This window comes from Mobula hypostoma, chromosome 12 (genome assembly GCF_963921235.1).
Source record: "Mobula hypostoma chromosome 12, sMobHyp1.1, whole genome shotgun sequence".
Classification (NCBI taxonomy): Eukaryota; Metazoa; Chordata; class Chondrichthyes; order Myliobatiformes; family Myliobatidae; genus Mobula; species Mobula hypostoma.
Window position 1 is genome coordinate 8,922,557 of NC_086108.1, and position 144,179 is coordinate 9,066,735.

The 144,179-nt window shown below is 48.1% G+C and overlaps 2 protein-coding genes across 8 annotated transcripts in view; both read right to left on the reverse strand.

Annotated features, from left to right (window-relative positions):
• Positions 1-13,953: 13,953 nt before the first annotated feature.
• On the reverse strand, positions 13,954-93,479 carry LOC134354605 (EH domain-containing protein 2-like). Its single transcript, XM_063063602.1, has 5 exons — positions 92,814-93,479; positions 76,574-76,671; positions 55,177-55,589; positions 23,319-23,483; positions 13,954-19,936 (listed from the first exon to the last, which is right to left on the reverse strand). The coding sequence occupies exons 1-5, from the start codon at positions 93,209-93,211 to the stop codon at positions 19,400-19,402; spliced, it is 1,611 nt and encodes a 536-aa protein (XP_062919672.1). The 5' UTR covers positions 93,212-93,479; the 3' UTR covers positions 13,954-19,399.
• Positions 93,480-102,420: 8,941 nt separating this feature from the next.
• The window catches only part of LOC134354606 (BRD4-interacting chromatin-remodeling complex-associated protein-like), a 168,575-nt gene continuing 126,816 nt past the window's right edge, over positions 102,421-144,179 (reverse strand). For 5 of the 7 annotated variants that reach the window (XM_063063608.1, XM_063063603.1, XM_063063605.1 and 2 more), the window contains 9 exons: positions 138,307-139,041; positions 135,360-135,576; positions 130,906-131,048; positions 127,993-128,121; positions 124,832-124,893; positions 121,119-121,267; positions 111,275-111,369; positions 105,615-105,717; positions 102,421-103,562 (listed from right to left, as the gene is read on the reverse strand). In XM_063063608.1, coding sequence (XP_062919678.1) covers positions 102,424-103,562; positions 105,615-105,717; positions 111,275-111,369; positions 121,119-121,267; positions 124,832-124,893; positions 127,993-128,121; positions 130,906-131,048; positions 135,360-135,576; positions 138,307-139,041 — 2,772 coding nt within the window. In that variant the 3' untranslated portion in view covers positions 102,421-102,423. The remainder of the gene's footprint in view (positions 103,563-105,614; positions 105,718-111,274; positions 111,370-121,118; positions 121,268-124,831; positions 124,894-127,992; positions 128,122-130,905; positions 131,049-135,359; positions 135,577-138,306; positions 139,042-144,179) is intronic. The other 2 variants (XM_063063609.1, XM_063063607.1) reach the window with 1 other exon arrangement.

Genomic DNA, 144,179 nt, shown 5'->3' on the forward strand with positions numbered 1-144,179 from the left:
TCTTCCTATGGCAGCAATTGCTAATGTCAGAAGACGTCTTCTTCTTCTTCTTTTTTGTTTTACGGCGGTTGGCAACCAGTTTTCAGTGCATTACCGCCTTCTGCTAGACTCCTTGTGTTCCGACCAAATATGTCCTGGAGTTCTCGACTTTAGACAATCCAGAAGACGTCTCTTATGGTGTCTTTGGGAAAGTTTTCGGAAGATGTCAGGGGTCAGTTTTTTTTTAACACGGGAATGGTGGATGCCTGGAATACACAGCCTAGGAGATACATTAGGGGCTTAGTTAGGCACGTGGGTGAAAGAAAAATAATAAGACCCTAAGATATAGGAGCAGAATTAGGCCATTTGCTCCACCATTTCATCATGGCTGATCTATTTTCCCTGTCAGCTCCAATCTTCTGCCTTCTGCCTGTATCCCTTCATGCCCTGACCAGTCAAGAATCTATCAACTTCTGCCAATGACTTGGCCTCCACAACCACCTGTGGCAATAAATTCCACAGATTCACCACTCTCTGATTAAACAAATTCCTCCTCATCTCCACTCTAAAAGGAGGCCCCTCTATTCTGAGGCTGTGTCCTCTGGCCTCAGACTCTACACCATTGAAGACACCCTCTCCACTTCCACTCTGTTGAGGCCATTCAACATTCGATAGGTTTCAATGAGATCCCCTCCTCATTCCTCTGAATTCCAGTGAGTACGGCCCAGAGCCATCCAACATATGATGAGCCTTTCAGATCCAGAATCATTTTCATGAACCTCCTTTGAACGTTTGCCAATGTCAGCACACCTACTCCCTTAGATACGGAGCCCAAAACTGCTCACAGTACTCCCTGTGAGGCCCCACCAGAGCTTTATAAAGGCTCAAAATTACATCCTGGCGTTTATATTCTAGTCCTCTCAAAATACTAACATTGCATTTGCCTTCCTCTCTAAAGACTCAACCTGCAAATTAACCTTTTGGGTTAATTTCCAACTGCAAGATTAACCTTAAAATATTTCTCTTCATCCAAGCTTTGATCCATCTACATAACATGTCCTTATGGGCTTGTCAATATTGGGTGGCAGGGTGGAGATACGTCTCCACCACAGGAGGTGTAGGGCGCTCCTTTCCTCCGCTAGCATGCAGATCACCCTTGGGCAAGGTGTAGCACCTGCTTAGACCCCCTCACCCCTCCCACTCCCCGATCAGGGTCACATGAAGCCCTGGGACCAGGTGGTGGTTGGTCATATGAGCAGCTGGTGCACATCACAAGTCCTGGTCACCTGGTTGTGTGACCAACAGACTGACACCAAGCAGACAATCTCTGAAGGGTATTGATAATGCTGGGGTCACCTGCCTTCTGAAGTCACTGCCCAGAAGAAGGCAATGGCCAAGAACAATCATTAGACCATATACACAAGGAAGTCTGCAGATGCTGGAAATCCAGAGCAACACACACAAAATGCTGGAGGAACTCAGCAGGTCAGACGGTATGTTTCTCCCATGGCCCACTCTCAGATTCCTTCCTCTCCTGTCCTTCATCTTCCCACCCACCTATCACCTTTCAGCTATCCTCCTTCCCCTCCCCACAACTTTTTATTCTGGCAACTACCCCCTTCCTGGCCAGTCCTGATGAAGGGCCTCGGCCAGAAACATCGACTGTCCATTCCAATGCAGGCTGCCTGACCTGCAGAGATTTGTGACAGCCACGAAACAAAAAAAACCATGGAACCCATTCAAAGAAAAACATCAAACCCCCCCAACGTGCAAAAAAAATATAAGCAAAAAACACAGCATATAAAAAAATTGTCAACCGTTTTGGACCCCATATCTCAGAAAGGATGTGTTGGCATTGAAGAAAGTCCAGAGGAGGTTCACAAGGATGATTCCAGGAATGAAGGGGTTAATATATGAGAAGCGTTTGGGAGCTTTAGGCCTGTACTCACTAGAATTTGGAAGAATGTGGGGGGATCTCATTCAAACATATCGAATGTTGAAAGGACAGGATAGGGTGGATGTGGAGAGTTTCCTATGGTGCGGATATCCAGCCTCAAAGTCGAGGGGCAATCCTTTAGCATGGAGGTAAGGAGTAGTGAATCTGTGGAATTCTCTGCCACAGACTGTGGTGGAGGCTAGGTCCGTGGTTACAGTTAAGGTGGAAGTTGATCGTTTCTTGATTTGTCAGGGCAAGAAGGCAAGGCTATGGGGTTGAGTGGGATATGGGATCAGTCATGATGGAATGGCAGAGCAGACTGAATGGGCTGAATGGCCTAATTCTGCTCCTATATGTTATGGTCTTATGGTCTAAAACACCAAACCACAAAGTCATCGAAAGAGTCCAGGCATATTCAGTTCAGCTCAATGTTTGTTTTCAGCGGGCGCCTCGATTGAAATCACCTAAAATAGCAATAGAGAAAGGAACAACCAGAAATCAGAAAAACATCGTAACACGAACTACAGAGTCCAACTTACAAACTCCATTGATTAAACCTTGCACAAGGCCCAGGACTGCCCCAGCATCCAGTGAGAATGAGAGAGAGAGACCGTTCGTACGCAGACACCTTCCTCTAGCAGGTTGGAGTGAGAATGAGAGATCGTTCATACACAGACGCTGTCCTCTGGCGGGTTCGAGTGAGAATGAGAGAGAGACCGTTCGTATGCAGACACCTTCCTCCAGCAGGTTCGAGTGAGAATGAAAGACAGAGATCGTTCGTACGCAGACACTGTCCTCTGGCAGCAGCCGAGCGAGAGGCTGGTAGATGTATTTTACCAAAAGAGCTCTTATCTCTTATTTCTCAGTAGCTGGCTGGCCCTCTGCAGATGGACATCGGAATAATTAACCTAAAGGTCTTCCCAGCAGGATATCACTGAGTGGAAACATTGGTCACGGAAAGACCATGATCACCCATGTCATCTGACGTGACACATAACAAATAAACTGTACTGCTGCCACAAAACAACAAATCTCATGACATACAGTACGTCTGATAATAAACCCTATTCTAATTCTGATTCTCTCTGGTGTTACACTGAAGAATGTGGAGTATAACATGGAGCCACAGTGAGAGAGGTTTTTTATGGTTGTTATAGCTGGGAGTGGTAACAGGGATAACCTCCCACTACCTATTAAATGCTCCCAATGATGTACACCTCAAGTAGCCTCTGACAATCAGGTCCAGCTCCTGGCCTCCTCATATGGCCTAACTACTAAGCCCAATGGAACCAATTCTACTGACAGGAGAAGGGGCAAAGGTGGGTTATTGGCACCTTAAAACCAGTCACTTTCGGCAGACAAGGCTCATCAGCCGTGGTTGGCAGCTCATCTAGGAGAAGGAAAACTCTGATCTCAAACTTCTGCTACATCCACTCATGGAGAAGGCTTCGGGAGAAAACCCTAAGGGAAAATCCTTAAGGCAGTCCTACGTTGAGTTCAACACCGACCGGCAACTCCTGTGACGCTGCTGGTACCAAACCGTATTGGTCTCTGCCGTTCCTTTGGGTTCATCAGATGCGTGGGGAGGGGGAGCCTGCTACATGCTCTCTATATCGTACTGCCCAGGCCTGTCTATCGAGACAGATAGGCCTCAGAACCTGACAGCGAAAGAGCATAAAAGTCGTACTGTGGAGAGCATTCTAACTGGCTGCATCAATGTCTTGTCGGCGGGGGTGGGGGGGGGTGATACTGCACAGGATCAAAATAAGCTGCAGACAGTCGTGAACTCAATCAGCTCCATCATGGGCATGAGCCTCCGTTGTATCCAGGGAAACTTCAAGGAGCGATGCCTCATTAAGCCGGCACCCACCATTAATGACCCCCATCACCCAGGGCATGCCCTTTTCTCACTGTTACCATCAGGGAGGAGGTACAGAAGCCCGAAGACACACACTCAGCGATTCAGGAACAAATTCTTCCCCTCTGCCATCCGAGTTCTGAATGGACTTTGAACCCATGAACAATACTTCAATATAGTTTTATTTCTATTTTTGCATTACTTATTTAATTTAACTACTTCATATATGTATATATTCATATTTTTCTATTATCATGTATTGCAATGTACTGCTGATGCCAAGTTAACAAATTTCACGACGTATGCCAGTGATATTAAACCTGATTCTGATTTCATGTCATATAAGTAGAGGATTATAAACCTAACAGAGGGATGCCCTCTCTTGGGCTAGGCCAAACTGGATGCAATATTCATGATTCCTGACGAAGGGTCTCAGCCCGAAACGTCGTCTGTTTATTCTTCTCCATCGATGCTGCCGACCAGCTGAGTTCCTGGATTTCCAAAATCTGCAGATCTCGTGTGTCAGTGGTATTTATTCCCATGTTCAGCAGAGGGCAGCACGAGCCTCAGTTTCCTTTCCAAGGGGACTGTGTCTCTCCGTTTGCAACGTGTACAGTAACTGCCTGGTGGTTATTCAACCCTGGAAGGTTTCAAGTGTGGATGGATTCACCCCATAACGTCACAGCCGAAGCTAACAGACGTTGGCAAGGAGCAACTGGACCTCCTCGTGGTTGGCTGTTCTGAGTCAGTGCGTGACTCAGTTCGCCCACCAGAACTTTCCAAATTCCTGTCACTTCAAGACCAGCAACGTTATTAGGAAAATGTGTGCAATGACTGGGAGTGCAGAAAGCTGTTCTTTATCTCTTTGTCTTTCAGCTGCAACTATGGCAGCTTAACAAAAATATTTATAGGAAAGACTTCACCCTGCAGAATTCCCAGCTGCAGCCAGTCATCATCTCATCCTTAAACCCTTTCCTCACTCCCTGGATTTTTAGAACATAGAACATAGAACGTGACAGCACAGTACGGGCCCTTCAGCACACAATGTTGTGCTAGCATTTTAACCTCCTCTAAGATCAATCTTACCTTTCCCTTACACATAGTTCTCTACCATCCATGTGTCTATCTAAGGGTTTCTTAAATGTCCCTAATGTATCTGCCTCTACCACCTCCCCTGGCAGAATATTCCACTCAAGCACCAGAGCTCAGGTTCCCCTTAAATATTTCACCTTTCACCCATGACCTCTCCCAACCTCAGTGGAAAAAGTCTGCTTGCATTTACACTGTCCATACTACTCATGGGAGATCATGTACAGCAATGAACAACACTGTGATTTTCGTTCACCCAGGAGAGCTAGGAGAATGAAACTCCTTGCCTGAGGGAAGACCGTGGACGGAGGCTCTCACTGCAGTGTGACATAATCCTCTGAATAGGGAGTACTCCTCATTCCCGTGTACGCTGATGGTACGAAACTTAGTTGGTTTAGTAAATCTTCCGGTTTAAGATGGCGCTGGTGAAACACAGCGACGGCTTATTGGCAGCAAACACAACTACTAACTACTCTATTAATTTCACGTTTTCTGGAAAACAAACACTGCAGTCAAGCGCCTGTAACTCCCCTTTCAGAGGTGTGCTTTCGAACTACCTGTAGGACTTGGCGTTTTTGTGGTGTGAAATTAAGTCTCGAAGGTGCAGGATGGTTGTGGCATGGTGTGTACAGGTTGAATAGAGGCAGCAAGGTTACTATGCTATTATGGATTTATTAAGTATGCCTACAAGAAATGAATCGCAGGGTTGTATTTGGTGTCTTCGAGCTTTATCACATGCACATAACCATGCAATGAAATGTACTGTTTGCACTAACAGCTAGCACAGCCTACCATGTGCTGGGGGCAGCCTGCAAGTGTCGCCACACATTCCAGCACCAACATGGCATACCCACGACGTTTGGTAGAACAACACAAGCAGCCACAGTTCTTGCCTCCCATCCATGCACACTTACAGTCCTCCAATCCCCAGGGCAGTCTGTCTCCAGGCTCCAGCCTCCAGCAGACTTGGACTTGCAGACATTAGCCCTTCAACATCTGCCTGCAGTGGACTCGGAGATACCAGACTCTTGTCATTAGGCCTTGACTTCTAGACTGCCGATTGACCTCTGAGCTTTGATCTTTAGAATTGACCTTGAACTCACCAATGTCGACAAATGACAGCCTTGGACGAGGATGCCAGCACTAGATCTCAAACTCTGGACTCATCGATGATAGGACCCCAAACACTAGGCCTCAAACTCCAGACTCGCCAATGAGGGAATCCTGAACACTAGTCCTCGAACTCTGGACTCGTCGATGATAGGACCCCAAGCACTAGGCCTCAAACTCCAGGCTCACCGTTGATGGGACCTCAAACATTGGGCCTCTAATTCCAGAATCACTGATGATGGGACCCCAAACACTATACCTCAAAATCCAGACTTGCCAATGATGAGACCCCGAACACTAGGCCTCACACTCTGGACTCGCGGAAGATGGGACCCTGAAAACTAGGCCTCACACTCTGGACTCGCGGAAGATGGGACCCTGAAAACTAGGCCTCAAAATCCAGATTTGCCGATGATGAGACCCTGAACACTAGGCCTCAAAATATGGACTTGCTGATGATGGGACTCCAAACACTAGGCTTCGAACTTCAATCACATCGACTTGCATGGCAAGGGGGTCACCGGCCCTCATGCCTCCTGCCCAGAACACTGACGAGGACTCCCTAACCTAGGTTGGTGTTGGGGGTCCAGCCCTTGGCAGATGGCAGGATTTATCAACGTGAAACAGTATCAGAGAACCTTCAACGGTTTGGTTGAACAGTTGAAATCCCAGAGCAAAAAGCAGACCAAATATAGTGACAATGCCCTTTTAAATCTGGAATCTTTATCCCCGGAAATGTTGTGACTGGAAAGGAATGCAAGGCACAATAGCAGGAAATAGGACTGAGGGTTTAACCAGGGTGATATAATCTGTGTACGGCGTTAATCATTTGTACAGACCTCGGCAGAGGTTCAAAAGACAGACCTGCGTTTCTCCGGCACTTTTCCTCATCTCTGGAAGACACAGAATTCCCCACAGTTTGTGAAATGCAAATGAAGTCACTACCTCAAAGCTGCAGTGAGCCAAGGTCATGGGATATGAAACAGGAAAGCCCAGGAAAAGGCCCTTCAGCCCATCACCTCTGTGCTGTACGTGATGCCTAATTAAACATCCCTTCTGCCTGCTCATAATTTGCATCATTCCGATCCCTGTCTATCTAACAGCCTCTTGAACACCTCTGATAATTCCATCTCCACCATCAGCCCAGCACATTCCATGTACCCAACGTTCTCAGAGCAACAAAACACGGGTCACTTTTAACCTTCCTCCCACTCACCTTGAAGCTGCGCTCTCTAATATTTGACACTTCTACTCAGGGACAGCATGGTGGCGGGGTGGAGAAGCAAATCATAAACATGGTTCTCCCTACGGCCAAGCGTTTCCATATCTCCAGGAACGGCCTGGAAGACAAGCTCCTTTGGGGAGCATCCCTGTAGATGACCCGGTTCCTCGCTGACTTCACCTACTGATGCGTCGTGGGAGACCGAAACATCGGGACAGCAGGCGGCGTGTGTTGCTATCGGGAGAAGGCCCCTCGAGCAATCCCCCTCTCTCTTTTGATGGAGAGTAAGAGCCTGTCGGTTCTCAAGTCAGGGAGCTTGAAGAAACAGTGGGGAAGATTGTAACGTTGGAACAGCGCATTGCTGGTCTCTGTTCTCGTTTTTGCAGGAGGGCGACCTCTCTCTCTCGAGCCTGTCTGAGATATCGAAGTGCTGGGATGGATTGTAGTTTTTGATGGACTCTAGATCAAGGTTTCTTTGGGGGCTTTGCTATTCCTTCCATGGGGGTGGGTGGTGGGGACTGTGCTTCTCCTACCGCAAGTGGGGGAGAGGGAGGGGAGCTTTGGGATCATTCATTCCATGGGGTTTCTTGTTTCGTGGATGTCTGTGAAGAGCAAGAATTCCAGGTTTTATACTGCATATATCCTCTGAATATATTACACTGACCCATTTGAGTCACATGATAGTCTGGAAATCCAGAGCAACACACACACCAAATGTTGGATGAACCAAGCAGGTCAGGCAACATCTTTAAAAATGCACAATGTGTTGGAGGAACTCAAGAGGTATGTCTTGGGCAAAGAAGGTGTCAGGTGCTCCTTCCCTCTGATAGCCTGCAGGTCACCCTTAGCACCACCCCACCCCGATCAGGGTCACATGAAGCCATGGGAGCAGGTGGTGGCTGGTCGTATGAGCAGCCGGTGCAGATCACAAGTCCTGGTTATGTGACCACTGACCCCAGGCAGACAATCTCTGCAGAGTATTGATAAAGGCTGGGGTCACCTGACTTCTAAAGACACTGTTCAGAAGGAGGCAATGGCAAACCACTTCTTCCATTCAAGGGCACTGGCGTTTCCATACCAGGCCATGAGGCAACCAGTCAATACACTCTCCACAACACACCTATAGAAGTTTGCCAAAGTTTTAGACATCATGCTGAATCTCTGTAAGCTCCGAAGGAAGTCGAGAGAAGGGAGGAGAATGGGGCTGAGGGGGATAATAAATCATCCATGATGGAATGGTGGAACAGTCTTGATGGGCCGGATGGCCTCATTATGCTCCTATGTGTGTGCTTATGAACCCAGATCGATGGCGACGTAAAGCATTGCGCTAACTACCATGCTACCGTGTGCACCAAGTAACCCACCAACCCACGGTTTGGGATCCGGGAGGAAACCGGAATATCCAGAGGAAAATGAGGGAGCGTGCCAACTCCACATAGACAGTGGGCAACGGCGCTGCTGTGGCACTTCATCGGATTGGACATCCAAGAGACTGTACAGTGGAATCCAAATTCCACTGGGGCAGAAGCCAGCTGGTGTTCCTGCCTTTCTGATGGCCCTGGCCCCACAATCCTCCTCCCAGATGGACATACAGATCCCAAATGAGGAGACCCTTGTCCATGAAGATTTTGCAATCAATTATCCCACCTCCACCCAGTGTCCTGAGATTCACAGCAAGCCAAAAACCCCCAGGGTTTAGGACAACATCACTCATCATCAGCAGGGAAGTCCAGACTTGGGAACAGACAACTTCCATAATTTTAAGGTGATTGGAGGAAAGCACAGGAGGATGTCAATGGTGACACAGAGGTTGGTGAGTGTGTGTGGAATGCACTGCCGAGGTTGTGAGAGAGGGGTATTCAATAAACTTTTAGATAGGTACATGGAAGTTAGTCGATGAAGGCAAAGCAGTGGATGTTGTCTACATGGACTTTAGCTAGGCATTTGACAAGGTCCCACATGGGATGTTGGACAAGGAGGTTCAGTCGTTCGGTATTCAAGATGAGGTAGTAAATTGGATTAGACATTGGCTTAGTGGGAGAAGCCAGAGAGTGGTAGTAGATGGTTGCCTCTCTGACTGGAGACCTGTGACTAGTGGGGTGCCGTACGGATTGGTGCTGGGTTCATTGCTCTTCATCATCTATATGAATGATCTAGACTAGAATAAGAGAAAGGATGTAACGTTGAGACATTATGAAGCATGGGTGAGGCCTCACAGAGTATTGAGAGCAGTTTTGGGCCCCTTATCTTAGAAAGGATGTGCTGAAACTGCAGATGGTTCATTGAAGGTTCATGAAAAGTGATTCCAGGATTGAATGGCTTATCATATGAAGAGTGTTTGATGGCTCTGGGCCTGTATTCACTAGAATTCAGAAGAATGAGGGGTGACCTCATTCAAAACTACAAGTGGTGAAAGGCCTTGATAGAGTGGATGTGCAGAGGATGTTTCCAATGGTGGGAGAGTCTAAGATCAGAGGACACAACCTCAGAATAAACGAGTGCCCTTTTAAAATGGAGATGAGAAGGAATTTCTTTAGCCAAAGTGTGGTGAATCTGTGGGATTCTTTGCCACAGGCAGCTGTGGAGACCAAGTCTTCTTGTATATTTAAGGCACAGGTTGATAGATTCTTGATTGGTCAGTGCATGAAGGGATACAGGGAGAAGGCAGGAAATTGGGCTGAGAGGAAAATTGGATCAGCCATGATGAAATGGCAGAGCAGACTCGATGGGCCAAATGGCCTAATTCTGCTCCCATCTTTTATGGTCATGTAATGTGATTAATTGGATCAGCAAACTTGAGTATGACACCAAGATTCAGGGTGTAGTGGACAGTGAGGAAGTCCATCAGAGCTTGCAGTGGGATCTGGACCGGCTGGAAAAATGGCAGGTGGAATTTAATGCAGACAAGTGTGAGGTTTTGCACATCAGCAGGACCAACCAGGGTAGCTCTTTACACACTGAATGGTAGGGCACCGAGAAGTGTGGTGGAACAACGCGATCTGAGAACACAGATCTGTGATTCATTGAAAGTGGCGTCATTGATAGATGGGGTCCTAAGGAAAGTTTTTGGCCCATTGGCCTGCATAAATCAAAGCACTGAGTACAGGAGATGGTATGTTATGTTGAAGTTGTATAAGACGTTGGTGAGGCCAAATTTGGAGTATTGTGTGCAGTTTTGGCCACCTACCTACAGAAAGGATGTAAATAAGTTTGAAAGAGTACAGAGAAAATTTACAAGGATGTTGTCGGGTCTGCAGGACCTGAGCTATAAGGAAAGATTGAATAGATTAGGACTTCATTCCTTGAAATGTAGAAGATTGAGAGGAGATTTGATAGAGGTATACAAAATTATGAGGGGTATAGACAGGGTAAATGCATGCAGCCTTTTTCCACTGTGGTTGGGTGGGGCTACAACCAGAGGTCATGGGTTAAAGGTAAAAGGTGAAAAGTTTAAGGGGAACCTGAGGGGAAACTTCTTCACTCCGAGGGTGGTGAGAATGTGAAATGAGCTGCCAGCACAAGTGATGGTTGCAGGTTCGATTTCAACATTTGGACATTTGAAATTTGGATGGTTACATGGATGGGAGAGGCACAGAGAGATACGGTCTGGGTGCAGGTTGATGGGAAAACTGTGGAATGAACTGCCAGTACAAGTGGTGCATACGAGCTTGATTTCAATGTTTAAGTGAAGTTTGGATAGGTACATGGATGGCAGGGGTATGGAGGACTATGGTCCTGATGTGGGTCGATGGGAGAAAGCAGTTTAAATGGTTCAGCATGGACTAGATGGGCCAAAAGGCCTGTTCCTGTGTTGTACTTCTCTATGGCTCTATGACATGGATGAAAGAAAATTGGAGGGCTATTTGGTAAATTATAAACACAATTCTGATGGAGGGGCTTGGCCTGAAATGCTGACTTGACAGCTAGTTGAGTAGTGTTGTAGCAACAACCTTGAACTCAACGTTAGCAAGTCCATTGAGCTAATTGTGGACTTCAGAAAGGGTAAGATGAGGGAACACACATTAGTCCTCATAGAGGGATCAGAAATGGAGAGAGTGAGCAATTACAAGTTCCTCAGTGTCAATAACCTGGACTCAACACTTCGATACAGCTACAAAGAAGGCAAGACAGCAGCGGTATTTCCCTAGAGTGTGAGGCGATTTGATTTGTCACCTAAAGCACTAGAAAATTTCTACAGATGTACCGTGGAGAGCATTCTGACAGGCTGCATCACCGTCTGGTACGGCATGGGTGGGGGGGCTACTGCTCAGGATCGAAGTAAGCTGCAGAGAGTTGTAAACTCAGTCAGCTCCATCATGGGTACCAGACTCCATAGTGTCCAGGACATCTTCAAGGAGCGATGTCACAGGAAGGTGATGTCCATCCTTAAGGACCCCCACCACCCCTCTTTTCATTGTTACCATCAGGGAGGAGGTACAGGAGCCTGAGGCACACACTCAACGATTCAGGAACAGCTTCTTCCCCTCTGCCATCAGTTTTCTGAATGGACATTGAACCCATGAACACTACCCCACTACTTTTTTTAATTTCTGTTTTTGCACTACTAATTTAACTTAGTTATTACATATATAGAACATAGAATAGTGCAGCACAGTACAGGCCCTTCGGCCCACAATGTTGTGCCAACCCTCAAACCCTGCCTCCCATATAACCCCCCACCTTAGATTCCTCCATATACCTGTCTAGTAGTCTCTTAAACTTCACTAGTGTATCTGCCTCCACCACTGACTCAGGCAGTGCATTCCACGCACCAACCACTCTCTGAGTGAAAAACCTTCCTCTAATATCCCCCTTGAACTTCCCACCCCTTACCTTAAAGCCATGTCCTCTTGTATTGAGCAGTGGTGCCCTGGGGAAGAGGCGCTGGCTGTCCACTCTATCTATTCCTCTTATTACCTTGTACACCTCTATCAAGTCTCCTCTCATCCTCCTTCTCTCCAAAGAGTAAAGCCCTAGCTCCCTTAATCTCTGATCATAATGCATACTTTCTAAACCAGGCAGCATCCTGGTAAATCTCCTCTGTACCCTTTCCAATGCTTCCACATATATAATTACTTAATTCTGTTTTTTTAAATATGGCACAACAGCTGCTGCATTACAAGAAATTTCATGACAAATGTCGGTGATATTAATCCTGATTCTAATTCTGTTTATTCATTTGCATAGATGTTGCCTGATCTGCTGAGTTCCTCCAGCATTTTGTGTGTGTTGCTCTGGAGAGTTATGTGGCCGAAGAAGGGTTAGATTGATCTTAGAGAAGATTAAAAGGTTGTCACAACATCATGAAACTCTGTCATAGATGGTCCCAAGCCCAACTGTGAACGGAGGAGGGTTGGGCATAGGGCTAGCAAACCCATCCCGTAAAATCCTGGAGCTACAGAAACACCAAGAGAAGCTCCGAAGATCTCATTCCTGGGAGAGGAAGGGTACACCAAGAAGATGGTCTACACCTGGGGATAACATGAAAGACTGAGGCCCAGGACAGAGGTCTCTGGTGAGCTGCCATCGCCCGGTAAGTGTGTTGGGCTTAAGAAGAAGAAAACACCATCATGGCGATAGCTTCCGTTTTGTGCTACAAAGTTCAAAATACATTTTGTTATCATAGTTCATATATGTCACCATAAACAACAGTGAGATTAATTTTCCTGTGGGCATACTCAATAAATCTATAGAACAATAGCTGTAACAGGATCAATGAAAGATCAACCAGAGTGCAGAAGATAGAAACTGTGCAAATGCAAATATAAATAAATAGCAATAAAGAACAAGAACATGAGATAATGAGATAAAGAGTCCTTAAAGTGAGATCATTGGTTGTGGGAACATCTCAATGGATGGGCAAGTGAGTGTAGTTATCCCCTTTGTTCAGGAGCCTGATGGTTGAGGGGTAGTAGCTGTTGATGAACCCTGTGGTGTGAGTCCTGAGACTTCAGTACTTTGTAACTGATGGCAGCAGCAAGAAGAGAGCATGGCCTGGGTGGTGGGGATCTCTGACGATGGATGCTGCTTTCCAGTGACAGCGTTTCATGTAGGTGTGCTCAGTGGTTGGGAGGGCTTTACTCGTGATGGGCTGGGCTGAACCCACCTACCTTTTTTCCATTCAAAGATGTAATAAATAAATAAGCAATAAGCATCAAGAACGTGAGATGAACAGTCCTCAAAAGTGAGTCCATAGGTTGTGGAAACACTTCGATGATGGGGTAAGTGGAGTGAAGTTATCCCCACTGGTTCAAGAGCCTGATGGCTGAGGGGTAGTAATTGTTTTCTGAACCTGGTGGTGTGACCCTGAGGCTCCTGTACCTTCTTCCTGATGGCAGCAGTGAGAAGAGAGCAAGGCCTGCTTGGAGGGGGTCCCTGATGATGGATGTTTCTTTCCTGCAACATTGTTGTCTTTACCCTGCATGTACTTGACCATATCCACTACTTTTTGTAGGATTTTCTGTTCAAGGGCATTGGTGTTTCCATACCCAGACGACAATGCAACTACTCAGTATACTCTCCACTACACATCTATAGAAGTTTGTCAAAGTTTTAGATGTCACGCTGAACCTACGTCGACGCCTCAGGAAGCAGGGGTGCTAGCGTGCATTCTTCACAATCGCATTTACGAGCTGGGTCCGGGACAGGTCCTCTGAAATAGCAACACTCAGGAATTTAAAGTTGCTGACCCTCTCAACCTCTGATCCTATTGTACTGTTCTATGTGGAAAAAAAAGTGCGGTGAGCGCAGAGCTGTTGAACAAGGCTTGTTTTATTTCAGAATCCAATTACGTAAGATACATTGTAATAAAACTATAAATCAGATCAGGCAGAATATCCAATGAGTAAAAAATCTTATAACACAAAGACAGAGCGAGTGTTCATCATCCTGTGCACAGAGGGTGAAATGTTGCCATTACTCGGTGAAATATACTTTACTGACTATAAGATAAACTGGACTGTTAAACATTAGCGCTCCCTAACAGTGGGACTACAGCACTGCCGACAGAAGCTCCGAAGACCTCCTCTCCTGGGAGAGGAAGGATCTTCGCCTGGAAGACAGATGAAGTCATGTGGCGAAAGCTGAAGTCTTCTCTCGGCCCAGCACAGAGGACGCCGGTGAGCTGCTTGTCGGCAGCCTACGTCCCGGTAGGGCCGATGGGCCGGGGAAGAGGAAGAATAGTCGGACTGCTTGGCACAACATTTACTATTTACATTTTACTCGTCATTCTCCTTAAATCCTGTGGCTGGCGGCGGGCGGGGGTCCGGAGAAGGGATGCGGAAGATTGGAACATTGGAGCAGTGGGCTGCTGGCCTCTGCTCTTGTTGTTGCAGGAGCGACCCCTCTCTGATGAAGGAGAGAGAGAGCTTGTCTGGGATCCTGGTTTTGGTTTGTGGAGTGTAGTTTTTGGTGAATGAGATCTAGGACTCTTTGGGGGGCTTTTGCTATTGCTTGCATGGAGTGGGGGGGGTCGGTGCTTTTGCTGGGTTCAAGTGGGAGGAGGGGAAGGGGAACTTTGATGCCACTTGTGTGCGGGGAGCGGTCCTTTGGGGTTCTGATGTTTCCGTCATTCATTCTTTGTTTTTTTTTTGTTTCGTGGATGTCTGCGAGGAGTAAGAATTTCAGGGTGCATACTGTATACATTCCCTGAGATTAAACTGAACCATCTGAAACTCCCCACTGAACCGACCTGCTCTCTGGGAGTTCGCAACTCCTGTGCAGGGAGCAGAGATTTAATGTGAGTGCTGGACGAGTGAGGGGCAGGGGAACGGGTGTGTAAGGATTTCCCATTATTCCAGGCAGATCTGGGGCTCACAGACTGAGAAAGTGTTGGAGAAGCCCATTCAATACATTAAAGGAACCCAGGTGGGAAGCTGCTGAGCTGTGGACTACAGGCTTCAAACCAAGAGTTAATTTTTTTGGTTGGCATTGATTTGATGGGCTGAATGGCCTCGATTGTCCTTCAACTTTAGTCAAGTCTGGGAGTAATCACAGTCAAGAGCTAAGACTGCAGAACATTTATTAGGGCTTTTAAAATATTCATTAGTTTGAAAGTTACTAGTAAAATATATTTGGGGAAACAAATGGAAAACAGCATAAAATGACAGCTGTCGTATAATTGGATAACGATGAAGGAAGCTGGTTTTCCAGTTGGCTGTAGAGGAGCCAATGGTAGAAGCCTGGGAGGTGGGGTGGCATGGAGCCTCAGGCAACCAATGGTGGGCCAGTGAGGAAAAGGACAATGGGAGGCTGGTCCATGTGGAGGTGGTGACCCTGATAAATAAGACATAGGAGCAGAATTAGGCCATTCAGCCCATTGAGTCTGCTCTGCCATTCCACCATGGCTGATTTAGTATCTCTCTCAACCCCATTCTCCTACCTTCTCCACGTAACCTTTAACATCCTGACTAATCAAGAATCTATTAACATCTGCTTTAAACATACTCAATGATTTGGCTTCCACAGCCACCTGCGGAATGAATTCCACAGATTCATCACCCTGTAGCAAAAGAAATTCCTCCTCATCTCTGTTCTGAAGGGAAATTCTTGTATTCTCAGGCTGTGCCCTCTGATCCGAGACTCCCTCACTACAGCAAACATCCTCTCCACTTCCACACTATATTCGATAGGTTTCAATGAAATTCCACTGCTTTCTTCTAAACTCCAGCAAATATACGCCCAAACCTATCAAACGCTCTTCATGTGTTAACCTTTTCATTCCCAAGATGACCCTTGTTGGATGTGTCCATTTGCTGCTTACTAGAACATCGATAACTGTGGGGAATTGTACGGCTCAGATCCTGCCCCAGCTGGGAGAACTGGTGGTCCCAGAGATAATAAAAGGGTTTGGGAGAAAGTGGCAGGAGTGAGGAAATGGAAATCACCTCTTCCAATTAAAGACAGGAGGTCCAAAAGCTTAACACTCAAGGCAATGTAAGATTAAGAAGGCATGTGGTGTGTTGGCCTTCATTAGTCGGGGTACTGAATTCAAGAGGTAATGTTGCAACTCTCTAAATCCCTGGTTAGCTCAATACAACTCTAGATAGACCACACTTGGAGCATTGTGTTCAATTCTAGTCGCCCCATTATAGGAAGGATATGGAAGCTTTCGAGAGAGAGTACAGAGAAGATTTACCAGGATGCTGCCTGGATCAGAGAGCATGTCTTATGAGGATAGGTTGAGTGAGCTAGGGCTTTTCCCTTTGGAGTGTAGAAGGCTGAGAGCTGACTCAATAGAGGTGTATGAGGCATGGGTAAAGTGGGTAGCCAGAGACTTTTCCCCAGGGCAGAAATGGCTACTACAAGGGGGGATAATTTGAAGGTGTTTGGAGGAAAGTGTAGGGGGAGTTGTCGGAGGTAGTTTTTTTTTACACAGAGAGTGGTGGGTGTGTGGAACACCCTGCCAGGGGTGGTCGTAGAGGCAGAGACATTAGGGACAGTTAAGAAACTTGTAGCTAGACACATGGATGATAGAAAAATGGAAGGGAAGGGTTAGATTGGCTCTTGGAGTAGCATAAATAGTTGGCACAACATTGTAAGCTAAAGGGCCTGTATTGTGTTGTATTGATCTACGTTCTACAGTATGGTTCTTTAAGGTTATTATAGCTGGGGGCTGGTAATGGGGACCAGCTCTCACTACTTACTAAATGTTCCCAATGGTGTGCACCTCAAATAGCCTCTGACAACCAAGTGCAGCTCCTGGCCTTCAAATGTGGTTTAGCCACTAAGCCCTGCAGAACCATTTCTACTGACAGGAGTAGAGGCAAAGGCGGATTACTGGTGCCTTAAAACCAGTTGCTTTGGACAGATGGGGCTTATCGGTGTCTGCCATTCCTTTGGATTCATCAGCTGCGTGGAGAGGGGGGGCTTGCTGCGTGGGCAACGGCCTGCTATCGTACAGCCCTGGCTTACGTGTTATTTAGACAGCTGGGTCACAACATCCACGGTCGACCCCGACCGACGGAAGGCCTCTGTCCCTCTCTCTATAATCCGTACCAAGCGGTGATGATGTGTGATGTCACACTGGAGAAGCCAATGGTGATGCATTGACTTTGTTCACTGTGAACATCATCTCCACCACGACTCATGGCCGTAGGGTTTATGAAAACAGGTCGGTGTTCCCTCACTCTTCACTACATACTACCCTCGAGGGTAAAGTCCTGATGATCTCAACCAAAACCAGCAGTGGAAATTCTTAAAATCTCTACACTGACAGACGAGCATGCACATGGGCAAGACATGAAATCTCCAACTTCGAACCTTGATATACACGAACATAACGCAGCACTTTAGGCTGGACTGACCTGGAGAGATACATTGGCTGGAGTCAGGGCTTTATGCCTTGGTTCTTGGTAGGGTCACCCATGCCAAACAGGTCAAAGGGTAGAGGTCAGTCAAAGGGTGGTCCACCGGCTCTCTAGTCTCAGGGCTAACAACCTGACTGGCAAAACAGAACTGTTATGGAAACAGCAATGAAGAATCCTTGTGCTTCTGAGTGTGATGGTATTCCTGAGTCTCCAGCCAGGATTTGCATGACTGACAGTAGTGAAAACTGAGAGGAAGCTACTGACATGATGAAGGAAGCCCTGAACACCACCAGAGATGGAGGACCTTCACTGCTGCCCTAAACGTAATGGGCAGTTTAAGTAAGTTAGTGCTAGATGCTTGGGAAAGAATATACTCTTTTCTGCTTACACGGGGTGGGTGGAGAACAGACTGTGAGGATGTCAGGGCAGAACCACAGCCGAGGGTCAAATAAGCCAGGTCTTCAGCTTTGGAGAAAGGAGAGATTGAAGAATTCAAGGCGCAGCAGTGAACTAACAGTGGATATCGGAGAACTCATCAGGTTGGGCAGCATCTGAGGAGGGAGAGGGAATTGACATTTCAGGGTGATGGCCCTTCCTTAGAGAGTTCTGACAGAGGCGGGAACACCAGAGAGCGTAGATGCTGGAACATGGGACAACACACAAAGCCAAGGAAGAATTCAGTGGGTCAAGATGGTCGACATTTTGGGTCAGTCCTGACAAAATAGCTTGACCTTTGACCCGAGATGTCGACTGTCCATTTCCCTCATAGATGTGTGTGTGTGTGTGTGTGTGTGTGTGTGTGTGTGTGTGTGTTACTCTGATAGAGCAGTCACTGGTCTGAAACGTCAACTCTCTTGGTGTTGGACACACACCGTATCAGGAAATGCACAGGAGGCTTGACCCAAACATAGAGCAGTGGACATGATTCAGCGGTGAGCGATCGCTTTAATAATTAACTGCAAAATAACAAAGCCAAAACAAGAGAGAAGGGATACTTAAACACGACGAGGCAACAAGGTAACTGAAGGTTAGGAGTAACTGGTTGAGGCTGGCTGGGTCGATGGGTGGACAAGGACCGTGGATGAGCGCTGTGTTTAATAGGCTGCAGGTGATGGGTTGGGAACGAGTAGCGGGTGACTCCTATTAGCTGGGTGGGGACTGGGAGGTGCCTGTACAGGCCTGATTTGCTGCTTTCTCAATGATTTATGTATCAGTTTCAGGATTTGCAGCAGAATTCTGACTTTGTGTTGATGTTTAACCTTGGCCTCCACTTCAGGCTAAGCCACTGCAGCAGCACTAGATGAGAATTGCTGAGAGCTGGCGTCACACACAACAAGGAACATGATCCCAGTTTGGTGTGGGAGGCCAAGACCCTCTCAGTTACCGGGTTGACGGGAGGTAAACCAATGGACACCTCGGTTTCTAAATTCCCTCGGGGCAACCTCAGTGACTGATCTACACAGCAGAGTCAGGGCTAAGATGGCTTGTGGAAGGCTCTCAGGAACCAGAATCAATTAGAAATGTGCAAAAGAACTTTGGGGCCACAAGTGTATCCGTGATAAAGTGCAGAGGAGCGGCCAAGCAAGATGTGGGAGGGAGCTGTGGAAATGGTCTCTGGGCTGTGGGGGTGAGGGCACCCTTAACCCTTTACCCACCTTACACCAGAGTCTTCGCTTGATGCACGAATGGGGTTTTAAACAACAGTGTGTAGCTTTGCAAAGGGAACCCATGATCCTGGAGACAGTCTGGAATCAACACGGATCCAGAATAAGCCCGAGGATCTGTTTATCAGTCACCTGTTTCCACAAAGGCCAATCACCTTCGCCCTTCCCTCAGCCTGCAGCAACCAGTAATACACTCATCAAGCAGAAGACCCCCAAGTGTTTCCTGTGCAGAGGTTACTCAGCCGATCCCACCTGCCTCCTCTTGGATGGGGGGACCAGGTAACCTGGCAACTCATTGGGCAGCCCGTGGCCGTCCAGCTTGACCTCAATGAGGTGGCTGGCCAAGGCAAACTCCTCGTCATCCAGCATCCCATCCTTATCAACGTCAGAGAGTTTCCAGATCTTGCCGAGGACGGAGTTTGGCAGCTTGGTGGTGATCATCCAGTTCTTGGCCTTCACTCCATTGATCTTCCCGTCGGTGGGCGACAGGTTGTAGAAGATCTCATCATACTTCGGCTTGTCCTTCGTGACGACCCACTCGTCTTCGTCCGTCAACTCGTAGACCCCGTCCCCGATCCCTTCGATGAAGGGTCCGTTGGAGGTCCCGTCAAATGCTCCACCGTGCACCATCTGTTCCGGCATCCCCAGCTCCTCCTGCCTCACCAGAGGCATCAGCTTGGCAATCTCATACGTCATCATGTCATCTAGTGACTCCATCATCTTGGGCTTGAGCGAGGGGAACTTGGTGAAATCATGGACCATCAGCTGCTCCTGTTGGGGAAGACATGTTAGGTCAGATCCAAACTTGACCAGCACCCCAAACCCATTACTACCGAAGAGGAACTGTCACATCAAGAAAGTTTTTACTTCTTGAGTTCCTGCAAGGAAGAGTATCACCCCGCTCTGCTTCATAGAAACCTTCAATGAGCGACGCAAAGACACTGGAGAGCCAGTGGCAAATTCTTGGTCAAAAAAGACCATCTTGAACAGCATCTTGAAGTGAGAAAGAGAGAGGGGTGGAGAGAAATGAGATACAGAGGAATTTCTGTATCTAAAGGGTACTGGGTCTACAGAATCGTCTACACAAGAACAGGCTTCATCGCTGAGCGTTCTGTTTAGAAACTAACGGAAGTTTGACTAGTTTAATCAGATAAAATTACAGCAGGAAAAGGGAAAGGAAGGACGGAGGGACCAACTCTCCTACTCCTGTTCTTTGGATAAGCTGGCTTTCCCGGAAAATAAACAAATAACGATTCTTATAGTCCTATTGGGGAGGGAATTCCAGAGGTCAGTAAAGTTGCTATTTAGGGCCAGTGTTGGGCAATGGCAAACCTTAAGGGTCTTACAGAGGGTGCAGAGGAGATTTGCCAGGAAAATGCCTGGTTTACAGAGCATGTCTCGTGAGGGTAGGTTGGGTGAGCTGGGGCTCTTCTCTTTGGAGCGAAGGAGGATGAGAGGTGACTCGATCAAGGCGTACAAGATGGTACGAGGCAGATAGAGTGGACAGCCAGAGACTTTTCCCCAGGGTGGAAATGGCTAATATAAGGGGGCATAACATTATTTATTTATTGAGATGTAGTGCAGAATAGGCACCTCAGGCCACCCACGCCGTGCCCAGTGATCCCCCACTGAACCCCAGCCTAATCACGGGCCAATTGACGATGACCAGTTAACCTCCTAACACAGGGAAAATGGACAAACTCTTTATAGGCCTGGGCAGGAATTGAACCTGGGTCACTGGTACTGTAAAGTGTTGTGCTAACGTGCCACCCCAAAGCCGTTGTCTGGGATGGGAAGGGGTTCTGTGGAGAGACTGAAGAAGCTGGGGTTGTTCTTCTCAGAGGAGGGATGGGTATTTATTTATTTATTAGAGACAAAGCACAAAACAGGCCCTTCCATCCCAATGAACTGCACCACCCAGCAATCCCCCAATTTAATCCTGACCTAATCACGGGACAACTTACAATGACCAGTTAACCTACTAACCGTCATGTCTTTGGACTGTGGGAGGAAACCAGAGCACCCGGAGGAAACCCACGCGTTCTGCAGTTTGTTCATTCTGCGCTGTGTCGTATGATTTGGGCGATCATGGTCTTATCCATGACCATGATTGCTCTTGGCAAATTTTCCTATAGAACTTGTTTGCCATTGCCTTCTTCTGGGCAGTGTCTTTACAAGACCGGTGACCCCAGCCACTATCAATACCCTTCATAGGTTGTCTGTCTCGTCAGTGGTTGCATAACCAGGACGTGATATGCACCAGCAGCTCATACCAGCATCCACCACCTCCGACCATGTCTTCACGTGATCGGGGCGGCGAGGAGAGGAGGGGGGACTAAGCAGGTACTACACCTTGCCCAAGGGTGACCTGCAGGCTAGAGGAGGGAAGGAGCACCTTACACCTCCTTTGGTAGCTACGTATCTCCACCCCACCACCTGCTGCTCTATAGAGGCGGACAAAATCATAGAAATTAAGAAGCTGCTAGGGTCAGTAATTAGAGGGCATGGACTGAGTTGGAGGAAGGAGACTATCACATTCATCCTGTGGGTTGCTGGCATCTGGGGCAGACTGGGATGGACAGTGGACACAGACTCAACAGGAACTTTCAGAGGCAAGGTGGCGATCACTGGGGGAAGAGACTGGAGATGCAACAAAAACAATTGGCCGGAAGAACTCGGGGGTGGGGGGGGTCAAGCAGCAACTGTGGGAGAAAAGGAATTGTCAATGTTTCCAGTCAAAACCTTTGCCCAAAATGACATTCCCTGTCCTACCAAAGATGCTGCTCGAGCTACTGAGATCTCCCAGCAAGTCGCTTGTTGCTGGGAGAAGGAGTGGGGAGAGGGCCAGGTGGATGTACTGGGATGAAATCATCTCCACCACCATTGAACCTTTACCCAGACCTCAGCAATAATCTGTATAGCGGAGTTGAGGCTGTCTGTCACCCTTCCCCAGCACCAACATCCCACTGCTGCTTGAAGGGAAGTCGGTGTGGAATGTGCAAAGAATGTGTTCGAAAGGGCAGTAGAGAAATGCCAAAATGGGCGCAATAGGTTATGAACCTGTGGGCAAAGAGCAGGGGCTCTGGGACAAATTTGACACTAATGGACCAGCACAAGCACGATGGCCCAAATGGCCTCAGTGTTCCATGTACGATTTGATGTTGCTGTGAATTGTCTGCAGACATTTCACGTGGCACGGTAGCTTAGGGGTTAGTGCATTGCTTTAGAATGCCAGTGGTCCACCGATCAGGACTCAAATCCTGTCGATGTCTATAAGGGGTTGGTACGTTCTCCGCGTGACCGTGTCGGGTTTCCTCCGGGTGCTCCGGTTTCCTCCCACATTCCAAGGGCGTATGGGTTAGGGTTTGTTACGTGTGCGTGGAACCGAGTAGTATAGTTAAACGTTTTGACTGAGTGATGGTAGTAACGGTACACATCGGGCACCTTACAGTGTGGGAGCAATGAACTGGGCCCGCCGACACTAGGAAACCTGCACAGAGAAGAGAGTGACAGCCCTCCGCACGTAGGAGGCCCAGTCGATTCGCTGTATGGACAACCGGCCGCACGTATTCTCACCATCGATCCGACACAGTTCAGCGGTAGTGAGGTGTGGGCTTGCCCCCAGCAAATCCTCGGGCTGTGTTGGTCAAATGCACAAGCTACGCATTTCACTGTACGTTTCGATGTACGTGTGACGTAAAGCTGAGCTCTGGTGTGGTGCCTCCAAGAGGACCAGGGGATCACAACCTTGTCTTAGGGTTTGGGAGCCATGTTGGCTGGAGTAAGGGCTTTATGCTTTGGCTCTTGGTAGGGTCACCCATGCCAAACAGGTCAAAGGGTAGAGACCAGACCAAGAGCGGTCCAGCTGGTCCTCCAGGTTTGGAGGTTCAGCTCAGGGCGAACAACCCTGGCTGGTAAAACAAAACTGTTGCAAAAACAGCAATGAAGAATCCTTCTACATCTGAGTGTGATGGTATTCGTGAGCATGCAGCTGAGACTTGTGTGACTGACAGTAGTGAAAACTGAGAGGAAGCTACTGACACGATGAAGGAAGCCCTGAACACCGCCAGAGACAGAGGACCTTCATTACTGCCCTAAATGCCAGTGGCGTAACGGGCAGTAGGTAGGTTTGGTGTGGCCGAATTGCACTCACCTGCATTTTTGTGCAGTCTGGAAAGTCTCCTGGAGAGATGTGATGCTCCAACTGGATCTTGGCGAATATATGCCCCAGTTTCGAAATCAACTGCTTCTTCTTATTTTCCTTCCCGAACACAGACGGCATCTCCTTCTTCAGGTAGCTCATGATATAGGCATGGACCTGCGGGCAGAGAGAGAGAGAGGCTGAACGCACTGCTGCCCAACAGCTCTTGACACACATCACCCTGGTCAGTCGTACCTGAGAGGCTACCCCCACAAATAATAACAAACATAATGTACTGGTCCGAAGTGGAGACTGCCTCACACACGACGTAGGACAGATGGGGAGAAAACTACCCACGAGACTACGTGAATATCAGCTAGCCATAGGAAGACCCGGTCCTCTGTCACTCATCTCAGCACATGAAGCCCCAGAAGGTCACAAGTTCATCTGGGAAACTATAAAGATCCTGGCTGAAGCACAAAGAAAGAAATCAAGAGAATCCTTAGAAGCTTGGTTCTCAGCGGTAGACTATTAACAAGCGTATTGAATGGACGCAATTTACAAACCGATGTGTCTGCGGGAGCAAGACCGAGGGGTGAGCAGCGGACACCCGATGAACCGACACTCACAATGACCGATAACCAGAGGTACGGGCCAGTGGAGAAAGACGTAGGGTCAAAGGGGGTACATGCAGACTTCACAAGGACAGTGCGAGAACTAAGGATCGAACCTGCGCCCTGAGAGACGGCAGCTCCACGGTCTGCACAGCCGGATGAGCTGGGTCCGTTCCAGAAGAGCGGAGAAGGTTAAGAAGATAATGTCCAAACTCACAAAGTTTCTGTTACTGCAAAATGTGTTATGAATCTTCAAGGATCAACTTTATTTGCCAGATATAGTTACATGAATTAGGTGGCGGGGAGGAAATAGGTCTCTGCCAAAGGAGGTAGAAGGTGCTTCTTCCCTCCACTAGTCAGCAGATCACTGTTGGGCAGGGTGTAGCACCAGTTTAGCCCCCCTGCCACACCCTCCCCATCAGGGTCATGTGAAGCCATGGGATGGTCATATGAGCAGCTGGTGCAGATCACAAGTCCGGTTATGTGACCACTGACACCAGGCAGACAATCTCTGAAGAGTATTGATAATGGCTGGGGTCACCCACCTTGTAAAGACACTGCCCAGAAGGCGGCAATGGCAAACCACTTTTGTGGAAAAATATGCCAAGAACAATCATGGTCATGGAAAGACCATGATCGCCCACATCATACAACATGGCGCATAATGATGGTGATGATTAGAGTTGCTGTTGTGTGTTAGAACATAGAAAATTACAGCACAGTACAGGCCCTTCGGCCCACAATGTTGTGCTGACCTTTTAACCTACTCTAAAATCAATTTAACCCTTCCCTCCCACATATCTCTCCAGTTTCACTGGTGTGACATGCAACAAAAACATTAAACAATTGTAGAGAATAAAAAATTAGATTAAGAAGACATAGTTAGAAGTGTAGATATGGAATAAAATCTGCATAAATATATAATTACCAGCATGTATTTACAATGTAAACAACATTATAAGAAGTGGTTTAAAGTATCTGCAGAGCAGTGACTAGAATGGTTGATCAGATTAACTGCTGGGGGTGGGGGGGGGAAGGAAATGTTTAAGATGGCTTGAAGATTTTGTTTTAATAGCCCTATAGCATTTTCCAGAAGGGAGCTTTTGGATGAGACAGTTTGCTGGGCAGGTCAAAAGGCAAAGCTAGTGTCTTTGGAGATATTGTAAGAGCTGGCATAGATGGCGAGCAGAGTGATCTCCTGGGTCATGAGACACTGTGGCCAAGAACAATCGTAGTCATGGATTGAGCATTCTAACTGATGGCATCACTGTCTGGTACGGGGGAGCGGGGCAGGGCACAGGATCGGAAAAAGCTGCTGCAGCAAGTTGTAAACTCAGTCAGCTCCATCATGGGCCCCAGCATCGAGGACACCTTCAAAAGCTGAAGCCTCAAAAGGGCGGTATCCATCGCTGAGGACCCCCATCACCCAGGACATGCCCCCTTCTCACTGTTACCATCAGGGGGGAAGTACAGGAGCCTGAAGGCACACACGCAATGATTCAGGAACAGCTTCTTCCCCTCCGCCATCTGATTTCTGAATGGACACTGAACCCATGAACACAACCTTGTCAACGTAAACGTGAGGAATTCTGCAGATGCTGGAAATTCAAGCAACACACATCAAAGTTGCTGGTGAACGCAGCAGGCCAGGCAGCATCTCTAGGAAGAGGTACAGTCAACTGTAACACTATCTTGTATTGTTTTCCTTTTTCTCTCCTCTCTTTTTGCACTAATTCACTTAATTTTTATATATACTTCTTACTGTAATTTATAGTTTTATTTATATATATAAAACATCAATTAGCAGCAGGTGGAGGGGAATGGGAGCAGCCTGATGCAGAGGGAGAATTACCAGCCCGTGCCAAGCGATGAATCACCTTCGTTGCTGTAAAGACATCAAGAATTTAACAAAATCGAGGCATGGTGCAATCTTCTCCAGCTGGCAGCAGGAAGATCCACATACACATCCAGTTCTGGTGAGTTTGAGCAGCAAGGTAACAAAAGCCAAGTGGTATCAATCAGCACAGGAGCTACGGTTTCAGGAGCTTCCAGGAGGCATCCGCTCTTGACAGCAGCAGAGGCATAGCATCAGCCTGAGCCAGGGGCCAGGGATGGCTTCAAAGTACCCTCAATCTATGACAGGGGAACTCCCATTTCCTGGCCATATTTTAAATTTCTGGAGCTTTAAGAAAAAACAATGGCTGCAGGATTCTGGGGAAATAGTCTCTCTCTCTCTCTCCCTTATCCCTCTTGTTCTCTCTTTTACACTCTTCTCTTTTCAGTCCCACACCTTTCTTCCTCCCTCATGCTTGCCCTGCTGCTTCCCCATTCCTTTTCCCCACCCAGTCCCTTCAGTCTCTTCGGCTAGAAGATGGCACCTCTGACAGTGTGACCTTCCCTCAGTACCACTCCTCCCACAGTGTGACCCTCCCTCAGTACCACCCCTCCCACAGTGTGACCCTCCCTCACTGCCACCCCTCCCACAGTGTGACCCTCACTATCACCCTCCCAAAGTGTGACTCTCCCCCAGTCCCGCCCCTCCCACAGTGTGATCCTCCCTCACTACCACCCCTCCCACAGTGTGACCCTCCCTCAGTACCACCCCTCCCACAGTGTGTCCCTCCCTCACTACCACCCCTCCCACAGTGTGTCCCTCCCTCACTACCACCCCTCCCACAGTGTGACCCTCCCTCAGTAACACCCCTCCCACAGTGTGACTCTCCTTCAGTACCTCCCCTCCCACAGTGTGACCCTCTCTCACTACCACCCCCCCACAGTGTGACCCTCTCTCAGTACCACCCCTCCCACAGTATGACCCTCCCTCAGCACCACCCCTCCCACAGTGTGACCCTCCCTCAGTACCACCCCTCCCACAGTATGACCCTCCCTCAGCACCACCCCTCCCACAGTGTGACCCTCCCTCAGTACCACCCCTCCCACAGTATGACCCTCCCTCAGCACCACCCCTCCCACAGTGTGACCCTCCCTCAGTACCACCCCTCCCACAGTATGACCCTCCCTCAGTACCACCCCTCCCACAGTGTGACTCTCCCTCAGAACAACCCCTCCCACAGTGTGACTCTCCCTCAGTACTGTCCCTCCCACAGTATGACCCTCCCTCACTGCCACCCCTCCCACAGTGTGACTCTCCCTCAGAACTGCTCTGGAATTCCAGATTGGTTTTTTTACAGTGGTCTGTGATTAATGTTTGAACTACTGTTCTTCAGATCAAAGGCTGTGCCTGGCACCGCCTGATCTTGTCCCCACCCCTGGCTCAGATTGATTTGTTGTTTACAGGCATTTCACCAGGAAAGCATGAACATGTTTGTGATGTGTGAGTGCCTGTGAGATAATGCAGTCTTCTAAAAAGGATGTCCAAACTTGCCTTGGATTACATTCCTGGCAGCTGGACAAAAATGTGGGAGATCTGCCGATCTGTGAAAGCTGCAGCTGGATTAAAGCCCCAGGAGCAAACAGCTCACTGCTGTTTGCAAACTGTTTTCCCTTTTCCATGAAGTCTCTGAGGTGAGGAAGGAGATGATTTAGACCGAGCCCTGGGTCACCCACACCAGGAGTGGTCCAGGAAAACCCACCTCAAAGAGGAGCCAGCAGCCTCAGGTAGGGTGCTGGGCCCAGCATGAATGTTCAATTATGAAGAACGCACAGCAATGCCTCTGCTTCCTTAGGTGTTTGTGAATATCCAGCATGACATCGAAAACTTTGACAAACTTCTATAGATGTGTAGTCGACAGTATATTGACTGGCTGCATCATAGCCTGGTATAGAAACACCAATGCCTTGAATGGAAAATCCTACAAAAAGTAGATTTGTCCCAGTCCATCACAGGTAAAGCTCTCCGTACCTTTGAGCGCATCTACGTGAAACGCTGTCATAGGAAGCACCCATCATCAGGAATCCCCACCACCCAGGCCGTGCTCTCCTCTCACTGCTGCCATCAGGTAGAAGGTATAAGAGCCTTAGGACTCACATCACCAGGTTCAGGAACAGTTGGTTCTTGAAGCAAAGGAGATAACTTCACTCAAATTCACTTGCCCCATCATTGAAATGTTTCCATAACAATGGACTCACTTTCAAGGCCTCTTCATCTCATATTCTCGATATTTATTGTTGATTTATTTATTATTATTATTTCTTTGTTCTTGTATTTGCACGATTTGTTGTTTTTTTCACACTGGTTGCACGCTCCAACTGGTGCAGTCTTCCATTGGTTTTGTTATGGTAATTATTCTACGGATTTATTGAGTTTGCCCACAAGAAAATGAATCTCGGGGTTGTATGTGATGACAGATGGGTACTTCGATAATAAGTTTACTCTGAACTATGGATTTATCTATTTATTTAGCGATACAGGCCCTCCCAGTCCAATGACCCGCACTGCCCAGCAGCCCACCTATTTAACCCTGGCCTGACCACAAGACAATTCACAATGGCCAGTTGACCCACTCTCCCGCACATCTTTGGACTATGGGAGGAAACTCGAGTAGCCACATGGTTCACGTGGAGAACCTGTGGGTTCAGTCCCGTGGGCCAGTGGGTGGTGTTCACACCCCTTAGCGGGGGCTAGACTCATAGAGCACTAACACCAAGGGCTCAAATCCAATTCTGTGAAATGGGGTCAATTTACATATCTCGTTGTTAGATAGACGTCACAGACATGATGGGCCAAATGGTCTGTTTTGTGCTGTATATAATTCGAACATATAACACAGACCAGTACAGTGCAGGAACAGGCCCCTTGACCCACAATGTTCTGCCAAACCGGCTAAAAATCAAATCAAAAACACTAATCCCTCCTACCTTCACCATGTCCATATCCCCACATCTTCCTCACATCCATGTGCCTATCCAAATATCTCTTAAAAGCCTCTAACATACTTGCCTCTACCACCATATCAGTCAGCACATTCCAGGCATCCCCCACCCTCTCAGTAAAAAACTTAACCCTCATATCCCCCCTTAATATATCCCTCTCAATTTCAATGCATGCCTACCCTGAGATTCTAGGGTCTAGCTATGCAAACAGGGTGTTGCCTTTCCAACAACAGAGACCAGGCCTCAACAAGTTCCCCAGGAGCAGGATGTGATCAAAGACCCCTCACCATCCAGGCCATGCTCTCCATGCAAGTTCTCACGGAGAGGAAATTGCCTCTACTAAAACGAAACATGTTCCCCCGTAGCAGGATGAGATCAAAGAACCTCACCATCCAAGCCCTATTCAAACTGCTACCATCAGGCAGGAGGTACAGGAGCCTCAGGTCCACACCACCAGGTTCAGGAACAGTTATTACCCCACAACCATCAGGCTCCTGAACCAGTGTGGATAACTTCACTCACCACAATGAGCCTCAGGTCCCACACCACCAGGTTCAGGAACAGTTATTACCCCACAACCATCAGGCTCCTGAACCAGTGTGGATAACTTCACTCACCACAATGAGCCTCAGGTCCCACACCACCAGGTTCAGGAACAGTTATTACCCCACAACCATCAGGCTCCTGAACCAGTGTGGATAACTTCACTCACCTCAATACTGAACTGATTCCACAACCTACAGATTCACTTTCAAGGACTCCACAACTCTTGTTCTCAATATTATTTTTTTATATCACTTGAACTATTTATCTCCTGTGGTGTAGCGGTGTCCAAGGAGAGGTAGCACCTCTGGTGAAGGATCTAGTCATGTCCATTCTGGGCAGTTCACTCACCTTCAGTCCCCACCAGACACTCATCTCTTACCTGTGGCCCCAAGTAGCTGTTCTCATGTGACAATGGCCACATCCCGGTACACTGCTACGACAGGCGGGCTAAACCAGGTGAGGGTAGACGGTGGGCCCCATACCATGGTGAGATAGGGACATGCCTGACCCAGCGTTTGAAGCCAGCTCCGGCAGACTGGGTGGATGAGATCGACAGTGTGATCCGACGGCCAGGAAGGTGGTACTGTAATGCTCCGTGGAGAGCGAAGGGCACGACAAGACACAGAAGACGTCACCATCATCCACTGCAACCAGGGAAGACCCCAGTTTGTGACGCTTGTATGTACAACTGGACCCGGGCGTCTGAGGTCAAGAGAGTGGAACTGCCCCAATACAACAGTTTTTCCACTTTCAAAACTCCACCGCACAGGTTTTTTGTCATCGTCAGACACGGTGGACAACCAACATAAATCTCCTTTTGCACATCAGTTGTTTGCCCAAAACTTATTGTTGAAATTTTTTATAAATTCCATTGACTTTCCTTATTTTCCTGTAAATGCCTGCAAGAAAATGAATCTCAGGGTGGCACACGGTGACATAAATGTACTTAGATAATAAATCTACTTTGATTTGGATTTTGGTTGATCTGTAGGATTCTCACCTCTGCATGGCTATCATCACAATCTCTGTGTTCACTCAAACAGAGATTGGTATTAAAATTGGGTTCTTATCGTCACGAAGAGTCATAGAATCACAGAGAAGCACAGGGCAAAACCAGGCCCTTTAGCCCATCAAGTCCATGCCAAACTATTTAAGCTACCTACTGCCATCGATCTACACTGGGCTTCCATATAACTACTATCCATGTACCTACCCAAACTTCTCTTAAATGTTGAAATCGAGCTCACATGTACCACTTAACACTGGGAGCTCCTCCCACACCCTCACCAACCTCTGAGTGAAAACATTCCCCCTCATGTTCCCCTTAAACTTTTCACCTTTCACCCCTAACCCATGACCTCTAGTTGTCATCTCTCCCAACCTCAGTGAATTGAACTAATTTTATTACTTACATCCTTCATATACATGAAGGGAAAAAAATCTTTATGTTACGTCTCCAACTAAATGTACAATTTATAGTAATTTATAATAAAAGTATATACAACATTATAGTCAATATAACAGAGGTGCAATTGTATCAATGTGAATTAATCAGTCTGATGGCCTGGTGGAAGAAGCTGTCCCAGAGCCTGTTGGTCCTGACTTTTATGCTGCGGTATCATTTCCCAGATGGTAGCAGATAGAAGATTTTGTGGTTGGAGTGACTCGAGTCCCCAATGATCTTTCAGGCCCTTTTTACACACCTGTCTTTGTAGATGTCCTGAATAGTGAGAAGTTCACGTCTACAGATGTGCTGGGCTGTCCGCACCACTCTCTGCAGAGTCCTGCGATTGAGGGAAGTACAGTTCCCATACCAGGCAGTGATGCAGCCAGTCAGGATGCTCTCAATCGTGCCCCTATAGAAAGTTCTTAAAATCTGGGGGCCCATACCAAACTTCCTCAACCATCTGAGGTGAAAGAGGCGCTGTTGTGCCTTTTTCACCACACAGCTGCTGTGTACAGCCCACGTGAGACCCTCGGTGATGTTTATGCTGAGGAATTTAAAGCTGTTCACTCTCTCAACCCCAGATCCACTGATGTCAGTAGGGGTCAGCCTGCCTCCATTCCTCCTGTAGTCCACAACCAGCTCCTTTATTTCTGTAACAGCAGTGGAAATAGCCTGCTTGCATTTACCCGATCTACACCCTTCATAATGTTGTATACTTCCATCAAATCTACGTGGCAAGAAATAAAGTTCTAAACTATTCAATCTTTCCTTATAACTCATGTACCAAGATACAGTGAAAAAGTATAGGCCTGCAAGAAAATTCATCTCAGGTTTGTATATGGTGACACAAATGTGCTCCGATAATAAATTTACTTTGATCTTTCACTTTTTGACTTTATGATAATGCACAATCTGTCCTTTGTTTTAACAGCCACCAGGCTCTGTGATCTTTTGGCAGGCAGTGCAATGAAGGAAGGTAATCTGGTAAAATAATTGCAAGGTTAAGTTCCAGATGAGGAGTTTCCTGGACCCCAGATAACAATTTAACCAAGCGCTCCCTGCGGACGATTCTCGCAGGATGCCAGCGCAAAGGGAGAAAGGGAAGGGAAGATACAATTGTTTCCAGTCACCATCAGGGAGAACGGCTTCAGTGTAAACTACATCCTCCTCTCACAGCCCGGAGACTGCAGTCCATGAATAGAATGGAGGGTGGGGTCCCAGTTATATCAGGGAAAAAACAACTTCACTAGTTATATTCACAGATGCTGCATTCTGATTTGAAAGCTGGAGAGAGAGAGAGAGAGAGAGAGAGAGAGAGAGAGAGAGAGAGAGAGAGAGAGAGAAGAGAGAGAGAGAGAGAGAGAGAGAGAGGGAGAGAGGAGAGAGAGAGAGAGGAGAGAGAGAGACAGAGAGAGAGAGAGGGAGAGAGGGAGAGAGAGAGAGGGGGGAGAGAGAGAGGGGGGAGAGAGAGAGATGGGAGAGGGAGAGAGAGAGAGACAGAGAGAGAGAGGGAGAGAGGAGAGAGAGAGACAGAGAGAGAGAGGGAGAGAGGGAGAGAGAGAGAGGGGGGAGAGAGAGAGAGGGGAGAGGGAGGGAGAGAGAGAGAGAGAGAGAGAGAGAGGGAGAGAGAGAGAGACACCTAGCAATACACTTGGTGAGTCTCCCAACCTTTATAAAGACAGGGATTGGCTTTGTTTGTCGCATTCCATGGGGTTTCTTGTATTGTGGATGTCTGTGAAGAGTATGAATTTCAGGTTGTGTACTGTATACAGTCTCCGCTATTAAATGAACTTTTGAAACTTGGTACATCAAAGCATACAGTGAAACCCGTCGTTTTGAGTCAAATCTAATCAGTGGGAATTGTGCCGGGCAGCCCACAGGTGTTGCACATTTCTGTTGCCAACGTAGCACGGCAACAACTCACTAATCCTAACCCTTACAGCACGCCAATAACTCACTAATCCTAACCCTTACAGCACGCCAATAACTCACTAATCCTAACCCTTACAGCATGCCAACAACTCATTAATCCTAACCCTTACAGCACGCCAACTCCTCACTAATCCTAACCCTTACAGCACGCCAACAACTCACTAATCCTAATGCTTACAGCACACCAACTCCTCACTAATCCTAACCCTTACAGCACGCCAACAACTCACTAATCCTAACCCTTACAGCACGCCAACAACTCACTAATCCTAACCCTTACAGCACACCAACAACTCACTAATCCTAACCCTTACAGCACGCCAACAACTCACTAATCCTAACCCTTACAGAACGCCAACAACTCACTAATCCTAACCCTTACAGCATGCCAATAAATCACTAATCCTAACCCTTACAGCACGCCAACAACTCATTAATCCTAACCCTTACAGCACGCCAACTCCTCACTAATCCTAACCCTTACAGCACGCCAACAACTCACTAATCCTAATGCTTACAGCACACCAACTCCTCACTAATCCTAACCCTTACAGCACGCCAACAACTCACTAATCCTAACCCTTACAGCACGCCAACAACTCACTAATCCTAACCCTTACAGCACACCAACAACTCACTAATCCTAACCCTTACAGCACGCCAACAACTCACTAATCCTAACCCTTACAGAACGCCAACAACTCACTAATCCTAACCCTTACAGCATGCCAATAAATCACTAATCCTAACCCTTACAGCACGCCAACAACTCATTAATCCTAACCCTTACAGCACGCCAACTCCTCACTAATCCTAACCCTTACAGCACACCAACAACTCACTAATCCTAACCCTTACAGCACGCCAATTCACTAATCCTAACCCTTACAGCACACCAACAACTCACTAATCCTAACCCTTACAGCATGCCAACTCACTAATCCTAACCCTTACAGCACGCCAAGAACTCATTAATCCTAACCCTTACAGCACGCCAAGAACTCATTAATCCTAACCCTTACGGCACGCCAACAACTCACTAATCCTAACCCTTACAGCACGCCAACAACTCACTAATCCTAACCCTTACAACACGCCAACAACTCACTAATCCTAACCCTTGCAGCACACCAACAACTCATTAATCCTAACTCTTACAGCACACCAACAACTCACTAATCCTAACCCTTACAGCACACCAACAACTCATTAATCCTAACTCTTACAGCACACCAACAACTCATTAATCCTAACCCTTACAGCACACCAACAACTCACTAATCCTAACCCTTACAGCACACCAACAACTCACTAATCCTAACCCTCACAGCACGCCAACAACTCACTAATCCTAACCCTTACAGCACGCCAACAATTCACTAATCCTAACCCTTACAGCATGCCAACAATTCACTAATCCTAACCGTTGCAGCACACCAACAACTCACTAATCCTAACCCTTACGGCACACCAACAACTCACTAATCCTAACCCTTACGGCACACCAACAACTCACTAATCCTAACCCTTACGGCACACCAACAACTCACTAATCCTAACCCTTACGGCACACCAACAACTCACTAATCCTAACCCTTACAGCACGCCAATATCTCACTAATCCTAACCCTTACAGCACGCCAACTCACTAATCCTAACCCTTACAACACGCCAAGAACTCATTAATCCTAACCCTTAAGGCATGCCAACAACTCACTAATCCTAACCCTTACAGCACGCCAACAACTCACTAATCCTAACCCTTACAGCACGCCAACAACTCACTAATCCTAACCCTTACAGCACGCCAACTCACTAATCCTAACCCTTACAGCACGCCAACTCACTAATCCTAACCCTTACAGCACACCAACAACTCACTAATCCTAACCCTTACAGCACGCCAATTCACTAATCCTAACCCTTACAGCACGCCAACTCACTAATCCTAACCCTTACAGCACGCCAAGAACTCATTAATCCTAACCCTTACGGCATGCCAACAACTCATTAATCCTAACCCTTACAGCACGCCAACAACTCACTAATCCTAACCCTTACAGCACGCCAACTCACTAATCCTAACCCTTACAGCACGCCAACTCACTAATCCTAACCCTTACAGCACACCAACTCCTCACTAATCCTAACCCTTACAGCATGCCAACAACTCATTAATCCTAACCCTTACAGCATGCCAACTCACTAATCCTAACCCTTACAGCACACCAACAACTCACTAATCCTAACCATTACAGCACGCCAACAATTCACTAATCCTAACCGTTGCAGCACACCAACAACTCACTAATCCTAACCCTTACGGCACACCAACAACTCACTAATCCTAACCCTTACGGCACACCAACAACTCACTAATCCTAACCCTTACGGCACACCAACAACTCACTAATCCTAACCCTTACGGCACACCAACAACTCACTAATCCTAACCCTTATGGCACACCAACAACTCACTAATCCTAACCCTTATGGCACACCAACAACTCACTAATCCTAACCCTTACAGCATGCCAATATCTCACTAATCCTAACCCTTCCAGCACACCAACAACTCACTAATCCTAACCCTTACAGCACACCAACAACTCACTAATCCTAACCCTTACAGCACGCCAATTCACTAATCTTAACCCTTACAGCACGCCAACTCACTAATCCTAACCCTTACAGCACGCCAAGAACTCATTAATCCTAACCCTTACAGCATGCCAACAACTCACTAATTCTAACCCTTACGACACACCAACAACTCACTAATCCTAACCCTTACAGCACGCCAACAATTCACTAATTCTAACCCTTACAGCACACCAACAACTCACTAATCCTAACCCCTACAGCACACCAACAACTCATTAATCCTAACCCTTACAGCACACCAACAACTCACTAATCCTAACCCTTACAGCACACCAACAACTCATTAATCCTAACCCTTACAGCACACCAACAACTCACTAATCCTAACCCTTACGGCACACCAACAACTCACTAATCCTAACCCTTACGGCACACCAACAACTCACTAATCCTAACACTTACGGCACACCAACAACTCACTAATCCTAACCCTTACGGCACACCAACAACTCACTAATCCTAACCCTTACGGCACACCAACAACTCACTAATCCTAACCCTTACAGCACACCAACAACTCATTAATCCTAACCCTTACAGCACACCAACAACTCACTAATCCTAACCCTTACAGCACGCCAACAATTCACTAATCCTAACCGTTGCAGCACACCAACAACTCACTAATCCTAACCCTTACGGCACACCAACAACTCACTAATCCTAACCCTTACGGCACACCAACAACTCACTAATCCTAACACTTACGGCACACCAACAACTCACTAATCCTAACCCTTACAGCATGCCAACAACTCATTAATCCTAACCCTTACAGCACACCAACAACTCACTAATCCTAACCCTTACAGCACGCCAACAATTCACTAATCCTAACCGTTGCAGCACACCAACAACTCACTAATCCTAACCCTTACGGCACACCAACAACTCACTAATCCTAACCCTTACGGCACACCAACAACTCACTAATCCTAACACTTACGGCACACCAACAACTCACTAATCCTAACCCTTACGGCACACCAACAACTCACTAATCCTAACCCTTATGGCACACCAACAACTCACTAATCCTAACCCTTACGGCACACCAACAACTCACTAATCCTAACCCTTACGGCACGCCAATATCTCACTAATCCTAACCCTTCCAGCACACCAACAACTCACTAATCCTAACCCTTACAGCACACCAACAACTCACTAATCCTAACCCTTACAGCACGCCAATTCACTAATCCTAACCCTTACAGCACGCCAACTCACTAATCCTAACCCTTACAGCACGCCAAGAACTCATTAATCCTAACCCTTACGGCATGCCAACAACTCACTAATCCTAACCCTTACAGCACGCCAACAACTCACTAATCCTAACCCTTACAGCACGCCAACTCACTAATCCTAACCCTTACAGCACACCAACTCCTCACTAATCCTAACCCTTACAGCATGCCAACAACTCATTAATCCTAACCCTTACAGCATGCCATCAACTCACTAATTCTAACCCTTACGACACACCAACAACTCACTAATCCTAACCCTTACAGCACGCCAACAACTCACTAATCCTAACCCTTACAGCACGCCAATAACTCACTAATCCTAACCCTTACAGCACGCCAATTCACTAATCCTAACCCTTACAGCACGCCAACTCACTAATCCTAACCCTTACAGCATGCCAAGAACTCATTAATCCTAACCCTTACGGCATGCCAACAACTCACTAATCCTAACCCTTACAGCACGCCAACAACTCACTAATCCTAACCCTTACAGCACGCCAACTCACTAATCCTAACCCTTACAGCACACCAACTCCTCACTAATCCTAACCCTTACAGCATGCCAACAACTCATTAATCCTAACCCTTACAGCATGCCAACAACTCACTAATTCTAACCCTTACGACACACCAACAACTCACTAATCCTAACCCTTACAGCACGCCAACAACTCACTAATCCTAACCCTTACAGCACGCCAATTCACTAATCCTAACCCTTACAGCACGCCAACTCACTAATCCTAACCCTTACAGCACGCCAAGAACTCATTAATCCTAACCCTTACAGCACGCCAAGAACTCATTAATCCTAACCCTTACGGCACGCCAACAACTCACTAATCCTAACCCTTACAGCACGCCAACTCACTAATCCTAACCCTTACAGCACACCAACTCCTCACTAATCCTAACCCTTACAGCATGCCAACAACTCACTAATACTAACCCTTCCAACACGCCAACAACTCACTAATCCTAACCCTTGCAGCACACCAACAACTCACTAATCCTAACCCTTACAGCACACCAACAACTCATTAATCCTAACCCTTACAGCACACCAACAACTCATTAATCCTAACCCTTACAGCACACCAACAACTCACTAATCCTAACCCTTACAGCACACCAACAACTCACTAATCCTAACCCTTACAGCACGCCAACAACTCACTAATCCTAACTCTTACAGCACGCCAACAATTCACTAATCCTAATCTTTACAACACGCCAACAATTCACTAATCCTAACCGTTGCAGCACACCAACAACTCACTAATCCTAACCCTTACGGCACACCAACAACTCACTAATCCTAACCCTTACAGCACGCCAATTCACTAATCCTAACCCTTACAGCACGCCAACTCACTAATCCTAACCCTTACAGCACGCCAAGAACTCATTAATCCTAACCCTTACAGCACGCCAAGAACTCATTAATCCTAACCCTTACGGCACGCCAACAACTCACTAATCCTAACCCTTACAGCACACCAACAACTCACTAATCCTAACCCTTATGGCACACCAACAACTCACTAATCCTAACCCTTACAGCATGCCAACAACTCATTAATCCTAACCCTTACAGCACGCCAACAACTCACTAATCCTAACCCTTACAACATGCCAACAACTCACTAATCCTAACCCTTGCAGCACACCAACAACTCACTAATCCTAACCCTTACAGCACACCAACAACTCATTAATCCTAACCCTTACAGCACACCAACAACTCATTAATCCTAACCCTTACAGCACACCAACAACTCACTAATCCTAACCCTTACAGCACACCAACAACTCACTAATCCTAACCCTTACAGCACGCCAACAACTCACTAATCCTAACTCTTACAGCACGCCAACAATTCACTAATCCTAACCTTTACAACACGCCAACAATTCACTAATCCTAACCGTTGCAGCACACCAACAACTCACTAATCCTAACCCTTACGGCACACCAACAACTCACTAATCCTAACCCTTATGGCACACCAACAACTCACTAATCCTAACCCTTACAGCACACCAACAACTCACTAATCCTAACCCTTATGGCACACCAACAACTCACTAATCCTAACCCTTCCAGCACACCAACAACTCATTAATCCTAACCCTTACAGCACGCCAATATCTCACTAATCTTAACCCTTATGGCTTTGGGTTGTGGGAGGACACCAGAGCACCTGGAGCAAATTTACACAATCACGGGGAGAACGTACAAACTCCTTACAGACAGCGGTGGGAGTTGAACCTCGATCGGAGGTCGCTGACTCTGAAAAGTGTTGTGCCTCCTGCCACACGACCGTGCCATCCCACACGCAGTCAAAGATAATTCTTCTTTGATATAATTTCACGTCGACTCTTCTCAGCGCTCTCGTTTGTATCCAGCACGTTTACCAATCACCCTCAGGTCTGACTTTCCTCTAGTTTAAAGATTCAAACTACATTTATTATCAAAGTTAACAACCCTGAAATTCGTCTTCCCACAGACAGCCACAAAACAAACACCACGGAACCCAAAGAAAAAAAATCAAACACCCAACACGCAAAAAAAAAAGAATAAATCACACAAACAGGAAAAAATGAGTGAGTAATGCACAGAATATTAAACATCAAACCACAGAATCATTGAAACAGTCCAGGGGCTGTTCAGTTTAGTTCAGTCGAGCACTGTGTCATTCATTGGCTGCAGTTCACAGAGCCAGAAACCAGAAACACATCATCACATGAACTGTAGAGTCCTCTAAAAATGAATCCAATCCACAAACCGTGCTGAGCAAACCTTGCCGAACACCCAAGATCTCTGCATCTTCTTCCAGCAGCAGTGAGTGAGAGGGAGAGAGGGAGAGAGGGAGAAGAGGGAGAAGAGGGAGGGGAGAGAGGGGGAAGAGGGAGAGAGGGAGGGGAGAGAGAGAGGGGGAGGGGAGAGGATGGGAGAATGAGGGACAGAGGAGAGGGGAGGAAGAGGGAGGCAGGGAGAGAGGGGGAGGGAAGGGGAGAGAGGGAGAGAGAGGAGGAGGGGAGAAGGAGAGGGGTGAGTGAGAAAGAGAGGGAGGGAGAGAGAGAAGGGAGAGGGAGAGGGGGAGGGGAAGGGGAGAGAGGGAGAGAGAGACAGAGAGAGAGGAGGAGGGAGAGGGAGAGAAGGAGAGAGGGAAGGAGACAGAGATGATCATGGGTTCGTGCTCCACCATGAGGCCACACACTGCCTTCCCAACCTTGTTCTCGACTCTGCCAAATTTCCCCAAAGACAGCAAAAGCGCCAGATCACTCAGTCGACCCAAAAGCCCATTATCAAAATGTAAATTATGGGCTACAATTGCACACAGATTCATAGTAGGATTATATTTAAAAGAAGGAGAAGAAGTAGTAGCTTTGTAAACTGTCTGCATGACGTCACCATAAGCCGCCTTGGTCACTGGCTCCATTGCCCTTTTGACAATGTAAACATGAGGAATTCTGCAGATGCTGGAAATTCAAGCAACACACATCAAAGTCGCTGGTGAATGCAGCAGGCCAGGCAGCATCTCTAGGAAGAGGTACAGTTGACGTTTCGGGCTGAGCCCCTTCGTCCTGACGAAGCGTCTTGGCCCGAAACGTCGACTGTACCTCTTCCTAGAGATGCTGCCTGCCCTTTTGACAATGTCTGTTCTGATGAGATGAAACACTTCTGTTGAATTTCTCTCTTGTGCACCATTGAAGAACATCACAGAACTGAAGTTCCCCATCCTGGGCACCAACCCTTCCCACACCGTTGCTGACCTCTTCTCAAAGTGCAGGAAACAGAACCGAACAAATGGCCATAAACTTTTATGTTCCAAGTGAGAAGATAAACCGACAATGGCTGAGCTTCGGATCACAGTGTGCGTAAATGATTGGTCGGCAGGTCAGTGTCACACCGCCTGTGGGATGTTTCCTGTGTCCTGTGGACCGGTGTGAAACACTTCTTATGAGGAGGAAGATCTCACTGAAACCAACTGAATATTGAAGATAGAGTGGATGTTTCTTATAGTGGGAGAGTCCAGGGCCAGAGGGCACACCCTCATCTCTTTAGAATAGATGAGGAGGAATTTACCTGGCCAGACTGTGGTGAATCTGTGGAATTCATTGCCACAGGAGGCCATGGAGGCCAAGTCATTGGGTATATCTAAACTGGAGGTTGATAGGTTCTTGGTTAGTCAGGGTGTCAAAAGTTACGGGAAGAAGGCAGGAGAATGGGGTTGAGAGGGATAATAAATCAACCATGATGGAACGGCAGAGCAGACTCGATGGGCCAAATGGACTCCTATGTCTTGTGGTCCAATCCAGCCAGAAAACAGCTAGCAGATGAGCGAATGGTCAAAAGCCCACCGAGGAAACGCTGTTCCTCCCACCCCACATACACCGAGTCCAGATTTCGGGTCATGAGCTGAAACACTGACAGTCCCCCAGAGATGCTGCTGGGACCACTGAGATCCTGCAGTAGATTCCAGCATTGGAAATCTCATGTCACCCCCCACCATTGTGCCTACTGACCAAACTCCACCAACTCTCCAGTTAAGTACAGCATTGACAATCTAATTCTTAATCTCACTCTCGAATGCCTCTACAACTTCACCCGACCCTGACCCTGTTTGTTAGCAAAGTATCTTGTGCAGGCTGCATTCTGCTGAGCTCAAAGTCTCAGCAATGATGCGTATGTAATATCTGGGCACTTTTATAAATATATTGTTCGATTAAATAATTCATTACGGGTTCCATGTAAAAATACGTAAATTGCATACGTCTTCAAGCTACCATTTCATACGTGTGCACCTCTCTTAAAGTAAAAACAATGTTAGACACATTATTCCCAGCTCTGTGTATTTGATTAGTTTTATGTTTTGAAGTTACAAAACATAACAGTGGCAACCAGGAAGTTTTTAACAAACCCAAAATGACTACCTACATGTTGAAACACAGCAAGACTTTCAAATTAAAAAGTACAGCAAGAATGGTTGAGTTAGAAAAACAGTGCAATATGCTTTCTTCACAAAGGGACAGACATAATCCAATTTTTTTAAAAAGGCAGAAAACAGACAAATTCATGGATTCATAAACAGTATTGGATGATAATACTCATAGATCTTAAAAAAAAGCAGAAATGTCTCACTACATCAGAAAGATAGTTGTGTTCAAATGCACAAAAAGATTCCAGTAGCCAAGAACAATAGGTTAGTTAGGATCTATGGTGTCTTTAAGGTCACCATCAACACAGTAATGAAGGTAGATCAATGCCCTTTGCCCAGGAGAGAGGATATCTTGGTAAATCCTTCTGGAGAGAAACACTTCAGCTAGGTGGACTTAGCTGAGGCCTGCCTAATGATGGAGATGGAAGAAGAATCCAAAATATTTCTCATCATGAATACTCAGAAAGGGTTTTATCGCTATAATAGGCTTATTTCTGGAGTAGCATCTGTACCTGCACTCTGGCAGAAAGCTATGGAACAGGTGCTGCGAGGCACTCAGAGTTACCCAGATGACATTATTGTTACCGGTAAAGATGAGTACAAACATCTCCAAAATCTCAAGACAGTGTTACAAAAAATAAATTGTGGGCTTACAGCACGACGCAACAAGTGTGAATTCTTTAAACCAAGCATCACTTACTGTGGTCACACCATTGACACACAAGGTGCTGAGAAAATTCAAGCGGTGGTGGATGCCCCAAGGCCAAAGGACATATCACAGTTGCAATTCTTTTTAGGATTTTTCAATTACAGCCTGGCTACTGTGTTCCAGCCCTTGAACTCATTACTACAGATTGCGACAATGGACACAGCAGTGTGAGGTGGCTTTCCAAAAGAAAAGGAAATGGGATGTTAGACACTGTACTCACACATTCTGATTTATATCGGCCAGTGAGGCTTGCAGATGAAGCCCCACCTTATGGTATAGGTGCAGCCATGTCACATGTTATGAGTGATGGAAGTGAATGCCTCACACTATTTGCATAATATTCCCTTACTGCTGCGGAGAAGAATCACACACAGAATGACAGAGAGGCCTTGAGTCTGGTTTGGGGTGTAAAATATTTCAACCAGTACCTGTATGGGAGAGTTTACCCTTATTACTGATCGTCGGCCTCTGGTGTTCATTTTAATCCACAGAAGGCTGTTCCACTAACAGCAGCAGCACAAATGTAGCGATGGGGCCTGTTTCTTGGAGGACACAACTACAAGATCGAATTCAAAAGGACAACTAATCATGGAAATGCTGATGGATTACCCTGTTTACCCTGAGAAAAGGAAATACCTGAAAAATTTACGAAAATGGACATTCCTCATGATGTATTCTCCCTAATGTGAATCCAAAGTCTCAGTATTACAGCAGTGGTGATCTAAGGGGAAAACAGAAAAGAGCCCACACTCTCTCAGGTCTACGTGGCCACCCAAAATGGCTGGAATATGCCCCAGAAACTTCTGTTTCCCATTTTTACCAGCACTAGGGTGAACCTGCCCTTGATCAGGGCTGTTGTACCATCCAAACTTAGAGCTAAAGTGTTGGAGGAGCAACATGCTGGTCACCCAGGTGTGGTCAAAATGAAGGTGTTGGCTTGAAGCTTTGTCTTGTCACCTGGGATAGACCAGCAGATCGAGCAGCTTGCCACAAACTGTTCAGGATGCCAACACGCCCTGAAGAACAGTGACCAGAGCTGTCAGAACCACCTCCTACAGACCCAGAGTCAACTTCCTTCAACCATCACGGAGGAGGCTCCCGAACACGGGACTGCTACACGACTACAAGTCCCTCCCGCCAAGCAGAGTGGCCACAACCCCTCCGCCCCCCATCAGGAAAGCCGTTATCCCAGAAAGGTAAGAAATCCTCCACAGCGATTAAATCTTTGGGACTGAGTGGGACAATTTAAAATTTACTATGTTGTGGATATGTGTGTGTGAGTGTGTGTGTGTGTGTGTGTCTGACTACATTCATAAGTGGCAATGCTTCTATATTGAGATGGAGTTTATAGCTAAGCAGGGAGTGTAGTATATTTAATATTTCAGTGATATTTGAGTAATATTATAAGAATACTGTTTGAGTAAGCATTCTTTTTTGTTGACATAATTTGTTATGGGTTATATGTAAAAGTATGTAAATTGCCTACGTCATTATGCCACGTCATATGTGAGCATTTCGCTAAAGTAAAAACAAAACTAAGACGTAAGAGTGAGAGAGGTAGAGAGAGGGAAAGAGAGATAGAAACATAGAAACCTAGAAAACCTACAGCACAATACAGGCCCTTCGGCCCACAAGGCTGTGCCGAACATGTCCCTACCTTAGAACTACCTAGGCTTTACCCAAAGCCCTCTATTTTTCTAAGCTCCATGTATTCATTCAGGAGTCTCTTTATCTGCCTCCACCACCACCGCCGGCAGCCCATTCCACGCACTCACCACTCTCTGCGTAAAAAACTTACCCCTGATATCTCCTCTGTACCTACTTCCTTTTTAAATCTTTTTATTGAATAAGTATACCAAAAGGTAAGCCATATAAACATTACTACAATGTTAAAATATAATAAAATTACAGAAGGTATCAATACCAAAAAAAAATACTACAAACAATGTAATTTAAACATAAGAAACCAAGATAACATAATAGTATACTAAATTTTATATATATATCAATGGAAAAAAAAAGAAAAAAAAAACCCCAAAAAAAAACCCACCGTGCAACTAACTAAAAGCAAAGCAAAGCAATGGGCTAACTTGAAACCAAACAGAGTTAAACTTAAAATCACGTCCTCAATCCCGACCTCCATTAAAAACAGTGAAAAAAAAACAAGAAGGGTATATATTACATTAAGTGAAAATATTGAATAAAAGATCCCCAAATCTGTTCAAATTTAAATGAAGAATCATAAAGGTTACTTCTAATTTTCTCCAGATTCAAACATAATATCGTCTGAGAGAACCAAAAAAAGGTAGTTGGAGCATTAAGCTCTTTCCAATGTTGTAAAATACATCTTTTCGCCATTAAAGTAAGAAATGTAATCATTCTACGGGCTGAAGGGGAAAGATTACTAGAAATTTTAGGTAGTCCAAAGATAGCAGTAATAGGGTAAGGAGAGATATCTATATTTAATACCTTAGAAATAATATTAAAAATGTCTCTCCAAAAAGTTTCCAAAGTAGGGCAAGACCAAAACATATGAGTTAAAGAGGCTATCTGCCCCGAACATCTATCAGAAAAAGGATTAATATGCAAGTAAAAATGCGCTAACTTATCTTTGGACATATGTGCTCTATGAACAACTTTAAATTGAATTAGGGAATGTTTAGCGCAAATAGAGGAAGTATTAACTAATTGTAAAATCTGCCCCCAATCATCCACAGAAATGGTAAGCCCCAATTCCTGTTCCCAATCTACCCTAATCTTATCAAATGGAGCTTTCCTAAGTTTCATAATAATATTATAAATCATAGCCGATGCACCTTTCTGACATGGATTAAGGTTAATTATCGAATCTAAAATATATGTAGGAGGAAGCATTGGAAAGGAAGAAAGTACAGTACTTAGGAAATTTCTAACTTGCAAATATCTAAAAAAATGTATTCTTGATAAATTATATTTATTAGATAGTTGTTCAAAAGACATAAGGGAACCATCTAAAAATAAATCCAAAAACTGTAAAATACCCTTAGTCTTCCAAGTTTGAAAAGCGCGATCCGTAAAAGAGGGAGGAAAAAATATGTTACCTAAAATAGGAATCGCTAACCCGAATTGATTAAGATCAAAAAATTTTCTGAATTGAAACCAAATACGCAAAGCATATTTAACTATCGGGTTAGACACCTGCTTAAGGCGTTTTGAATCAAAAGGGAGAGAGGAACCTAAAATAGAGCCAAGTGTATAGCCCTGAACAGATTGTAGTTCCAATGCTACCCATTTAGGAATAGATAGTATATCCTGGTCAAGTAACCAAAATTTCATATGTCGAATATTAATTGCCCAATAATAGAATCTAAAGTTAGGTAATGCTAAACCTCCATCTCTCTTAGCTTTCTGTAAATGTATTTTACCCAGTCTCGGATTTTTATTCTGCCAAATAAATGAAGAAATTTTAGAGTCAACTTTATCAAAGAAAGATTTTGGAACAAAAATTGGTAATGCCTGAAACACATATAAAAATTTTGGCAAAAAAAAATCTTAACTGCATTAATACAACCAATCAAAGTTAAATATAAAGGAAACCATTTAGATGAAAGTTGAGTAATATGGTCTATTAATGGTAGAAAGTTAATCTTAAATAAATCTTTATATTTACAAGTAATTTTAATCCCAAGATAAGAAAAATAGTTATCAATCAATTTAAATGGAAATTTATAATATAAGGGAAGATGTTTATTAATCGGAAAGAGTTCACTCTTACTAAGATTTAATTTATAACCTGAAAAAAAACCAAATTGTGCTAATAACTCTAAAACAGCAGGAATGGATTTCTCAGGATTAGAAATATATAAAAGTAAATCATCAGCATAGAGTGATAATTTATGGGATTTTAATCCCCGAGTTATCCCAGTAATATTTGATGATTCTCGAATGGCAATTGCAAGAGGTTCTAATGCAATATCAAATAATAGGGGACTAAGAGGACAGCCTTGTCGAGTACCTCGAAAAAGAGGAAAAAAAGGTGAGTTTAAAGAGTTAGTACGGACCGAGGCTACAGGGGAATGATATAACAGTTTAATCCAGGATATAAATTTCAAGCTAAAGTTAAACATTTCAAGCACCTTAAATAAATAAGGCCATTCTACTCTATCAAAAGCTTTCTCGGTGTGTAAAGAAATAACACACTCAGGAACATTTTGTGAGGGAGTATAAACGATATTTAACAATGTACGAATATTATAAAAAGAGTAACGACCTTTAATAAAACCCGTTTGGTCTTCCGAAATAATAGAAGGAAGTACTTTTTCTAGTCTATTTGCTAATAACTTAGAAAAAACTTTAGAATCAACATTTAATAGAGATATTGGTCTATAAGATGCACATTGAGCAGGGTCTTTATCCTTCTTTAATATTAAAGAAATTGACGCTCTATTAAAAGATTCAGGAAGTTTACCAAGTTTCAGAGAAGCCTCAAAAACCCTACAGAGCCAAGGGATCAATAAAGAAGCAAAACATTTATAAAATTCAACGGTAAACCCATCCGGGCCAGGAGCTTTCCCCAAATTCATAGAAAGAATAACATTCTTAATCTCATCCATAGTAATGGAAGTATCTAATATAGAAGACATATCCTGTGAAATCTGAGGGAAGTCTAAATTATCTAAAAAATCATTCATATGTTTAGAATCTCGAGGAGACTCTGATTGATATAAAGAAGAATAAAAATCACAAAAGGTTTGATTAATCCCCACATGATCCAGTATCAATCGATCATTTTGATTATAAATCTGATTGATTTGAGATTTAACATAATTAGATTTCAATTGATTAGCCAGCAGCTTGCCAATTTTGTCACTGTGAACATAAAATTCACTTCTTGTTTTCTTTAATTGGTTTACAATCGAGGACGAGAGTAGTAAACTGTGTTCCATTTGAAGTTCAGTTCTTTGTTTGTATAACTCCTCAGAAGGAGCCATAACATATTTCTTATCAATTTCTTTAATCTTGTCCACAATTACCATCTCCTCCTGCTTCTGCTTCTTCCTCAAAGCAGCAGAAGACGAGATAATCTGACCACGAATATAGGCTTTAAAAGTGTCCCAAAGAATGTTAACCGAAATATCCTCTGTATGGTTAATTGTAAAAAAAAGCTCAATCTGTTCATTCATAAAGTTAACAAAGTCCGAGTCCTGAAGCAACAGCGAATTAAAACGCCATTGTCTATTATTTTGTATATTGGCCATAATTTTAATAGAAAGCTTAAGTGGAGCATGATCCGAAATGGTTATAGAATCATAATCACATTTAATCACTGAAGAAATAAGACGAGAATCAATAAAAAAAATAATCAATTCTTGAATAGGAATGATGAACATGTGAAAAGAAAGAAAAATCTTTTTCCTGAGGATGCAGAAAACGCCAAATGTCCGTCGACCCAGAATCAGAAAGGAAAGAGTTAATCAAAGTTGCAGATTTATTAGGTAAAGTCCGTAAAGGAGCCGAACGGTCCAAAGCTGAAGACAAACAGGTATTAAGATCTCCGCCCCAGATCAATGAAAACTCGTTCAAATTCGGAAACTGATTAAACAATGATTTATAAAATTCCGGACAGTCCATATTAGGAGCATAAACATTAACCAAAACTACTTTTTTATTAAATAGTAAACCACTAACCAATAAAAATCTACCATTCGGATCAGAAAAAATATCCTGTTGTATAAAAGTAACTGAGGAATCTATAAAAATAGAGACGCCTCGAATCTTAGCATTGGAGTTTGAATGAAATTGTTGGCCCTTCCAGAATTTAAAAAAACGTAGTCTGTCCCCCCTCCGTACATGGGTCTCTTGTAAAAATAAAATTTGTGCTTTAAGTCTCCGGAACACTTTAAAAACTTTTTTCCTTTTAATAGGATGATTAAGACCGTTAGTATTCCAGGAGACAAAATTAATAATAGACTCCATAAATCCTAAAGTCAACCCACAGCGAGGAGGATTGACGATAGGCTCGACCCACGAACCCGGAGAGGAAACAGAACATACAAAAGATACCGGGAAAAAGGACGCAACCAGTACTTCAATAATGTATATAGCCCGAAGAGAAAAAAACTAAAACGTGAAGCCCCTCCCACCACCCCCCACCCCAAGACCGCAAGGCAAAATCTAAAGCAGACCCGCCCGAAAGAAGCAAGCGCTAAAACTACCCCCATGACTTCCGGTATACGCTCCCTAAAAAAAAGGTATAAATATGAAAAAGATCAGCTAATTGTAAAACAGTAAAAAAGTAGAAAAAAAGGTAACTCAATTAAAATACACACACAACAGAACAAAAGCCAGAAAATATATATTAAAAAAAAACCACAATAAACCCCAAACCCATGAATAAACAAAACAACAAGAAAAAATAAGATTATTACCATAAACTAGTTATAAAAAGCAAAACCAAATAAAATTTTTTTAAAAACTACAAAATTTAAGGCCACACAGGAAATACGTAAAATGACAATAAGTAACCACCCAGAATCCCCTGGGAAAAGAAAGAAATGACGCAGTTAAACTCTGTACCTACTTCCAAGCACCTTAAAACTATGTCCTCTCATGCTGGATATTTCAGCCCTGGGAAAAAGCCTGTGACACGATCAGTGCCTCTCATTATCTTGTACACCTCTCTCAGGTCACCTCTCATCCTCCTTCGCTCCAAGGAGAAAAGGCTGAGTTCACTTAACCTATTCTCATAAGGCATGCTCCCCAATCCAGGCAACATCCTTGTAAATCTCCTCTGCACCCTTTCTATAGTTTCCACATCCTTCCTGTAGTAGGTAGGTAGAAAGAAGGATGGAGAGTGAGAGGGAAAGAAGTGGGGAGGGGGAGGGAGAGGGAGAAGGGGAGGGGGAGGTGGAGGGGGAGAGGGAGAAGGGGAGGGGAAGGGGGAGGGAGAAGGGGAAGGGGAGGGAGAGGGGGAAGGGGGAGGGAGAGGGGGAGGGAGAAGGGGAGGGGAAGGGGGAGGGAGAGGGAGAGGGAGAAGGGGAGGGGGAGGGAGAGGGGGAGGGAGAGGGGGAGGGAGAGGGAGAGGGAGAGGGGGAGGGAGAGGGGGAGGGAAAGGGGCAGAGAAGTGGAGATGAGAGAAAAAGAAAGAGAGGAAGAGAGGGGTAGAGAGAGAGAGGTAGATGGAGAGAGAGATAGGGAGTTGGGAAGAGAGAGAGTAGAGAGATGGAGAGAGGGAAATAAACAAGTAGATGGGTAGATGACAAGATAGATGGTAATTTAGATAGATAAAGAAACAGATTAAAAGACAGATAATAGTGAGATAGATAAGAGGAAGGAGCTGATCGTGGAAGTGTTGGATCCAGGTTTGATTTCAGTATCTAAGAGAAGTTTGGACAGGTACATGGAAGAGGGGGGTCTGGAGGGCTATGGGCCGGTGGGAGCAGGCAGGTTGGTGGCGCAGTGACACCAGCGCCGGGCCCGAGAACGGAGGCTCCCGAGTTTGATCCAGTGACAGACCACTCCCGAGTGTGCTCTCCATCTGTGCTGGGTTGATGTCGAGTTTGCAACTCGACCTCGTTAAAAAAAACACTGCCACCTCCAGTTTAAATTCCTACGTGGAATACTGTGGAGGATCAAATACCAATACCAATAGTTCGGCACTGACTCAATGGATCGAAAGGCCTGTTTCTGTGCTGTAGTGTTCTATGACACTGAGATAGATAGACAGGCAGAGGGATAGAGGGAGATAAAGAGAGATGGAGTGACACAGGAAGAGATATAGGTACAGATAGCGAAATGACAGACATACACAGGGAAGTAGAAAGAGAGTGAAATATACCGGGAGAGGCGTATAGAGAGAGAGAGGTACAGAGAACTGAGAGTGCCTGTGAGTGCATTCGAAGATCAGAATCAGAATCAGATTTATTATCACTGGCATGTGACGTGAAAGATGTGTAAACGCTGGGTGAACAGCTCCTACAACCTCCTCCCACGGTCAAACAGCCACCTTGGGGAGTCTTCATGAACAGTCGTTAGCCGAGAGATGGAGGACTCTCGAGTGGGCTTGGCTCCACTGAGGGACAACATCTACAGATTTAGGTGGGCTGGGTTGAAAATGGAAAAGGATATCAAATTTCATCCAAATTCCTTGAAAACTATTTTTAAAAGGAATCCATAAACACGATTTCCTTGGTAACACCATTCAAGCTGAATAAACAAGATTTCAGCAGGAGTTGCTTAGAATCTTGACTCAACCTTATTCAAACATCGGGATGTGTCATCGCTTGCAGCTGATTGTGTCTGGAGAGTAATACCTAACCAGCATCTCCTTATCCGAGAGAGTTCCGGAGGATTAAAATAACAATGCATCAGATAGTGCTAGACAGATCCCACTGTTAGCACAAATAAACATGTCCTTATCATGATAAAGATATGTTTGTGTTGGCTGCACCCTTGGCCCACTGGAGAATCCACTGTAGGCTGCATTCTCACTATTTATGGCCATGTCCACGCAGTCGGTGAGTCACGGAAAACACAAAGGCACGAGAGGGTTGGGAGGCGGAGGGGAGTCAGGTGGTCCATTTTGCTGAATGTACGCTGCTAGTTGGTAGATGGGAGGTATTGAGCGAGCATCACACTGTATCTCAGTACCTCCCTCTGTCCCACCCCCTTTTTTACAAACTACAGAAGTTTATTTACACAAAAATACACAAAATAGAAGCATTCAGTATTTACAAGACAGTGAACAAATTCAAATTAAAATAGATTACTATTCTCTATAAAACAATCAATTCCCTAGGGGGCCCACCATTCCCAGAAATCCCCCACTGTACCCACGTTCCCTCTCCAAGGACAGCCGGGCATGAACGTATCCTCAGAAAAGGGGCAGGCAGTCAGCCCGGGCAGCGCCCTCGACTTTCCACCACCTAGACCCGTGAATGGCCATCTTGGCCAGGCCCAGGAGCAAACCCACCAGGAGATCCTCCTCGCGACCCGCACCCTTCCGAACTGGGTACCCGTATATGAGGAGCGCAGGGCAGAAATACAAACAGAACCTCAGCAGCCCCTTCAGATACTCAAACAGGGGCTGCAACCTCTCACGCTACATATAAGCGGGGTCCACTGACTCCTCCCGGCCACAGAATGGACAGGTGGGTGGGGTGTCAGTGAACCTGTTGTACGGTACTGCCTGATGCAACACCTTCCTCCCTGGGTCCCCATGTACAGGGGAAGGACCCCTGTGTAAAGAGATTTCCACTGGGAACCTCCTCCAATGCCAGACGGTAAAACAGGCCGCCAAGGTGAGTCCTGTCTGACATGGGGCACCCTGACCCACGCCCCTCCCAAAGCACAAGAGCGCTGTCAAAGACCCATTAACCTTAACTAGGCACTCCGCAGCAGTCGGATGTGGGCCACCAAATGGCCCCTCGCTGTCACCCACCCCGTGTCCAACCACAGCTTCCACAGCTTGTGGCACAGGGGGAGGGACAGCTGGAAGGGGGACAGATGGGGGGGGTCAGCTGGAGGCGGGGGTCAGCCGGGGAAGGCCCATCCATATCACCCTATGCCTCCGAGGCAGAGTTGGCCCGATGGTTCAGGCAATTCTTCCGAATGTGCCCAAACTCCCTACAGGCGACCCATAGCCCTCGGGACGGTATAGTAATGCCCCTCAAAATAAACCTGAAGCCGCCCCTCGGCATGCCCGCCCCACTCTAACTGCATAAGCAGACGGCGCTGGAATGAGAATCGGTGCTCGTTACCCCACTGAGGTGCCGCGTACCGTATCGGGGTTATTTTCGAACGCACCTCACCGATGGAGCACAGACAGGAGAAGAGGGCCTTGTCATGGGGTGGGAGTCAGAGAGTATTACCAACTGCACGGGGGCCAACACCGGCTCCACCTGCTTAAAAACCCTCCCTGAGTTTAACCCCTGACTCAGTCAAAAACACACCCCTCGGTGACTTCAAATAGAAAATAGTTTTCCCATTCAAAACCGCTACCACAACAATACCCTCACGACCTCCAACAGTCTCCGCCTTGGCTCTTATGTCGGCATTCCTACCGACTGAAGTAGGCACGGTACACTGTACAGCGTTCTTTAGAGTCAGTAATTTCAACGGGCGGTCCTCTTCGTCAGTGGCAATCCCCGACCCCGCGGCCTCCACATACAACTTTGGCGTGGACAACTTGGAGCTGCACCCCGCCATTATAGTGTTCAAATTGAAGGGTTCAAATACTGCTGCTGGGATACTCCACACTCCACACCCAGGGGACACCAGCAAACAGTCAAAGAGAAACAGTTCAGAGACTGGACGGGAGGGGACGGGAGGGAACGGGAAAGGAGCGGGCAGGCAGGGAGGTCCGTGTGGTGTTAAAAACCTCACACCATCTGTGCCACTGCAAACAATGATGCCATCTCCCCGGGCCAGTGTTCCTCCAGCCGTTCCAAAGTCCAAAAGTACTCTTCACCCAGTGCCCTGGGCTAGGAATTCCAAACAGGTGGGGTTTTCCATTGTTACAAACAGAATAAATTTATTAGACTCGAAACTCCGGCAATCCAACAGCCGCACCCACTGCTCAGTGCCAAAAAAACCTTCACCGAACAGAATCCTTCCAGGAAAGGAGACTGTTTCAGTCTGCTGCCGAGATGATACGCCACACTCCCAAAGTCTTCAGGCAGTCTCCAAAATCGATCTTTGCGATTTTGCAGCAAATTTTCAACTTTAGGAGAGAGAGCTCCAACAGTGTGAGCCTCTCTCATATGCCCCTCCCACAGTGTGACCCTCCCTCGGTACCACCCCCTCCCACAGTGAGACCCTCCCTCAGTACCACCCCTCCCACAGTGTGACCCTCCCTCAGTACCGCCCCTCCCACAGTGTGACCCTCCCTCAGTACCACCCCTCCCACAGTGAGACCCTCCCTCAGTACCGACCCCTCCCACAGTGTGACCCTCCCTCAGTACCGCCCCTCCCACAGTGTGACCCTCCCTCAGTACCACCCCTCCCATGGTGTGAATCTCCCTCAGTACCGCCCCCCCCACAGTGTGACCCTTCCCACAGCGTGACCCTCCCTCAGTACCGCCCCTTCCATGGTGTGAATCTCCCTCAGTACCACCCTTCCCACAGAGTGACCCTCCCTCGGTACCACCCCTCCCACAGTGAGACCCTCCCTCAGTACCGACCCCTCCCACGGTGTGACTTTCCCTCAATACCACCCCACAGTGTGACCCTCCCTCAGTACTGCCCCCCCACAGTGTGACCCTCCCTCGGTACCACCCCTCCCACAGTGTGACCCTCCCTCAGTACCGCCCCTCCCACAGTGTGACCCTCCCTCAGTACTGCCCCCCCCACAGTGTGACCCTCCCTCGGTACCACCCCTCCCACAGTGTGACCCTCCCTCAGTACCGCCCCTCCCACAGTGTGAATCTCCCTCAGTACCACCCCTCCCACAGTGTGACCCTCCCTCAGTACCACCCCTCCCACAGTGTGACCCTCCCTCAGTACCGACCCCTCCCACAGTGTGACTTTCCCTCAATATCACCCCCACAGTGTGACCCTCCCTCAGTACCGCCCCTCCCACAGTGTGAATCTCCCTCAGTACCGCCCCTCCCACAGTGTGACCCTCCCTCAGTACCGCCCCTCCCACAGTGTGAATCTCCCTCAGTACCGCCCCTCCCACAGTGTGACCCTCCCTCAGTACCACCCTTCCCACAGTGTGACCCTCCCTCAGTACCACCCCCTCCCACAGTGAGACCCTCCCTCAGTACCACCCCTCCCACGGTGTGACCCTCCCTCAGTACCACCCCTCCCACAGTGAGACCCTCCCTCAGTACCGACCCCTCCCACAGTGTGACCCTCCCTCAGTACCGCCCCTCCCACAGTGTGACCCTCCCTCAGTACCGCCCATCCCATGGTGTGAATCTCCCTCAGTACCGCCCCCCCCACAGTGTGACCCTTCCCACAGTGTGACCCTTCCCACAGTGTGACCCTCCCTCAGTACCGCCCCTCCCACAGTGTGACCCTCCCTCAGTACCACCCTTCCCACAGTGTGACCCTCCCTCAGTACCGCCCCTCCCACAGTGTGACCCTCCCTCAGTACCGCCCCTCCCACAGTGTGAATCTCCCTCAGTACCGCCCCTCCCACAGTGTGACCCTCCCTCAGTACCGCCCCTCCCACAGTGTGAATCTCCCTCAGTACCGCCCCTCCCACAGTGTGACCCTCCCTCAGTACCGCCCCTCCCACAGTGTGAATCTCCCTCAGTACCGCCCCTCCCACAGTGTGACCCTCCCTCAGTACCACCCTTCCCACAGTGTGACCCTCCCTCAGTACCACCCCCTCCCACAGTGAGACCCTCCCTCAGTACCACCCCTCCCACGGTGTGACCCTCCCTCGGTACCACCCCTCCCACAGTGTGACCCTCCCCCAGTACTGCCCCTCCCACGGTGTGAATCTCCCTCAGTACCACCCCTCCCACAGTGTGACCCTCCCTCAGTACCGACCCCTCCCACAGTGTGACTTTCCCTCAATATCACCCCCACAGTGTGACCCTCCCTCAGTACCGCCCCTCCCACAGTGTGAATCTCCCTCAGTACCGCCCCTCCCACAGTGTGACCCTCCCTCAGTACCACCCCTCCCACAGTGTGAATCTCCCTCAGTACCACCCTTCCCACAGTGTGACCCTCCCTCAGTACCACCCCTCCCACAGTGTGACCCTCCCACAGTGTGACCTTCCCACAGTGTGACCCTCCCTCAGTAACGCCCCTCCCATGGTGTGACCCTCCCTCAGTACTGCCCCTCCCACAGTGTGACCCTCCCTCAGTAACACCCCTCCCATGGTGTGAATCTCCCTCAGTACCGCCCCCCCCCACAGTGTGACCCTTCCCACAGTGTGACCCTCCCTCAGGTCCTCCCTCCTCCCCTTGCAGGCCGGGTCACAGTAACTTACCCTCACAAGCCTTGCTCTTTTCACCAGATCATTCAGCTTCCTTAGGGCCGCGTTCCTGGGCAGGTTCTGGAGATCCTGGAAGAGGTCTTGTTCCTCCAGCTCGAAGAGCTTCCGGTTGTCGGAAATGAGGAGCGGCTCGGACCAGAAGGAGCCGATGTAGACCCGGAGGACCTCAGGGGTGTTGATGACCTTGCCGAGGGACCACATGAGGGCCCCGTAGACCCTCATCAGCTGCTGGGTGTCCACTTGGTCGGCCTTGTTCAGCACCACGCGGATCTTGTCCTCGTTGCCCTTCAGAGCTCGGATTGCCTCCGAGAACTCATCCGAGATCTCCAGCTTGTGGGCGTCGAAGAGCAGAATGATGCGGTCCACTCGCTCAGCGAACCACTGCAGAACCGCCGGGTAATCGTAACCTGGAACGCAAGGAGGAATGTTTCAGAGGGAGCCGTGCACAGAGCGGTGTCTGACCTGGAGTTCAGAGTCCGAGCAAACCTCGAGAGCTCCCAGAACCCGACACGTCGGGTGGATGTTCTGGGATGCAGGTTGGATAGGAAAGGCTTCCTGGAGTAGGTCTTAGCCCAAGACGTTGACTGTTTATTCCCCTCCATAGATGCTGCCTGACCTGCTGAGTTCCTCCACCAATTTTTGTGTGTTGCTAAGGTTTAGAAAATTAGGAACCACATGCTTTATTGAAAGTGGCAGTTTTGATAAGTTCTTGATTAGTCAGGGTTACGGGGGGAATGTAGGAGAACGGGGCTGAGAGGGATAACAAATCAGTCATGATGGAATGGCAGAGCACACTCAATGGGCTGAATGGCCTGATTCGGCTTCTATGTCTTATTTATATTTGCATTTGCACAGTTTGTTGTCTTCTGCACTCTGGTTGATCTTTCACTGATCCTGTTACAGTTGCTATTCTATAGATTTACTGAGTATGCCCACAGGAAAATGAATCTCGGTTGTATATGGTGACATATATGTACTCTGATAATAAAATCTACTTTGAACTGTAAACTGTTTGTGATCTTATGTTATTGGCCAGCACGGTAATGTTATTCGGAAATGGTGCACAGAAGATTCTGAAGAGTCCAGAGTCACACACGCAAAATGCTGGAGGAACTCAACAGGCCAGGCAGCACCCATGGAGAGGAATAAACAGTTTTTGATTTGAGATGAGACCCAACATCGTTCTCCACCCTATAGCCCTGTTTGTGTGTGTTGCTCTGGATTTCCAGCATCCGTAGAACCTCTTGTGTCTCATTTCCCAACAACCTGTCCAGCATCCTAATCTGCACACATTCCATTCACCACCACCCACCCACCGCTCCCCCAAGATTCAACCCTTCACCTACCCACCAGGGACATTCTACAGTAGCCAACCCACAAGTCTCTGAGATGTGGGAAGAAAACTGGATCACCTGGGGTGGTGGGGGGGGGAGGGAAACCAATGTGATCACAGGCAGAACATGCAAACTCCACACAGACAGCATTGAGGTCAGGATTCGTGAGGCAGCATCAAGCAGACCAGGTTATTGGAAATTACTCAGAAGATGGGATTGGACGTCAATTTGGAAACTCAGTGAAAGCCATGGTGCAAGTGAACACACAACATGCAAGAGAATTTCTAGCAGCGTGGGTTTTCCGTAAACAATTCTGTAAACGGACACGTTGACCTCAATCCCGTTTATGAGCCAATGCGGGCAAAATTCCAGATCACAACAGAAGAAATTTGCCACACAGCCATGAGATTTCCTCCCCAGATCACGACTGAGTTTCTGACATGATGTCCAATCAGCTGATTGATACGTATATAGAGGCCAAGCATTCGGAGAGCACCCCACAATCAACAGTGCGCTGACGATGTCTTCCCACATGGTGATGAACCATTTGCAAGTAAATTGCCCAGATCGGAGAACAACTCAACTCAGACTAGGTTATAACCCAGTTATGTTGAGGTCAGGGGTCAATACTGAGCTGCTCTGCAGGAGCACTACCGGCCCGTGACAGCTGTGAAGTGTGTTGACGGAGAATGCAAAGGGCGCTATGGAAACACGGTTCCTTCCATTCCTTCCTCAGCTACATCCTGGTCTGGAGACCGTCCAGGAGGCCGCCCGCAGACCTCCAGCGTGCAGAATTTGAGTCCCAGGCAGCCGCACTCAGCTGTGTCCAGTAACCTCTCCCTCTTCGCTCAAAGTTCAAACCGATTTTATTATCAGAAAACAGATATACAACATACAACCCGCAGATCCCTTTTCTTGCAGACATTTACAGGAGAGTAAAGAAATACAATAGAATTTATGAAAATATGTAAATAACAAAGACTAACAAACAACCAGTGTGAAAAATTAGACAAATAGTGAAATATATTTTAAAATATTAAATAAATAAATAATATTGAGAACATGAGTTGTAGAATCCTTGGAAGTGAGTCTGCAGGATGTGTAATCAATTTGGAGTTGTGGTGAGTGAAGTTATCCACACTGGTCCAGGAGCCTGATGGTTGTGGGGTAATAACTGTTCCTGAACCTGGTGGTGTGGGACCTGAGGCTCATTGTGGTGAGTGAAGTTATCCACACTGGTCCAGGAGCCTGATGGTTGTGGGGTAATAACTGTTCCTGAACCTGGTGGTGTGGGACCTGAGGCTCATTGTGGTGAGTGAAGTTATCCACACTGGTTCAGGAGCCTGATGGTTGTGGGGTAATAACTGTTCCTGAACCTGGTGGTGTGGGACCTGAAGCTCATTGTGGTGAGTGAAGTTATCCACACTGGTTCAGGAGCCTGATGGTTGTGGGGTGATAACTGTTCCTGAACCTGGTGGTGTGGGACCTCCTACCCAACAGAAGCACCAAGAAGAGAGCATAGCCTGGGATGTGGGGGTCTCTGATGAGGTATGCTGCTTTCTTCTGTCAGTGCTCCGCACAGATGTGCTCAATGGTGGAGGGGGCTTTGCCTGTGTTGGACTGGGCCGTATCTACCAGTGTCTGTAGCCTGTTCTGTTCCTGGCCATTGGTGTTTCCATACCAGTCCATGACACAACCATTCAGGATACTCTCCACTGTGCATCTATAGAACTTCCTCAAAGTCCCTTGGCAAGGAGTCAAACACACAGCAGCAGAATGTTCCTTAAAAGGCAGTTGTGAGCTTTGAACAGAAGTGCTGAATGAGTGGCTGGGGGGCTCAGCTTGATGGACGAGGCCATTAACCGTCAGGTGCCCAGCACAGTGCCAGGGACTTACTTGTCCCCTTCAACCTCCATGCATCAGCTGGGCCAGGACACGGGCAGGAGCTGGATCTAAGTAGCGACCTGGGGAAGTGATGGGCAGTGGCTCAACATCAAAACTACCGGAATGTTCTGCCTTGCGATGAGCTTTGGTGCCACAGCACAACAAGCTCCTGTGTTTGTATAGCATCTTGAATGAAGTAATCAGTCCAGGGCCACTTCAAAGCAACAGGCAGGAACTGAGCCTACAGCACCCAAGGAGGTATGGACGTCAGAAGACATTGGAGCAGAATTAGGTCATTTGTCCACGCCATTCCATCCTGGCTGATTATCATTCCTCTCAACACCATTCTCCTGCCTTCTCCCCGTAACTTTTGATGTCCTGACTAATCAAGAATCCATCAACATCCGCTTTAAATATACCCAATGACTTGGCCACTACAGTCATCTGTGGCAAAGAATTCCACAGATTCGCCACTCTCTCTTTTCTAAAGGGGCGCCTCTGGAGAGGGTTAGCAACTTTAAATTCCTAAGTGTTATTATTTCGGTGGACTGTCCTGGGCCCAGCACGTAAGCACAATTACAAGGAAAGCACGGCAGCACTTCGACCTCCTTAGAGATTCGGTGTGGCATTTAAAACTCTGTAGATGCACAGTGGAGAGTATACTGGCTGACTGCACCACGGCCTGGTATGGAAACACCAATGCCCTTGAACGGAAAATCCTACAAAAGGTAACAGATACGACGCAGGCCATCACGGGTAAAGCCCTCCCAACCATTGAGCACATCTACATGAAACCCTGTCGTAGGAAAGCAGCATCCATTATCAGAGATCCCCAACACCCAGGTCATACCCTCTCTCGCTGCTGCCATCAGGAAGAAGGTACAGGAGCCTCAGGACCCTCACCATTAGGTTCAGGAACAGCTATTACCCCTCAGCTATCAGGCTCCTGAACCAGAGGAGACAACTTCACTCGGCCCATCCCTGAACTGTTCCCACAACCAATGGGCTCACTGCCAGGGAGTCCTCATCTCATGTTCTTGATATATATTGCTTGTTTATTTGCTATTACTTTCTTTTTGTATTTGCACAGTTTGTTGTCTTTTGCACTCTAGTTGATCGCCCTAGTTAGGCCGTCTTTCACTGATCCTTGTTATGGTTATTTTACTGTAGGCTTGCTGCCCGCAGGAAAATGTATCTCGAGATCGTAAGTGGTGACATACATGTTCTTTGATAATAAAATTTACTTTGAACTCTTCTCTGAGGCTATGCCCTCTGGTCCAGACCACCGTCCCCCACTATAGGAAACACCCACTCTGTTGAGGCCTTTCAATGAGATCCCCCCTCATTCTTCTAAACTCCAGTGAGTACAGGACGAAAGCCATCAAACACTCATTGTATGTTCTGATATACAGCACTACGCAAAAGTCTTAGGCACATTACACAAAGAGAGGGGGAGAGGAGAGAGAGAATTCCCTGAATGTTAATTTGCAGGCTGAGTTTGTGGTGAGGAGGGCAATCGGAATGTTTACAGTCATTTCCAGAGGACGAGACTATAAAAGCAACGGCGTAATGTTGAGACTTTATGAAGCCCTGGTTTGGCCTCACTGAGAGTATTGGATCCTCCCTCTCTCCCTGCATCTCAGAAAGGATGTGCTGACATGGACAGGGTTCAAAGGAGGCTCATAAAAATGATTCCAGGACTGAACAGCTTGTCATACGAAGGGCGTTTGATGGCTCTGGGCCTAGATTCACTAGAATTCGGCAGAATGAGGGGTGACCTCATTAAAACTTATCGAATGTTGAAAGGCCTTGATAGAGTGGATATGGAGAAGCTAGTTTCTATGGTGGGGGAGCCTAAGACCAGAGAACACATGCTCAAAATAGAGGGGTGACCTTTTAGAATGGAAATGAGGAGGAATTTCTTTAGCCAGAGAATGGTGAATCTGCAGAGTTTGTTCCCACAGGTGGCTGTGGAGGCCAAGTCTTTATGTATATTTATGGCAGAGGTTGACAGAATCATGATTGGTCAGGAAATGAAGGGATTTGGGGCGAAGGCAGGAGATTGGGCTGAGAGAGAAATGGATCAGCCATGATGAAATGCCAGAGCAGACTCTATGGGCCGAATGGCCTAATGCTGCTCCCATATTTTATGGTTTTATAAGAGCTGAAGCTCAAAGCAGGATTACAAAATGAAACCGATGAAGCAATCACCTCTCTCTCTGCAGACTGCACCAACAATACCAGTTAAGCTGAATTCAGGAGAGCTCCCTTTGAACAGAGTGTGAGAAGAAACATCTGCTCAGAAAGCAGGGGGAGTTCAGGGTCGGGGATGGCGACAAACACACGCACCGTCACCTCAGCTCCCGTGGACCCAGTAACCGCCTTCCACCTCAGCCACAGACGCGTTGAAGCCTTGTTCTCTCTCAGTGTAAGTTCCAACACCCTCTCTGCCATTCAGGTGGTAGAGATGGGGTTGCTGCATTTTGTGATCAAACTCCGAGACACTGGGCATCAGCCGACATCTGAGAGGAGTGCGCTGCACAAGTGGGACATCGGGAGACATCACCCCTGAACACTGGACGGTGAATGAGAGGGTTACAGGCAGTGGGGCTGTAGCAACACAAACATAAACACCAGATTAGAACCGCTTTATCGATTTTCCGAAGGTTTGTCCGGTGTTTATCTTGTGACAGGAAGCACTTAACAAAGGCAGTCTGTAACTGTTTGCTCCAAGTTCAAGGCAGCTCCAGATTTCTGCCCACATCTTCAAAGCCCCATAGTCTGGTGAAAGCACATTCCAATGCACCAGACAGGGGGGGTGAACTGGGATTCGTTACTGTCCCCTTGTCTGAAGCTGGGTGGGGTTTCTCCCTGTTCAGCTGAGAGCTGCCTTCCCTGTAACTGTAACAGTGCTCTCTGCTTTCTTCCTGACTGTACATATTTATCCATTGATGTGTCTGGATGGCACGAAACCAAAGATTTTTACTGTATATCAGTGCACGTGATCAATACCTCCATCACAAAAAGGTGCTGTAGAAGTGTTGATAATGTGCTAAGTTGTTCTGTATTTCATTTAAGTACATAATTTGTTACTCAGTTAGTGTCAGAGAAGTACAGCAAACAGACCCTTTGGCCCATCTAGTCTGTGCCGAACCATTGAAACTGTCTATTCCCATCCACCTGTACCGGGACCCTACTCCTCCATACCCCTACTATCCATGTGCCTATCCAAACATCTGTTAAATGTTGAAATCGAGCTCGCATGCACCACTTGCGCTGGCAGCTCGTTCTACACTCTCACAACCCTCTGAGTGAAGAAGTTTTCCCTCATATTCCCCTTAAACTTTTCACCTTTCACCCTTAACCTATGACCCCTGGTTGCAGTCCCATCCAACCTCAGTGGAAAAAGCCTGCTTGCATTTATCCTGTCTATACCCCTCATAATTTTGTATACCCCTATCAAATCTCCTCTCAATCTTCTACGTTCTAGGGAATAAGGTTCTAACCTATTCCATCTTTCCTTATAGCTCAGGTCCTGCAGACCCGGCAACATCCTTGTAAATTTTCTCTGTACTCTTTCAACCTTTTACATCTTTCCTGTAGGTAGGTGACCAAAACTGCACACAATACTCCAACACAGGCAAAATGCTGGAGGAACTCAGCAGGCCAGACAGCATGGAAAAGAGTAAACGGTTGATGTTTTGGGACAAGACCCTTCATGAGGACTCATATACCACAGCAGATTCGCAGGCAGAGTGTTGCCTCACCTGGAAGGACTGTCTGGGGCCCTGTCCAGTTAACCTGCTCCTGGGGCTGGCTAAGATAGCTATCCATAGGTCCTGGAGACAGGCAGTGGAGGGCTCTGACCGGGCTGACTGCCTGCAATGTTCAAGGGGTAGGTCTGTGTCCAAGTAGCTGTGGCAAAGATATATGTGGCATCCATGAGTTACATAGAGGAGTTTCAAAACTGGTGGGCACTGCAGAGGATAAATGCCATCCTCAATGAGGACAGGAATGTGTTAGATTAGTCTGTGTTGGTTTTTGCTTATAATGCGATTGTCTAATGGTATTGTACTGGTTTGAATTTATAATAAATGTATTTTTTTGTAAATAAAAAGATGCTACTGGAAAAGGATTTATTGCACCCAGTTCAAAGATTAATTTTAATATCAGGGAATGTATACAGCATACAACCTGAAATTCGTACTCTTCACAGACACCCACAAAAACAGGGGAACTCCACAGAATGATAGGACCATCGGAACCCCAAAGCCCCCCTCCCCATCCTGTCACATAAGCTGCAGCAAATTCATCAACCCTCCTCTCCCCACACCCCCCACCTCAGCCAGCAGAAGCATTGACCACCCCTTCCTCCCAGCCCCACCGTACAAGCAACAGCATCGGCCCCTAAGAGACCTTGTTCTACAGTTCACAATCCAGCAGTTTGGTATCTCAGACAGACTCTCGCTCTCCAGTGCGGGACAGGGAGGTCACTCCTGCAGCAACGGGAGCGGGAGATGTGCAAGTCACTGTTCCAATGTTACAACCTTCTGCGTCACTTCTCCAAGCCCCGTCTCCAGGAGTGACAGGCTCTCACGCTCCATCGAAAGACCGCCTGCTGTCTTGATGTTTCAGTCTCCCATTTATGCTTCAGTCGTAGAAATCGGGCGTCCGCGAGGCCACTCCGTGACTGAGGGCGCAGGTCTCCCAAGGCGAGGAGGAGATGGGTGCAGGCCCCAAACTCCTACCTCACAGATGACAGGTCTCCCAACTGCTACAAGATTGCCACTGTTTTCAGCCACAGCTGGACTGCAGTGCTGTGTGTTGGACATACCACTGCACTCCGCCACCAGCAGGAAGAAAGGCAAGGTGAACAGAGGGCAGCTTTTTCCAAAGAGAGCAACACTGGGGTGAAAATGCCCCCTCGAGGGTGGGCAGGCCAGGGCCTCTTCCAGCACTGTGCTTTTGATATCCGTCACAAAGAGCGGGATCTCCCGGGAGCCACGCATTTCAACCTACATCGCATTCCCATCCCCACACGTCAGTCCATGGTGTCTGCTACCGTCAAGATGAGGCCGCACTCAGGTTGGAAGAGCAACATCTTATATTCCGTCTGGGTAGTCTCCAACCTGATGGCATGAACATCGATTTCTCTAACTTCCAGTAAGCTCCCTCCTCTCCTTCACCATTCCCCATTCATTTCCCTCTCTCATCTTACCTCCTTACCCGACCATCACCTCCCTCTGCTGCTCCTCCCCCTTCCCTTTCTTCCATGGTCTTCTGCCCTCTCCTATCAGATTCCCCCTTCTCCAGCCCTGTATCTCTTTCACCAGTCAACTTCCCAGCTCTTTACTTCACCCCTGCCCCTCCCGGTTTCACCTATCACCTGCCACCTTCCTCTCCTCCCCTCCCTCCACCTTCTTACTCTGACTTCTCAGGCTTGAAGAAGGGTCTCGGCCTGAAACATCGACTGTACTCTTTCCCACAGACGCTGCCTGGCCTGCTGAGTTCCTCCAGCGTTGTGCGTGCAACTCTAGAGCAGAGTGCTGAGATTCAGAATGACAGTCCTTTGCTCTCTTGGCGTCCGGGCATCAGGCTGGGAGTGTCACTGGTGAATCAGAAGGGTTTGTGTGACCGTGCTTTGCCCTCGACTCGTCTGCTTTAGGGAGATTTTCAATCCCCTTGCTGGTCTATACTCACATCGTTCTACAGGTGTGCAGTAGAGAGCATCCCGACAAGCTGGTATGGACAGAAAGCCTCTACAGCGGGTAGTCAAGACTGCCCAATGCCTCACCAGCACACCCACCATCAAGGAGATTTATACAGAAAGGTGCTGGAACAGGGCCAGTACCATCATGAGGGATCCCACCCACCCTGCTCAGGGACTGTTTGTCCCACTCCCATCGGGGAGGAGGCTACATAGCATCCAGCATCAGATTGACACACAGTTCCCTTCCCCAAGCAGTAAGGCTGATCAACACCTCCGCTACTAACCCACCCCTCCACACCCCCAACCACCACTACATAATCACTTCCTGCCAGAGTCACCTTATGTACAGACACTCCTGTGCCCAGCGTCACTTTATGGACGTACAATCAATGTTTATCAACTCTGGAAGAAAATGGGGCCAGAGAATAACGCCACCATGGGCTACATTCTCCACAAAACGGTTTCATTTACTTCTGTTACGTATGCCTTTTCTTCCCAATGTGGTCCCGTATTGCTGGAGCCTGCGATCTACAGTTTGATGGTGCATTTTCGAGCCAATTGAGTGATCTGGCACGTTGCTGTCTCCTTGAAGGTTCTGGGAGGTGAACAGCCTCAAGACCAAGAAGCCGAGAGATTGCAAACAGAGGCGAGTGAAATATTCAGCGCCATCTTCCAGCCTCTCACTTGCCACTGCCGGAGGAAGGCGTCCGCGTGTGACGGACCCTCGCCCTCTCTGCTCCTGAGGGAAGGTCCCTGCGTTCGAACGGTCACTCTCTCCCTCGATGCTGTCGGAGGATGCTATCCAAGTTCTGGTCTGCGGTCTGCCGATTAGACTGTCGTTCTTGAGTCGCTCCGTTTTTCTTTTGGGTGACTTTGAATCGGGGCAGCCTACAGATAATGAACACTGAGCTGAGCTGAATACCGACTCCTTTGATTGTGTGCTTTATTTTCTGTATTTTTGCTTGTTCTGTTTTGTTGCCATTTGCGCGATTTGTTTTTTTGCGCACAAGGGGTTGTCAATGCTGTTCCTTAAACGGGTTCCAGGGCGTTTCTTTGTTTCGTGGCTGTCTGTGAAGAAGATGAGTCTCAGGGTTGTATACTGCAGACATATTTTCATAATAAATGCACTTTGAATCTTTGAAGCTATCTTATATATTTATACTTACTGTGTATTTTTTTTACTTATTGTGTTTTTTTATGCAGCATCGGATCCGGATTAACAATGATTATTTCCTCCTTTACACTGTGTACTGGAAATGACATTAAATAATCTTGAATGTTGGTATTAGGTTCTTCATTAGAAGTATCACATGAAAAGACATGTATTCAGATACAAACACAAAATAACCCCAGGCAGATTCCCTCGCTGTTTACCAGATTTCTAATGTTCGGTTGTGAAACTCGTCAGTCTGAGGAATGAAGGAATTAGAAGAACAACGGAGGCCAGTCTTCTCCAAAATTCAGCACGAGAGATCTATTGGAAACTTCCAAAAGGATCCTACAGGCTGGGTGCAAGGGAATTTCTACTTATGTACCGTGAAGGGCATTTTAACTGGCTGCATCATGTCTGGTATGGGGGGGGGGGGTGGGGAGCAACTGCACAGGATTGAAATAAGCTGCAGAGAGTTGTAAACTCAGTCAGCGCCACCGTGGGCACTGGCCTCCGTAGGCTCCAGGACATCTTCGAGTTGAATCAGGACATCAACCAGTTTAGAGGCATTAGCAGTTATGATGATAGGGCAAGGAAGGTCAGTCACGGTGACAGGCAGAGCAAGATAGGCTGAATGGCCTCCTGTTCCCTTATTTTTATGGAAAGAGTTACTGATTGCATCGATAATAATCCAAGGTGAATGACTGCAATTTAGTTCTGTAATTTTAATGAAATATTTGCGGTTGGCAAAGGATTAAAGCTCGTGATTATTTTTATTAAATTAACTCCCTTCCTGAGTCTAAGGCTGTATCACAGCATCAGTTTGCACAAAAAAAAACATTTCTCCAAAAAGATTCCTTTGTGCAGCTCTGCATTTATGGTTATCGAACAACAGACCAGGAGCGACCACTCAGCCCATCTCTACCTGCCTATCCACTGCATGCACCACCACACCGTTGCACAGTCGGTGAGTTGGATGCTCCGTCACACGGACCCCCGCAGCCTGACCTTGGCTCTGAGTCCACGATCTGTGGTTTCTGTGTCTGAGGGGTTAGTATTAGAAGCTAAAAAAATTTGGCCTGTCCCCTAAAACCCTCACTATTTTTTATAGATGCACCGTAGAAAGCATTCTTCTTGGGTGCTTCACAACCTGGTATGGAAGTTGTCCTGTCCAAGACCGGAAGAAGCTGCAGAAGATCGTGAACACGGCGCAGCACATCACACAAACCAATCTTCCGTCCTTGGACTCACTTTACACCGCACGCTGTCGGAGCAGTGCTGCCAGGATAACCAAGGACACGACCCACCCAGACAACACACTTTTCGTCCCTCTTCCCTCCAGGAGAAGGCTCAGGAGCTTGAAGACTCGTACGGCCAGATTTGGGAACAGCTTCTTTCCAACTGTGATAAGACTGCTGAACGGATCCTGACCCAGATCTGGGCCGTACCCTCCAAATATCCGGACCTGCCTCTCGGTTTTTTTTGCACTACTTTACTTTCCCTTTTCTATTTATGATTTATTATTTAAATTTTTAATATTTACTATCGATTTGTACTCCAGGGAGCACAAAGCGCAGAATCAAATATTGCTGTGATGATTGTACGTTCTGGTATCAATTGTTTGGCGACAGTAAAGTCCAGGTGTCCCACGCTTTTCGAACATTCGCTTTACAAAACCTCACTGTTATGAAAGACCTACATTAGTACCCTATTTTCGCTTTCAGAAGGTGTTTTCACTGTTACGAAAGAAAAATTCAGCACGTGATAAAAAAATCAGCGCGCGATAAAAGCTGCTCTCCCCCAGATTTGGAACTGCTTTGCTTTAACACGTGCCTGTGAGCAGCCGTTTGCAAGATGAGTTCTATGGTATCGGAAAAGCCTGAAAGAGCTCGTAAGGGTGTTACACTTATGGTAAAACTAGACATAATTAAGCGTTTTGATCGTGGTGAACTAAGTAAGGACAACGTGAGTTTGACTTGTGGAGGCTGACGAACATGATGTTGAAGAGGTTTTGGCATCCCATCTCCAAGAACTGACAGATGAAGAGCTGATGCAAATGGAAGAAAAAAAGGATAACAATCAAAACCGCATGAGTAATGATAAAGTACAACTTTAATTTTGAAAGGGTACGTAGGTTTAGGAGATATTTGCAGGATGGTTTGAGTCCTTATTAAAGAACTGTATGATAGAAAAATGTGCGAGGCTCAGCAGTCAAGCAAGCCTTCCACATCAGCCACAGCAGACGACGAACCTCGACCTTCAACATCGAGGCGGGCAGAGATAGAAGAAGATGAGCTGCCTGCTCTAATGGAAACAGACAACGAGATGACACCCCAGTGTCTCACCACCCCAACAGCCAGGCCACGGACAGATACTGTACTGATTCGCGGAGAATGCAAAGGTAGCCGGGAGGCACACAGCACATCTTTAAGAAAAAAGCCGAAATAAACATGCTAATTATTAGGTGCCGCCCGGCACGTGATTGTCGGCCCAGATCAGAGACGACGCAATCGGAAATCGGCACTGATCTGGGCCGACAATTACGGGCGGCACCTAATTAATTAGCATGTTTGTTTTGGCTTTTTTCTTAAAGATGTGCTGTGTACCTCCCGGCTACTGCTGGACCCCTGCGTTCTTCAGTGGCCTGGAGGGTGGGGGGCCACTGCACCACCCAAACTCCGACTCAGTCTAACACACCATCATCAGTGTGCTCTGCCTGAACCAATTCCGGTCAGTGATACTACACTGTACATACATTATTTCTACTTTATATCGGCTGTGTATTTTTACGTGTTATTTGGTTTGATTTGGCAGCTTCATAGTTTAAAGGTTACTGGAGAGCGCTTGCGCCGTGTTTTTGCCAACAGCGCTTGCGTGAGATTTTCTGCCGACGGCGCTTGCGTGAGATTTTCGCTGCGGAGAACAGTTCAGTAATGATTGTGGAAAAGTATTTCTACTTTATATCGGCTGTGTATTTATCATATCATTCCTGCTTTTACTATGTGTTACTGTTATTTTATGTGTTATTTGGCATGATTTGGTAGGTTATTTCTGGGTCTGCGAACGCTCACAAATTTTTCCCATATAAATAAATGGTAATTGCTTCTTTGCTTTACGACATTCCGGCTTACGAACCGTTTCATAGCAACGCTCGACCTTCGGATGGCGGGGGAAACCTGTATGAAGTATTGGTGGGTCTTGGCCTGCACTCACTGGAACTCAGAAGAATGAGGGGGGATTTCAATGAAAATTATTGAACATTGAAAGGCTTCAGCAGTGTGGACGGACAGAAGATGCGTCCTATGGTGGGACCAGAAGGATGTCCATTTAGAACGGAGATGAGGAGGAATTTCTTTAACCAGAGAGTGGTGAATCTGTGGAATCTGTTGACAAAGGCAGCTGTGAAGGCCATGATGAAAAGGCTGTGTCCTCTAGTCTTCGACTTTCCCACCATAGGAAACAAACTCTCCACACCCACTCTACTGAGACCTTTCAACATTTTATAGGTTTCAATACAGTCACCCCTGTCTTCTGAATTCCAGTGAGTACAGGCCCAGTACCATCAAACGCTCCTCATACAACAAGCCTTTCAATCCATAGTAGTCATAGTCATACTTATTGATCCCGGGGGAAAATGGTTTTCGTTACAGTTGCACCATAAATAATTAAATAGTAATAAAACATAGAAACATAGAAAATAGGTGCAGGAGTAGGCCATTCGGCCCTTCGAGCTTGCACCGCCATTTATTATGATCATGGCTGATCATCCAACTCAGAACCCCGCCCCAGCCTTCCCTCCATACCCCGATCACCATAGCCACAAGGGCCATATCTAACTCCCTCTTAAATATAGCCAATGAACTGGCCTCAACTGTTTCCTGTGGCAGAGAATTCCACAGATTCACCACTCTCTGTGTGAAGAAGTTTTTCCTCATCTCGGTCCTAAAAGGCTTCCCCTTTATCCTCAAACTGTGACCCCTTGTTCTGGACTTCCCCAACATCGGGAACAATCTTCCTGCATCTAGCCTGTCCAATCCCTTTAGGATTTTATACGTTTCAATCAGATCCCCCCTCAATCTTCTAAATTCCAACGAGTACAAGCCCAGTTCATCCAGTCTTTCTTCATATGGAAGTCCTGCCATCCCAGGAATCAATCTGGTGAACCTTCTTTGTACTCCCTCTATGGCAAGGATGTCTTTCCTCAGATTAGGGGACCAAAACTGCACACAATACTCCAGGTGTGGTCTCACCAAGGCCTTGTACAACTGCAGTAGTACCTCCCTGCTCCTGTACTCGAATCCTCTAGCTATAAATGCCAGCATACCATTCGCCTTTTTCACCGCCTGCTGTACCTGCATGCCCACTTTCAATGACTGGTGTATAATGACACCCAGGTCTCGTTGCACCTCCCCTTTTCCTAATCGGCCACCATTCAGATAATAATCTGTTTTCCTATTTTTGCCACCAAAGTGGATAACTTCACATTTATCCACATTAAATTGCATCTGCCATGAATTTGCCCACTCACCCAACCTATCCAAGTCACCCTGCATCCTCTTAGCATCCTCCTCACAGTTAACACTGCCGCCCAGCTTCATGTCATCCGCAAACTTGGAGATGCTGCATTTAATTCCCTCATCCAAGTCATTAATATATATTGTAAACAACTGGGGTCCCAGCACTGAGCCTTGCGGTACCCCACTAGTCACCACCTGCCATTCTGAAAAGGTCCCGTTTATTCCCACTCTTTGCTTCCTGTCTGCTAACCAATTCTCCATCCACATCAATACCTTACCCCCAATACCGTGTGCTTTAAGTTTGCACACTAATCTCCTGTGTGGGACCTTGTCAAAAGCCTTTTGAAAATCCAAATATACCACATCCACTGGTTCTCCCCTATCCACTCTACTGGTTACATCCTCAAAAAATTCTATGAGATTCGTCAGAATGATTTTCCTTTCACAAATCTATGCTGACTTTGTCCAATGATTTCACCGCTTTCCAAATGTGCTGTTATCACATCTTTGATAACTGACTCCAGCAGTTTCCCCACCACCGACATTAGGCTAACCGGTCTATAATTCCCCGGTTTCTCTCGCCCTCCCTTTTTAAAAAGTGGGGTTACATTAGCCACCCTCCAATCCTCAGGAACTAGTCCAGAATCTAACGAGTTTTGAAAAATTATCACTAATGCATCCACTATTTCTTGGGCTACTTCCTTAAGCACTCTAGGATGCAGACCATCTGGCCCTGGGGATTTATCTGCCTTCAATCCCTTCAATTTACCAAACACCACTTCCCTACTAACAAGTATTTCGCTCAGTTCCTCCATCTCACTGGACCCTCTGTCCCCTACTATTTCTGGAAGATTATTTATGTCCTCCTTAGTGAAGACAGAACCAAAGTAATTATTCAATTGGTCTGCCATGTCCTTGCTCCCCATAATCAATTCACCTGTTTCTGTCTGTAGGGGACCTACATTTGTCTTTACCAGTCTTTTCCTTTTTACATATCTATAAAAGCTTTTACAGTCAGTTTTTATGTTCCCTGCCAGTTTTCTCTCATAATCTTTTTTCCCCTTCCTAATTAAGCCCTTTGTCTTCCTCTGCTGAACTCCGAATTTCTCCCAGTCCTCAGGTGAGCCACTTTCTCTGGCTAATTTGTATGCTTCTTCTTTGGAATTGATACTATCCCTAATTTCTCTTGTCAGCCACGGGTGCACTACCTTCCTTGATTTATTCTTTTGCCAAACTGGGATGAACAATTGTTGTAGTTCATCCATGCAACCTTTAAATGCTTGCCATTGCATATCCACCGTCAATCCTTTAAGTGTCATTTGCCAGTCTATCTTAGCTAATTCCCGTCTCATACCTTCAAAGTTACCCCTCTTTAAGTTCAGAACCTTTGTTTCTGAATTAACTATGTCACTCTCCATCTTAATGAAGAATTCCACCATATTATGGTCACTCTTACCCAAGGGGCCTCTCACGACAAGATTGCTAATTAACCCTTCCTCATTGCTCAATACCCAGTCTAGAATAGCCTGCTCTCTGGTTGGTTCCTCGACATGTTGGTTTAAAAAACCATCCCGCATACATTCCAAGAAATCCTCTTCCTCAGGACCTTTACCAATTTGGTTCACCCAATCTACATGTAGATTGAAGTCACCCATTATAACTGCTGTTTTATTGCACACATTTCTAATTTCCTGTTTAATACCATATCCGACCTCACTACTACTGTTAGGTGGCCTGTACACAACTCCCACCAGCGTCTTCTGCCCCTTAGTGTTACGCAGCTCTACCCATATTGATTCCACATCTTCCCGGCTTATGTCCTTCCTTTCTATTGCGTTAATCTCTTCTTTAACCAGCAACGCCACCCCACCTCCCCTTCCTTCATGTCTATCCCTCCTGAATATTGAATATCCCTGAACGTTGAGCTCCCATCCCTGGTCACCCTGGAGCCATGTCTCTGTGATCCCAACTATATCATAATCATTAATAACAATCTGCACTTTCAATTCATCCACCTTGTTACGAATGCTCCTTGCATTGACACACAAAGCCTTCAGGCGCTCTTTTACAACTCTCTTAGCCCTTATACAATTATGTTGAAAAGTGGCCCTTTTTAATGCTTGCCCTGGATTTGTCGGCCTGCCACTTTTACTTTTCTCCTTACCACTTTTTGCTTCTACCCTCACTTTACACCCCTCTGTCTCTCTGCACTGGTTCCCATCCCCCTGTTGTGAACTAACCTCCTCACGCCTAGCCTCTTTAATTTGATTCCCACCCCCCAACCATTCTAGTTTAAAGTCACCTCAGTAGCCCTTGCTAATCTCCCTGCCAGGATATTGGTCCCCCTAGGATTCAAGTGTAACCCGTCCTTTTTGTACAAGTCACGCCTGCGCCAAAAGAGGTCCCAATGATCCAAAAACTTGAATCCCTGCCCCCGCTCCAATCCCTCAGCCACGCATTTATCCTCCACCTCATCGCATTCCTACTCTCACTGTCGCGTGGCACAGGCAGTAATCCTGAGATTACTACCTTTGCGGTCCTTTTTCTCAACTCCCTTCCTAGCTCCCTATATTCTCCTTTCAGGACCTCATCCCTTTTCCTACCTATGTCATTGGTACCTATATGTACCACGACCTCTGGCTCCTCACCCTCCCACTTCATCTTGGACACAATCAGAAATATCCCGGACCCTGGCACCAGGGAGGCAAACTACCATCCGGGTGTCTGGACTGCGTCCACAGAATCGCCTATCTGACCCCCTTACTATCGAGTCCCCTATCACAACTGCCCTCCTCTTCCTTGCCCTACCCTTCTGAGCTACAGGGCCGGACTCTGTGCCGGAGGCACGGCCACTGTCGCTTCCCCCGGGTAAGCTGTCCCCCCCAACAGTACTCAAACAGGAGTACCTGTTGTTAAGGGGCACAGCCACCGGGGTACTCCCTATTACCTGACTCTTCCCCTTCCCCCTCCTAGCCGTGACCCACTTGTCTGCCTCCCGTGGCCCCGGCGTGACCACCTGCCTGCATCTCCACTCTATCACCTCCTCACTCTCCCTGACCAGACGAAGGTCATCGAGCTGCAGCTCCAGTTCCGTAACGCGGTCCCTTAGGAGCTGCATCTCGATGCACTTGGCGCAGATGTAGACGTCCGGGAGGCTTGGAGACTCCTGGGCCTCCCACATCTGACACCGAGAACAGCAAACTGCCCTCACACTCATACTGCCCCTCTCCTCAAATAGCAACAGAAAATGAATGCCAAACCTTCCTCGCCTCGCCCGTTTCCGCCTAAGCCCGTTGAGCCGAAGCCCTTAAGCCTTCACTCTGCTCCTGGCTCACTCCGCTGCCCGCAAACTACGCTGCCCGCTCTATGAGGCTCTGTTCCTTTTAAATCTGCCGCGCTGCACAGCACGACGTCACACGCCTGCGCAGTCCCGCAAATAGTAAACCATAAATAGTTAAACAGTAATATGTAAATTATGCCAGGAAATAAGTCCAGGACCAGCCTATTGGCTCAGGGTGTCTGACCCTCCAAGGGAGGAGTTGTAAAGTTTGATGGCCGCAGGCAGGAATGACTTCCTATGACGCTCTGTGCTGCATCTTGGTGGAATGAGTCTCTGGCTGAATGTACTCCTGTGCCCACCCAGTACATTATGTAGTGGATGGGAGACATTGTCCAAGATGGCATGCAACTTGGACAGCATCCTCTTTTCAGACACCACCGTCAGAGAGTCCAGTTCCATCCCCACAACATCACTGGCCTTACAAATGAGTTTGTTGATTCTGCTGGTGTCTGCTACCCTCTGCCAGGAAACTTTGTCATAAACCATAAGACCATAAAGACATAGGAGCAGAATTAGGCCATTTGGCCCATCAGGTCTGTTCTGCCATTTCATCATGGCTGATCCCAGATCCCATTCAACCCCATACACCTGCCCTCTCACCATAACCTTTGATGCCCCAGCCAATCAGAAATCTAATGACTTCCGTGATAAATATACCCACGGTCTTGGGCTCCACAGCAGTCCGTGGCAGAGCATTCCACAGATTCACCACTCTTTGGCTTAAAAAAACTCCTCCTTGCTTCTATTCTAAAAGGTCACCCTCTCAATTTTTGAGGCTGTGCCCTTTAGTTCTGGATACCCCCACCATAGGAAGCATCCTCTCCATATCCAACTTATCCAGTCCTTTCAACATTCGGTAGGTTTCAATGAGATCTGCACACATTCATCTAAAACCTAGTGAGTACAGGCCCAATGTTGCCAGATGCCTCGCATATGTTAACCCCTTCATTCTCATGAACCTCCTTTTGAATCTTCTCCAATGTCAGCACATCTTTTCTTAGATAAGGGGTCCAAAACTGCTCACTATACTCCAAGTGAGGCCTCACCAGTGCCTTATAAAGCCTCAACATCTCATCTTTGCATTTATATTCAAGTCCTCTTGAAATGAATGCCAACATCACAAAAAGATCAATAAATGGGGAACATGGGATTGCTCTGTGAGCTGGAAAGAACATGTTGGCCAAATGTTCTCCTGAGGAAGTATGAAAAATGTATGAATCTTTTCTGCAAATGTTGCCCTAATCAGATTTTGAGCCAAAGGACATCATATCATTACCATTGCTGCCCTTTCCATTACTAAACACATCCTACAATATGTGGAAATACATATGTAACTTTTGTAAAATGTAATGTGACAAAATGGAACCTATGAAATCGCAAGGTGCTTTGCTGGTTTGGATGAGAGACTTACAAGTCTGTGTTTTTTGACAGGAAGCTGTGTGTTCTTCTTTTATGTCAGGAGATTGGTTTTATTGCTTGGCACTCTGAATTGTTGTAGTTGCTGTATATTAGAAGACGTAGCTGAACGGTACATGACAAATACTACGACAAACAGTTTAGCCAATAATAGTGATTAACACAATCATTCACACGCACTAAATTAAGTTAAAGTGTTCCCATCGCTGTCAGGAATGCGGTGCCCACCGACCCTGGAATACCTTCACAGTTCTCGACGACACCAGAGGAGTTGGACTGGGGAGGGTTTGTGTCCGTTTGTATGTGAAAATAAAGTCCTGCCTGTGTGGTCTGCCTTGAGTGTGATTAACCAAGCCCCACATTCTGCACGCAGCTGGACGACTGATCCAGCTGCCTGCTGTGTCCACCTGGGGAACTGAAAGCCCCTGGAACACGCCAACTAGACTGACACAGGCACTCTAATTTCCTCTAACAAGGCCTGAACTTCCCAGTCTTAGCAGGGGCTCCAGCTTCTGGTAATTCTCCCCCTTTCCCCTACCCTCTTTTTCATTTGCCCACTCGGCCTCCTCCTTCTCCTCACCCTCCCTGGTTCCCCTCCTCCTCCGCTTTCTGCCACGGTCCACTCTCCTCTCCTATCAGATTCCATCTTCTTCGGCCCTTTACCTTTTCCACCTATCACGATCCAGCTTCTTACTTCATCCCCCTTCCCTCATCCACCTGGTCTCACTTATCACCTAGTTTGTCCTCCTTCCCTTCCCTTCCCTTCTTATTCTGGCACTTTTCCCCTTCCCATTCCCCAATAATACACAGAGAACGCGGCAGGAACTGAACAGGTCAGGCAGCATGGAGAGGAATAAAATGTCGACATGATGCGAGACCCTACATCAGTCTTCATCCTGGAGAAGGGGCTCGGCCCAAATCATCAACAGTTTTTTCATTTCCATAGATGCTGCCTGACCTGCTGAGTTCCTCCAGCACTTTGTGTGTGTTGCTCCGGATTTCCAGCATCTGCAGAACTTCTTATGTTGATAAGAGGCTCCATCTGCTGCCCCGGGTGCGTGGTGTGTCTGGAGTGAGACTCCCGTCTCTCCCTCCCTTCAGTAGCTGAGATTGTGACATTTTCTCCACAGGCCCCCACAACCCTGAAATCCATCAATCCCTCTGAAGAATTCAGTCTGAGCAGGTTCCACTCTCAATGGAGAGACCGACAACCCCTTTTGCCTGCTTCCTTTTCAACACCAACTATACCTTGGCTCCTAAATCTGTTCAGATCCCTCACTATGCAGCTCCCAGAGAGCCTGTGATTTGTGGCTGTTCCAGGGGCCCCACAGCGACTGTGCCTCAGACATAGCTCATGAGTTGGAAGATATCTTGGGACATCCTGAGGTCAGGAATAACAATCCAGGTCTTCAGCACAAAATGCTGGAGGAACTCAGCAGGTCAGGCATAATTGATGGAAATGAATAAACAGTCGACATTTTGGACCAAGACCCTTCATCCATCCAGGTAGGACTTGTTGCAGGGTTCATTCCTCTCCAAAGACAGTGTGGAGGGAGCTTCACTCTGTCTCTGACCGCAAGAGTGTGTGATGGGACAGTGTGGAGGGAGCTTCGCTCTGTGTCTGACCCTGGGAGTGTATGACGGACGGTGCGGAGGAAGTTTCACTGTGTCTCTGACCCTGGGTGTGTTTTGGGATGGTGCAGAGGGAGTTTTCACTCCGTGAATGACCCCAAGAGCGTGTGGTGGGGCGGTGTGGAAGGAGCTTCGCTCTGTATCTGACGGGGGTGTGTGACGGGAAAGTGCGGACACAGCTTCCCTCCGTTCAGGTGAGTCCCCAACACTGAATCGCAGGATTCTCCTTCACCCGTCAGCAGTGGGATAGCGACTGAAACCGCTGAGCCATTGGGTCAGGATTCTCCTTCACCCGTCAGCAGTGGGATAGCGACTGAAACCGCTGAGCCATTGGGTCAGGATTCTCCTTCACCCGTAGGCAGTGGGATAGCGACTGAAACCGCTGAGCCATTGGGCCAGCTTCCTTACCTCTGCTCACCCTCTGCTTGGCTCCCGACAGAATCCCCGGGGTGTCGATGATGCTGATGCTCTCCAGCACCTTGTTGGGCAGCTGGGCACACGTTAACCTGTGAGAAAGGAGATCACAGACGATAGATCAGCGTAATCCGGCGGGGAATCAAATGTGTCAGCGAGCTGCGGCTGAGGCTCGAGTGGCTCTCTGAGCCGTGGAGGGAGTGAAGGGCCGCGGGCTGGGGAGGAGGAACTCAGCAGGTCAGGCAGCATCTGTGGAAAAGAGCACAGTCAACGCTTCGGGCCAAAACCCTTCGGCAGGTTCCAATCATTAACCAGGGTTCGATTCCCGCCATTGCTTGTAAGGATTTGTACGTTCTCTCCGTGACTGTGTGAATTTACTCCGGGTGATCTGGTTTCCTCCCACAGTCCAAAAACCGACCGGTTAGCATGTTAGTAAGTTGTACACGTGCTTTGTTTGTGCTGATATGTGAGTGGTGACACTTACGGGCTGCCCCCAGCACATCCTTGGACTGTGCTTGTTGTTGATGCGAAAAACACATTTCACTGTAAGTTTCAATGTACATGTGACAAATAAATCTAATCTGATCTTTAAAAGTATTTATCAGGAGCCTAATTAGTGTGGAATGATACCGTCCCGACTGTACTCAGAGCGAACAAAGACACCAGTACATATTTCTGTAAAACACACACAAACACGCACACACACAATGCTGGAGGAACTCAGCAGGCCAAGGCCAGGCAGCATCGATAAAGAGGAAGAAAGAGTCGACATCTCGGGCTGAGACAACCGCAGCATTGTCGTTGGGTTTGGAGGTTTGTGTGCCTTGATGACCTAGAGAGTGATGTTGGCTGGAGTCAGGGCTTTATGTTTTGGCTCTTGGTAGGGTCACCCATGCCAAACAGGTCAAAGGGTAGAGGCCAGACTAAGCGTGGTCCACCGGTCCTCCAGGTTCGGGGATGCAGCTCAGGGCTAACAACCCTGACTGGTCAAACAAAATTGTTATAGAAACAGCAATGAAGAATCCTTCTCCATCTGAGTGCGATGGTATTTCTGAGTCTCCACCCGGGACTTGCATGACTGACAGTAGTGAAAACCAACAGGAAGCTACTGACACGATGAAGGAAGCCCTGAACACCACCAGAGACAGAGGACCTTCATTGCTGCCCTAAACAACAACATGCAGTAAGTTTCAGGGCGAGACCTTTCATCAGGACTGTTTCAGCACAATAACATGTCTGAATGTCCATGATCCAGGTGTGACCCTGAATCACATCTGGAGATATTAGGATATTAGATCTGGAGATACTGGGTTTCTTCCCCCAGTCCAAAGACATACCAGTTGGGGTTAATTGGACATTATAGATTAGGCGAGGGTTAAATCCAGGCATTGCTGGGTGGCGTGACTTGAAGGGCCAGAAGGGGCTGTTTCACGCTGTGTCACAGTAAATTTTTCAAAAAGTGAGGTAGTGTTCATGGTCCATTGTCCATTAGAGGTGGGAGGTGGGGAATTACGAGTTGGTTGGTAGGTCTGAGGTTTTGGGGTTGAGGACTAGAGAGTTGGGTTGAGATTGGAGAACAGGCTTGATGAAATTGAGAGAGGTTGGGAGGTAAGGGATTGGGTGGGACTGTAGTGGGGGGCTAGAGATTGTAAATAGATTTGACTGCGAGGGATTTTACAAGGAAGCATCATTGAGACAGCAGCTCAAGGAGATCAGTTACCCCGAGCATCAGAACAAACCCTGAGTGGAGGTCCCTCTTCGGCTGGTCACCATCTTTACAACAATGCCCATCACGACCTGAATGCGTTAAAGCAGTGAACAGTTTCATGGATGCAAACACGAGGAAATCTCCGGATGCTGGAATTTCAAGCAACACACATCAAAGTTGCTGGTGAACGCAGCAGGCCAGGCAGCATCTCTAGGAAGAGGTACAGTCGATGTTTCGGGCCGAGACCCTTCGTCAGGACTAACTGAAGGAAGAGCTAGTAAGAGATTTGAAAGTGGGAGGGGGAGGGGGAGATCCAAAATGACAGGAGAAGACAGGAGAAGACAGGAGGGGGAGGGATGGAGCCAAGAGCTGGACAGGTGATTGGCAAAAGGGATATGAGAGGATCATGGGACAGAAGGCCCAGGGAGAAGGAAAGAGGGAGGGGGGGAAAAACCGTGAGGATGGGCAAGGGGTATAGTCAGAGGGACAGAGGGAGAAAAAGGAGAGAGCGAAAATGAATGTGTATATATAAATAAATAAATAACCGATGGGGTATGAGGGGGAGGTGGGGCATTAGCAGAAGTTTGAGAAGTCAATGTTCATGCCATCAGGTTTCACGGAGATGTTTACCTTCCATTGAAGGTTGCCTCAAATCTAAACTCCTCCAGTTAACTCGATGTGAAGGTTGGGCCTGAGATGAGTTACCATGGTTGGAGGACATGTCCTCAGGACTGAGGAGGGGTGAAGTCCCTCACTGCCCGTCCTGCCTCTTGGTGGCCCGTATCCCACGCTATAAAGGTTCCTCGGTGAAAACCACTAACGTTAGGACTATCTGTTCCCACAGCCACCGTCTCCAAGTCTTAGCAAAGACCCATTACAAGGGTTGCCAGAAGAACATTCTTGGCATAGCAGTGGCTGTAAATGTTTTGATATCAGACTGATTCTGCATTCTTGACTAATAAGGCAATCTCCTGCCCCAGCACAGGCCAGCATACATTGCCATGATCCGCTTTTTCAGCGTTCCGGATTTTTCTCACAGACGTACCAACAGCCAGATAGCAAAGTCTTCAGAAGCCATCACCAACCGCCTACAGTTAATTTTGTTTAACATGTCTTCCCTGAGACTGGCAGCTACTGACAGACTTTATAGAGGTGTACAAGAGGCATAGATCGAGTGGACAGCCAGAGACATTTTCCTAGAGCAGAAATGCCTCATACAAGGAGGTATAATTTTAAGGTGATTGGAGGACAATACAGGAGGGGGATGTCGGAAGTAAATTTCTCTCGGAGAGTGGTGGGTGTGTGGGACACCCTGCCAGGGGTGGTGGTAGAGGCAGATACGTGAGGGGCATTTAAGAAACTCTTAGATAGGCACATGGATGATAGAAAAATGGAGAGTTACGTGGAAGGGAAGGGTTAGATTGATCTTGGAGTAGATTGAAGGGTCAGTACAACATTGTGGGCCAAACGGCCTGTGCTGTGCTGTTCTCTACGAGGTTTCCTCGCCTCTGCGCTGAACTACGTTGAATTACATAGGGGACTCCCTTTGTGGACTTTGGTTCAGAACGCTATTTGCTTGCAGTTATTGTGTGCCTGATTTTTTTTCTTTGCATATTGGGTGTTTGATGTGTTTTTTTAATGTGTTCTTCTGGGTTTCTTTGTTTTGAGGCTGCCTGGAAGATGAATCTCAAGGTTGTATAAAGTATACATACTTTGATAATAAATGTACTTTGCACTTTCTTGTGCAGGCTGCACACAGGCAAGTGGGTGTCGGGAGCTTTTGCAAAGCAGCAGGAGACACAGCACGGCAGTCACATATAGTCCGGACCAGGCAGCTGCAGCAGATGATCTTCTCTAAAGGGTCGCGGAGAACCCTGCCGGGTTTCCTATAGGAACAAAAGAGTTCCATTCCTACAGCACTCTCGGACCTCTTAGGACGTACAAGGGGTTTCACGGCCAAAGGCTGAAAGTGGTAGATCTGGGTTTGACTCCAGCGTTGAGTTTGTTGAAAATGATGGGACAGCTTTCGAATGATACGGTCCAGGTGCAGGTAGATGGGATTAGGCAGAAGACCAGCTTAGCATGGGTTAAATGGGCCAAAGGGCTTGTGTTGGCACTGTAATGCTCTATGACTCTAAAGGATTGCAGTCACTTCTCAGACCTCGAGGTCGTGGATGACTTGCTAGGTGCTGACAGGACCCACAGACTCCATGAGGAAGAGGGTAGCTGACAGGGTGGTTAGGGAAGGGGATAGCTGACAGGGTGGTTAGGGAAGGGGATAGTTGGGAGGGTGGTTAGGGAAGGGGATAGTTGGCAGGGTGGTTAGGGAAGGGGATAGTTGGGAGGGTGGTTAGGGAAGGGGATAGCTGGCAGGGTGGTTAGGGAAGGGGATAGCTGGCAGGGTGGTTAGGGAAGGGGATAGTTGGCAAGGTGGTTAGGGAAGGGGATAGTTGGCAGGGTGGTTAGGGAAGGGGATAGCTGGCAGGGTGGTTAGGGAAGGGGATAGCTGGTAGGGTGGTTAGGGAAGGGGATAGTTGGGAGGGTGGTTAGGGAAGGGGATAGTTGGCAAGGTGGTTAGGGAAGGGGATAGCTGGCAGGGTGGTTAGGGAAGGGGATAGCTGGCAGGGTGGTTAGGGAAGGGGATAGCTGGCAGGGTGGTTAGGGAAGGGGATAGCTGGCAAGGTGGTTAGGGAAGGGGATAGCTGGCAGGGTGGTTAGGGAAGGGGATAGCTGGCATGGTTGTTTGGGAAGGGGATAGCTGGCAGGGTGGTTAGGGAAGGGGATAGTTGGCAGGGTGGTTAGGGAAGGGGATAGTTGGCAGGGTGGTTAAGGAAGGGGATAGTTGGCAAGGTGGTTAGGGAAGGGGATAGCTGCCAGGGTGGTTAGGGAAGGGGATAGTTGGCAGGGTGGTTAGGGAAGGGGATAGCTGGCAGGGTGGTTAGGGAAGGGGATAGTTGGCAAGGTGGTTAGGGAAGGGGATAGTTGGCAGGGTGGTTAGGGAAGGGGATAGTTGGGAGGGTGGTTAGGGAAGGGGATAGCTGGCAGGGTGGTTAGGGAAGGGGATAGTTGGCAGGGTGGTTAGGGAAGGGGATAGTTGGGAGGGTGGTTAGGGAAGGGGATAGCTGGCAGGGTGGTTAGGGAAGGGGATAGCTGGCAGGGTGGTTAGGGAAGGGGATAGTTGGGAGGGTGGTTAGGGAAGGGGATAGTTGGGAGGGTGGTTAGGGAAGGGGATAGCTGGCAGGGTGGTTAGGGAAGGGGATAGCTGGCAGGGTGGTTTGGGAAGGGGATAGTTGGCAGGGTGGTTAGGGAAGGGGATAGCTGGCAGGGTGGTTAGGGAAGGGGATAGTTGGGAGGGTGGTTAGGGAAGGGGATAGTTGGGAGGGTGGTTAGGGAAGGGGATAGCTGGCAGGGTGGTTAGGGAAGGGGATAGTTGGCAGGGTGGTTAGGGAAGGGGATAGCTGGCATGGTTGTTTGGGAAGGGGATAGCTGGCATGGTTGTTTGGGAAGGGGATAGCTGCCAGGGTGGTTAGGGAAGGGGATAGTTGGGAGGGTGGTTAGGGAAGGGGATAGTTGGCAAGGTGGTTAGGGAAGGGGATAGTTGGCAGGGTGGTTAGGGAAGGGGATAGCTGGCAGGGTGGTTAGGGAAGGGGATAGTTGGGAGGGTGGTTAGGGAAGGGGATAGCTGGCAGGGTGGTTAGGGAAGGGGATAGTTGGGAGGGTGGTTAGGGAAGGGGATAGTTGGCAGGGTGGTTAGGGAAGGGGATAGCTGGCAGGGTGGTTAGGGAAGGGGATAGTTGGCAAGGTGGTTAGGGAAGGGGATAGTTGGCAGGGTGGTTAGGGAAGGGGATAGTTGGGAGGGTGGTTAGGGAAGGGGATAGCTGGCAGGGTGGTTAGGGAAGGGGATAGTTGGCAGGGTGGTTAGGGAAGGGGATAGTTGGGAGGGTGGTTAGGGAAGGGGATAGCTGGCAGGGTGGCTAGGGAAGGGGATAGTTGGGAGGGTGGTTAGGGAAGGGGATAGTTGGGAGGGTGGTTAGGGAAGGGGATAGCTGGCAGGGTGGTTTGGGAAGGGGATAGTTGGCAGGGTGGTTAGGGAAGGGGATAGCTGGCAGGGTGGTTAGGGAAGGGGATAGTTGGGAGGGTGGTTAGGGAAGGGGATAGTTGGGAGGGTGGTTAGGGAAGGGGATAGCTGGCAGGGTGGTTAGGGAAGGGGATAGTTGGGAGGGTGGTTAGGGAAGGGGATAGTTGGGAGGGTGGTTAGGGAAGGGGATAGCTGGCAGGGTGGTTAGGGAAGGGGATAGCTGGCAGGGTGGTTAGGGAAGGGGATAGCTGGCAGGGTGGTTAGGGAAGGGGATAGCTGGCAGGTTGGTTAGGGAAGAGGGTAGCTGGCAGGGTGGTTAGGGAAGAGGCAAAAATCTCTCTTACACAGGACGTCTGCATACACAGAGCACGCGGACCCGAGGTTCTCAGTGTTCTGGTTCCTCCCAAGTCTGACCTGGGCTTTGCCACGATCCTCAAACCCCTTTCTCCATCTGTCTGATAATCTCCTCTTGTGGCAGGACTTGGGAACAGAGGACACAAGGTCAAGCATCTGGAGGTCCCCATGGTCACAGACTGTGGAGGGAGCGCAGGTACCAAATGGTCACCGGCCACAGATGCCACTGTGACTTCCGGCCAGAGGAGATGGTTTCCCCGGAGCACCACACACCTCCTGAACGCTGGGGGTCTTCCTGAACCCTGAACCCTGAACCCTGGGGGTCTACCCGAACCCAGTTGAGGAATTCTAGCCAGGGAACCAAGAGGAACTGTAGCACAGGTCAGCATGGTAGCGTAGTGTAGCTGTCAGCATAACGCTTTGCAATGATAGCCATCAGACAAATCAGTTTCAAATCCTGCTGCTGTCTATAAGAACAGCGTGACCACGTGGATGGCGGTATGGTAGCACAGAGGTCAGCATGACGCCTTACAGTACAGGTGTCCCTGGTTCAATTCCCACCGCTGCCTGTAAGGAGTTTGTATGTTCTCCGCGTGACTGCGTGGTTTTCCTGCGGGTGCCCCGATCAGACCAGGGTTAAAACGGGCAGCACGGCTCTAAGGGCCTGAAGGGCAAGTTCTGCACTGTATCCAGATAACATTTTCCTCCGGGTGCTCCGGTTTCCTCCCACGTTGGCGTGTTCTGCTGGCGCCAGAAACATGGCAACACTTGCGGGCTGCCCCCAGCACATCCTCCGACTGTGTTGGTTGTTGATGCAAACGTCACATTTTGAAGTTTCGATATACCGCACGTGTATGTACGTTGTGACCAATAAAGATGATCCATTTCTATAGCAACAAGTCGAGGAACCATTTGAGCTGTGTTGCTCAGCAATCCCCGATTTTAACCCTAGTCTAATTACAAGACAACTTTACTAACCGATACATCTTTGTACTGTGGGAGGAAACACAAGGAACAGAAACTTGCTTACACAGGACGGTGGATTTGAACTCTAAACTCCCGCAATGGGCAATCCCAAGCAGTACTGCGCAGCACTAACCGCTACGCTGAATTGGCGCGCCCAAGCTTTAACCTGACCTACAGTACCTGGGGGTGCTGGACAGAACCGGTCCAGCTGCTTCTCTACAGAGGCTGGTGGCCACTATGGTCTAGCCTCCTGCCTCGCTTGCCAAGATCCTGAGTTAGCTGGAGGGCAACAGGGAGGTTCAGGACTCTGCTGAGGTTTGGGAGATCGGCCGTCAGTCACCCGTGAGTGTCTGTACTTGGGAGGCACCCCTCTACCTTCAGCCTCTGCAGAGACCCCTGTCCGCTGAGCACCCTCCCAGACAGCGAGGGTAGCTGACACTTCCCCCCCAGGGACAATGCCGCCCAGACCAACACAACTCTCAGTGGACAGCACTGGATGTGTACGGCAGCTTTCCGGAGTCTGGGAGATGGTCAAAATTCAAAGTAAATTTAATTTTAAAATTACCTATATGTCACCATTCAGTTTTTTGTCGGCATTTATAGTTGATACAAAGAAATAAAACAGAACTAATGAAAATCTACACACAAAGAACCAATGTGCAAAGACAACACATTGTGCAAATACAAAATGAAAATTTAAAAAACATAATAAATAAATAATACTGAGAACATGAGTTGTAGTCCTTGAAAGTGAGTCTATAGATTGTAAAATCAGTTCAGTGTTGAGGTGAGTGAAGTTATCCACACTGGTTCAGGAGCCTGATGGTTGTAGGGTAATAACTGTTCCTGAACCTGGTGGTGTGGGACCTGAGGCTCATTGTGGTGGGTGAAGTTATCCACACTGGTTCAGGAGCCTGATGGTTGTGGGGTGATAACTGTTCCTGAACCTGGTGGTGTGGGACCTGAGGCTCATTGAGGTGGGTGAAGTTATCCACACTGGTTCAGGAGCCTGATGGTTGTGGGGTAATAACTGCTCCTGAACCTGGTGGTGTGGGACCTGAGGCTCATTGTGGTGAGTGAAGTTATCCACACTGGTTCAGGGAGCCTGATGGTCGTGGGGTAATAACTGTTCCTGAACCTGGTGGTGTGGGACCTGAGGCTCAGTGTGGTGAGTGAAGTTATCCACACTGGTTCAGGAGCCTGATGGTCGTGGGGTAATAACTGTTCCTGAACCTGGTGGTGTGGGACCTGAGGCTCAGTGTGGTGAGTGAAGTTATCCACACTGGTTCAGGAGCCTGATGGTCGTGGGGTAATAACTGTTCCTGAACCTGGTGGTGTGGGACCTGAGGCTCATTGTGGTGAGTGAAGTTATCCACACTGGTTCAGGAGCCTGATGGTTGTGGGGTAATAACTGTTCCTGAACCTGGTGGTGTGGGACCTGAGGTTCATTGTGGTGAGTGAAGTTATCCACACTGGTTCAGGAGCCTGATGGTTGTGGGGTAATAACTGTTCCTGAACCTGGTGGTGTGGGACCTGAGGCTCCTGTACCCGATGGTCACCCTCTCCACTTCCAGTCAGGGCAATTCCTGCCACTGGGGGGAGGGGCTCGGTCACTGAGGTGGCCAGGTGAAGGGATGGACCGGTCAGAAGAAAGATTAAAGACTTAAGATTTAAAATTAGCTCATTAACTGATATCTCATTTTAATACAAACACCAATCTTTCTATCTTGGATTTTTTTTCTCTCTTTCAGGGTTCTTTTGAAGACCCTGACCTGGAGTTACACTCTGACTTCAGTTCTTTGCGGGAATGGGACCCACTCTTGGGGCCTCACGACCGACCACTTCTTGATAGCCAAGGATGCGGCCTGGAATACTAGCGCTAGCGCGACTTCAGGGTTCTGGATTTTCCGCGGCTCTGGGGACGTGCTGATTCTAGGCCGGTGCCCCTGACAGAGACGTTGCAAGAGAACACGGAACCTCGGGAGAAGCGGGTTAGCTGCCGGGGGCTGTGGGGGCCGACTCTCTGGGCGCAGACCTCGGAAAAAGCCGCACAACAGACTTTTAACATCGTAAATCAGAGATGTTTGTTATGTCTCCCCTCTCGCTGTGAAATGGCGACACCTCTAGAGAAAGAGAATGTGGTATTAAAGGGTGAACGAGTCGTTTCTGGGGTACTACAAGTCTGTGTCTTTATTGATGCTTTACTGCACTCGGTGGAGGGGGCTGATGCTTTTTTGCGGGCGGGGGGTAATTGACTTGCTGCTGCTTGTGTGTGGGAGGGAGGAGCTGGGGGGGGCTTTGGGGTTCTAACGTTTAACTGTCATTCATCCTCTGGTGCACTCCTCTGTTTTTGTGGATGTTTGCGAAGAAAAAGAATTTCAGGATGTGTATTGTATACATTTCTCTGGTATAAAATGTTCCTGTTGAAACCTACTGAGGTCCTGATGAAGGGTCTCAGCCTGAACCTGTCGACCGCTTCTCCCCCTTCATAGAACGGCTGAGTTCCTCCAGTGTTTTTTGTGTGTGTGTGTGTGTGTGTGTGTGTGTGTGTGTGTGTGTGTGTGTGTGTCTATGTGTGCGTGTGCGTGCGTGTGTGTGTGCGCGCGCATTGCTCAGAACTTCCAGTGTCACAAACACAAAATCCTCTTGTGTTTCAACCTTTCTGATGAACGGTGGTTAATTGCTGTTTGTCACAACACAGTTGGAGGCCACTCAGTCCATCATATCCAGTTTGTATCCTAGTGGAGCAGTTCAATCAGCCCCTTGTGTTCCTTAGGCTGAAAGTAGACCCTTTCCAACCCAACCCTCACGCACACACCCCGCACCACGTCACCACTCTCAGCTCTGATCAAATGCAAATATTCGCCTTTTCATCTCTCAACTGCCGAAGCACCTTCTGAGAACGTCTTCCGGCGGAGCAGGGGAGGCTGTGAGGAGCTGCCTAAACTCTGGAGAGTGGAAGCGAGGGAGCGATCATTTCCAACCGCACGAGCAATTATTAATGGAAAACAGAGGCCAAGGTGAATTTCTGCTAAGCGCAGCCTGAGATCATTGCGGGACCTGTTTCAACAAGAACTTTCAAAGTGCATAAATATTTGAAATGGGAAAAAAAGAGTCAGTTAACAACAAAAAAAGGGAAGGGCATAATTGTCAGCTCTCGTGAGGGGCTGACTTGTCTGCCGTGCTGTGGTATTCAGTAACTCTCTTCTATAAATGGTTGTATAAAACCCCACTTGAGGAGCATTAGCTTCTGGCAATGCTGTCTGTGTGCGAATACTGAGTCTCTAAAACTTTCGCAGATGTACTGTGCAGAGCATTCTGACAGGCTGCGTTACCGTCATGTGTGCGGGGGCGGTGGGGGGCGGCTACTGCACAGGATTCTAAAGGTGTAGAATTAGGACCCCTATCACGCAGGTCGTGCCCTCTTCTCATTGCTACTATCGAGGAGGAGGTACAGGAACCTGAAGACACACACTCAACAATTCAGGAACGGCTTCTCCCCCTCGGCCATCGATTTCTGATTGGACATTGAACCCATGAACACTACCTCACTTTTTTCTCTTTTTGCACTACTTAACTATTTAATATACTTATATACTTACTGTAATCGATTTTTTTCTATATTTATCATGTATTGCTTGTACTGCAAAGTTAACAAATTTCACAACATATGCCGGTGATACTAAACCTGATTCTGATTTGGTCTCATCTCGTCAAGGCTGGCCTGAGAAACACTTTCACCGAGCTTCTTAGAGTCATGGAATCGTGCAGCAAAGAAACAGGCCCTTCGGCCCACCTGGTTCATTCTAACCAAACAACACAAGGGATTCTGCGGATGCTGGCATTCCAGAGTAACACACACAAACTACTGGAGGAACTCAGCTGATCAGGCAGCATCTTCAGAGGGGAATAAAGAGCTGACATGATGAAGGGTCTTGGCCCAAGACATCTTCATTGATGCTGCCTGACCTGCTGAGCTCCTCCAGCATTTTTTTGTGCATTATCTTGGGCAGCAAGTGTATCTCTCACCACCCCACCAAGCTGGAAAAATTTTCCTGTGATTGGCCCATATGCTTACAAACCAAAGATTCCCAAGCTGGGTCCATGGACCACTCGGTTAATGGTATTGGTCCATGGCATAAAAAAGGTTGGGAACCTCTGCTCTAAGCTGAGTACTGTACCTAGCCTTGAGTCATAGAACAGCACAGCACAAACACAGGCCCTTTGGCCCATCTAGTCCATGCCAAACCATTTAAGCTGCCTACTCCCATCAACCTGCACCGGGACAGTAGCCCCTCCAAATCCCTATCATGCATGTACCTATCCAAAATTCGCTTAAAAGTTTAGATTATGAAGACACGCAGTCCTCTTTTATTGTCATATAGTAATGCATGCATTAAGAAATGATACACTGTTAAAATCGAGCTCACGTGCACCACTTGCACTGGCAACTCGTTCCACACTCTCACCACCCTCTGAGTGAAGACGTTTACCCTCACGTTCCCCTTAAACTTTTCACCTTTAAACCCATGGGCACTAGTCCCACCCAACCTCAGTGGGAAAAGCATGCCTGCAATTACCCTATCTATACCCCAAATATCCCCTCAAACTGCTATGTTCCAGGGTATAAACCTGGCCCTATTTACATTTCTCCTGTAGGTAGGTGACTGAAACCTCATACGACACACCAAATTAGGCAACTCCACCACCTGTCTAATTGCCCTTGTGCTTGCCTCAGCAGCTCACTCCACATACGGCCCTACCTCTGTGGGGGGGAAAAAACTGCCTCTCTTCCCCTCTCACCTTTGACCTGTGCCCTCTCACTCTCCCCGGTGACCAAAGGAAATGCTTCAAAGCTAACATCAAAATCAGCCTGAAGATATCCAACATTACATCTCAAAACTGGGCAGGTGTTGCACTCAATAGATACACCAGTTCAAGAGGGAGCTGTGAGCTGTGAGCAGCCTCGGCATTACCAAAGAGAACAAGCAGCAGCTGAGAAGGGAGAGACTGGACAACCAAAGACCCAAACACTAACCACGGCCACCACTCACTCTTGACCAGTGTGGCGCAGTGTCCAGGCTGGAGCCAGTGCTGCCCCCCAGTGTTCACTCCGCAGAAGACAAGCTGCACTGTAGTCGACTGCAGATTTCTGCGGCATTCGTGGACTCAGGATTTTATTTTGCGCGACTGCATTTTACTGATCTCATACATGTGTTTGCTATCTTGTATGTGCTACGTGTGCTTTGTGCTGTGTGTGAATGTTGGTATTGTGTTTTGTACCTTGGCCCCAGAGTAGCTGTCTCGTTTGGCTGTATTCATGTAGGGTTGAATGCCAATTAAACTTGAATTGAATTGAATTATATGGATCCCCGATCGGCCTCGACAACCACGTGAGGACCCACCAATAAATATCCCCTTACGAGAACATCTAACTCAACTGGAGATCGCATTACTACTAGTAATTTTCGTTTCCCCAACCCAGGGGAAAGAAAGTGCGTAACCCTCCTAATTACACCCCTTGTGACTTTATATACCTCAGTCTCCTAGCTCTAATGCAGGGCTTCGTAACCGTTTTTATGCCATGGACCCTTTCGGCAGTTCAGTGAAGCCTACGGACCCTACAGAATAGAGAGGAGGCTTTACAAGGCACTGGCGAGGCCTCCACTTGGAGTACTGTGAGCAGTTTTGGGCCCCTTATCTGAGAAAGGATTCACTGACAATGGAGGAGGTTCAATGGAGGTTCACAAAAATGATTTTGGGATTGAAAGGGTTGTCATACGAGGAGCATTTGATGGCTGTCGGCCCTATACTCGCTGGAACTCAGATGGACCAGTGGTGACCTCATTGAAACCTACTGAATGTTGAAAGGCTTCGATACAGTGGATGTGGAGAGGATGTTTCCTGTGGTGGGGGGAGTCTAAGACCAGAGGACACAGCCTCCGATTAGTGGGGTGTTCTTTTAGAATGGAGATGAGGAGGAGTTTCTTTAGCCACAGGGTGGTGAATCTGTGGAATTCATTGCCACAGGCAGCTGTGGAGACCAAGTCAGAGGTTGATAGATTCTTAATTATTCAGAGTGTGAAGGGATACGGGGAGAAGGCAGAAGATTGGGGCTGAGAAGGAAAATGGATCAGCCATGATGAAATGGCGGTGCAGACTAGGTGGGCCAAATGGCCTAATTCTGCTCCTATAGCTCATGGTTTTATGTATAAAATACACAGGATTAGAAAATAAAGCAATTATATTGAAATACAGTTATCAAAATACCACAGTGGTTTGTTACCTGCACGCGTTGGGGAAGCAAATGCTCCAATCAGATTCCTTCTTCTCCAGCCCTTGACCTTTCCCACCCACCTGGCTTCACCTCTCACCTTCCTGTGCCCCCAAACCTTTTTATTCTGTCATCTTCCCACGTCCTTTCCAGTCCTGAAGAAGGGTCTCGGCCCGAAACATTTCCTTCGGCTCTGCCTGACCTGCCGAGTTCCTCTGTAATGTGTGTGTGTGTTGTTTAAAATGTAAACGTTTCCCCCTCCAAGTTCACCGATGCCCTGCTCGAGCGAATTCCTAGCCTGCCCAGCCTTGCTCCCCATAGCCCAGTCCGATGGGTCCTAGTCCACGTCAGTGTGGGCCAGCTATCCGAGCAGGCGAGGACTTGCACACCACGTTTCTCCATCTTACCCGACCAAGATTAGCTGATCCCAAGTGGTGCTGAGGGTTACGGGGTTGTGGGGGTGACCAGGCCTAACAGGACCCACACCCTGGAGAACTGCAATCACAGACACACAACGCCACTCTGCCCTTTCTGCTCCCTCACCCCTCGTGTGTCTTTCATGCAACTCCTTGGCTGGGTTCCCATTTCCACGCTCTCGGCCGGTGGGTGTGAGGGGAGGGACCAATCCCTACGAAATGGTTCCAGTTGGAAAACATTAGCTGGTGACCCACTGAGGGACCGTAATGCCGGGTGTGTGCGCTGCACCGAGAGAGAGCTGCAGAGGAAGGGCTGTCGTGAGGGAGCTCCACAGTGAGGGAGCACCACAGAGAGAGAGAGCCACACAGGGAGTGCTCGGTGAGGGAGCACCACACAGAGGGACTGCTGTAGTGAGGGATCTCCACAGTGAGGGAGCACCACAGAGAGAGAGAGAGCTGCAGAGGGAGTGCTGTGGTGAGGGAGCTCCACAGTCAGGGAGAGCTGCAATGTGGGAGTGCTGTAGTGAGGGAGCTCCACAGAGAGAGAGAGGGAGCCACAGAGGGAGAGCTGCTGTGAGGGATCCCCACAGTGAGGGAGAGCCACACAGAGGGAGTGCTGCAGTGAGGGAGCTCCAGGAGAGAATACAGTGAGGGCGCTCCAGGAGAGAGAGAGAGAGAGCTACAGCGAGGGAGCTCCGGGAGAGAGAGAGAGATCTACAGCGAGGGAGCTCCGGGAGAGAGAGAGCGAGCTACAGCGAGGGAGCTCCGGGAGAGAGAGAGCGAGCTACAGCGAGGGAGCTCCGGGAGAGAGAGAGAGAGCTACAGCGAGGGAGCTCCGGGAGAGAGAGAGAGATCTACAGCGAGGGAGCTCCGGAAGAGAGAGAGAGAGCTACAGCGAGGGAGCTCCGAGAGAGAGAGCTACAGCGAGGGAGCTCCGTGAGAGAGAGAGAGCTACAGCGAGGGAGCTCCGGGAGAGAGAGAGAGCTACAGCGAGGGAGCTCCGGGAGAGAGAGAGAGAGAGAGAGAGAGCTACAGCGAGGGAGCTCCGGGAGAGAGAGAGAGAGAGAGAGCTACAGCGAGGGAGCTCCGGGAGAGAGAGAGAGAGAGAGAGAGTTACAGCGAGGGAGCTCCGGGAGAGAGAGAGAGAGAGAGAGAGAGCTACAGCGAGGGAGCTCCGGGAGAGAGAGAGCTACAGCGAGGGAGCTCCGGGAGAGAGAGAGAGAGAGAGCTACAGCGAGGGAGCTCCGGGAGAGAGAGAGAGAGAGCCCTACAGCGAGGGAGCTCCGGGAGAGAGAGAGCTACAGCGAGGGAGCTCCGGGAGAGAGAGAGCTACAGCGAGGGAGCTCCGGGAGAGAGAGAGAGAGAGAGCTACAGCGAGGGAGCTCCGGGAGAGAGAGAGCTACAGCGAGGGAGCTCCGGAAGAGAGAGAGAGAGCTACAGCGAGGGAGCTCCGTGAGAGAGAGAGAGCTACAGCGAGGGAGCTCCGGGAGAGAGAGAGAGCTACAGCGAGGGAGCTCCGGGAGAGAGAGAGAGCTACAGCGAGGGAGCTCCGAGAGAGAGAGCTACAGCGAGGGAGCTCCGTGAGAGAGAGAGAGCTACAGCGAGGGAGCTCCGGGAGAGAGAGAGAGAGCTACAGCGAGGGAGCTCCGTGAGAGAGAGAGAGCTACAGCGAGGGAGCTCCGGGAGAGAGAGAGAGCTACAGCGAGGGAGCTCCGGGAGAGAGAGAGAGCTACAGCGAGGGAGCTCCGGGAGAGAGAGAGAGCTACAGCGAGGGAGCTCCGGGAGAGAGAGAGAGCTACAGCGAGGGAGCTCCGGGAGAGAGAGAGAGCTACAGCGAGGGAGCTCCGGGAGAGAGAGAGAGCTACAGCGAGGGAGCTCCGGGAGAGAGAGAGAGAGCTACAGCGAGGGAGCTCCGAGAGAGAGTGAGAGCTACAGCGAGGGAGCACCGGGAGAGAGAGAGAGCTACAGCGAGGGAGCTCCGGGAGAGAGGGAGAGAGAGCTACAGCGAGGGAGCTCCGGGTGAGAGAGCTACAGCGAGGGAGCTCCACACAGATTGGCTATGAGGAAGCACCACTCCAAGAGAGAGGGGAGAGGGGAGAGGGGAGAGAATGTGGCACTGCGGGACAGCCAGCGGGAGAGGGACAGCTACGGAGCAATGCTGCAGGGAGGGAGCTCTACACGGAGGGAATGCTTCATCTCCAGTAAAGCTATGGGCCGAGCTGCCACACCTCTCTAAGATGGGGAGGGGAGGATGCCGAGGCCACTCTTCCCGAGGAGGGACAATACCCTGGGGGGGCTTAGGAATTACCGCTAGAGCTGCATCTCCTGGGCTGCCTGTGGGATCCTACTGTGCCCAGCGACCCACCGCAGCAGCATGGGGTGATGGAGGTTCGAGGGGAGGGGGGTAGGAGAAGGCAGGGAGGGGTGCAGCCACTCACCTGTTGAGAAAGGAGTTCCCGAAGGGATTGAGCTTTCGGAAGGGTTTGTTGGGATCCACCATGAGCGCGTTGCCCGGGATCACACTCTCCACGTCGCCGTGCATAACGGCGATGAAAGAGTCGGTGGTGGGCTCGGGCCCCACCCTGCTCCCGGGGAAGTCCTCCTCCAACAGGTACTGGATGAAGGTGGTCTTCCCGGTGGAATACTGACCCACCACCAGGATCATGGGCTTGTTGTCGAAGTCCGCGTCCTCGAGGGAGGGCGAGTGGAAGTCATGGAAGCGGTAGAACTCCTCCAGCGGCAGGAGTTTGCTCTTGTAGAGCCGCTTCAGTCCCTCGGTCACGGTGTGGATCACCTCGGGGGTCTTCTTCTCGTTCTTCTTCATCCAGCTGAACATGGTTCCCTTCCTTCTGCTGGAGATTCGCCCACAGGAATGTCAGCCCCCGGCGAAAGGGGGAAAGAGATGGCCAGGTCCTCCCGAGAGCGCAAACCCCCCCTCCGCCCGGCGGCTTCTCGCTCCTGCGAAACTTCTGCGGAAAGTTTCCCGGAGTTTTCTTTTCCCCGAGAGTGGTTGAGAGATCGGGCAGGCTCTGGATGGAGACTGGGACAGAACCCCTCCCAGAGGCCACAGGAAACCCTCCCCCTCGCCTTTGTAATTTTCCCAGACCGAACCTGAATCAACCTCACGCCATCTAGTGCCGAGGATGCTAGTGTAGGGGGAGCGCCGCGCCGTCGGAGGGGCGTAGAAGGGGGGATGTCCCGGAATGGCTGGGAGCATCGAACTGTGAACGGGCGGGAGGGAGGGCAGGTTGTGGAGAGACGCGGTTGCGTTGATAGAGGCGCTGAGGGGAGGGAGCGCCGCAGAGTGGTCCTGAGGGAGAGAGGGTTGAGGGAGCGCCGCAATCTGCAGAAGAGCTGTACTGAGAGGAGCGGTTCAGAGGGAGCGCCGCACAGAGACGGGGAGGATGGGCTGGTCGCCGGAGTCACGAGTAGCTGGTGCCGCTTGAAACGAGAGATGCCCGGGGGAATCTCGGCTTCAGAACACAAAACACAAGAGAATCTGCAGATGCTGGAACCCCAGAGCAACACACGCACAGTGCTGGAGGAACTCAGCAGGCCGGACAGCACCTATGGAGGAAAACGGTCAGTCGACGTTTGGGGCTTCTTCAGGACTGATGATCTTACACCCGAGGGCGAGGACGAGGGGCCGATTCCAGGGTGGAGATTGGCACCGCACTCGGGGAATCTCCTGCAGATTCCCTACGGGGGGAGACGGCAGGTTTGGGGGAAGAGGGTTTGAGGATAATATTACCGGGGAGGGGGCGGTAATCAGAGACCCTGAATGAAGACACTTCACAAAGGGTAAGGTGGACCAGGGAGATAAAATATGCGGCTCATTATGGTGGAATACCACAGTGAGTTTACATTTCCATTTGGCCATTCGAACTTGTGCTAGCTCATAAAACAAGCCCATTTCCAACTAATCCTCCCTGTAACCTGTTCCAGCTCTGGTTCACACACCGGGGCGAATTTACCGGCGCCAGACGAGATCCGGGGTGTACCCCTACCCCAGCCACGCACAATTCCCGAAGCACTCAGAATCCAGTTAACGAACACGAAGTTGACTATCAGTAACTATTAAAACCAATCGGTACACAGGAGAGCGGCTGTTCTTTCTCAGGCCACCAATGTGCCTTATCTAAGGCTGGCGTTGGAGAGGGTCTAGAGGGGGTTCCGGAGAATGAGGCCGGTTCACGTACGAGGAGCGTTTGATGGCTCCGGGCCTGTATTCCCTGGAGATCAGAAGAATAAGTTTGGGGAGGGGGATCTTATTGAAACCTATCGGATATTGAAATGCATCAATGGAGAGGATGTTTCCTCTGGTGGGGGAGTCTGGGACCAGAGGGCACAGCCTCAGAATAGAGAGGCGTCTATTTAGAACGGTAATGAGGAGGAATTTCTTTAGCCGGGGGGTGTGGAATTCGTTACCACAGGCAGCTGTGGCGGCCGAGTCATTGTGTATTTTTAAAGCGGAGGTTGATAGGTTCTTGATTAGTCAGGGCGTCAAAGGTTACGGGGAAAAGGCAGGAGATTGGGGTTGAGAGCCACAGGGGAATGGCAGTATAGTCTCAATGGGCGGAATGGCCTAATTCTGCTCCTGTGACTTGAAATCCCCGTCAATATCTGTGATCCTCTGCTATCCTCTGTATTGGCTCAGCCAGACACTGCCCCAGGGGAAACAAAGTTAGGAACGCAGTCACCACCCTTCCCAACAGTGCATCCTCGATTAAACTACCTGAATCAATTCCATCCGGTCGAACAGGAAAATAAATCAGCCTCAGTGGAATGGCGGTGCAGACTTGATGGGCTGGTTGGTCTAATTATACTATGTCTTCGGCCCATGACGTTGTGCCGACCTTTTAACCCACTAGGATCAAATCTAACCCTTCCTGCCACATCTTCTAACATTCAACTGCCTGTCTGAAGTCTTATGGTATCATTTTATGGTTGGTTTGGTTAAGTTATTGATGACGGGCGGAAGGGGGTGGAAAATCACGGGGCTGGGGTAATGAGCGGGGGAGACTATTCTTAACTGGACTACGGGTTCCCGACCTGGGGTCCACAGACCCCTGACCCCTTACTTGATGGTATTAGTCCATGGTATAAAAAAGGTTGGGAACCTCCAGGTCTGCAGGGATGAGCTTGATGGGCCGAAGCGCCCTCCAGTGCCGAGTTCCTGCTCACCCCAGCAGAGGTCACTGTGACTCTAGCAGTGAGCATCCGTCTGTAACAGCGGCCGGAATGCCTTCTGGAGCAGGTCAACTTTGCGCGTTGCGGCCCGCAGAGTCTGGGGGCGCGGATAGCCGCCGGCCGCAAGGCGCTGCTTATAGGCGAGCTTCACGGATTGCAAGTGACCAATATAAATTACCTTAGTGCAGATAATTGGCTGTAGGGTGTGTGGGAGACAGGACAGGTGGTGAGTCCTGATTATGGATCTTGTTGGTCCGAAACGTCGACTGTTTAATCTTCTCCACAGGTGCTGCCTGACCTGCTGTGTTCCTCCAGTATTGTGTGTGTGTGTTGCTCAGGATTTCCTGCCGAATCGTTCGTGTAGAAATTACTAATAACAGAGGGTACGCATTGAGTGTGAGGTGAGGGTTAAGTGAGAGGGAGTTGGGGGTGGGAGGAGGGGGAAGAGGGAGATGCACTGCCTGGTATGGTGTTAGAGGCAAATACATTTGAGGCTTTGAAGAGACGTTTGGATACGAGGAAGATGGAGGGATGTGGACATGGTGTAGGGAGGAGGGATTTTACATTTTAGCTAGTTCGGAACAGCACTGTTCCCGTTCTATAACAAACTTTTGTGCTGGTTCGGCCAATCAGGAAGGATACTTAAATGAATATTACAACCCCTCAGAACAGTAGGACAGCCGGGGGCGGGGGGCTGGACGAAGAGTTCGGACCCTCTCCGTCCCGTCCCCACACGATATAAGACCCGTGAGGGCTCAGGGCTCCCTCGTCCCCACGCACACTGGGAGCGGGTGACTAGTGGACACAAACACGAGGCCGGTGTGAGCTTCTTTTAAGATTTCACCGTTTATTACAAAACATTTTCTTTAATAAATAGTTTAATATAAATGTATACAAAAATGTTCACTCGTCAGAGTAGATTTTGCCTATACAGCGGAGTTGGACACCAAAGCCTGAGTGTCGCCATTCATCACTGACACGTGACCGATTTTTTTTCTCTGATGCTCAATGTTAAGGCTCCAGAACATTCTGCTGAAAATAACCTCTTTAAAAAAAACTTCTTTAAACAGTATAACAAAAATGAGATCTTCAGTATGATATATACACAATCATCTTGGTCTGCAGGTAAAGAACGGGCAGAAAGTGGCGACACGCTTCCTTTCTCCCCCTTCCCTCACCCACTAAACCCACCCCCCTTCTCCCCGGGAAATACTTGGAGAGGCCTCGGTCTATCCCAACTGATATACCCCCCAACCCATCCCTCAGGTCGCCAGGGGATGGGGCAATTGGAAAGGTGGGGCCTTTGTTCACGGCAGGGTCTGTGCAATCAATGTTCACTGGCATCTTTTTAAACTCTTTTGTTCAGCGTGGTTTCAGGGTGAAATTAAAATCATCTCGCCTCCTGAAAAATGGGACTGCATCTCGGAAAATACCCGGGCAGCCAGCCAGCAGTTGGAAGGGCAGGGCAGGGATAATTGGCACTGGCAGGGCACGGGGTGTCCAGTATGGAGGGTGAGCCCCTCCCCTCTCTCTCACATACACACACACACTGGGAGCTAACACAGAAAAACAAGTGTTCAAAACCAACACCCCCTGTCCAGAAGACACATCATTTATTCTAGGCACCAGGTTTGACCCAAAGCAGCCAGCTCACGGCCATGACCCACCTCTCTCGGCCGCAGTGCTGGCCCCCTTCCTCCGCCCAGCGTTCTGGCCGCCCTTCCGGGGCCCGGCGTGTCCCACACGAGGGAGACCAAAGGAAGGGTGACCAACGGGACAAGTAACGACAGAAAGAAAGGGTAACTGGGCCTCAAACTAACCCTCCAGCAGACAAGGCGAGTGGGCTGCGCCAAGAATCACCGATGCAGACGGGCTGCTGGAGTCTGTACTCTTCGCTGCCTCCGGTTTCCAAGCAAGGGTGGAGACGATGGGGGGGGGGGGAACGGCGAGGTTGATCCATCTGAGAACACACTAGGCCAGGGGGGTTCTAGCTGGAGGTAGCGCTGAATTTACAACAACTTGGATTGGAGGAGAAACTGCCAGCTACGAATAGAAACAAGGAGAGGACAGCAGTGACCACTAGACTGTAGGGAGGCGGAACAGTAATTAGTATAAGTTTTGTCAAGTTCACCATGGCCTCAACAATCTATTATTTCCAAGGCAGACATCTCAATCTGGGGAAGTCAGGGCAAAGTTCACACCATAAGCTCCAGATGGGTTCCATTTCACACCTTGAACTTCAGGACTGTAGTTTTTGAGACACCAGCAGCTACAGATGCTGGAATCCAGAGCACAATGTAAAAAAAAAATGCTTAGCAGGTCAGTCAGCATCTGTGGAGGGAAACAGAGTGTCAACCATTCTGATGAAGGATATTGACCCTTCACAGATGATGCCCTGACCAGCTAAGCACCTGCAATACATTGTGTGCAATTTCCAATCACAAACCTGGTCCTCATTCCTCCATACCTATCCCCCTCCTCAGTACCCCACCCACTTCTTTCTCAGTTTGCTTGTGTGAACTGAGAAACTGAGAGGCCAAGGCCAACCTCGACACGGCGAAGATCTTCCCCAAAGCCCAAAGGGAGAGACTGCACCCAATTATAATTCTAGAAGAAACATTCTGTAGAACCTACTGCTGGGCGGGGATTACACACACACGCGTGCGCCCGCGTCCCGGCAGGGATTATATGCGCGTGTCCGGGCGAGGATTACACACACACACCCAGGTGGGGATTACACACACATGTCCAAGTCCTCTTAGGGCAGAGAACAGATGGGTTAAACACAGTGACGCTCCCCTCTACACACTCCCACCCCCAATTCCCCAGGGCGTCAGTGAGGCAAATTGGAGGAAGGGAGTGATGGTGTGGGAAAACAGCAAGAAATACCAAAGAGGGCCACTTAATCCAGCAGCTGAGATCGGGGTGAAGTGAGTGAGTGGGGCAGGGGACATAGAACGAGATCCACTCTCCCTCACTCACCTTCATGAGCGGGTCTGGATGGCGAGGCCAAGGAAATCCACATCCGGAGAGGGAGATGTGACTGACCCTTACTGAGCCTCCCATCGCCCTCACTGTGGGGAGAAGGGAGAGGGGACGATCTCTTGGAGACACTTGAGATTCTGAGAGTGAGGGGCAGGACTGGAGAGGAAGGGACATTCCTCAAGCTGGGGTCCAGGATAAGTGGAGGCTATTTGGGACTAAGCTACCTTGGCGGGGGGGGGGGGGGTAACAGGTTTTTTTACTCAGATGTGGGGGACCTTTGGAGGTTTCGGCCCCGTGTCAACCCAGTGAGGGTGATGGAACTGGACCCAGGGATCTTGTGTATCCAGACAGGGATACAGGATTAGCCAAGAGCCTATTGAGGTTCAAGAAACTAAAAGGCATCTCTGGATCATGAGGGACTCTGGTCGGTGATGATCAAATGATGGACCTCTCCTCTTTCTGTGGAGATCTGCTGCATGCCACTACAAGCCCAAAAAGTAGACAATTTAAAATACTGCTCTTTATTTTGCAGAGAAATCTCAATTTGGCCTTGAATCCTGATCACCCTCTGCGTCTCAAGCACTTGCAGCCACACGGTTTAACACCTAGAGACCGAACCAGGGCAAGCCAAGGTGAGCACAATCCACAACTACAGCTCAACAACCCACTGGCACTCACCGTCAACGGTTAATGCCAAGCAAATGAATTGGCTCACCAACAAAACAAAAAAAAACACTGCTTAAATGTTCTGCGACTCTGCAAAGATACAAACCCCACTAGATACTGCTGGAAGTTAGACATTTAAAAAAAAACAAAAATATATTTTTTAAAAAGTCTCATTCAAGTAGAAAATAAAACAGAATTGGGAAGATTTTTTTGCTTCTTATTTCTAAGAAATGTACGTTCCCTGTTGGCACAATATAAAGCAATGCCCACTCACAAGTGCAAAAACAAATTAATATTCACAATGGTACATTCCGGAAATTGCAATGGGGGGGGGTGCAGTTCATCACTGGATCCAAGTTAAAACACTTCTCCCTCCTCCATTTGAAAAATACTTTTAAAGAGAATCTGCAAAGCCCAAAATTTCAAAAGCGTCATCTGCAATCGTTATAACTGCCTTCTCCTTGGCAAATCATCTGAACTAATATTCCCTCTTTTAGCAAACATAACTAATGTTTAAAAATCTTCTCCAATTTTCCTTTCAAAATACAGAACACACGGTCAACACTGGGGCTGAGAGTGGGCATGCATCAGGTCAGTGGGGTTTGGCGTTATTCCATCAAGGATCCCAAATGGATTCTAAAATTTGTCACTGAGAGATTCACAAGCTACAGGACACATCCCAGTTTCGTAGGGGGAGCGTTTGTTCACTATTCCCATGTGAGAGGCAGTTCCAGATCAGAGACTGAAAGAGACAGAGAGAAAGAGAGACAGAAATAGAGAGACACATACAGAGGGAGAGAGAGAGTGAGGGAGAGAGGGACTCAAGAGACCAAGAGAGAGAGACAGACACACCGGGTCAGAGAGAGGGATACACACACGCAGACCAAGAGACAGAAAGACAGTGAGAGAGACAGAAAGAGTGTGTGTGTGTTTGTGTGTGTGTGTGAGAGAGAGAGATACACACACACACACACAGAGGAAACAGGAATTGCTGCACTCCCCGTTCGTGAATCAAAATTTTGCAACATTTCTGCACCCAACCTGCTTTCCAAGAAATTACCCATCTCTGATCAACATTGCAGTAGACAAACAAACTTACAGAAAGTGAAACACCTCCCTCTGCTCATCCAAAGGGCAAAACTGAGATTGGGGCCTACCCTCCTCCTCATCCCAGCCCATGTTAACTTCTGGCAGAACGACAGAGAGTGTAACCCAGCCCACCAGTCAGGTACAGGAGATGTGCTGCCAGTGGCCAACACCACTCCTCAAAACAACAAAAACAAAGTACTGCATCATTTGTTAATAAAATAAAAACACCATAGTTACCCGCTTCAGTCTCCCTGCCCAGGATCACAGCTACAAGCCACTTAGTTCTTGGGCGCAGATACTAAGCACATAGGCAGAAAGGTGTCAGCGGCAATTTCACTCAAGATTCCTCCTGGAACCTCTCCTTTCTGATCCTCACTCATTTCCTATCCCACTCTGTTACATCCCAGTCCAATGAAGCACAACAGCCTGTCACCTTCCCTCTCCCAGAGATTGGCTGGACTTCTCCAAAATACCCAAATATTTTGCCCCAATGTACACACAGACCCGGTTCCAATTTTAATTTAACAATAGCTGCTTTCCACATCAGGCAGAACCTGGACCAAAATATATATTTTAATGCCTTCACGTGCTCCCCAGCCACCGCCTTCCCTCCAGCAAATTGAATTGGCAGAGTTTGCGACTGCATTAGCGTCTCAGGCACACAGAGGCTGACTTGGATGTGTAATACAAGACGACAACTATTGGCCCATTTTCTCCGACCTGCGACAAGGGGCGCAGTTCAACGTCACCACTATGCACTTGACTTCCAAACCAAACAGGCCGCCTGCAAATACTTTGTGACTGAGATAGTTTGGGATGGTGTGTCCTGGAGTTGGTCAGTACTGAAGGTGAGCTCGCTACTCTGGAGAATGGCTGGGGTGGGTGTTTGATAACTTTTGTTCCCCCTTCCCCCTGAAAATTTCCACCAGGCACAAACAGCTTCACATTGAAGTGGCAGTTTTGACTGAGAGCCCATACTCACTTTCAACAGATAACCAGTCCACATAGTGACTAAGGGTAGGAAGTTCAGATAGCCAATCGCAGACACAATAGGGACTGTACTGAAGATGTAGGAACTGCTTGACCAATGACAGGGACTCTAGGGAGGGTTACTGAGCAGATGGACACACCCAGCAACCAATGGGATCACTGGGGCAAACACAAGGCTCGTTGACGGATGTGTGTACTCCAGAGAGATAACAAAGGATTCGTTAAAAGCGGAGGCTTTGAGATGAGGAAGTAACACATGGGACGCTTCCACCGTCCCTCACCTTTCCATGGCAATACTGAGAATTCTTCTTCAAACCTTCTCAGGACCAGCCACCTCCAAGAAGGGGAGCTGGATTTACGAAGAGAGAACTTAACCGGGGCTGATGCTGGAAAGAAAAGTTCTTGAGTGTTGGAAGGGAAGTGAGATGGCAGAGCAGCACCCACGTCCGACAGGCAACTTATCATGGCTGGACCCAACCCCTGGTTATGATCTCCTCAGCTGGCAAAGGGGGTGAGGCGGAGGGGACCGCAGCGCCACAGGAGACAGGAGCCAGTGGAAGGAGATGCCATCTCCCTCGTGGTACCAGGCACTTCGAGCCCCACCAATTCTGCCAACTCAATGCCGAGTTTAGGATGGGCCATGCACACTCAGAGGAAGACTCCAAACCTTTAGAGCGTGGTTTTGTGTGTGTGAGAGTGTGTGTGTGTGTGTGTGTGTGTGTGTGTGTGTGTGTGTGTGTGTGTGTGTGTGTGTGTGTGTGTGTGTGTTTTTGGTTAAGGTACATTGGTCAATCATCTAGTTAGCTGTTTGAAATCATCCCCCTTCATGTCCCACACCTTTAGGTTACCTCTTGCCAAAATGTCACCGGCACGATCTCCAACCAACCTGCTGTAAAAGGCGTTAGCCTCAACAAGAGTCGGGCATCTCACCAGAGGTTCGTCACTGCATCTTTTGCTCATGTTAAAAATTGCCTGAAGGCCGCATTGAGCAGGATCTGTTCTCGTGGATGCAGTGTTTATGTAATACCACAAAGGTAGGTTCACATAAAGGGATACCATCTCTGTAATGCACTGCGCTTGGCACAGCTCGGCTGACATACCAGCAATGGGAGGGGTTGCTGGCCGGAGTCATCTGGTGTAAGTCCTCGCTCCGAGGCCTCCGTTGCGATTGGGGGCAAGGTAGCTGTCGGGGTGCGGGGCGGGGGAGAAGGGTGAGGAGTTCATCTCCGAGGAGGGGTAGGGAGACGAGACGGGGTTCTGAGCAAGAGACGACTGTGGCTGCCGCAGGTTCAGGATGCTGTCGATGGCGCTCTGCAAGTGTTCGGTCAGGGTGTCGTCCTGAGGGCTGTCGCTGGAGAAGCTGGCGTTGTCCATGTCTAACGACTCTGACTTGGTCCTCTTGGGGGGTGGGAGGGCGAGCTCCCAGGAGCCGTCGGGGGGCTCCGCTTTCAGAATGCCACGTACCAGCTCTCCCTCGACGCCAGCCAGCCCGCCCATGCCGTCTGTTGCCTTCCCCCCAGGGAGCTCCTCCGGCTGGGCACCGGCAGAAGTCACGGCGGGCGGGGGAGGATGCGTGTGCGTCCGAGACTTTCTGCTGTCTGACTCTGGCCTGCTCCCCCGGGCAGTCCTGGGCTTACAGCTGGCGATCACGCTCCTGGCCGGCGCCTCTCCCCTGGGCGGGCCCTCCCTCCTGCTGTCCTCCGGCTTCGGGGGAGCCACCGGCGGCGGTGGTGAGGGGTCTGCCGCAGTCCGGTCAGAGGGGAGAGGCGTCCCACCTTCCCGAGGGCTCCTCCTGGACGGCAGCTTGCAGAGGCTGGCTGAGGTGGGTGACGGGGAGGAGTGCTCCAGGCTCCCATTCATCTGGCGCGCCGTGGCCGCTGGACACTCGGTCCCAGGGGTGACAGCGCTGCCGGGCTGGTGCACGGGGTCCAGCGCCGTGTTGTGCACCACCTTGCTCAGCCCGGCCTCCTGCTTGATCTTCAGCTTCAAGCCGATGCGGCTCCTTGCCTCGTAGGTCTTGATGGGGGGCGGCCGGCTGCGAGCTCGCAGGGTGTCGTCGTCCCCGTCCTGTGGGGGCGGGACCCGTGCCCACGACACCGAGGGAGAGCCCCCCGCGTGCTTGATCACCAGCTTGGTGGGGTGCAGGGGCGTAGCGCTCTGCACAGACGGAAGCCGGGGGGCTTCCAGCGAGGCTGTCGTGGTGCAGAGGGGCGGAGATGAAGAGGTAGTAAGATTGTGCGATCTGGACGAAGAGGCCACATATTCATCTAAAGTGGTGGTTGGGGGAGAGGGAGAATAAAAAAGGCAAGTTACTCTTCGGACAATTTATATTTTCTTTTAAAACTCACCCCCCTCCTCCCTCATCATGTGGATTTTAAAATTCAATAGTTCTGTTTAATATCAGAGAATGTACAGTATCCAGCATGAAACTCTTACTCTTCACAGACATTCACAAAACATATGAAAATTTCAAAGAATGCATGACAGAAAAACGTCAGAACCCCAAACCCCTCCCCCTCAAGCAGCAAAACATCAACCCCCCCCCATTCCAGCAGGAAGCATCAGCCCCTCCCACCACCTTCAAGCAAGCAATGGCAAAGCCCCCATAAGAGACCATGACCTAGGTGTATCAAAATCTACAATCCATAACCCAGCACTTTGACATGCCTCAGGTTCTCTCTCTCACAATAGCAAGGGAGAGAGAGATGTCACTCCTTCTACCGCGAGAGGGGAGACCAACACATTCTATCAGAAGAGTAGATTTGCTCAATTGGTCGCACGTACATCAAAACATAGTTCCGCGCCAACGACCAAAGCAGTTTGGTGCCAATGTAGCGTGCCCACCCCACAACTCGCTAGCCCTAATCCACATGCCTTTGGACTGTGGGAGGGAACTGGAGCACCCCTCAATTCTTCTTCAGTTTGAGAAGTGAATTCAAGATGTAGTTTCTAGGGGGGCACTGTAACGTAGGTTAGCACAACGCTTTACAAAACCAGCGACCCGGGTTCAATTCCCACCGCTGTCTGTAAGGAGTTTGTACGTTCACCCCGTGACCGCGTGGGTTTCCTCCGGGTGCTCTGGTTTCCTCCCCCAGTTCAGACCTACCAGTTGGTAGGTGAATTGTCCAGTGATTAGACCAGGGTTAAATCAGGGGATTGTTGGATGGTGTGGCTCAAGGGCTAGAAGGCTGATTCTGCACTGTACCTTCATAAATAAATGAATAAACTGATTTGTCAGGAGTGCATTGAATGAAATACCTTGTGCCAACATAGCATTACACCCATATGACCAATTAACCCGCTAACCCGTATGCTTTTGGACTGCGGGAGGAAACCAGAGCACCCGGAGGAAACCCACACGGTCACGGGGAGAACATACAAGTTTCTCACAGACAGCGGCAGGAATTGAACCCCGATCACTGGCGCCTTAATAGCATTATGCTCACGTGCCGCCCCTGTAACCCACAGAGTCTTTGGAAAAAGAACAGGATGAATATTTGTAAACTGTGGGGGGTGGGGGGGGGGAGGTGAATTAGCTGAGGAAGGAGGGACTTTATCTGAGGCTCTGAACGTGTCAAATACGCTACTTCTGCCAGCCGGCCGACCCTGCTGTGAACAGCTGAGATTCTGTCTTCACATCTGGAACTGCTGGTATTCATGATGAGGTAGTAAACTGGATTAGACACTGGCTTAGTGGGAGAAGCCAGAGACTGGTAGTAGATGGTTGCCTCTCTGACCGGAGGCCTGTGACTAGTGGTGTGCCGCAAGATTCGGTGCTGGGTCTGTTGTTGCTTGTCATCTATACCAACAATCCGGACAATAACGTGGTAAGCTGGATCAGCAAATTTGTGGATGACACCAAGATTGGGGGTGTAGTAGACAGTGAGTAAAATGATCATGGCTTGCGGCAGGATCTGTAAAAAATGGGCTGGTGGAATGCAATGCAGACAGGTGTGAGGAGTTGCACTTTGGGAGGACCAACCAGGGTAGGACTTCCACGGTGAGTGGGAAGGCAGGGAAGTGGGGTAAAGCAGAGGGATCTTGGAATACAGGTCCATAATTCCTTGAACGCGACGTTGATGGGGTTAGGCAGAATTATACTCTGGCACTGAGTGGATGGGTCGAAAGGCCAGTTTCTGTGCTGTCACGTCCCCCTGACCCAGCAACTGTCACCACTGGGCAATGGCCAGGTCCCCCCCACCCCGAGATCCTTTCAGTGCTCGACTCCGACCGAGATGTTCCAGAGTGGTCAACTCTGGGTCGGCTAGGTCAGAGGGAGCGGCCAAAGATCACACGATCGCCACGGTCACACATCTTACCAGGTTTCTCCTTCGCCAACTGCTTATCCGTGGAGAGGGATGTTTTCTCTTCCTGGATGAACATCCTGTCTATCATCACCATCTCCGCCGAGGGACTCAGCCTCTGGAAATTCAGAAGACCCACAAGAGACAGGAGCAGAATTAGTCCGTTTGGCTGATTTATTAACCCTCTCAATTCTCCTGCCTGCTCCCCTGTAACCTTTGATACCCTCACTAATAAAAAAAAACCTGGCAACCTCCGCTTTAAATATACTCAATGACTTGGCCCCACAAATGTCTCTAGCAATGATTCACCACTCTCTGGCTAAAGAAATTCCACCTCATCTCTGTCCTAAAGGGACACCTTTTCCACTGGTGTCCACTGTCTGTCCTCCCCAGCAGTGCTGCAGATCAGAGCACAGCCCCTCCCCACTCCGAACCAGGCTCCATACTAATGCTTCCCTCCAATTTTAACCACTTTCTGCCCAGGGTTCTAGATCACTGCCTCCCCCCCACCCTGTTCAGCACCCATGAGGTAGGTAGCGCTGTAATCGGAAGGAATCGCTCCTCCTCTCCGTCCAAAGCGGCCCGTCCCCACACTCTCAGACTCCACCTGATTGTGTGACCCTCCAGTCCAGGACAACTAGCTCACCAACCCCCCCCCCCCCCCCCAGATTCAGATTTATCACTAGAACATACTGCACAAGAACAGGCCCTTTAGCCCACAATGTTTTGCCGAACCAGCTAAGAAGCAAATAAAACAAAAACAAACACTAATCTCTCCTACCTACAACCGTGTTCCTCCGTCTTCCTATATCCACGTGCCTATCAGATGTCTTTTAAAAGCCTCTAATGTATTTGGCTCTACCACTGTACCAGGCAGCATATTCCAAACATCCACCACTCTCTGAGTAAAAAATTAACCCTCACATCCCCCTGGAACCTACCCCCTCTCACCTTCAATGCACGCCCTCTGGTATTAGACATTCCTATCCCGGGAAACAGATGCTCCTTGTCTACTCCAGCATAGTCTTACAAACCTCTATCAGATTAGCTCTCAGTCTCCGCCGCTCCAGAGAAAATAAACCAAGTTTATCCAGCCTCTCGTGATAGCACATTCCCTCAAAACTTCTCAAGCTCTTTTCTGGTTTCTTTATAATCCTCATGTGCTCCGTTTGATCCCAACTTCTGAAGCTTTACATAATTTTACTTTTCCTTTTCTTTCTTGACTGAATTCATCACCGCTTTGGACATCCAAGGTTCTCTTAACTTTCCATCCCTGTCCTTTCTTCTAACAGAAACATGTCTTTCCTGTACTCTGTGCAATTGGTCTTTAAACACCCTCCACATGTCTGATGTGGACTTCACTGAAAAGCAGGTGTTTCCAATGAACTCTCCTCAGTTCCTGCCTAATGCCCTCGTAAGTTGCCCTATCCTAATTTAAGACTCTCCTGCAAGGACCATACCTATCCTTATCTGTACCTATCCTGAAAGTTAAGGAGTTGTGGTCACTGTTCCCTAACTGCTCGCCCACTGAAAGGTCAGTCACCTGGCTAAGTTCAATACCCAACATCCGTCCAGTACAGCCCCTCCCCTCGAAACACAGAGTGAAATGCTTCATTTGTGTTAACAACCAACACAACCCCAAGGGTGTGCTGGGGGGGGGGGGTGGTGGTGGAAGGGAAAAAACACCCCTTATTTTTCCAGACTTCACAACCCGATATCCCCCCCTGCACCCATGTTCCAGGCAGAGCTCATCTTTTTAGAAATAGACTGGCCAGGGGTACATGTTATTTTATTCCCCCCACCCCCCTGCTCTCTGGCGTAACATAGGGACTGTGTGAGTACTGAGATCCGTGTCAACTCAGGTCCAGCAGAGCAAATCTCCCGAGCTGCTGCTGTCCTGGTCCCGAATGATGGAGATCCACGGGGCCATGCGACCAACCCCACCTGAGCCTTTACTGAGACTGACCCAGCTCTGTGCCTGGCACAGGTCTGGCAGATTCCTCACTCATGTTAGTGCCTGCCACGTCAGAGGTGGGTCCTTTACACAGAGAGTGGTGGGTGCATGGCACGCCCTGCCAGGGGTGGTGAGAGGCAGAGGCATTTGAGACATTTAAGAAACACTTAGATCGGTACAAGGATAAAAGAAAATGTGAGGTCTATGTAGGAAGGAAGGGTTATATTGATCTTGGAGTGAGCTAAAATGTCGGCACAACATTGTGGACTGAGTGGCCTGTACTGTGCTGCGTGTTCGATTCTGCAGGTTGGTAGAGATCCAACAAGGAACATTTAAGAGATTCTTGGACAGGCACACGGATGATAGAAAATGCAGGGTTATGTAGGAGGGAAGGGTTAGATTGATTTTGGAGTAGGTTAAAAGGACAAAACAATATTCTGGGTCGAAGGGCCTGTAGTGTTGTTTGTTCTAACTATAAGCGCCTCTATCCTGGACAATGGAAAACTTGGCAAGTTTGGAAGATGTAAAGGATAAATCAAAAGATTCAGTCAGTCAACACCAGCATAACCCTGAAGTAAAAAGGGTGAGATGTTTGTGGAAGGACCGTCACCCAGAACTATCAGCACTGACCTGTGATCTGACTTTCCCCCATATCCCACCTCAGAACTATCAGCTCTGACCTGTGGGAGCTCATTTTTCTCCATGTCCCACCACAGAACTATCATCTCTGACCTGTGGGAGCTCCCTTTCCCCCATGTCCCATCTCAGAACTATCAGCTCTGACCTGTGATCTCACTTTCCCCTATATCCCACCTCAGAAATATCAGCTGTGACCTGTGATCTCACTTTCCCCCATATCCCACCTCAGAAATATCAGCTCTGACCTGTGATCTCACTTTCCCCCATGTCCTACCTCAGAAATATCTGCTCTGACCTGTGATCTCACTTTCCCCCATATCCCACCTCAGAACTATCAGCTCTGACCTGTGATCTCACTTTCCCCCATATCCCACCTCAGAAATATCAGCTCTGACCTGTGATCTCACTTTCCCCCATGTCTTACCTCAGAAATATCAGCTCTGACCTGTGATCTCACTTTCCCCCATGTCCTACCTCAGAAATATCTGCTCTGACCTGTGATCTCACTTTCCCCCATATCCCACCTCAGAACTATCAGCTCTGACCTGTGATCTCACTTTCCCCCATATCCCACCTCAGAAATATCAGCTCTGACCTGTGATCTCACTTTCCCCCATGTCTTACCTCAGAAATATCAGCTCTGACCTGTGATCTCACTTTCCCCCATGTCCTACCTCAGAAATATCTGCTCTGACCTGTGATCTCACTTTCCCCCATATCCCACCTCAGAACTATCAGCTCTGACCTGTGATCTCACTTTCCCCCATATCCCACCTCAGAAATATCAGCTCTGACCTGTGATCTCACTTTCCCCCATATCCCACCTCAGAACTATCAGCTCTGACCTGTGATCTCACTTTCCCCCATATCCCACCTCAGAAATATCAGCTCTGACCTATGGGAGCTCCCTTTTCCCCATGTCCCAGCACCGAACTATCAGCTCTGACCTGTGATCTCACTTTTCCTCTTGTCCCACTGCAGAAACCACAGATGTTGCACTGCAGTACTTCAAGGACTGCTGCCTGAGGCCTTCTCTTGCAGTTGAGACACTAACTCCCAAGGCAGTGCTTTGACAATCAGGAGGGATCTCTTATCCAGCATTAATCTTTTATCCAGCATCATGAAACTAGGTTCCCCACTGGTGGGTGATTTCTGTGCATCAACCAGCCGTCATCACAGCAGACTTGCTGCCTGTTACGTTGCTGGTGTTTAGGGAGCAATGAAGGTCCCCCATCTCCGGCGGTGTTCAGGGCTTCCTTCATCATGTCAGTAGCTTCCTCTCGGTTTTCACTCCTGTCAGTCATGCAAGTCCCGGGTGGAGACTCAGGGATACCATTACACTCAGATGTAGAAGGATTCTTCACTGCTGTTTCCGTAACAATTTTGTTTGACCAGTCAGGGTTGTAAGCCCTGAGCTGAACACCCGAACTGAAGGACCAGTGGACCACTCTTAGTCTGGTCTCTACCCTTTGACCTGTTTGGCATGGGTAGTTAAGAAAGCTTATGGGGTGTTAGCTTTCATAAGTCGAGGGATAGAGGTTAAGAGTCGTGAGGTAATGATGCAGCTCTATAAAACTCTGGTTAGGCCACACTTGGAGTACTGTGTCCAGTTCTGGTCACCTCACTATAGGAAGGATGTGGAAGCATTGGAAAACGTACAAAGGAGATCTACCAGGATGCTGCCTGGTTTAGAGAGTATGGATTATGATCAGAGATTAAGGGAGCTCGGGCTTTACTCTTTGGAGAGGAGGAGGATGAGAGGAGATATGATAGAGGTGTACAAGATAGTAAGTGGAATAGATAGAGTGGATAGCCAGCGCCTCTTTCCCAGGGCACAACTGCTCAATACAAGAGAACATGGCTTTAAGGTAAGGGGTGGGAAGTTCAAGGGGGACATTAGAGGAAAGTTCTTTACTCAGAGAGTGGTTGGTGCGTGGAATGCACTGCCTGAGTCAGTGGTGCAGGCGGATACACTAGTGAAATTTAAGAAACTACTAGACAGGTATATGGAGGAATTTAAGTTGGGGGGTTATATGGGAGGCAGGGTTTGAGGGCCGGTACAACATTGTGTGCTGTGCTATGTTCTATGGAAGAGAGAGCCACAGCATCAAGGCCTGACTCCAGCCAACATACAGTGGCCCTCCGGGTCACCGAGGCATGCAAGCTTCCAAACACTACAACAAGGTTGTTGTCCTCTTGGTGGAACACAACAAGAGATTCCACTTTACTGTTTAACACAGTGCTCTGGGACATTCTGCAAAGACACCAGTGCACAAACCCCTACCTTAAAAGATTCTGCAGATGCTGGAAATCTAGAGCAACACACACAAAATGCTGGAGGAACTCAGCAGGTCAGGCAGCGTCTATGGACAGGAATAAACAGTCGATGTTTCTGGCCAAGACCCTTCATCAGGACAATCCCTGCTTGCTTCATCACGTTGATTCTCCAATTACTCATGACAATGCTATCCTGCTATTTTAGCAAACATTTTCCATTTATTGAATGTTCCTCTTTGATCAGCACCACTCTGATAAACATTAGGAATGCCTCTCAAATCTGCTTCCAGCCTGGATACCAAGTCCGGGTCTCAAGCCACAAGGGTGTCTTTAGGTTTAAGGATCCCCCTGCAGACCTCCATTCCCTGCACCGGTGAAATTTCAGCCACAAACAGTGAACCACAACCATGGTTGCTTCAGATTGGAACCAGGCTCACACCAACCTGCATCCCTGATGAAGGTTCCCGGCCCAAAATATTGCCAGTTTATTCCTTTCTATAAATGGGTGCCTCACCTGCTGTGTTCCTCCAGCATTTTGTGTGTGTTCCCCTGAACTTCATTATTCTGGGCTGGGTTCCCAGGACGTTCAGATGGGACACCTAATTACCTGATGGAAGGCCTTGGCCCAAAATGTCAACTGCTTATTCCCCCTCCATAGATGCTGCCTGACCTGCTGATTCCTCCAGCACGCTGTGTGCATTGCACCTAATTACCTTCCAACCCCTCCCCAGTAACGGACGGGAACATCTGCGCACCCCACCACTGCCACGGAAGGCTTCCACATGGTAGAAGTAGAAGGTGTTACCCTGGCCTCCTCGAAGAGCAGCATCCTGTATTTGTGTAGCATCGCCTGGGTTCTTTTCAATAACTGGGTCGAAACCGCCTCAAACTCCTCGTCCACTGAAAGGAAAAGAAACAAATTCACATCACGTAAATACAATGAAAGCATTTTAGTTTTGGTTAGAATCTCACAAACCTCCCAAAACTTCCACTGAACCAGTGTGGATAACTTCACTCACCACAATGAGCCTCAGGTCCCACACCACCAGGTTCAGGAACAGTTATTACGCCCTCAACCATCAGGCTCCTGAACCAGTGTGGATAACTTCACTCACCACAATGAGCCTCAGGTCCCACACCACCAGCTTCAGGAATGGTTATTACCCTACAACCATCAGGCTCCTGAACCAGTGTGGATAACTTCACTCACCACAATGAGCCTCAGGTCCCACACCACCAGGTTCAGGAACATTTATTACCCCTCAACCATCAGGCTCCTGAACCAGTGTGGATAACTTCACTCACCACAATGAGCCTCAGGTCCCACACCACCAGGTTCAGGAACAGTTATTACCCCACAACCATCAGGCTCCTGAACCAGTGTGGATAACTTCACTCACCACAATGAGCCTCAGGTCCCACACCACCAGGTTCAGGAACATTTATTACCCCACAACCATCAGGCTCCTGAACCAGTGTGGATAACTTCACTCACCACAATGAGCCTCAGGTCCCAGACCACCAGGTTCAGGAACATTTATTACCCCTCAACCATCAGGCTCCTGAACCAGTGTGGATAACTTCACCCACCTCAACAGAACTGATTCCACAACCTACAGACTCACTTTCAATGACTCGACAACTCATGTTCTCAGATTCTTAACTATCTATTTAGATATTTATTTATGATTAATTATTTTATTTGCACAGTTTGTCTTCTTTTGCACATTGGTTCTTTGTCAGACTTTGTGTGTAGTTTTTCACTGATTCTATTGTATTTCTTTGTTCCGTCGTAAATGTCCTCAAAATAAGAATCTTAAGGTAGTTAATGGTGATATATGTGTACTTTGAACTTAAACTTTTGTAGTTTGAGTCCTGTCATCATTACTGGTTCGAAAAGTTAAGTTCCCTAAAGGTTGAGTCAGTGGTGCGATGTTAGCATTCATTTCAAGAGGACTAGAATATAAAAGCAAGGATGTAATGTTGAAGCTTTATAAAACACTGGCAAGGCCTCATTTGGAATATTGTGAACAGTTTTAGACCTCTTATTTCAGAAAAGATGTGCTGACAATGGAGAGAGTTCAAAGAAGGTTCTTGGCAATGATTCTGGGATTGAAAGGCTTGTCATATGAAGAGTATTTTGATGGCTCTAGGCCTCAAGTAACTGGAATTCAGAAGAATGAGGGCTACTGAATGTTTGACAGGCCTCGATAGAATGGATTTTCTTTAGCCAGAGAGTCTGTGAATTCACTGCCACAGATGGCTGTGTAGGCTAGGTCATTGGGTGTATTGAAGGCAGAGGTTAATAGGTTCTTGATTAGTCAGAGCATGAAGGGATACAGGGAGAAGGCAGGAGATTGGGGCTGAGAGAGAAAATGGATCAGCCATGATGAAATGGCAATGGACCTAATGGCCTAATTCTGCTCCCATATCTTATCATGTGAAAAGACAGGAACTCCCTCCCCAACAGCATTGGTTCAAGAAGGCAGCTTACACCCTGCCCCTTCTCAAGGGGCAATAACAGGCGACCTTGACAGACACTCCCAACTTGAAAATGAAGGTGAGGAGAGGGATGCTGAGAGCATATCCCTGCCAATCACACCTTTGGATCCCGATAATTTCACGATCCAAAGTCTTATTGGGAGTCAAGATTGAGACACAAAACCTTTTGCTAAGCAATTTTATTAAGTGTTACAAGAACAAATAATGAACAAAGAAAGCGAAGCCGACAAACAAAGAAAAGACAAAGAAAAGTGCAGTCATGGTGCTTTGATACTCAGATCGGAGATAACCCAAATTCCAATGATATCAAGTAGACAGATTTCAGCTGGTTGACAACTGCTACTGAAAACTAAGAAGCTTCCAGGAAAATACAGAAGGAATTATATCGTAATTGCTGGAAAATTCACTGAACAATTACATGTATATCATCTTGTGCCATGTCGTACAATGTGGGCGATCATGGGCTTTCAGTGACCATGATTGTTCTTGGCAAATTTTTCTACAGAAGTGGTTTGCCACTGCCTTCTTCTGGGCAGTGTCTTTACAAGACGGGTGACCCTGGCCATTATCAATACTCTTCAGAGATTGTCTGCCTGGCGTCAGTGGTCACATAACCAGGACTTGTGATCTGCACCGGCTGCTCATACGACCATCCACCACCTGCTCCCATGGCCTCATGTGGCCCTGATTCCGGGGGGGGGGGGGCGCTAAGCAAGTGCTACACCTTGCCCAAGGGTGACCTGTAGGCTAGCAAAGGGAAGGAGTGTCTTACACCTCCTTTGCTGGAGATGTATCTCCACCCAGCTACCTGATTCAACAATAATAAAGAATTATATTAAAAAATGTTAGAGGTTGGAATACAGATATGGAATACATGAATGCCAGCATGCACTAACAATGTAAACCGCTTTATAAAAGTGGTTTAAAATGTTTACAATGCAGTGTAGTAACAGGTGCAACAGATAGAAGGGGGTGGGGGTGCTATACCTTGCCCCAGGGTGACCTGCAGATTAGTGGAAGGAAAGAGCACCTTATACCTCCTTTGGTAGAGATACATCTCCACCCTGCCACCCGAACATGTATATAGTTCAAAGTTTAAAGGACATTCATTATCAAAGTATGTATAGATTCTACAACCTTGAGATTTATCTCCGTACAGGCAGCCACAAAACAAAGAAGTCCAAAAGAACCCATTAAAAAAACCGTCAAACACCCAATGTGCAGAGAGAGAGAGAAAAAACCGAACCGTGGAAACAATACAAATAAGCAAGTAGTGAATCCTCAGACACGAAGCCCAGAGCAGCTGGAGCGGAGCAACAGCCTCAGCTCTGAAACAGTAGATGATTGTATAAAAATACAAACAAACACAGGAATTTTAAACTACAAGAAAAATACCAATTCCACAACACCTCCCCTCCTCATCTCTACCACAGAGCCTGACATGGTGCCAGAGCATACCCACAGTGCTTGGCAGAAGAACCCAAGCACGAAGAACAACACAAACCAGACAACAGCAAAACGAGCCCCTTTCACACACACCCACCCACCTCCAGGCCTAAAGGCTTTTGCCTCAGTCACTCAGGCCTGCAGTTAGCTATTTAACCACAACAGCCTCCTGCTGCCCTCCCACCAGATATAGAATCAACCCAACCCAAAGTATTCCCAGGCAAGACTACCATCACAACCACAAGCTCGCGAGGACCAACAGGCCACTCAGTGCCTTGAGCCCACTCCACCATCAACAGGATTGCAGCCGATCTGAGATTTCTGTGGCCCACCTGCCACCTCATTCCCCAAAACCCCGATGAGAAGTCTATTCACTTCACACTTGGATATTCTGAGATCTCTGTCCTCTCTAGTCTTTGGGGCAAGGAGTTTGAGGTCCTCACAATTTTCAGAGATATTCTAGCTCACATTAGTCTTAAATGGGTGGCTCCTTATTAATGTTCAAGGTATGTTGATTACATACAAGAAATTCAACTAAATACTCTATTAACAACACTTTTTATGTGGAAAATCTTGGTAAATGACCACCGCAAACAATGAGGAGGCGAGTGAAGGCCAGGCCTATCCGAGGGTCAAAGCGTGCGGTTTGGAGGCAGAGTCAGAGTGAGGTCGAGACATGTTCTAGGAGAAGACGAGTTGGAGTTGGAATTGGAGATTTAGCTGGAGCACGCGGAGTGGAGAAAAGCTGAAGCAAAGTTGCCGCAGAGCCCGCCCACCTAAACCACGAGCAAGGCTCGATCCATCGAAGTGCAACGCCGACTCGGAAAGGTCCACCCGGTGCTAGAACAGTTTAAGTGCCAGGCCAGGCGGACTGAAAAGGCAAAGTGTCGGGACTGGAGGCAAGGGTCGAGCCAGTTCGTTTAACTCCGCTGTCCTCGTCGCCGAGGCACGCCATGCCCTGGCTGCTGCGGGATTCGTGTCCGCGATTTGCCCCTGTGTGATGGACTGAGGCTGAGACAATGGGCCCACTCCACCTTCAGGTCCATCGACTCAATTTCATTCTGAATGCTGCTGCCAGCTTTATTGTTTGCATGATTTGATTTGTTTTTTTTCCTCTCTGCGCATTGGGTTTTGGGTCTCCTTTATAAATTGGATTCTTTCAGGTTTCTTGCTTTGTGGCTGCCTGTAAGGAGATGAATCTCAAGGTTGTATCATTAACACATTCTTTGACAATAAAATGGCCTTTAAACTTTGGATTGCATTCACCGGCAGCCTGCTGCGGGCTTGTTGCTGGCAAAACCCATACACCATCAATCTACAGGTCATGACACTCAGAGACTATATTATATTATTTCAGTGTCGCTATATGTTTACTGTTATCTTGTATGTGCTTGGCACTGTGTGTGACTGTTGGGATGGCGTTTTGTATCTTGACTCCAGAGGGACGCTGTTTCATTTGGCTGTATTCATGGGCGTGCATGTACGGTTGAATGAGAATTAAACTTGAACTTAAACATCCTCTCCATATTTATTGTTTTTAGCCCTTTACATTTCAATCAGGTCACCTCTCATTCATCTATGAGTCGGATCCCAAGCTTTTCTTGATGGACTATCTCTTGATACCTGGAATTATCCAACTGAAATGCCCCAAACAATGAAATAACAACTTTGCTTTAAAAGGGCGGCCAAAATTAGAAACAGAAACATAGAAAACCTACAGCACAATACAGGCCCTTCAGCCCACAAAGCTGTGCTGAACATGTCTCTACCTGAGAAATTACCTAGGGTTACCCATAGCCCTCCATTTTTCTGAGCTCCATATATCTGTCCTGGAGTCTCTTAAAAGACCCTATCATATCTGCCTCCACCACTGTCACCAGCAGCAAATTCCACGTACTCACCACTCTCTGCGTAAAAAAACTTAACCCTGACATCTCCTCTGTACTTACTTCCAAGCACCTTAAAACTGTGCCTTCTCATGCTAGCCATTTCTGCTCTGGGAAAAAGCCTCTGACTATCCACACAATCAATGCCTCTCATCATCTTATACACCTCTATCAGGTCACCTCTCATTCCCCATCGCTCCGAATAAAAAAGGCCGAATTCAATCAACCTATTCTCATAAGACAGGCTCCCCAATCCAGGCAACATCCTCGTAAGTCTCCTCTGCACCCTTTCTATGGCTTCCACATCCTTCCTATAGTGAGCCGACCAGAACTGAGCACAGTACTCCAAGTGGGGTCTGACCAGGTCCAATATAGCTGCAACATTACCTCTCGACTCCTAAACTCAATCCTACGATTGATGAAGGCCAATGCACTGTATGCTTTCTTAACCGCAGAGTCAACCTGTGCAGCAGCTTTGAGTGTCCTATGGACTCAGACCCCAAGATCCCTCTGATCCTCCACACTGCCAAGAGTCTTACCATTAATACTATATTCTGTCATCATATTTGACCTACCAAAATGAACCACCTCACACTTATCTGGGTTGACCACCATTTGCCAGTTCTCAGCCCATTTTTGCATCCTATCAATGTCCCGCTGTAACCTTTGACAGCCCTCCACACTATCCACAACACCTCCAAACTTTGTGTCATCAACAAATTGTTCACATTACTATCGGTGCTGTCTCCTGGTGCCTTGTACAGTTGCAACAAGACATCTAATTCCTTAAATTAGGTCCAACATTGCATCAACCTTTCTACAACCTTCTGTACGTGTGCCAGCTTCTGAGCTTCATGCACAAGGACCCAAATTCCTGTTTCAGCTTGTTGCAATTTTTCGCCATTTAAATCATCCTGCCCTTCCTTCTAACGTTAACACAGTTCCCTTCATTACAATCCATTCAAAATCAAGTTCGAGTTTGTTTAATTGTCGTTCAACCATACACATGAACACAGCCAAATGAAAAAAAATGCTCTCCGGGGGCCAAGGTGCAAACACAGAAACGACAGCCACACCCAGCACAAGGCACATACAACACATATAATTATGATAGCAGAAAAACAGCCACAAAAAACCATAATAATAATAATGGAGCCCAAGTCTCCGAGTGTCACACCCTGTAGGTTAGTGATGCATGGATTTTGCCCTGGAGCCACATTTCTGCAAGAGCTAGCCTGCAGCAGTTCCAGCCTGTCTTTCACCGAGCCAACACTGGAGGACAGCACCGATAGAAGCTGCCAGCCCCAGTACACCACGGAATCCAGCAGCACACATCGAGCTCCGGCATCTCCTTCCCCGGCAGCCAGAACAGGTGACCCTGATCCATGAATGAAGGCCTGGTCCGTGCTACAACCAAAGTAAAGCCAATGGATTGGACTTGTAGTATTCTGCATTGCAATGTCCAACAGTGTCTTGTAAACACAACAAAAACAGCCAAGACAATCACCCACATCACCTCTGAAGCCTTCTTCTCTGGATGGCTGAAGCAGACTGTAACACGGTGCGCAACAAGTCCAGCAGTACTCAATGTCCTTGATAACTGGCCAAGATGGTGCCAGCGATCAATTTCTCGGGCAACAGCTTCCAGATAATCAATCCTCTTCTATGTCGTCTACTTATTCTTTTTATCTTAATTTTTTTTTGAAGTTGTTGGAGCCTGCGACTTACGGTCTGAGGTTTGATCTCGTGAGCTAGCACTCTGCTGTCCCCGAGAAAACTCCAGAAGAGAAATGCAAGAATGAGCTGCCACAAGAAGTTCAGAGACGAACTACTAACTGTCGTTCATATTGGCCTCTGTCAGTTCTACGTTTTTTTTCCTCGTGTTCTCACCCATTCTTGCTTGTTGCCGTTTGGCTGGCTGGGGGTTTGTGGTTTGATGATCTTGTTGCATGTCAGTGATCTGTGATTTTGTGCGGGAGGGGGTTGGGGGAGTTTGGGGTTTGTGAATTTTTATTTTGTTTTTTTCTTTTTGTGCAGGGGGAATTGTATTTCTTTCAACTACTTCTGTGGTTTTTCTGTATCTTGTGGCTATCTGGAGAAGACAAATCTCAGAGTTGTATTCTGCATACATACTTTGATAATAAATGAACCTTTGAATCTTTGAACCAGCAGTGCTTGTAATCAGTGAAAAAGACATAAAGACCCAGCTGCACTCACCCCCATCATTGCAAAGTGCTTTGAGAGACTGGTTCTATCACACCTGAAATCCTGTCTGCCCACTACCCTGGACCCCCATCAATTTGCCTATCGCACCAACAGGTCAACAGAGGACACCATCTCCATGGCACTTCACTCTGCCCTGACCCACCCTGACAGCCCCAACGCTTACGTCAGAATGCTGCTCATTGACTTCAGTTCAGCATTCAATACTGTGATCCCCTCCAAGCTGATCGCCAAACTTCTCCAGCTTGGTATCAGCTCATCCCTCTGCAATTGGACCTTGGACTTTCTGACTAACAGACCCCAATCAGTTAAGTTAGACAACCTCTCCTCCTCCACTCTCCCCTGAACACCGGCGTGCCTCAACGCTGTGTGCTGAGCCCTCTTCTGTACTCCCTTTTCAACCGTGACTGTGCTCCTGTACATGGTTCTAACTCCATAATCAAGTTCGCAGATGACACCACGGTGGCTGATCTGATCAGAAGGGATGATGAAACGGCCTACAGGGACGAGGTCCAGCACCTGGCCGCATGATGTGCTGACAACAACCTGGCCCTTAACACCCAGAAGACCAAGGAGATCATTGTGGACTTCAGGCATGCTAGGAGCCACACTCTCGTCCCCATGTACATCAACAGAGCTGTAGTGGAGCGTGTATCAAGCTTCAAATTCTTTGGTGTCCACATTTCCGAGGATCTCACCTGGTCCCTGAACTCCTCCATCCTGATCAAAAAGGCGCAACAGCGTCTTTATTTCCTGCGGAGCGTCAAGAAAGCTCACCTCTGTCCCAGGATACCGCTGTACCATTGAGAGCATACTCACCAACTGCATCTCAGTGTGGTAGGGCAGTTGTCCTGTATCGGACCGCAAAGCACTCCAGTGTGTGGTGAAAACTGCCCAGCACCCAATCGCCCACCACTGAGAACATCTACCATAAACGCTGCCTGGGCGGGGCGAAAAGCATTATCAACGATGCATCTCACCCTAACCATGGACTTTTTACTCTCCTCCCATCCGGTAGGCGCTACAGGAGCCTCCGCTCCCGCACCAGCAGGCACAGGAGGAGCTTCTTCCCTGAGCCTGTGACCCTGCTGAACCTCACATCACAGCGCTAAGCAGTATTGCACCCATATTGTACTGTCTCAGCACTTTTATATTTGTGTGCTGTAGCACTTACTTTTTATTCGCAGTTATTTTGTAAATAACACTTAGTAATATTTTTAACTTATTTAATTTGCAGTTTGTCTTCTTTTGCACATTGTTTTTTGTCAGTCTTTGTGTGTAGTTTTTCATTGATTCTATTGTATTTCTGTTCCACTGTGAATGCCTGTAAGAAAATGAATCTCAAGGTAGAATATGGTGACACGAATGTACTTTGAAAATAAATTTACTCTTAAACGTGAGATTCATTTCCTTGCAGGCATTTACAGGAAAATAAAGAAATACTATTGAATTTATGAAACATTACACAGAGGTCTGTTCGGGAATAATTCAGAAGATGCGAAGCTTAGGTGGTTGATGGTTGAGTTGAGTTGAGTTGATCTCTGAACTTGGCAATTTACTTGCAAATGTTTTGTCACCGTACAAGGAGACATTGTCAGTGCGCAGTTGATTTTGTAGTGGGTGGGAGGGAGGAACAGAGTTAGTTACTTGTCGTGTTCTGTGTTGTTCTGCCAAGCATTATGGGCATGCTACGTTGGCACCAGCTCGTGTGGTGACACTTGTGGGCTGCCCATGGTTCACCATTAGGTTGTGTTGGTCATTGACACAAACGATGCAGTTCATTGAATGTTTTGATGTACGTGTGATAAATAAACCTGAATCCAAACCTCCAATGTGCAAAAGAAGCCAAACTGCGCAAATACAAAAAAAATAATACTGAGAACATGAGTTATGGACTCCTTGAAAGTGAGTCTGTAGGTTGTGGAATCAGTTCAGAGTTGAGGTGAGTGAAGTTATCCACACTGGTTCAGGAGCCTGATGGTTGTGGGGTAATAACTGTTCCTGAACCTGGTGGTGTGGGACCTGAGGCTCATCGTGGTGAGTGAAGTTATCCACACTGGTTCAGGAGCCTGATGGTTGTGGGGTAATAACTGTTCCTGAACCTAGTGGTGTGGGACCTGAGGCTCCTGTGCTTCCTTCCTGATGGTAGTGAGAAGAGAGCATGGTCTGGATGGTCAGGGTCCCTGATGATAGGTGCCTCTTTCTGGTGGCAGTGCTCATTACAGATGTTCTCAGTAGTGAGGAGGGCTTTGCCTGTGGTGGACTGGGCTCAATACACCACTTCCTGTAGAACTTTTCCATTCCTGGGCATTGGTGTTTCCATACCAGACCATGATGCTACCAGTCAATACACCCTCCACTCTGCACCTACAGAAGTTTGTCAAACTTTTAGATGACATGCCGAATCTGTGCAAAACTTCTAAGAAAGTAGAGGGGCTGCTGTGACTTTTTATGAAGATACTTATGGACCGGTCCCAGGACAGTTTCCTCTTTATGGTAACACCAAGGAATTTAAAGTTACTGACCCTCTCCACCTCCGATCCCCGAATGAGGATATGGGGGCTTTTGAGGAAGAAATCACTGTGGCATTACCTTTCCTGTGTTCTTCCACAGAGGGTAACGTTCCCTGGTACAGGTGGTATGGCAGAAGCCTGTGGACCATGTCCTGGTAAGATCGGAAGGGGGACTTGTAGTCCGGCTGGAGAACCGTGTCCTGATCCATTCGCAGTCGGTCCAGGAGCCTGTAACGAGGGCATAGGAATGTTGATTCAGGATAGCAGAGCAGAAATAGGAGCCCAAATATAACACCATCAGGAATTCCATGGGATCACCTTTCCCAGGGTGAGGAAAATGTGGGAAAACTTGGAGAAGGGTGGGTGCTGGTGTGGCAGGAACACCAGCATAGAGCAAAGGAACCAAATAGCCTTCTTCAATGGTTGTCAGTGTCTAATCACCCTGGGGTTCTTGCTCGTACATCAGAAGACCCGGAAGCCCTTCATTCTACCTCATCAGCCCAATCTCCATGTAGACTCAGCTGCCCAGAGGCACAGAAACAGGCCCTTCAGCCTATCTTTTTGACCATCCCATCTGATTCCATGTGCCGACATTAGGACTATATCTGCCCATTCCTTGTCTGTTGAAGTGTCTGTCTAAATGCCTTTTGAACGCATTGACTGTGCCTATGTTTTATTCCGAGATACGGTGCAGAACAGACCCTTCTGGCTCATGAGCCACACCAGCAAGAAAACGAACCCATTCAACCCTAGCCTAACCACAGAGGACAACATACAATGACCAATTAACCTACTCCCTGAAACGTCTTTGGACTGTGGGAGGAAACCGGAGCACCTGGAGGAAACCCAGACGCAGTCACGGGAAGGATGTACAAACTTCTTACAGGCAGTGTCGGAACCGAACTCCAAGCTCGATGCCCCGAGCTGCAACAGGTCACACTAAGTCACACTACTGTGGCGCCCAAAACTGATACCACCACCTCCTCTGGCAGCGAGTTCAGGAACTCTCTTTTCCCCCACCTGTCTCCTTCAAAACTCCTTCCTCTTAACTTAACCCTCTTGTTTTTAATCCTGAACGAGAAATGGATTCTGACAATCTACACTGTCAGAAGTCTCTTATGATTTTACATACGTCTAATCAGGTCACCCCTCAGCCATCTTGATTCCAGGAAAATAACAAGCCCAGCCTGTCCAAGACACAAGAGATTCTGCAGATGCTGGAAACCTTGAGCAACACAGACACAGACACACAGCTGAAGGAACTCAGCAGGTCAGGCAGCATCCAGGGAGACGAGTAAACAGTCAACGATTCAGGCCGAGATCCTTCATCAGGACTGGAAAGGAAGCGGGGGAGAAGCCAGAATAAGGTGGCTGGAGGGAGAGGACAAGCTGGCAGGTGATAGGTTCAAAGGTCAAATTTAATGTCAGAGAAATGTATACAATATACATCCTGAAATGCCAGATGAGGGGGAAGGTAGGTGCGTGGGACTTCCATGAAGGAAATACTGATCCCAAATGGCCAGGAGAGGAAGTGTATTCGCTCCCTCTACCTGACAGGACTCACAACACTTCAACTAGCTCCCCAGCTTCCACTGAACAGGGCAGAATGGTTTGCCAGTTCTCCAGGGCTTTTGTTAACACCTCCACCAGTGAAGTGTCCCACTACTGAACTGAAAACTGCATACTGCTAAACAAGATGCTGGAGGAACTCAGCAGGTCCTTGGAGAGGAATAAACAGTCAACATTTTGCTGGGAGGTGACAGGTAACGGGCTGAAGGAGGAGGAGAGGAGAATGGGAGAAAGGGGAAGGAGGAGGGAACCTGGAGGAGGTGATGGGAACGTGACGGGGAGGACGCACGAAATACTGGAGGAACTCAGCAGATCAGGCAGCATCTGTGGAGAGGAGTGAACAGACAATGTTTCAGGCCAAGAACCTTCATCAGGACAGGAAATGAAGAGGTCAGAAGCCAGAATAAGGTGGCTGAAGGGGTGGGAGAGGAAAGAGTCCCAGCTGACAGGTGAGAGGGTAGGTGGGTGAGTGGAACTTGTCTTTTCATCTCTGTGATGAAGGGTCATTGATCGGTTGAGATTTACTCAGATTCTCTCCCCACATACGCTGCCTGACCTTCTGAGCATTCCTGGTAAAATCTGCTTCTGTTTACACCTCTAACATTCTGCTGGAGTTCTGTGTGTTTTTAAATGCCCCTAACTCACTGGCACGAATATTTCACCCAGACACACAAGTTCCTTCTTAAACTGGCTTCTAATCCCTGATGGAGGGTCTCAGCCCGATATGTCGACTGTTTATTCCCCTCCATAGATGCTGCCTGACCTGCTGAACTCCTCCAGCACAACACTTTACAGTCCCCGCAACCAGGGGTTCAATTCCTGCCGTTGCCTGTAAGGACTGGGTACGTTCTCCACGTGACCACGTGGGTTTCCACCAGGTGCTGCGGTTTCCTCCCACAGTCCAAAGCCAGTTGGTAGGTTAACAGGGCATTGTAAATTGTCTGTGATCAGGCTAGGGTTAAATGGGGGATTGCTGGGTGGCGTGGCGTGAAGGGCTGGAAGGGCCTATTGCACACGGTATCTCAATAATTAAATAACTGAGGTGTGTGAATGTGTGCGTACGCATTCCCTCAGCTGCAGAATCTCTTGCAGCTGTTTTGTCGCATTGCATGCTTGTGGGATCTTGCTGTGCACCAGTGTGACAGACAGACAGACACACACAAAATGCCAGAGGAACTCACAGGTCAGGCAGCATCTGTGGAGGGGAATAAACAGTTGATATTTTGGGCCGAGACCCTTCGTCACGACTGGGAAGGAAAGGGCAAAGGGGGACAGAGCCAGAATAAGAAGTTGGTGGGGGGGGGGGGTTCAATGAGTGCAAGCTGGCAGGGTACAGGTGAAGTCAGGTGAGGGGGAAGGTGGGTGGTTGGGATTTCCATCAGAGAAGAACCCGATTCCAAATGGCTGGCAGGGGAAGTGTCTTCTCCCCCTCTACCTGACAGCAAACTCCCCACCTCCTTCTGAACAGGACAGAACGCATTCCCAGCGCTGCAGAGCTCCCGTTAACTAACACCCGAGCCCCTGCACCCACAAAGTGCCGGAGGAACTCAGCAGGCCAGGCAGCCTCTATCGAGAGGAATAATGAGTTGACATTTTGGGCCGAGACCCCTCATCAGGACCGGAAAGGGGAGGGGCAGAAGGCAGAATAACAAGATGGAGGTCTTAGGCGAGAGGGAAGGTAGGTGGGTTGGGAAGGCAATGAAGTGAGAAGCTGGGAGGTGAGATGTGGAAAAGATAAAGGGCTGAAGGAGGGATCTGGTAGGAGAAGAGAGTGGACCATGAGAGAAAGGGAAGGAGGACGGGAACCAGAGGGAGGTAAAAGGCAGGTAAACGGAAGAGAAGGGGCGAGAGGGGAGCCATAATGGGAAGTGAGAGAAGTGAAGTGGGGGGTGGTGAAGTGACTGGAATTGAAGAAAACAGTTCATGCCATCAGGTTGGAGGCTACCCGAACAGAGAAGTTCTCCATCCTGACAGTGGGCTCATCATGGCAGTACAGGAGGTCATGGACAGACATGTCGGAATGGGAATGGGGATTGGAATGAAAATAGGTGGCCACCAGGAAATGCTCCCCGCTGTGGATGGGGCGAAGGACTTGTTTGTACAAGTTCACAGTGCCAAGAGGTGGGGCAGGAGGACGCGATTCGAGAGCCACTGGATCCATCAGGAAAGAGAATTTTCTTTGTGGTTTCTGGCTGCCACTCGCTGAGGTAGGGTGCCACTTACACAGACTCCTTTGCCGGCTGAAGAGACGCTGCTGTCTTCAATCCTCCTAATTTACTCTCCATCTGTGAAGAAAAGCAAACAGTTCAATGCCCAACCACGTCAGTAGTCAGAATCAGGTTTATTGCCACTGACATATAGTACTATGCACAAGTCTTAGGTACGTACATATAGCTAGGGTGCCTAGAACCTTTGCACAGTACTGTAGTAATTCTGTGTATTGTTCTGTATCTCTGCCGCAAAAAAAGAAAAACAAATTCCATGACATGCCAGTGATGATAAACCTGATTCTGCTTTGGGACCCTATTGTGGGCTGAGAGTGTGAAGTGGGCAGGGAGAGGGGAATCGTGTTGGGAAAAAGGGGAAAGGAGAGGGGAAGGAGCGGGAAGCACCAGAGAGACTTTCTATAATGAACAATAAACCAATTGCTTGGAATCAAATGACCTTGCCTGGTGTCTCAGGGCTGGGTGAGTCTACATCCGCACCACTCCTGCCCCTGGCACTCCTTCTCTGCCACCTGTCCCGTGGCACTCCACCCTCACCATTCCCAGCATCCTTTGCTCCCACCAGATGCACAAACTCGCTCACTGCTCCACGTTGACAAATACAGTCCTGCTCGGCACCCTAGTTTTTCTATATATATATATATATATACACTTAAGACTTTTGTGCAATACTGTATGTCATCAAATTTGTTGTTTTTGTGGCAGCAGTTCCGTGCAAGACAAAAATATTACTGTAACTCACAACAATAAAATTAACAAATAGTGCAAAGAGGAGTAATAGTGAGATAGTGTTCATGTGCTCATGGGCTGTTCAGAAATCTAATGCTGGTAGGGAAGAAGCTGTTCCTAAAAAAATTAGGAGTGTGCCTTCAGGCTCCTGTACCTCTTCTCTGACGGTAGTAATGAGAAGAGAGCACATTCTGGGTGGTGAGGGTTCTTACTGATCGATGCTACCTCCTTGAGGTATCCCCTTTTGACGATGCCCTCAGTGGTGGGGAGGCTAGTGCCCCTGGTGGAGCTGGCTGAGTCAACAACTCTCTGCAGCTCTTTCTGATCCCGCGCAGTGGCCCCTCCATACCAGACAGTGATGTAACCAGTCAAAATACTCTCCACCATAATCTGTAGACATTTGCTCGGGCCTTTGGTGGAGGGAACTCACAGGGAGTTGATAGGGAATACTGAATAGCAGTGGCCCAAGGTTGCTGCACAGCGAGCATCAGGTCCTGGGTTGCCAGGTCATCCCACCACTCTACAATTCCTAGCTTCCTCTCTGGTATGAGTTAATGCTTCAGGTCAGCGAGTCCCTTCTCACGGGATAAAGGGACTGTTGGAATCAGTTGTTTATGTTTTTAATTGAGTATTAATGATTTTTTTTGAGCAAGACTGAATCTGTAGTTTTACTAACATACTCTAACCTGCATGTTTCACAATATGTGGTGTTGGACTCCACCTACTGGTGGAAACACAATATGACATTTCATCACCTTCTATTTTTTTCATTGGCTGAATGTTACACAGGTGTAGATGTTTATCTTCCAATAGCCCCGCCCTTATCTCAGGAATTTGCCTCACTCAGTATCAAAGTGTCTGTTCCTGCAAAAATTGCCATCTTAGTTCTCTCTGTTCTTAGTTCTTTAGATTCATGTGTTCTGTATCTTTGTTTTAAGCTTTCAGTAAGTGATTGTGAAGCAACAAGTTTTCAACTCATTCTCGGACTCCTAAAAGAATCTGCGGATCAGAAATCACCAGATCCAACAGGACTGAGACCAGAGGTAGGGAACCCTTGGGATTCTCCCCACTGAGGGCTGAATGGATAAGACTGAAACGGATGGATATTTCGGCGTGGACGGAATTGAGGATCCGTCCAGGCAGTGGACGAGAAAATCAAACTGAAACCTGGATTGTGAGGCCCCACGATGATGGAGCGGTGTCACCAAGGACCCACAGCATCCAGGACATGCTCTCTTCTCACTGCTGCTATGACGAAAGAGGTACAGTAGGGCTACGGTAGGAAACTCTGTCACATGGTGTGAGCAGAATTATCTGCAGCTTAATGTGAAAAAGACTAAGGAGCTGGTGGTAGACCTGAGGAGAGCTGAGGTACCAGTGACTCCTGTTTCCATCCAGGGGGTCAGCGTGGACATGGTGGAGGATTACAAATACCTGGGGATACGAATTGACAATAAACTGGACTGGTCAAGGAACACTGAGGCTGTCTACAAGAAGGGTCAGAGCCGTCTCTACTTCCTGAGGAGACTGAGGTTCTTTAACATCTGCCGGACGATGCTGAGGATGTTCCTCGAGTCTGTGGTGGCCAGTACTATCATGTTTGCTGTTGTGTGCTGGGGCAGCAGGCTGAGGGTAGCAGACACCAACAGAATCAACAAACTCATTCGTAAGGCCAGTGATGTTGTGGGGATGGAACTGGACTCTCTGACGGTGGTGTCTGAAAAGAGGATGCTGTCCAAGTTGCATGCCATCTTGGACAATGTCTCCCATCGACTACATAATGTACTGGGTGGGCACAGGAGTACATTCAACCAGAGACTCATTCCACTGAGATGCAACACTGAGTGTGATAGGAAGTCATTCCTGCCTGTGGCCATCAAACTTTACAACTCCTCCCTTGGAGGGTCAGACACCCTGAGCCAATAGGCTGGTCCTGGACTTATTTCATAATTTACTGGCATAAATTACATATTACTATTTAACTATGGTTCTATTACTATTTATTATTTATGGAGCAACTGTAACGAAAACCAATTTCCCCCGGGATCAATAAAGTATGACTATGAAAGAGGTACAGGAGCCTCAGAACCCACACCACCAGGTTCAGGAACAGTTATTACCCCACAGCCATCAAGCTCATGAACTCAATTTCACTCACCCCAACACTGTTCTCATAACCCATGGACTCACTTGTAAGGACTCTTCATATCATGTTCTCGATAGTTATTGCTTTTTTTATATATTAGCATAGTTGGTTGTCTTTTGCACACTGGTCATTTGTCCATCTTGTTACGTGCAGTTTTTCATTGATTCTGTTGTGTTTATTTCTATTTACTGTGAATGCTCACAAGAAACCGAATTTCAGGATTGCATACGGTGATCTATATGTACTCTGAGAATAAATTTACTTCGAACTTTGGCACGACAAACCTGATGAGCAGGAACTGAAGCGGCCGGCACCAGCTGCGTCAACCCTTTCCCGAGGAGTTGGATTTGGATTGGCCCTTTGGACAAGTTCATGTTCAGACCCGAGACTGAACTGATCACTCCAGGTTTTGTCTGCGAGGGCCAAGAACAACAAATGGGTCACCAAATGGGGGCAAGGACATTTGCACTGCGTGGTGTCGAGAACAGCACGTGAAGCAAGGCGTACGGTACGGTAATGCCACCCAAAGTCACTTCTGGAAAAAAAACATGCAAACCAGACTTGAGGTTTATAACTGAAGCGGAAGACGAGTTGGACTCCATTGCTGTGCGGTGCACTAGCTTGTGACGAAGACTGTTGTACCATCACTCTGCGAGTCAGGACACTCAGGGACTTGGACTAAATATGTATATGTTTTCTTTGTGACCGTATGTTTTATTGCTGTCGTAACACTATGTGCAGTGTGCTTTTGGTAATGTGTTTGGCACCCTGGCCCCAGAGGAACTCTATATTAATGTGTCCAGGCCCCCAAGTATATCGAGGAGATTGAACCCAACATCTGGGTGGAGAGTTGAGCACAGGGATGAATCCGAAAGGAGGCCAGGTCCTAGCCCCAGAGCATATCTAGGGGACTGAACCTGATGTTTGGACGTCGATTTAGGCACCGGGCCAGACTAAAAAGGTCAGGGTCTGGGGGCCCGGTTCAGGTCACTGTTCCATGGCTCAGCTCAGCACTGAACTATGGGTCTTGGCTCTCTTTGCGGACTTCAGTTCAGGATGCTGGTTGCTTGCATTTATTGTTTGTATGGTATGTATTTTTCTCTGCACGTTGGGTGTTCAACTGTCTTTTTTTTAAATATATGGGTTTCTTTCAATCTTTTATCAATGATTTTTTTTACACAGGCATGATGTGATTTTATTCTCTGCACATTAGATGTTCGACTGTCTTTTTTTTTAACATAGCTGCAAGAAAAAGTTTGAGAACCCTTTGCAGTTACCTGGTTTTCTGCATTAATTACTCATAAAATGTGGTCTGATTTTCATCAAAGTCGCAATAATAGACCAACACAATCTGCTTCTACTAATAACACACAAACACACAAGAATAGTGCTCACAGAAGGAACCATTCATGGCGGAAACCACTGTTCTCCAATAAAAAACATTGCTGCACATCTCAAGTTTGCAAAAGATCACCCGATGTTCCATAATGCTTCTGGGACAGTGCTCAGTGGACAGATGAGACAAAAGCTGAACTTTTTGGCAGAAATGCACACCGCTATGTTTGGAGGAAGAAGGGCACTGCACACCAACATCAAACCAAAACCCAACTGTGAAGCATGGTAGAAGCAGCATTGTGGTTTGGGGCGCTTTGCTGTCTCAAAGCCTGAACAGCTTGTGATCATTGAGTGATCAATGAATTTAAAATTGTATCAAGACATTTTTCTGAGAATGTGGTCCGTTACCTGAACTTAATTGAAGTTGGATGATGCAACAAAACAATGATCCAAAACACAAGAGTAAATCAACAACAGAATGGTATAAAAAGAAGAAAATTCATGTATTGGGATGGCCAAGTCAGATTCCAGATCTTAACCCAATGGAGATGCTCTAGCATGACCTGAAGAGGGCTGTTCATGCAAGGTATCCTAGAAATATTGAGAACTGAAAGAGTTTTGTATGGACGAATGGCCTAAAGTTCCTCCTCACCGTTGTGCAAATCTGATCAGCTGCAGGAAACGTTTGGTGCTGAAAGAGGTTCTACCAGATATTAAATACAAGGGTTCACATACTTCTTCCAGCCTGCACTGTGAATCATTAAACAATGTGTTCAATAAAAAGATAAAAAGTACAATTGTTTGTCTGTTATTAGTTTAGGCAGATTGTGTTTTTCTATTATTCTGACTGAGATGAAGATTTGAACACATTTTATGAGTAATTAACGCAGAAAACCAGTTCACAAACTTTTTCTTGCAACTCTATACGGGTTCTTTTGGGTTTCTTTGTTTTGTCGCTGCATGTTAGAAGACAAATCTCAAGCTTGTGTAAAGTATACAAACTTTGATAATAGATGCACTTTGAATTTTCTGTGTGGTTTGAATTAAACTTGATAAGTGTGATGGCTCCTGCCCTCAGCACCTGCTCTCCCCTCCACGTGGCTGTTGCATCCTGTCCATACAGACGGTGTGCTGAAAGCTGGGTGATGGCAACAGATACCAGTCAAAGGAGCCACCAGATCTGGGCACCGTCCACAGATGAACATGACCAACATTTCCCCAGACCCACAGACAGTTAACCCCCACGGGCACCAACCCTCTTCGGCAAACCCACCAGCACACGTCGGAATGGAAGCCTGGCCTTCCGCACACTGAAGTGATCAGATTAGCTGTATCTGTCATACAGTGAGGTGGGCTTTCGCATCAATGACCACCATGGTCTGAGAATGTGCAGCAGTGTCACCACAATTCTGGCACCAACAAAGTATGCCCACAATTTAAGCAACACACATCAAAGTTGCTGGTGAACGCAGCAGGCCACGCAGCATCTCTAGGAAGAGGTACAGTTGACGTTTCGGGCCGAGACCCTTCCAAAACATCAACTGTACCTCTTCCTAGAGATGCTGCCTGGCCTGCTGCGTTCACCAGCATCTTTGATGTGTGTTGCCTGAATTTCCAGCATCTGCAGATTTCCTCGTGTTTGCCCACATCTTACTACCCTTTACATCTTTGGACTGTGGGAGGAAACTGGAGCACCCGGAGGAAACCCGCGCAGTCACGGGGAGAACGTAGAAACTCCTTACAGACAGTGGTGGGAACTGATCCCTGATCGCTGGGGCTGTAAAGCGTTATGCTAACCGTTACGTTACCCTGCTGCCCGCGGTAACAGATGGGTGTGGCAGGAAGCTCAGGAGGTTCCCTACCTGTAGCGAGGGCTGAACCTGGTGCGTCGTGAGAGGCTTCATCTGCAGGGGGACCGTCGCTCCTTGCTGTAGGAGGCAGGGAGCTCCGGACGCAGCTCCTGGGATGACCTTGCTGTCTGGAGACCGTGTTGTGGCCGTGGCGCCTGACAAAATAAATGCAACAAGGTTTAATGAGGCAGAGGAAGAGAGTCCAACACTGCCCGGATCATGTTCCATGTCCCCTTATCACAGAGAAAGAGGCCACTCAGCCCTTCGAGTGTCTGACAGCTCACAACTCATTCCCCAATCTTTCCCCCTCACCTCAGCACCAGGAGAATATTACAGTGGTGGCCAATTAACCATTAAGATGTGGGAGGAAACCGGAACTTCTGGGGGAACCCACATGGTCACAGGGAGAGCATGCAAACTCCACATAGACAGTGCTGGAGGTCATGGTTAAACCTGGAGATGGTGCCTCACAACTATTATTAGCTGTGTTACTGTGATGCCTGCTGAAGCTCCAACTACAATCTGCTTGTGCTACCCGTCTGCACGGTTACAAGACCCAAGACAAGCTTGAAGAACAGCCCCATCTGGGCTGCACGACGCTCTGGCTCCCCAACACCCCATCTGGTAGTGAGGAGCCGCTGCCAGGATCGGAAAAAGAAGCAGAAAGCTCCATTTTGGGCACTAGCTTCCCCCAATGTCCAGGACACCTTCAGAAAACGATGCCTCAGAAAGACGGCATCCATCATTGAGGACCCCCATCACCCAGAACATGCCCTCTTCTCATTGCTACCATCAGGGAGGAGGTACAGGAGCCTGAAGACACACACTCAATGATTCAGGAACAGCTTCTTCCCCTCTGCCATCAGATTTCTGAATGGACAATGAACCCATGAACGCTACCTCAGTACGTTTTGCTCTACTTCTTTAATTTTGTGTACACATTTCTTCTAATTTATGTATTTTTTTATTATTATGGATTACATCCTACTGCTGCTGCAAAACAACAAGTTTCATGACGTGCCAGTGATATTAAACCCGATTCAGATTCTGATTTATCTTCTACCTGGGGGTACGCCACCTTCCTGGGCTTGAGATCAAACACAAGCATCTCATGTTCCGGTGTTCTCCACCTGTGACACTGACTCACCGTCCTCTCTCCACCTCGACTTGCTGGGCATCACCAATAGAGCGAGTCACCCTCTTCCTCTCGCCATGTAGGCAGTCCTACATCGAGTTCAACGCCGTCTAGCAACTCCTGCAACACTGTTGGTGCCAAACTATCGGCCTCCACCGTTCCTTAGGGTTCAACAGCAACGTGGAGAGAAGGAGCCTGTTGCCCGCTAACAACTTAGAACATAGAATAGTACAGCACATTACAGGCCCTTCGGCCCACAATATTGTGCCAACCCTCAAACTCTGCCTCCCATATAACCTCCCACCTTAAATTCCTCTGCCTAGTAGTCTCTTAAACTTCACGAGTGTATCTGCCTCCACCACTGACTCAGGCAGTGCATTCCACGCACCAACCACTCTCCATATTTGACTGCCCTGGCTTGTGTACCTACACAGCTAGGACGCAATATCCTTGGTCAACCCTGACCGATGGAAATCTCTCACATGTATATAAGCCCACACTCAGATACTGCTATATCTTGTTTTGTATGATTGCTTATATATTTACATTTATTGTGTTTTTATTGTTGTGTTCTTTACATTTAATGTGTTTATTTTGTGCTGCTGGAGTAACAAAAATGTCATTCTCCTTTACGCTCGTGTACTGAAGAATGACAAAAAAAAGTATTGAAATGTGTCTGTTCTCTCTCCACAGATGCTGATTGACCTGCTGAATGTTTTCAGCATTGCTTCTATTTCAGATAGTGCTGATTTCAGGCTTCATTATAATTAATTATACAAAATATTATGCAAATGTTAAGTCATTAAATGTGCATTATTTACAAATTATGTTGACTTAAGTTGATGTTAAGTTACACTTGTAACGTAGAGGTGTTGTAGTAAAGAGCCACGGTTCATGTCATTGACACACTGAGTGTGTAGGCCTGTGTAACAATAAACTCAAACCACCAGGGAAAATAGAACCAAAGATGGCGCTGAATCAGCACGTGGGAAGGAGATTGAAAATCTGGCTGGAGTGGTGTCATAAAAACCTCTCACTCAATGTCAGCAAGACCAAGGAGTTAATTATAGACTTCAGCAGAAGGAAAGCAGAGGTCCATGAGCCAGTTCCCATCAGAGGATCGGAGCTGGAGAGAGTCAGCAACTTTAAATTCCTGGGTGTCATTATTTCAGAGGACCTGTTCTGGGCCCAGCATGCAAGCGCAGTTGTGAAGAAAGCACAGCAGCGTCTCTACTTCTTCAGGAGTTTGTGGAGATTTGGCATGACATCTAAAACTCTGACAAACTTATATAGATGTGTACTAGACAGCATACTGATAGGCTGCATTACAGCCAGGTATGGAAACACCAATGCCCTTGAATGGAAAATCCTACAAAACGTAGCGGATATGTCCCAGTCCATCACGGATAAAGCCCTCCCAACCATTGAGCACATCTACGCGAAACATTGTCACAGGAAAGCAACATCCATCATCAGGAACCCTCACTACACCCAGGACATGCTCTCTTCTCGCTGCTGCCATCAGCTGGAAGGTACGGGAGCCTCAGGACTCACACCATCAGGTTCAGACACAGTTATCTCCACTCAACCATCAGGCTCTTGAACCAAAGGAGATAAATTCACTCAACTTCACTCACCCCCTCACTGAAATGTTCCCACAACCTTCGGACTCACTTTCAATGACTCTCCATCTCACGTTTGCGATATTAATTGCTTTGTTGTATATTACCATTTCTTTCTTCTTGCATTTGTACAGTCTGTTGGCTTCTGCACTCTGGATGATCACTCAAGTCGGAGTGGTCTTTCATTGATTCTGTTATGGTTATTATTCTATAGATTTATTGAAAATCCCCACAATAAAATGAATCTCAGGGTTTTATATAGTGATAAATATGTACTTTGCTAATAAATTGACCTTGAACTTTAAGGCTTTTAACAAAAAGGATTCCCACTGTCCATGCAGCTGTAATTCTCGATTCTGTTCTCATTCTTCTTGGGACGATATTGTCCCCTCAGAAGGGTTCAAGCTCCACTCCAGATACTTGAACACAAACGTCTAAGTTGCAGATCTAACGTACGAATGGTGGACTGAAACGCTGTCAGAGGGCAATGATTTCTCCTCCCTCACAAGGGAGTTCTACCAGGAATATCGGGTCCCGATGTTTCCCTCTCATCAACACTACTATACCAAACCATAGAACAGTACAGTACAGTTCAGATCCTTTGGTCCATCTACACTGTGCTGAACTGTATAGTACAGAATAGTACAGGCCATTCGGCCCACAATATTGTGCCAACCTTTTAACCTACTCTAAGATCAATCTCACTCTTCCCTCCCACATAGCCCTCCATTTTCCTTTCATCCATGTGCCTATGAGTTTCTTAAATGTCCCTACGACATGGGCCTCAACCATGACCCCCTGACAGGGCATTCCATGCACTCACCACTCCATGTAAAAAAAACCTACATCTGACATCTCCCACCCACCACATCCCCTTAAAATGGTGCCCCCTTGTATTAGTCAATTCTGCCCTGGGAAAAAGTCTCTGGCTATCCACTCTAACTATGCCTCTTATCTTATACACCCCTATCAAATCACCTCTCATCTTCCTTCACTCCAAAGGGAGAATCCCCAACTGACCCAACCTATTCTCATAAGACACGCTCTCTAATCCAGGCAGCATCCTGGTAAATCTCCTCTGCACCCTCTCTAAAGCTTCCACAGCCTTCCTTATAATGAGGCGACCAGAACTGTACACAATATTCCAAGTGTGGTCTAACCAGGGTTTCATAGAGCTGCAATGTCACCTTGTAGATCTTGAACTCAATCCCCTGACTAATGAAGGCTAACACACCAACAAAACCACTTGATCTTTGTCACATTCCTGGCCTGGAATCTTTCCGAGCACAGCTTAACACCATTTCCCACATCACTCCCGGCCTTAGGATGTCCTGAAAGGGATGGGAAAAGTGCTAGGTGAATGCTAACCTTATGCAAGATGTCTCTTGTTCTCACAACCACCACCCCCTCCACTCCATAAGGTATAGGAGCATAATCAGGCCAATCAGCCCATCCAGTCTGATCCACCATTCCTAGTGCGCTCTGACCAATGTCTCATAAAACCTCAGCATCACATCTTTGCTTTTATATTCTGGTCCCTTAAAATGAATGCTGACATTGCATTTGCCTTCCTTACCATTGGTTCAACCTCCAAGTTAATTTTTAGGGAATCCTGAACAAGTCCCTTTGCACCTCGGATTTCTGAATTTGTTCCCACTCAGGTCCCTACCTCCTCCTCAATACCATCTCCCCACCCCACCCCAGCGCACCTGCTGAAGATGCCTTCACGAGGACGGACGTCTGCTGCAGGAGGGTGGCCAGTGCCGCCGGGCCTCCCCCGGTAGGCTGCGGCTTCAGCCCGGCCGAGTTGGTGTGCGTCTGCGTCTGCAGGCTGGGCGACTGCACTTGGCTGCTGAGCTGGCTGACACCAGTCACGCCTTGGCTGCTGCTCGAGGGCTTGGCTTGAAGGATTATGTTGTGCTGCATCTGTTGAAACAAAGTGCATCGCTCGGTCACCATTGCACAGACTGCACGGCCCCAAGTCAACGCCATCCAGCCCATCTGGGCCATGTCATATTCTCCCCACCACTGAGCACATCTACAAGGAGAACTATCTCAGGAGAGCAGCATCCATTATCAGGAACCTTCACACCACCCAGGACACGCTCCCTTCTGGCTGCTGCTCTCAGGAAGGAGTCTCAGGTTCCACACCACCAGGTTCAGGAACAGTTATTACCCCACAACCATTAGGCTCCTGAACCAGTGTGGATAACTTCACTCATCACAATGAGCCTCAGGTCCCACACCACCAGGTTCAGGAACAGTTATTACCCCACAACCATCAGGCTCCTGAACCAGTGTGGATAACTTCACTCACCACAATGAGCCTCAGGTCCCACACCACCAGGTTCAGGAACAGTTATTACCCCACAACCATCAGGCTCCTGAATCAAAGGGGACAACTTCACTCACCCCATCACTCAACTGACGGGCTCACTTTTAAGGACTCTTCATCGCATATTCTCGATATTTAGTGTTTATTTTATTATTATTATTGTTTTCCCCTTTTTGTATTTGCAGTTTGTTGTCTCTTGCACATTGGCTGTTTGCCTGTCTTGTTGGGCGTGGTCTTCCATCAATTCTATTGTATTTCTTTGTATTTACAGTGAATGCCAGCAAGAAAAAGAATCAAGGTTGTATATGGTGACATATATAATAAATTTACTATGAAGTTCCTTCTAACCACTGCCTTCTGATAGCTTGCATGTAAATCAGAAACTACTGCAGATGCAGGAAATCTGAAACAAAAACGGTGTTGGAGAAACCTTGGTCAGGCAGTATTCTGTGGCAAAAGAAACAGTCAGAACAAAGAGTCACAGACACAGACGTTTCTCTCTCCACAGATGCTGCCCGATATGCTCAGAATGGTGGGGTACAGGCCGAATCGAGCAGGCAGGGTCCAGGCACCAGAGTGTATCAAAACGACAGAACCCAAATGTTTGGACGACAATTACGCACCGGGTCAAATTGGAAAGGTCAGGGAGTTGGGACCGGAGGCGAGGGACAAGACGGTTCAGCTTGCCGCTCCGTGACGTTTACTCAGCTCTGCGCTGAACTGAGGCTGTGGATGGTCTCTCTTTTCAGGACCAGTTCTGAATGCTATTTGCTTTTATTGTTTGCATGATTTGTTTTTCTATCTCTCTACACATTGGATATTTGTTGGTCATTTTTAAAAAATAGGTTCTTTTGAGTTTCTTGGTTTTGAGGCTGCCTGTATGGAGATGAACTCAAGGCTGTAGAATGTATACAAACTTTAATAATAAATGCACTTTGAACTTTAGAGTTTTTCCAGAACTTTGTTTTGATGAACATTCATTATAACCTTTTACACGCCAAGATTTCCCTTAATTTAATGTAAGTCATAAATAGCATTGTTCTCAACCACGTATGAATCTCTATTTCGACTTATTGATGACCAACTTGGTGCCCTGTCTTCATCTCCCAAGAGGACACCAGTTACCGTCTTGTGGTTGACCTTAACATAGACAGGGAGGGGGGTGGGTTCCAAACCTGAGGTCCACAGACCCCTCAGTTCATGGGCAGCAGTCCATGGCATTAAAAAGGTTAGGAATCCATGGTTTACACTTCAGCTTACAGCAGGATCTGGAGTTCTTATGGAAATGTTTATTTGATGATGAACTTCAATAAAAAGTAAATTACAGAAAAAAAAAGAAAAATGGCGGATGAAATTTAATGCAGACAAGTGTGAGACCTTGTCGTAGGGTTTGGAGGCTCGTGTGCCTCAATGACCCTGACAGCTATGTTGGCTGGAGTCAGGGCTTTATGCTCTTGGTAGGGTCACCCATATCAAACAGATCAAAGGGTAGAGGACAGACTAAGAGTGGTCCACCGGTCCTGCAGGTTCAGGGGTTCAGCTCAGGGCTAACAACCCTGACTGGTCAAACACAACTGTTACGGAAACAGCAATGAAGAATCCTTCTACATCTGAGTGTGATGGTTTTCCTGAGACTTCACCCAGGACTTGCCTGACTGACAGTAGTGAAAACCGAGAGGAAGCTACTGACATGATGAAGGAAGCCCTGAACATCACCAGAGATGGGGGACCTTCATTGCTGCCCTAAACACCAGCGGCGTAACGGGCAATACGTAGGTAAGTGTGAGGTGTGGCACTTTGGGAGGACCAACCAGGGTGGGGCTTGCATGATGAGTGGTAGGGCACTGAGGAGTGCGGTTGAACAGACGGATATGGGAATACAAATCCATAATTTTTTGAAAGTGGCGTCAAAGGTAGATAGGGTCCGAAAGAAAGTTTTGGCACATTGACCTTCCAAGTGCTGAGTACAGGAGCTGGGATGTAATGTTGAAGTTGTATAAGCCATTGCCGAGGCTTAATTTGGAGTCCCGTGTGCTCCAAGGAGATGCAAGGGGCAAGTTTTCTTTCACATGGAGAGTGGTGGGTGTCTGGGCTGGTGGTAGAGGCAACACCATTGGGGCTTTTAAGAGACATTTAGAGAGGCACATGAATGTGAGGAAAATGGAATGATATGGACGCAGTGCAAGCAGAATAGATTAGTTAATCACTTATTTGATACACTGGGCACAACATTGTGGGCCGAAAGCCCAATTTCTCTGCTGTACCGTTCCACAGTCTAGGTTCTCAACGCGAGGGCGAGGGCGAGGGGGAGGCACACTCACCTGCTGAAGCTTCTCCATGAACGACTTGTGCTGTTGGGTGGGGTTGGGGATGGCGGATATGTTCTGAAGTTGGTTGGTCACCATCTGGAACCTCTGCTGCTGCTCTGCTGTCAGGGTGAGGGTCTGGTAGACGGGCTGCAGGGGACCCTGAGGGTGAGGTTGGCAGTGGAGCTGCAGCTGTAGGGACGGGGGCTGGGGGTCACCCGGGCTCTGCGAGGGGGCGGTGGAGGGGGGCAGGAGGCGGGGCGGGGTCTGGGCCTCAGCCGGGGTCTGGCCTTGACCACCGGGCTGCTGCTGCTGCTGAGAGGCGGGAGCCGGCGGGGTCAGCTGCGGCTCGGCCGGATGGGGGGGCTGGGAGGATCCGCCGCCCTGGAACGGCACCTGCAGGGGCGGCTGGGACGGGGGTCTCATGGGGTGGGGCGGCTGGGAGCCCCCGTGGGGGGAGCCCTGCAGCTGGGTCTGGATGATGTAGAGGGGCGGCTGGGAGGGGGTGCAGGATCGGGAGAGGGGCTCGGAAGGGGGGCGGGACAGCACCTGGGGTTGGGAAGGAGGGCGGCTCTGGGGCCGCGACGGGGGCCGAGACAGAGGCTGCGGCTGGGAGGGCGGGCGGGACTGGTGGGGGGACGGCAGCTGGATGTGGACCTGGGCGTCGTTCTGTGGGGCCTGAGGCACGGGCGATTGCGACGTGGGTGTGCCCTGGGGCATCGCTGTCTTCTGCTGCCCAGCAGCCATCTGCTGGAGGAACCAACAAGTAGGAGGTGGTGGAACATCACAATCCCACAAGACAAATCCCCTCCCCACCGTCCCAGTCACCCCTCCCCCGCCCCGAGAACCATCAGGTCACCATTCAAACACCGAGCTCAATCTCAACACCTTCTGGGGAGGGGTGGAGGGTGGAAACATACACTGCACCCAGAACTTCAGACATCTAGCCCTTCCAAAAAGGCATCACCCGAGGGAGCCACACATCCATGGAGACCCCTTGGGTGGTGCTGGCAGTAATTTTACAACCAGTGTGAAACAGACTGCAATTAAAGGCAGTGAGTGCTGGATGCCTAAGTGGATGGACTGTTAGCTGAATAAACAGGAATTGGGATAAACTCACTCAACTTCAGGTCTCACACCACCAGGTTCAGGAACAGTTACCATCAGGCCCCTGAGCCAAAGGAGATCGATAACTCCACTCAACTTCACTTGAACCATCATTGAAACATTCCCACAACCTACAGACTCACTTTCAAGGACTCTTCATCTCATGTCTTCGATATTTATTGTTTATTTATTTAATATTATTACTTCTTTCTCTTTATATTTGCACAGCTTGTCATCTTTTGCACACTGGTTGAATGCCCACGTTGGCACAGTCTTTCATTGATGCTATGGAGTACGACCACAAGACAATGGTTCTCTGGGCCGTTTCTGGTGATATATCCGTACTCTGATAATAAATGTACTTTAGACTTCGGAACTGGATCATTGTTGTCACATGGAAAAGACTGCCCCAGCCACTCTGGTCATTCTCTTTTCAAAACCCCTCCCATCGGGCGTTTCCTACCAGCCTCAAGGAGCCTCTAACATGCTGCTACAAGACTACTGAATGGTTCCCCAGTACAATAATGGACTCTTCACGGCACAATCTACCTCGTTACTGTCTATCTGCACTTTCTCTGCAGCCGTTACATTTTGTTCTGCTTTCTGTTATGGTTTTAACCTTGCTCTACCTCAAAGCACTGTGCAATGATCTCAACTGTCTGAACAGCGTGGAAGACAAGCTTGTCACTGTACACTCGGTATATCTGACAATAACGAACCAGTTCCAATCCCACACACAAAATGCTGGAGGAGCTCAGCAGGTCAGGCAGCACCCGTGGAGAGAAATGGACAGTCGACGTTCTGGCCGAGACCCTTCATCAAGACTGGAAAGGAAGGGGGCAGAGAGGCCAGAAATAGAAGGGTGTGGGGAGGGGGAGAAGCGTGAGGGGTGTGAGAGGAGGATCCGGGTGAGGGGGGAGAAGGTCGGAGAAAATGGGAACAATGTGAGAGCCTAGGAGGTGGGAGGTAGGAGAGGCAAAGTGCTAGAAGGAAGAATCTGACAGCAGGAGACAATGGAACATAGAATAACATGAAAGAGGAGCACTTTATGTGTGTTTTGTTTCTGCATTCCAGCATCGCAGTCTCTTGGATCTCCACAGAACCACTAGAAAGACCCTGATGGAAACAGGCCATTCAGCCCACTTCTTTTTGCTGACCCAAGTCACCTACCTGAGCTAGCTGCACATGTGTGTATTTGGCCCATATTTCTGGACTTTTGCTCCCCTACGTATCTGTCCAAACATTGCTTTACTAACAGCTGCCTATAATAAAGTGGAAAGAGTGAGAAATTTCAAGTTCCTGGGTGTTACTATCTCTGAGGACCTTATATGGCCATGATCTCTTCTCGCTGCTGCCATCAGGTAGAAGGTTCAGGAGCCTCAGGACTCACACCATCAGGTTCAGGAACAGTCACCACCAGGCTCTTGAACCAAAGGAGATAACTTCACTCATTTGCCCATCCATTGAAATGTTCCCATGACCAATGATAATCCCTTTAAGGACTCTTTATCTCATTATTTCATGTTCTTGTATAGATATTGCTATTTATCTATATTTGCCTTTACACAGTTTGTTATCTCCTGCACTCTAGTTGATCTTTCACTGATTCTGTTATAGTTGCTATTCTACAGACTTGCTGACAATGCTTTAAGAGAATCAATCTCAGGGTTGTATATGGTGACATAAATACTTTGATAATAAAATTTACTTTAAACTTAATAAAAACAATATTAAGGTTTTTGTTGTTCAAAGCTAGGATGTTTCTGTGAGGAATGTGGTGTCAGATCATCGGGCAGCGTGTGAAGATCCTTCTACACACGGTCCCATCGGACACTCACAGGGCTGGTCATATCTCAGTTAAAGAACCAAAGTTTATGGATTCATATCCTTGTTTACAAATCCCTGCCGGACCACCTTGTTTTGCCTCTGGCACTTGCTACAGTCCCTTAAGGTTCAAAACATCTTCTCACTTCCAACTCTGGCCTTGATTTCACCCCGAAAGCTACTGCTTCACCAGTGGTACCCTCAGCTGCCCAAACCCTACGACTGCTCACTGCCTTTACGATGACCTTGAGATGTCTCCGACCCAATACTGTGTGGCTCACGATGTTCAGTTACGTTCTGGGTGCCGTGTACATGCACAATAACCAGCGGGGAGAGAGAAAATAAACTGAATTCAGAATTAGTGGCAAATTTCCTTGGCTATCGGAAGGATCCTGATAAAATAAATGTTCATTAATAAGATCATGTTCATGATTTGCAAAAAGCACAGATCCCACTGTTTGGACTGAGACACCACAGGACAAACATGCATGCATTTCACACTGCAAGGTGCTGGCCAACACCAGCTACCCAGCCAAGGCGGTGGGGTTCAGTCTCGAGGGTTAGCCATCTGGGGTGAGAGACCAGGGTTGTTCATCCCTCTTTTTTTTTGATTTCTCTGCCTGGAAGGGAACATCGTCTACGCATCTGCCAACTGATTACCCTGGCTAGGACTGGCTCACTCTGCAGCCCACTGGTAGGAAGGGAACAAGCAAAGGCAACTGTGCTCAGACCTGATTGAATTCCCTGTGAGTGCTCTGTCCACTTTTAACACACACACACACTCACTCTTACTTACTCGGATCTAAAGCCAACGTAACACAGTGCAAGGAGACAGGACTGAAGGAAGATAGAGCAAACAGCAGCTTTAAGCCAGAAGCAAGAGGGAAGATAGAAAGGCCACTGGTGGAGATGGGTTCTGTGTGTGTCTGTCTGCATTTCTATGCGTCTCTGTGTGGTGTCTGCGTGTGGGGAGGGGGAAACAAATGGGTGCGAAGGGCGTTTTGTGTGGTTGGTGTGAACCGCACCTGTCCACTACACACCTCAAACACCCCAGATTTGGTGGGTATCCATTGGCACTGCCAGCCACACAGCCCAGGAACAAGAATGCTGAGGGGTTGCTGGACACCTGTCATTCACATCCCCATCCCCCTGGGTCCCAAGATCACTTAGCCTCTGCAACACTGTCCGTCTCTGTAACCTCCTGCCTAACCCCACCCCCAAGGCAGGTGGGGAAGGTGCAAGTCACAGGCCACAGCCAACACCGAATTGCTCTCTGACCACGTAATGACGTAACTCCTACTTCCCCCAACAACACCCTGTACCCGACTGTGACAGTCCCACTGCACCACGTGGCATTGCCAGGACCACTTGGCCCACCTCTGCACCAGCATCTTTACTTTCCAACTAGGCTCAACCAATCCCACACTTCCCTCGGACATCACCCGTCCAACCTGCTTCCTGCAGCATGTCTCAGCTCACCACCACACCCTGCGTAACAACAGACTCACAAGATCTGAAGTAGAAGTGGAGAAGGCCATTCTGCCTCTGTCTGTGCCTAGCCATCGTGGCAGATGGGCAGATCGGGGGGGGTGGGGGGTGGTGAGAACACTTCACCCCCCCCCACCCCCGCCACTGACATAATTTCTTTGGTTATCTAAGAATCTATTGATCTTTGACAGTGACTGAACTTCCCACAACTCTCTTTGATAGAAGATTTCCAAAAAGTTAGTTCCCTTGGAGTGAAGCTGTTTCTTCTATTCTGTCTAGATTCCTTTGACTGAACACTTGTTTCAAAACTGTGATCCTTGATTCTCGACTCAGTGAACAAGGGGAAACAGGCCTCTACATCCACCCTGTCCAACACCCTAATAATACTGTATGTTTCACTGAGATTGCTCTGCATTCTTCTGAAGTCAAAAAGAATGACTCTGTCTAGGTTAGGCTCTGTCTAACCTCTCCTCTGAGGGTCCTTCCTCCTCCTAAAAATCAATCTGACGAACCTCAAAGTCATAAAAAGTACAGCACAGAAACAGGCCCTTCAGCCCATCTAGTCCATACCGAAACCACTTAAACAGCCTACTCCCTTTGACCTGCATCAGGACCATAGCCCTCCATATCCCTACCATCCATGTACCCATCCAAGCTCCTCTTATACATTGAAATCGAGCTCACATGCACCACTTGTGCTGGCAGCTCATTCCACACTCTCACCATCCTGTGTGTGAAGAAGCTTCCCCTCATGTTTCCCTTAAACTTCTCAGCTCTCACCCTTAACCCATAACCTCTGGTTGTCGTTCCACCCAATCTCAATAGAAAAAGCCTGCTTGCATTTACTATATCTATACCCCTCATAGTTTTGTATACTTCTGTCAAATCTCCTTTCAAACTTCTACGTTCGAAGAAATAAAGTCCTAACTTATTCTATCTTTCCTTATAACTCAGGTGCTCCAGACCTGATAACATCCTTGTAAATTGTGTCCCTGTACTCTTTCAACCTTATTTACATCGTTCCTGTAGGTAGGTGACCAAAACTGCACGCAATACTCCAAATTAGGCCACACCATCGTCTTGTACAACTTCAATATAACACCCCATCTCCTGCACTCAGTACTTTGATTTATGAAGGCCAATGTGCCGAGAGCTTCCTTTACAATTCTATATACTTGTGATGGCACTTTCAATGAATTATGGAGCTGTAGTCCCAGATCCGTTTGTTCCAATGGACTTCTCAGTGCCCTACCATTCACTGTGTAAGACCTAAGCTGGTTGGTCCCACCAACATGCTACACCTCACACTTGTCTGTATTAAGTTCCATCTGCCATTGCTCAGCCAATTTTTCCAGCTGACCCAGATCCCTCTGTAAGCTATGATAGTCTTTCTTCCTCTGTTCCCTGGATGGGAAATCTGGCTTGGTCAGAATATTCTCACCATTTCTCCCATGCCTTTAATTTCATAC

Bases quoted from the DNA above. Each gene is read 5' to 3' on its own strand.
- LOC134354605 (XM_063063602.1), bottom strand. From the start codon at position 93,211: ATGTTCAGCTGGATGAAGAAGAACGAGAAGAAGACCCCCGAGGTGATC. The intron at 23,484-55,176 runs GTAAGTTACTGT...CTCTGCCCGCAG, and splicing joins AAAGAGCAAGGCTTGTGAGG to GTCCATGCCTATATCATGAG. The intron at 19,937-23,318 runs GTGAGTGCAATT...CTTCCCCAACAG, and splicing joins CAGACTGCACAAAAATGCAG to GAGCAGCTGATGGTCCATGA.